This window comes from Elgaria multicarinata, chromosome 2, assembly GCF_023053635.1.
Source record: "Elgaria multicarinata webbii isolate HBS135686 ecotype San Diego chromosome 2, rElgMul1.1.pri, whole genome shotgun sequence".
NCBI classification, from domain to species: Eukaryota; Metazoa; Chordata; class Lepidosauria; order Squamata; family Anguidae; genus Elgaria; species Elgaria multicarinata.
Genome location: NC_086172.1, coordinates 28,271,397 through 28,380,787, shown reverse-complemented (window position 1 = coordinate 28,380,787; position 109,391 = coordinate 28,271,397). Strand labels below are relative to the sequence as shown.

Below are 109,391 nucleotides of genomic sequence, written 5' to 3'. Positions count from 1 at the left end.
AGAGTGCTTCAGTTTTAAAATCTCTTCATTGGCTGCCAATTAATTTCTAGGCGAAGTATAAAGTGTTGGTTATCACCTTTAAAGCCCTACATGGTTTGGGTCCAGGTTATCTGCGGGTCTACTACTCTGTCTCTGATTTTTGCCTGTATACTGGCCTAGAATCATTTCTGGATGAAGGATTGGTTTATAACATTTTCAAAATAAGTTCAATATGACTATGTGATATCAGAACTGTTGAACATAGACAATAAGCCAAATGAATTAACATGAAATCTCTGTATATTCTATTATGTCATTGTTCTGTTATGTATCTTTATCTTGATAATGTGTATACATTACCTCGGTATGTAAATGTAAATAATAATAATAAACCATGGAGTGATGAATTGTAGTTGAAGAACTTTATCCCTGTTTTTATATACAGATTCATCCTTGCCTGTGATCTTTGCTTCTTCAGTTTCACCACTGAAAGGTCTCCGGGTCCTTCAAAAAACTTGGTCCATATTATAGCTATTATAAAGTTCTGGATTCCTCCATTGTCTCCCATAAAAAGTTTACTTGCTCCACCCCAATTTGCATTTGATTGGTGTTTAGTGTTAGGTTGTTCTCCCTGCATCCACCATGTTTGTAAGACACTTACATTTTGTTATGCTGCTCTCTAGAATATAGTCAACGATGATTTTAGCACCCTCCAGACCCTCTAAAGTCTTTCATGATTTTTTCTTTGGCCAATATCCTGTATAGATGATATACTAGAGGACAGACTTTTGAAGTGCTATGTTCAGAATGGTGTATTGAAGTTGGTGAGCTTGGTGCTATGCTCTTCCATTTTGGTCTGTCAATATCCTGACAGGGCTTAAAGCACGCAAGACCAAATTCAATTGATACTACCAATTTATAAATTATATCATTGAGCATAAGTAGACTGTTATATCCTCACATCATTGCTTGGTTCTGGTCTTAGGGATCTATGCATATTCATATAGTACATAATTTTCTTTTTTTATTATTACAGTAATTGAGCAGCCCTAAGGGATCCTCAAACTTCTCAATTATGCTGATCTGCTCCATTCACTTAAGTTCCTTCTTCACCTTTCCTTTGATAATTACAGGCAATTACCATGATGAATACATAACCACCCCTGCATTTCCAGCTAGCTTGCTACTGTTCTGTGCTCTCAACAGTCATGAAATTTCTTTTTGATGCTCTACTTGAGGGGTTCATTAGTCCATTCTATTGTCATTAAGATTTTTAAAATCAGCTTTAGTGATTATAAGGCAAAGATGGGGAACTGCAAGTCTCCAGGATGGACATGATGGTCCAGGCATCCCATGTCCTTGGCCCTGTTCCTTTCTCTGGTGGCCATGCAACCCTACCCTCCACCCACCTCCTTCTCTGCTTCACCATGGCTTTCTCATTTGGCCAATCCAGCTGCTGCCATCAGAGAGGGTCAGGTAGGCAATTGTGTGAGGCCCAACCACAGAACACAAAGGCTAGTGTGGTACAGCAACTTTTAGAAAGGCACTCTAATTGCTGCATGCTGTGGCCAGGCCTCTGAGCTCACACATGCACCCATTTGCCTCATGATCTCTCATTCTTCACATAAGGGCAGTGGCTGGATTGTAGTAGTGCCCAATGAGGCAAGGAATACTGGGATGGGGTGTGGGAGATATAATTGGCAGAGAGAAATGGAGGAGGGAGACACCATGAAAAGCTGCAGGAAGAGAGAGAATGGAATGGCTGGATGTTGTGTGTTTGTGATCTTAAGAGAGCAATAAAAGATGAAGCTTATCAATTAGACAGAGTGCAGTGGCTCTAGCCCCTGGTAGAACTGACATGTTGGGCCTTCCTTTTATCTTTCCTGGGGAATACTGGGAGTTGTAGGACTTTTCTATCTAAACATCCATAGGATTGTACCCTAAAAGATTCAGGGCCCACACTTTTAAGACCCAAATCTGCATAACATCTGCATATTCACAACTATATATAAGAACATAAGAAGTGCCCTGATGCTGGATCAGACCGAGGGTCCACCTAGTCCAGCACTCTGTTCACACAGTGACCAACCAGCCATCAGCCAGGGATGATCAAGCAAGACATGGTGCAACAGCACCCTCCCACCCATGTTCCCCAGCAACTAGTGCACACAGGCTTACTGTCTTGAATACTGGAGATAGCACACAACCATCAGGGCTAGTAGCCATTGATAGTTTTCACCTCCAGGAATTTATCCAACTCCCTTTTAAAGCCATCCAAATTGGTGGCCATCACTACATCCTGTGGTAGTGAGTTCCATAATTTAACTATGCACTGAGTGAAGTACTTCCTTTTATTTGTCCTAGATGTCCCACCAATCAGCTTCATGGGATGACCCCGGGTTCTAGTATTTTGAGAGGGAGAAAAATGTCTCCCTATCCACATTCCCCATACCATGCATAATTTTATGTCCCCTTAGCTTCCTTTATTCCAAGCTAAACAATCCCAGTTCATGTAACCTTCCCTCACAGGGGATGTAACCTTAAATATGCAAATTTAAAGTTAATTACTTGAAGGCAAAGCCAGCCAATTAATTTCTTATTCACATAACTTCAAGTAAAATAAGTTCTTCAATGAATTTGCACCGACTCATATCATTTCAGACTAAAGGAAAACACGTTTTCTCCCTCCCTTAAACTTGTCATGTAGGGGATGATTTTTTGGGAAGTGTTGCAGCATGTGGGAGGCGGGATTTAACCCTCCCCTCCCCTGTTGTATTCTCCCTTGAAAATAGCCGTCTGCATGGCAATTAAGCTAAGTTCCCCCTCCCCCCCGCCCCAATCTGTTGGGGAAGGAAGTGGCACCAATGGACACTCTGGAACAGATTTGGGTCCAGAGCCCAGGCCTAGTAACCCTCCTGGTGCTGGTAGCGATATATTAGAATGGGAGCATTAAGCACATGTTTACGTCTTCGCCTTTGAAACCAATGGAATGTAAACGGGCTTTTGGTCTTCTGCCTTCTTTAATTTTGCCGAGCTGTTAATTAATTTGCGCCCCTCACTCTCTCGCCACACCATATTGTAACCTTCCTTCCAGCTCCTCTGCAGGCAAAACTAGGGAAAGCTTCGTGACTACTACCGCTTCTCCTTCACCAGCAGGCGGCTCTTGGGTCTCCACCGTGCCCACAATTGCAAGCACGCCGAAGGAAAACCTCGGGTCGCTCTTGCAAAACGTTCTCGGAGAACACGCGTCGTTTCCCGCTCCTCCTCCTCCTTTCCCCGCCTTGTCTTTTGGACGCGGGCACTGGACAGGGTAGCTTTCTTGTCACCCAAGGCGCAGCAGCAAATCGGATAGCGGAGGGGTGAGCCTGGGCTGGGCTAGCCGGACGCTCGGGTGATCTCTGCCTTCGGCCAAGCGGCGTTATCAGCCGAGGAAAGAGCAGGATGCCGGGGACGCTACTGGGGCTAGGAAGAAGGGGCTTCCTTTTCGCTCCCGGGGCTAAGCGCCTCTCCCTGAACTCGCAGCCGACGTCTAAGGAGCCACGTCCCAACGAGGCCTTGTGGACGCTCCTTTCTGCCGCCCTGCTCTAACGTAAGAACCTGGAGTCCTAAAGGTGGGGAACTTAGAGGCTAGGGAGGGAGGCAGAAATACATCAATTAAAGGGAGTCCTTTGTGCAGACCCGTCAACAGCAGTTCTCGAGACGCCCCCCAAGGAGGGAGGGAGGGAGGCTGGCTGGCTTTAGCAGCAAGGGTTGCAAACGGAATGGTGCGCCTACATGCTGGGATCAGGATGCGCAGGGCGGGAAAAGGGCTCGAGGCGGGTGCCTCGTGGAATCCGTGCATATGGAAAGGAGGTGATCAGGACAGAGAAGGGGTCGCCCAGGTTGGGAAGAAGGGAGGATAAAGAGAGGTGTGAGGAGTTGTGGGCTTCACTCGCGATCCTGAAATTGAGGTGGATCTGAGATGGAGAGTCATTCACACAAGCAGTCACTTGGGGTTTAAGCAGACTCCTAAAGTGCTTCTTTTGTGAAGGTGAAGGCCTAGTTCTCGCTGAGGTGGAAAAGCCTGTGCCTGGGTTGTAGCTCTTCAGACGATAGATGGGGCTCACGTGATTGAAATATATTTAAACACAGAAATCTAGACACTGTGGAGAAGGCTTCTAGCATTGACTTCTGTCTGACATGCTAGTTTTCTGCGTGTAGGAAAATTTTCGTGAGAGACAATTTTGGGAGAGAATTCCATCATGCGATTCCCCTCTTGATGTGCAGTGCAGCCTAGATATAGGTTGATAGCTGCAGTGTGAATGGGACCTAAGGAGACCCATATTATGCACGCTGAGGGTATTAAATATAAGAGAAAATATACCCGGCCAGGCATATACTGAGAGAATTTCCCCCCATGCTTATGTATGCTGTGTGTTGTCCTCCCACACACACGTCATTCTTATCAGAACCAAACCCCCCCCTTCAGATTACAAGTAGGGAAGTAAATATAATAAAACTTAAGTTCTAACATTTAGATTTTATACTTCTGTTACAAATTACTTTAAAATAAAGTCATTGGATGCATTCTGGAGAAATGCTTAAGACTTCTGGAAAACGTGCTTAAGACAGACCAAAGTCGATTAGGTTTGAGTGCTAGTCATTGCCTTAATTTCAAAGGAAATTCCATTGTTTTTCTCTAGATTATGTCCAAATTAAGTATTAAATGTAATGGTTTGGGGGAAGTATCTGAGGTATCCCATATCGGTCCCACCGATACCCTTTTGCAAGTGGCACCCACTGCTTGCGATACGGAGATGTAGCATTTCGGCAAACAACCAAAAAACACTTATTTCTGGAATGGGGCAGGCCAGCAAAGTTTGCATAAGGCACCACCATGTAAGCACATTAGGAATGAAGGGAGGTTCCGTTACATGGACTTAATAGTGGTTGTGCAAAAGGTTTCCATATGAATAGCAGGGTCCTGTTTTATTTTGTTTTAAAACTTATAGGATCAAGTATTGCAAAAAAAATAAAAAAAAAATGCTCAAGGCAAGTTAATAGGCCTCATCTCATTCTTTCACATATAAAGTTTTCTTATTTCCATTTTATGGATGGAACTGCCCAATTGGTCCATAGTTCATAGCTAGGTGCTTCAAGCCTTTTTGTACAGCTAGGTTGTAGCTCTTCAGACGCTACTGAATAGCTTGTTGGTTCAAGATGAAAGCAGCACACTATTTCCTTTTTATGTTTATTCAGTGTTGATTAGACTGCAGGAACTACAATTGTACAGATGCTGTGCTTTAGTAAAATCAATCTACTACCTTTGGCAGTAAGAAGGAGCAGGTTATAGCATGAATGAGTCTTTATTGGTTGGTTCTTCATTCACTGTATGGTTATACAATTAACTTTGGTCAGTGTTTTGGTGACTTGTTAAAAACTTAATTAAAATGTTCTTTCTTTTGTCTTCAAGGGATGACTCTTGTAGTTGAAGTGTTGATAAGCATGTCATCATGATGGCACGCAAACAGGCTGGAAAGTGGGCGAAGTATGGTAAAAGGTACTGTGGAGACTGGGAAGGAGAGGCTGGCTTAAAAGACTGGGTTCGAAGAGTACCAGGAGATGACTCAAAAGCAGCATGCAGATACTGTATATGTGAAATCAGAGCTCACCATAGTGATCTTGTTGCACACAGTAAAACAAAGAAACATAAGAAGCATGTTGCTTTGCTTTCACAGCCTTCACACAATGCGGAAAAACATCCATTTGAGTTTGATATGCGGCACTCGTTGCAACTTGAAAAGCAAGTTTCTTTTGAAGCGGAGCAAGACTCGTTTGATGAATTCAAGCATACAGAAATGGATGAATCTGTAAACGTGTGTGCTCTGAAACTGGCAGCACATATAGCTTGCCACATGAGCATTTTTACTGTAGATCACCTTGGATGTATTATTGGTGGAATAGCAGAGAAAGACATAAGCCTTCATAGGACAAAGTGCTCAACAATTATTAGAGATATTATAGGTCCTACTGTTCATACGGAGCTTCTTCGGGACATTGGCAATGGATACTACTCGTTGATCATTGATGAAAGTTTGGATGTGTCCTCCCAGAAACAACTGTGTTTGATGGTGAGATACTTCAGCAACAAGCTTAAATGCATTGTATCCTCCTTTGTGGGGATAATTACTTTGACGGCAAGTGATTCTGATTTAATCACGGAAGCCCTCTTATCATTCCTAAATGAAAATAAACTGAACATAAAGAAGTGCGTTGGCATTGCTGCTGATGGTCTCAGTGCAAGTATATGTGGCCATAAAAATTCACTCCTTAAGAAATTTTATGAACTCAATCCTTGCGGTGTCTTTATTAAGTGCATATGTCACTCCCTCTATCTATGCTTATCAAGAGCTATAGATGTGCTTCCCCTGAACTTAGAATATATGATTTCACAGACTTATTTGTGGTTTTCTCACAACACATTTCACCAGAAACGGTACTCTGAGTTGTATGCCGCAATCAACGTTGGAGAGAATGCACTGAAAATGCTGCAATTTACTGACACACGATGGCTTTCCATTAGCCCTTGCATTAATAGAATACTTAGCCAGTATGATACTTTGAGGCTGCATTTTCAGTCTGTAAAAGACAATGAAAAGGACTACAGTGCTGAGCTCCTCTATCAAATGTACTCTGAGCCTGTTAACAGACTTTATCTTGTTTTTCTTCAGCCTCTTGTCCAAGAAGCAAATAGGATCAGTAAGTTATTTCTCTTGGAAACTGTTAATCCAGTTAAAGTAATTACTGAGTTAGTGATGTTCTATCAGATTCTATTACAAAGAATTGTGAAACCTTCTGCCTTTCCAACGTGGTCATCCATAATGAACTATGATTTGCGAAGCAAGCGAAACTACCTGCCCCTCTCAGAAGTTAATCTTGGGCAAGTGTTTCTCTCAGAATTAGTAGATGCCAAACTTCCTTCTCAAATTGTAGAGGTCATTCAAATGAAGTGTCGGGATTGTGTTCTTGAGCTTGTAAACCAAATAAAGATTCGCTTGCCCCCAAATGTACATCATCTTGAATCACTCAGTACGCTTAATCCTTCAGTGGTTCTGAGTCCTCTAAGACCTGCGTTCTTAACTTTATCGTTTCTGTCCTTATATCGAGGAGATCATTTGAAACTGGAACAGCAATGGAGAAATCTAGATACAGTTTCTTGGACAAATACAGAAGATAGCCAGATAGAACAATTCTGGGTAGAAGTTGCAAAACACACTGATGAAGTGGGCGATAAAGATTTCGTTGAGCTAGGATTATTCGCCCTTGCACTTCTCACCTTGCCTTTCAGCAGTGCAGCAGTGGAAGGCACAGTTTCACAAATGAATCTGATTAAACACAAGTTAAAGAATAGGCTGCAGGACAGCCTGCTTGAAAACATCCTAAGGATCAGAGCCTATATGCACAGAAATAAGATTTGCTGCAATCAGTTCCAACCATCCAAAGAGATGATTTCTTTGTTCAGTAGTGAATTTTATGCTGTGGCTAATAGCAAGGATAATACACAAGGCTACGATGATATATTTTGAAAACCATGTAAATGCAGAGGATTCTTAAGGTACAAGAGCACTGATTGACTTGTAGTTGTACTGTTTGCCTTCCTTGACATTTTCTCACTGTTGAATTCTGTTTTTAGTGTCTGTCTCAATCAGTTTTTCAATTCTGTAATTTTAATTGAAACTTTCTGTTTATTACTGAACAAGTAGCAAATTACATTTATGTAAAGTAAACATATAGCTTATATTTCCCATGCGCTGTGACTTCCATGTGTAATTGTTGCTGAGGTTCATGTTCAAGGCTTGCATTAGCCCAACGGAATGTTTTACTTTCCTCAGCCTTGAATCAGCCAACTGCTATGCCATATCGCAAACTGATTTTGAAATATCTCTCAGTTTCAGAATAATTTAGGGTGCAATCCTATGCATGTTTAGACAGAAAAAGTCCAATTGTAGTACTTTTTTCTGTCTAAACATGCATAGGATTGTGCCCTAAGTTTTGTATGTTATGTGAATGTAGGAACACAGACATAGAACTAGTCACAGTACTTTACATCTTGGCCATCACTTTGTGAAACCCTTTGAACCATCTACAGCTGAGCACTACAGTAAGACGTCCAATTCAGTGATGAGAGAAAAACCCTAAAATAAGCATGCTAAACTTGGTTTGCTTAGGGCACAATCCTATTCATGTTTAGACAGAAAAAAATACTACAACTCCCAGCATTCCAGCCAGTAGTGCTGGGTAGGGAATGCAAGGAGTTGTAAGGCTTTTTCCGTCTAAACGTGTGGGATTGTATCTTTACTTTATCTCTGCTTAGTGAGTAGTGAATGTTGATAAAAAGCTTCATAAACAACTACCTTCATAACTTACTTCATAAACAACTAATCAAAGAAATATGGTAGAAAACTTATATTAAGCAAAGTTTGAAGTGCATCAATGTGAGCCTGCTACATTGTTCAGGGTCCCCATATCTTTACCCTTAAAATAATGCTGTTCTTTAAGAATCCATTAATCTGTGTTGGTAATGCCTAGTAAACCTTTAAAGTGGGCAGGCCTGGAATACGTTAGACACTAATGTTTGAAGAAAGGACTTCAAATCTTGAGGTCAAGTCTACATGTTGAATAGACATGTAATTTTCTAGCTATCAGTATCATATTAAGTGCCTGGAATTTTTCTATTCCTTGTATCCAGGAGTTTGTAAACAATTGCTAAATTGAAGCTTTGCTAGACAAATGTCAAAATAATTTTGGGGTATTGATGTTGAACATAGTTAATCACCAATAATAATCTGCTAGCAACTCATAAATTAAAATCCTTTACCAAAAATTCGCTATTACCATGAATATTCAACAGAATGAAACATTTGAGAAGTATATACATAGGGCAGTATCCAGTTAGACACTGCCGCTAATGTAAATGATGTTGCATTTGCATAAGGGACCCCTAGCCCAACACCAATAGCATTTCCTGACATGACAGGTTTTCCAGGGAAACATGTTATGCCAGCAAATGCTATTGGCATTTTGGTAGACCTAGTCCAACGTAATTTACATTAATGGTACTGTCAAAATGATTCTGCCCAATGTGATTAGAGGACCAGAAAAGAAAAGGACTGGCAGTTTGGAATGAATGTTTTCTTTTTTATATACTTTAAACATACTGATACAAATCTAAATGAATAAGTTATTTTTTAATATTGTGAATAACTGTTAGGCTGCTGATTTAGTACATCCCTAATAAGCATACTTACCTGGGAGTTAGTTCTGTTGTTTGGGACTTCTGAATGAATATGTTTAATATCTGATTGTAGTTGACAACTGAAAAATCTTTATAAGGAGAAATTGTTAGGTTTAGAATACAAATTTGCAAGAGGTTTTTGGAATAAGATGTAGAGTTTATTTTTCTCATATTTGCATTTTAGTTAGGTTTATTAACATGTAATTGAGGACTCTCATTCATTCCTTAACACACACAACTGCTAGCTACAATCCTTAAACTTCATAGTCAGAAATTCTGGAGTAGCTCAAACTGACTTCAGTTGAACAATCTTGAGATTATTTTAGATGAAGTAATTTGAGAAGCATACTTATAATAGGTCATAATTAAAACTTGCTTATGATTTACAACCTTACCCCTTGGTCCTAAACATAATTACTTGAAAGTTCCCTTGAATGCAATGGATTGGATTCAGACTTGCTTAGAATAGATCCAATTTAGATCAATGGGACTTCAGTTAGTTATGACTAACTTGTCCAGTTGGTTTCAGTGGTTCTGCTCTAAGTATGACTAATAGTGCATTCCTATGCATCTGACTGAGTTCAGTTTGGGCTTACTACTAGGTAAGTTTGTATAGGGTTGCAGCCTATGTCTGAATCCACTCCTGTGACATTTGCTTTTAAGCAGTGGAGGCTGGTGGCTCTGATATTAGTGGGGTGGTGAATCCGCTCCAAGTTTCAGTCAGAACCAGTCAAATTCTGAAGGTGCAATCTGAAGTGTGGAAACATCTCGGTTAGCTCCTTTAGAGTCCTGACAGAAATCGGGTGGATGCAATGCCCCACTGACATTGATGCTACCAGCCTCCACTGCTTTTAATTAACTGTGTTTAGTATTGTTGCCTTGGTGTAGCAATTATTTTCTCTTTGTTGCCCTCTATTCAATAATACCTCTAGAATTTGGTATCTGTAAGCATTGTAAAGAAAACAAAATAAAACTGAAAAATGCAGCTATATTTTCTTAAAACAATAATAATTAAGTACATGTAAACCTTACAGATTCTGAAAAATGAATTTGTATACATCAATGATTTTACGAACTGGCAATTTTTAATCAACTCATCTAATTCTTATTTATCAATATGCAATTGTGAGAGCACAGTCTAAAAATAAAGGAATCTAGCTATATTCTAACTTGAACCAATGTTTAATATATATACTACATTATTTTTGTAATAAATTTTCTATTGTTGTTAAATTGGTATTTCCTGACGTTTGTCAATTAAGAAAGAATCCTAAGTCCACTGTGTACCCTGTGTTTCCAGAAATAAGCAGGAGTGGGTCCCAATGCTTTTGAATGACAATTAATTTCTCAAGGGAAACATAATATATGAATGTGTGTTCACACTTACATAAGTACCCAAGCTTGTGACATAAGAATCCAATTAATGCAGTGTCTAGTTTAGCCACTCATTGCTAAACATAGAACAGGTATCTGGAAGATAACCTACAGATTAAGTGAAAACTTTCCTTAACATTAAGAAGCAGATGTGATATAACCTGTTTTCAGCAATGGTAACTGCCATTTCCTTTGCATAGGATGGAAGCTTGTGATAGTCTTGAATTATTTAGAGGTTATATGGAGCCAAGATTTCACCTTGAAACTTCAATCTTGGAAAAAGCCTGATCTGGTATTAGTTGGATTATACAAGTACTGCTTAGATTTCACCAGAATGTCTAAATTCTGCCTCAGGCTATGAAAATACTGTACACTGTTTTAATTTGTATTTACATCCTTATCTCAAGGAATGAGTGGGTTACATAGTTTAAAATATGCTGTTTACTGTTCTTAATTTATTTCACTTCAGCTAAGTAAGTTGAGATCAGGAATGTGATTGAAACTTTGTTAGAGCAGTGCAGAGTTCTGAGCTGCATAAAATTTATGCACACTATTGGGGTTACACAAAAGGCCTTCATGTGCACAGGACTTGACTAATAATTCTTACTGAATTTAATTTAATAGATACCCTAAGCCAGCTAAGCTAGAATCTTACATAAAACATAGTGCCTTTGGTCTTTAACTGGCTTATTTCCCTATAACTAGGACTTAAAATAATAATTAAAAAATTAGAATGGTAATAAAAAAGAATGGTAAAAGAAGCTATTCCTCAGCACGTGTGTGACAGCAACAGTTGCAAAACTACACAAGTTCATTATCTCATGGATTCCCTTTCCACATTTACAGCAGGGGTAGCATTGCACATTGGCAGTGCAATTCTATACATGTCTACTTCAGAAGCAAGTTCCATTGAGTTCAATGGGGCTTGTTCATAGGTAAGTGGCTACAGGATTGCAGCTTTTAGAGTTGTTAGTTGTGCACTTAAGCTGTCAATTGCACCTCTGTTTTACCGTGGAGAAGCAAGTGTGTATCATATAGCTGTATTTGTTAGGAAAACTCGGTAAGGCCCTCCCAACAAATGCATAATGTGTGGATAACTGGGGTTCGAAACTAATTTGTGTTATCACAGAAAAGATTGGGCCCCAAGAGCTGACAAAAGTAATTTATTTTAAGATTGCTGTATTGGAAAAACTGAACCAAACACCAAGGGCAACGACTCGCCCTTCTCTGTATGTTAGCGTGAAATAAAAAAAGACTGTTTCTACATGAAAACGGGGGAGGGGGGAAGGAAGCGAGAAAATGGCATTGACATTCTTCACATCCCCCACCAGTATTGCTGGTTTTTCGAGCTGTGCGGCTTAACGGAGCCCATGAGTGACATTCCTTTCGGCCAATCGGGCGCCAATTTTAACTTCCACGCGCCTAAGGGCCCTTATATAACCCCCTGCTCTAGCCTTGTGACTGCGCGCGGTCCCGCGAGCAACAAACGCGTCGCCTGCGCGAGCTCGGTAAATCACGTGCTGAGGAAGGTTGGGGCGGGGGGGGGGGAGGAAGAGGGTGTGAGGAGGCGAAAAGGGGCGTGTAAGGAGTAGGCGGGCTCGGAGCGCTGACGTTTAGGCCGAGCGCTATGCCGACAGGCTGGGCGCTCGGCGCCTCTCACGAGCGATTGGGTCAGACTCTGAGGGAGGCGGGGCCAAGCGTTGGCAAGCCGTTGACGGGGCGTTGGAGTGAGGGGGGGAGAAAGAGAGAGAGGGATGGGGGCTTTGAGGGAGACTTAAGCCAGCAGGGAGGGTCGAACATGGCGCGGAGTGGCCGGGCGGTCGGGAAGGTGCTCGTCGAAAGGTTGACGGTGTCCCCGCGCAGGGCAGCTCTCAGGTATGAAAAGCAGGGGTTAGAGACCGCCTGAGGAAGGACACCCGCCCACCCCCTTCCTCTCATCCAGGTCTCTGGAGGGCAGCGGAAGGGTTAATTGTGTTTAAACGTCTTTGGCGTGAAAGCTGTACTGAGGGGCCCTTTCCCACCATCCAGTTTCGCGTACTGAAAGTGGTTTCTAGTCATCTGTGGTACGTTTCGGTTTTTCTTTTACCTTTCTGTCAGAGTTCCTGTCTTTTTCAGCGTCAAGAGGTAGAAGTTCAACAGGTGCAGTCGTACCCCCCCCCCCGCCTAACGGCGTTTACGTACGGAGGAAAGACCTCGCCTGTTGAGTTGTCTTGTGGCTGTTAAAGAAGGAACGTTACCTTGGAGTCTAAGGCGTAGACAAAAGCCAAGGTTGGATAGTACCTAGTGAACTTGATCCCTCCCTCTTCCCCTCGCCCCCATAGCTCGCCCCTTCCTCTGGAATAGAAAGTGCAGAGGAAAGCTTCCTTCTTGCTAGCAAAGCCAGAAGCTGATGAGTTTTAGTTTTTAGTTTGCTTATAAGGGTGGGTTTGAAAGAGATAAAATGTGTGTAATCATTTAAAAGAGCCCCAAACCTAAATCTATATGTAAAATCGTAACTTTTTTTGTAAAGGAATTTAATATGTTATTTTAACAGTTAATATTGGGTGGATGGGGGAGTTGTTAAAAACAACAACACCCTCACTTATTTTTGCTATGCTAAACTAGTGGAGTTATACAGCTGGAGTTCATTAACATTAGTAGACTCTTCTGTAGCATTGTTTACTGCACAAAACACTTTCCACTTGCCTTGTCTGGTTTTGTTTCATTTTGTTTCCTTAACTTAGCTGAATACAGAAAAACGATGTGTGAAAGAATTATGTTGTCTTGTGGCTTTTTATTTAGTCGCCTAATTTTTATTCTGCTTTTTCATTAGTATGCACAGGCATTAACAAAATTGCAAACTGCATGAAGGAATGACAATAAATCTGGCAGTGGTGGGGTGTTGTTTTTTTATACAGTACAATTGTAACTTCAGCTTGGTTTTTCCCTTTTTGCCCTTCCAGTGGTGAAGTGCCAGCCTGTCTGCTGAAAAGATCCTTTGAGTAAGGGTAGATATTGGGATGAGAACACATGCTCTTTAGCAAGTGCCTAATGAACTTGGATTGGTTTAATTTTAAATGAACATTGCAGAATGTGCATTCTATGAGCCCAAATCTTCTCTTTTTCCATGCCTTTCTGATGTGTTGGATGACTCTCATCAACCCCAGCAAGAATGGGACTTGTAGTCCAACACATCTGCACCATGGTTGGGGAAGGCTATTTTAGTGGGAAGTATGTGGTCTTTGCTCCCTGGCATAGCTATAGCATTGCAATGGAGGGGAGGGGCTCTATATGTAGGATTGGTGTCAGCACCAGTAGATGCGCCTATTCTCCCTTCCCGCCACCCCTTCCATGAGTTGATCTACTCATATGTTTCACCTTGCTGTCTCTGCAACACTTGCAGGTACAGGTTGTGCCCTTTGGTAGGGAAAATACATATATGATAATTTGCATCTAAACAGATCATTACCTACAATTAAGTATGCCAGTTTAATTCTGATTAATCTTTTGGCCCATAGAGATGGTGAATATTTTCATTTAACTGAAGAATGTAAATCTGTGCTCAGTATGAATTTACCTACAATTTTAACCGCAGTTTCCATCCCCTAGTCTGCTTTTCAGAACAAAAAAATAATTGCTTTATCTAATCTCTAATCCTTCCTAAATCCACACGCAAGGAAACACCAGTAGAACAACAGAACAAAGCAGCAACTCTTTCTCAATCAGGTTGGAATGATGGTGCAACAGTGGGAGTCAATGTGGGGAAATAAAAATTTTCTTTTCAACTCTTGGCTGATGAAGGGATGGAGTTTCCATCTGCCTCAAAGTCCTATCTATTCCTGAAACATTGTATCCCTCACCCACTTCAGGTGACCCTCACCTCAGCTCATACTTTGGGAATCATTGTCTTCATGGGATAAGTGATGGCGGTGTTGAAGTACAAAAAATGGCACTTTGCTGTGGTACCAGGGTGTATAAAGACCCCTACTACTGCTGTCTCTCATATGCTCTTAATATGATTTGAAAATAATGAGATTGGTTTTGCCCTCTCCAGTGGGCACATGTTGATGCATATGCACACAGCATGTCAGACTGTCTTGGGAATAGGAAGTTTGTACATACCTCTTACATTCCTGTGCACTTGGGTGCAATCCTAAACACATTTACTGGGACCTAAGTCATTGAGCATAGTTGGACATACTGCTGAATAAACATGTCTGGCAGAGATTCCCAGTGTTGCACAATGCACCTGTGGAGATGTTCTTCAGTGTTCTGCTTCATTCATTGAGTTGCTTAGGCTCCCATCTACCCCAAAGCTGCCATTGCAACAGTGCAGCAAATAGGAAGCCTGCTTTGCAGCCTCTGACCAACAAGAACAAAATGCGGATGGAGCATGGCCAGGATATCCACCACTAATGTTGTGGAACCAATAGGAAAGTCACTGTGTTGGTCTTTCAACACGATAGGTTCACTTTAAGGAAGGGTTTCATCAAGTTGTTCTTCCTTTCCCTGAGTGGGGACTTCTGATGACAGCAGTAGCATTGGAATAGGGTGAGAGGAATGGAGAGGTCAAGCCCAAGGAAGAGTTGTAGTGGTGGTAGGAAGAACCTTTTCTGCCCTTGAGGCTGGAGAGAGAGGGTGGGAGGATGAGCTATAAATAGAACAAACTTATGTGGATTTGCTCTGAATTCAGTGGGACCTACAACCCTATTGACATGGTGTAGGATTGCGACTGTGGCCTTAGGAAGGATGGGGGAATAGATGAGTGCAGGAACGTGTGTGTGAGAGGGGGGAGGGAGAGGGAGGTCTTATCTCTCAGCCTTATTAAGTATTTGGGGCTCAGCCTCTTGTCTTGCACAAGTCTTTTGAGACTGACCATGTCTCCACAGCAGTTTATAAAATTTCCAAATGTACTCACAAACCCAAGAAAAGTTCGAGACCCTGATGTACTGCTGGTCAAGTTATACAAGCTTAGGAGTTTGAGTAAGTTAATGAAGCAGAGGAAGAGGGCTGGATGGGAATATATAGGAAGTGTGCATAGACCTCTCATTCCCTGTAATGTCTTTTAGTTCATTTTATTGGCACTGGTGATTGTAAACTTATTATGGGCAAGTAAGTCACATTGGAAATTGGTGATATGTATTTCCAGATATTGCCTTCATAATGAGGTGTGATACATAGCTGAGGTGGAAAGAGAAACTCAGTTTTCTATATTCTCTAGAGACTGCAGTTTCACTAACATTGACTGCAATTTAAGGAATGTATTTAAGAACACAAGTGACAGTTTATTTCCATCATAACACTTGCTTATCCACAGAGGCACATTACCGACTAAACTGAATGGTGGCTTGTTTTCAGTAGTTTGAACTGCTGCAGCAAAAACTTCTTAGATGGACTCTGTATGTGGTTCCTGCTTGTGTTAATGTGTCTTCTCGTAGAATATTCACAGCTGTTCTCCATAAACTAGAATGGGACAAACACAACGTCATAGAATCATCATCTGATGACATTAACTTTCCAAAACTGACATTTGAGATACCACAAAGGTTAGGGCAATCACTTTGTATTAATAAGAGTCCTGTCTTGTATGTCTTGGCTCTTATCTTCCCACAGCAGATGTTACTTGATTTATATGGTCCATTTTCATGCAACTGAATGATTTGTTGTTGAATAATGCAACTCTTTTTCAACTAGTGTTAATCCCTCTGGTAGCAAGGTTGGTATTTCACAGCTTGCTGATAGTGGTAAATTAACAGGAATGCTTTGAATTAATTTCAGTTTATATATCATAATTGCAGCAAGTAATTAGCATAAATTGCAATTTTAAAATACTGCATAATTACAACAGTTCACACAGTTGGACTTTCTAAATTGATTTTAAGGTGTTAAATAGGCTTTATATACACTTTGCCTAAAATAGCCTCTGTGAAAATCTAGAGTTTTCAGCTACAAAACTCTAGATCAATCAGAACTGTAACGTTAGATCAAGCAGCCATAAGGATGAGAAGTTAAAAATGGACTTGACCTTCCCCAATTAGCAGTCATAGTTTTACATAGCGTTCTAAGGGATGTGTCTCCTTGATCAAAGTTTAAGTGTAACAATCTCTGAATCTGATCTAACAGCTCAAAACATCAGTGTTTCAAAGTACAGACTTTTTTTTCTTTTTGGGGTCTCTGGACAGACAGAAAATATGAATTCCAAGTGCTGGATGTTGGAGGAAAGTTCCGCAAGATGACCATCACTATTATACTGTGCTTGTGGGTTTCTAGAAGCAACTGGCTAACCTTTGTTTAGAATTAGAGTGCTAGACTAAGTGGTGTGATCCCACAAGGCAAGTTTTACATTCTTATCTTTCAAAGCATTGCATTTACACTGGTAGCATTCCTGCTGCACAAGACAAGACATTAGCTTTGGACAGAGGCCTTCCTCTATGCAGATGTGCGGCACCTTCCAAGTAGTGCTGGTATCAACATGGAATTGTTTGTGCGACCACCACAGTTGGGCTTTGAAAATCTAGATGCCTAAGTTGCAGCAACTATTGTACCAGTGGGTATCTCTGGGAATATGACAGTCAGATGTATGGAGAAACCTCTTCCGACTACTACCAGGATGTTTGTCATAGAAGATCCACAGCCAGCTGGCTGTGCTGATGGGTGTGGGAAAATACTGTAGCAAGGAGCAGGAATTGCAATGCACACCTGGTAACTACAGTTGCAGGAGAAGCTGTACAGTCCAGAAGTAAATCCATGTCTCTGTGCAACAGTCTTTAATAATAATAAAAATATACATTTATAGTGTTTAGCTGTATAGCCTTGTCCAAGATCATTTTCTTGTTTTTCTAGCAGAAAGGGTGAAAGTATTAGACATGCTCTAGGGGATCTATATTTCAAATACATGCGCATAGTGGAGTGTGTGGCTTCACACTGACTTGGAGCCAAGTCTTAACGGGATGACCCTTGCATTGTACTGTTGCCAGGTTCTTTCTCATGACTGAGATATATTTAGGTTGTCAAAAGGCATAAAAGTTAACCTAATCCTAAAGCACATGCAGGCGATGAACATCCTTGTGTTATGCTTTGATTTATTATCATTTGAATTGATTAGATAATATTTTTGCCAACCAGATGCCTATTCTAATCAAATGTTTCAATCATTGCAGGCATTTGACATCTTGGGAAATCTTGTTGAGCAAAGCCCCTCTACTCCAGGTACCAGGAAGACACTGTGTCTTTTCAAGAAGAACTCTCTTCAACTTTACTGCACCATTTGGGAATAAAAGGAAAGAATATTCAGAAAGGAGGATTATAGGGTTTGTATAAAAAAATAACTATTTACAGTTGTATAAAAGTGCATGACTCTGGCAAATCCATAACCAATGTTTCGGTTTCTATTGATTTTGTCCAGTCTGTGTTTACTTAAAACTGATCCAAGTCTACTTCATTGTGAATTACTTGAATCTCACATTATGATCCTTTTCAGAGATTAAGTCCCACATAGTTCAATGGAATTTGCTGCTTAGGGTAGACCAACTCCATGCATACCCTGTAAATCTACTACGGGGCAGGCAGTCAAAGGGAAGAATTGGCGAGCAGGTTATAGTCTGCTTCCTTTGAAGTCATGTTATCTAATTTAGAAAGGAATATATTGTAGAGTGTAGTTCAGAAAGATGAATGATATGCTTAGATTAGGTATAGAAACATACAGTACAGCACAGTATGGTTCCAACAATGCTCATCATGAAATTTTATCTTAGCTAGTTTGGAGGGCAATTTAATACAGAACAAAGAAATTTTGCTGAAGCTTCAAATTATCCTTGAAACACTAAGGATACATTGTGCTGGTAATTGTTTAGTAGTTGGAACTAGCTAATCTGTGGCTGATATTCTTGTTTCCCTTATGGAAGTGATATATTATGCCAGGTGAGTGTGAATGGTTGAAGGATTTGTGTATGTGTGGCAAGTTAAATTCCTATCCGTACTTTTCTAGACTGCTGCACATCTTAAGAAACTATTTCCAAAAGAATTATCATCCAGTAGAAGCAAATACCTATCCCCTGCTGACAGATTCGTTGAAAACAGTGGGATTATTTGGACATTTAGTGGTTAGTGTAGGGAAAAATTATTTTGCAATGGAAGGATTTGTGAAAATCATGAGAGAGACAAGAGGAGGTTAGGTCTAGAGAAGAATATGTGGGTAACTGGCAGAATTCAGAAAGTACCTTTCCACTTGTGCAAGACACCTTTTAGATCCAACCCATGAAACAGAAATGTTTAGGTCTCCCTGCCTAGAGTTATAATAAAGTCTTAGTGTGTTAGAAACAGTTAACCAGACATTATGCTTGCATTCAAAGGATTCTGATCTGTAACTAGGTTACCATAGTTAATTTGCTAAAGCATATGTTGCTGTGTTCATGATTTGCAGAGTTGTAATAACATTAATATGAATTTCAGTAGGAATTGCCATGATTTTACATGTCTTGAAGTGTAAAAATAAAATGGTCAAAACTTCTATGGGAGTGATAGACTGGCAAGTTCTGAAATGCTTTCTGAATTTACAGAGCTTACATTAGCAAGAGTTTTAAAAAAGAAGTTCTTGTGGCTGAAAGTTTCATGCACAGGATAGCAGGGAAATGCCATATGCCTTAGCCACTTGGACAACTCTTGTAATACTTCCATTTTCTTGTTTATCAGGTATTCTATGCAAGAAATGTATGATGTGGTAGCTGTTGTAAGTGAATACAAGAACTTTGTTCCATGGTGCAAAAAGTCAGATGTATTATCCAAGCGTTCAGGATACTGCAAAGCACACTTAGAAGTAGGATTTCCTCCTGTGTTAGAGAAATACACTTCAGTTATTACGCTAGTAAGACCTCACTTGGTTAAGGTAAGACTTTTATTTTGGTGCCGTTCTTATGTTATATGCTTAATAACTCTTCTATGTAAACTGGTGTGCCTTTACAATATGGAACGTAAGAACTTGAGAAAGTGCCATCAGAGGGTCCTACCCACACAGGTTTTGTGCTAAGTTTTAGGCTAGCCTTCCCCAACCTGGTGCCCTTATGATATGTTGAACTACAACTCCCATCAATGCATCTAGAGTGCACCAGGTTGAGGAAGGTGGTTTTAGGAACTCTGTATGTAGAACTGAATGTTAAATAATGTTTAGGAGCACTTCGTTTTGTATATGAGCTGAATAGAAATGTTAACATGCTATACATATGTTGCTATTACTCTTCATTCTAAGACACATTTTTACGGGTTCTTCATGATTTTTTTAAAAAAATCACACTTCCTATCTATTTGTTTGAAATAATGCAAGAAAGCTTTATATATAAGAATTGTAGCATCTCCTTTCCAGTTTAATAAAATACCCAGAAAGTAAATCTTTCTTTCTCTTATCTGTTCCCTTCATAGGGGGAAAACAATGGAGTAATAATTAGATCGTAACTATTCAGGCTCCAGCTGTCACACGCATAAGAGCTTCGGCTATTGGGCGGTATAAAAATGTAATAAATAAATAAAATAAATAAATAACCCAGGGATGGCTAGGAGCACCTAAGTCACAATGAAAACCATGGCATACTTAACATTTCCTGGACTGTGCCCACTGTTTTTACCCATTCAAGCTAAGATCTAGGCCCCATCCACAAATTGAAAGCAGAGTGAAGGAAGGCATCTAGAGAGCTAATTCTTCAGCTACCCTGCATGTCTAAAGCTGCTGTACTTGGGGCTCACCTTTCTATACTGGGAAACAAACCTTAAGCCATCTTTCTTTGTATTCCCAACTTAAGCATACTTTTGAGACTCTGGCCCATTTCCTGGCTGTGTAGAATAGCAGTGTTAGATACTGTAGGAAGCTGCCTTGCACCAGGTCAGATTCTCTGTCCTTCTAACTTCGGATTAGCCAAGGATAGCTTGGTCACAGTGGTACAGGTGCTACTAACCACAAGACTGGATTACTGCAATGCACTCTATTGTGGGGCTGCCCTTAAGGCTACTCTGGAGCTAGTGCAGATTGCCTAGAGGTGATTACAAGCTTGTGGCTTACAAACAAAACCCTGGTGTGTGTGTGGGGGTGTATGTGTGTATATATAGAGAGAGAGAAAGAGAGAGAATAATATATTAACCTACATATTGAGATGTCTTCATGTGGATTTAAAAATGAACACTAGCTCAGACTTTAACTTGATGAAATAATTAATGATATACAACCTCTGGGATTTTACTCTGGTATTGCAATTATAATCACAACTATACAAGTCCTGTGATATACAGAAATGTCAAAACTGAGAGATGTTAAATGACTAGGCTTGAGGACTTTGAATCCATTGTAGCCAGGTTTAAACAGTTAAACTTTCTCCTAGGCGTCTTGTACAGATGGGAAACTATTTAATCATCTGGAAACAGTGTGGCGTTTCAGTCCAGGAATCCCTGGCTATCCAAGAACATGTACCTTGGATTTTTCTGTAAGTATGAGAATATATTTTCTGGACTGTTCAGAACACTGAAATGTAGTTTTAAAGTGGTGACAAGCAGCAGCGTATTGCTCCCAATAAACTGTGTTTTAAATTTGTCTTGTAATGTGATATAAAATTTCCATTTCCATGGAAAGTTTTCTTTCTATTGGAGAACCTTCTGATAAATACTACCATGAACTTTTAATGTATTTCTCTTCAAGCTATGCAAGAGTGCTGATTTCCAGTTTGAATACATATGGGAAAAGGCAGAAGACTCTTAATTACTCCTTCCTTAGCACTAAGAAATTCAACATTTAAATAGTTGCTTCCAACTTATAATTCAAACTTAGTTTGTTTCAATGTTCTTTTAAAGGAAAATTAATTCTTGTTCGTTGCTACAAATTTGTTATAAATTGGTTGGGATCCAAACTGCTATTTCAGGTACACGGAGTGTGGGCATGTCTTGTAGATTTTTTCTTTGAACAGGAGCTTCCCATGCTTATCATCCAGTCCATTTTTGAAAATCCCCTTGCAGTACAATCCTTTACATGTTTCCTCAGATGTAGGTCCCATTAAGTTGAATGGGACTTACTCCGTAGTAAAAGTGTATAGGGTTGCAGCCTTAGTTTCAAAAGTGGTATGTCCTGTGGCATAGAGGAAAGGGCAAACTACTGCTTGAGAAATATAAGCCAGGAATCTCCTTAGATGTGTGGAACTAATCCTGGCTGTGTAGCTGTTCATTCTAGAGAAAATAGCATGTGTCTGCATGTCAGAGCATTGACAATGGTTTAAAACCTGCCCCTATGGATGGAAAGGTAACAAGTGACCCTCAAATATTTTCTTCACATATGCTGATTTCATTGCTTATGATTCCCCACTCTCAACATTGGGACCTTGTTCTGTGAATCAGAGTTGTAAAGGTTTTCTGTGAGTTCAGAAAGGACTCTTAGGATTCTCACAATGAAACCATAGGCTATTTCCAAATCTCCAGTGTTGCTGCTTTGAACACAGTGAAATTGTCAAAACTGGCCAAGTGACTGCCTGTTTTCAACAGGATAATTCCCCCCACCCCAACCTAGTAGAACCTCAGTAAAATACAAAATTTATATGTAAGTATTTCTAAAAGGAATTCTCCTGTATATACACCTGAAGTCTAGGTTGAATTTAGAGATAAATGAGCAGAATTCCACTTGCTCAAGAGCTTGACTGGCTCCTGCCCCACCACCCATCGTGGCAGCACTCTGTGCCTCCCCCAAAACTGCTCCTGAGGGCTTAGATTCTGGAATGTCATAGGATGGGTGAATTGGACGAATTAGGTGGGACATTCCTGCATAAGTGCTTTTCTGCTTGCAGAAGGCACCCTTGGATTGAAGCCTATAAAATTATCAATAGGCCAGCGTACTTATAAATAAGTAGTATAGTCTGTTTGAGAGCTGTGCCAACACCTACTTTCACTTAACTCCATAGTCTTTACTTTTCTCAAACAAGGTTACAAGCCCTCTTGGTAAGGTGTCTTTTGTTACTTGAAAAATGGTTAATATCCTTTTAACTACCTTGGGTTAGATGTCCTACAAGCTCCAACTAGCAAAAATCTAAGCTTTTGTAAATAGTAACACATTTTTTTCCCAAGGGCTTTCCAGTTTTTCTAGAACTACAAAGACAATTTTAAGCCAATGCTCCTAGGTACATTTTCACAAAAAGTCATAATACCAAAGTTCTTTAAAAGAATATATACACATAAGCTTGACAGGATCACCCTTGTCCTTCTCACCTGATGCTCTCGTATCAGTTTTCTTGTCAAAATAGTGGCTTCCTTGAGGAGCTACATGATCAGTACTCATCAAAACCAAGCAGAAATGATCGCATGGCTGTGTAATAGATGGACAGCAGGCAGGCTTTTGGCCTGGACATCTGACTTGACTCATTTTAAAACTTGTGTATACACATATTCCCTCTATTTCTAATGTTCAGGCTTGAGTACTGTTGCTTATGTAGCCAAAATACCAGTATCCACATACAAGAGGAAGGCATCAGCAGGCATGAGGGAACTTCAAGATTTGGTGAAGCACAAGAAACCCTTAGGGAAAAAAACCCCACTCCAAAACAGCCCAGTGGGTGTGGAATGATGTTGGGCAAATGGGACAAAAAGGAGAGTGTATCATATTGAGTGGAGAGGAAATAAGCTAATTGGAACAGTAAACAAGAGCACTCCACTCTCCAGCATTTTGTTGCAGGTTCCACTAGCTTCCAATTTAATTTACATGTGACCGTTAGTGCTAAAATAGAGAATGCATGAGAAAGGTTACAGATAAGGAAAAGGGAAGGGCTAGTACAAGTTTTAGCTCGTAACCTTTCTGCATGCTTGGGTTTTCCTAGCTGGGAAGTTGGAGCCTGTAGTATAACATTTGAAGGTGCAGTTAGAAATGACCCGAGGGCCCAACGATGTTCACATAACTGATTGGACGTATCCACAAAGTATATATGGATCCTATTTCAAAAGTGTAATGAAAGTGATTGCCTATTGAAGTTACTTTTTTTTGACAGTGACAGACAACTTATTTTCCTTAACAGATTTCTTTTGAGTTTCGCTCCCTTCTACATTCTCAGCTTGCCACACTGTTCTTTGATGAAGTTGTTAAGCAAATGGTAGCAGCATTTGAAAGAAGAGCATCTAAGGTGTATGGTCCAGAAACCATCATACCTCGAGAGCTAATGCTTCATGAAGTGCATCACACATAAAAGGGGGAAAAGTAGACTTCTCAAACTACTTGGACAACATATTTACACATGAGATGCTTCTCATGTGGGCTTCCAATTACATGGAGGGATTTTTTTTGCCGATTATGTATAATACTACTGTACAAAACATTGCATGTAAGATGCAGATGTACATAATATAGACGCTTCAATCAAGTGCAGTTCTAAGCTGCTGATAACTTGAGTGGCAGCTATAACTACACCAAAATTGCCTTCCTCATCTTGCCAGCTTGTATGAAAATCAGCACTGTATCAGTTCTACTGCCTTATTTTTGCAGTGTTTAATATTTACTATTTGAATCAGGTTTAAGTTATTTTAAATGCCTATTTAAGTTATTTTTTGCTGTTCAGGTCAAGCTTTAAACTAGCAGAGGGTAGTTCTGAGAACAAAGCTTTTTCTCAGTGTATAAAATATGGTGGCAGAAATTAATATGCAACTTTGAGTGTGTAAGATGAATGAATCCTAGATCAAGGGCTCAGTTTAATACTAAATTATTTACAAGATTCCAATAGATGGTTAAATCTACAGGAATCTTGCATACATAATGAGCTTAAGCTTTAAAAAAAGGAAGATGATCCAGTCAGTGACAAAGCTAAGTGCTGGGCTCAATAAAACATTTAACAAGTTATAGCAAGATGTTTAAATTGACTAGCCCTTGTCAGGAGTTGCTTTTAAATGTTGCTGCGCTTACAGATGTCTGTAACAAAAGCCAATGTCACACGATCAGGTGTCTTGTTGCGCAACAGGATTTCTTAGTCTTTCCTCCCCACTGCAGCAGATCCTGAAGGGAGCAAGGGGAGAATCACCCCCCTTCCTGGTTCTGCTGATGGAAGCAATTCACTCATTGGAAACATTTAAATGGATTTCACATATTCCCTTGGTTCCCCTTTTTAAAAATGTAAGAGCACCTACAAACAAATGTGAGGAGGCGGGGTAGTCAAATTGTGAGGGTGCTATATCATGTTCTGCTCCTTGCAGCTATTTGTATCCCTTTTCAACAGAACTTCAAAACTATGTCAAGATTATGCTACCCTTTAACTATAAGGAGACTGTATAGGTACCACAAATCAAAACAGGAGTAGGCTTTTATAGCGCAATCCTATAGATGTCTACTCAGAAGTAAGGCCAATTAAGATTAGTGGAATTGCGGTCTTAATCTTTGTATGTTAGATACTCAGGGGTCAGTTACACAAATGCAAGTAAAGCATAACTAAATAAAATCTTATGCTACAGCAGTCATTACACTTAAGAACGAAAGATGTAGGAACTTACTTGCAGACAGGTTAAAGTGTCTGAAGAATGAGAGACTCCCTAAAGTGCTGGAGGTTTAATAATTTCATAAGCAAACTGTTATTTTTGCCTGCTGTGACCTACTACTGGAAGGAAACATTTGTTCGACTTTAAATTTCCATAACTTGTTCAAATACAATGGGTTCCTGCTAAACTTAAGGCTGATTTATCTTCCCTTAAGAAAAGCAAGCATTTCATTAAGAGTATGTCTTGAGCCTGAAATCCAATAAGTGTTTCCAAGAATCTTATACCTGCTACAAAACAGGATTACATATTGTGAAGAAGTTAATACATTTTATACCTTTGAGCAATCTTTTATTACATAAAGTTGTCACATAATTGTATATTTGTCTACTTTGTACACAATTTTTTATTCAGTCTTGCACACAATGGCTTCTGCATTTCCTAGTGATAGCACGCACCAATAAAATTTGATTTGATTTAACAGAATTGCAAGTGCTTCAACTGCTTTAAGTTTAGAGCACAGCATTGGTACATGGATCTTGCACCCAGTATCAGGAATGTAGAAATGTCTTTATTCAAAGTACAAAATAAATTATCTGTAGGCATGGACAATGACTGTAAACAATTATACATGTGTCAACTGCAATCCAGTAACTAATGTTACAGTGATTCTTTGAACACCGGCCCTTCTGCAGTCACTGTCCATCCTGCCTCGCACTGACCTGAAGTTGACTTTAACTGTCAAGTCACTCATTGTGGTTCATGACGCACATCTATGCAGCCCAGGATTAGAACATGCCACCTCCCATGCCACCACCCATTCCACCCATTCCTCCCATGGGAACTTCCTTTTCTTCTTTAGGTATTTCAGTTACTACTGCTTCAGCTGTAGTCAGAAGGGAAGCAACACCTGCTGCATCCATCAAGGCTGTTCTTACAACCTAAAAAATAATAATACACATTTAAATTAAATACTGTACTACTTTTATCCATACAATGCTAAGACAGAATTGTGGCAAAATTGAGTATTTACCTTTGTTGGATCAATGATTCCTTTCTCTACCATATTTACAAAGTCGCCAAGCATGGCATCATAGCCAACATCAGGTGGGCTCTGCATAATTTTCTCAACTATCAGTGATCCTTCAACACCTGCATTCTTAGCAATAGTCATTGCTGGAATTTTCAATGTTCTCTTGATAATTTCTATGCCTAAAAACATAAGTAAATTCTATTTCAGTAAACGTATGCAAAATTTATTGCTTCCAGAAACTCCTCTAAATAACATAAAGGGAATGTTTGTGATTAATGTTATTGGCAAGGGAGCCATATCAGCAGTTACTATTCTGTATACATTTTCTGCAATCTGAAGCTTTAAATACAAGTGTAAGACTCCTGCCTAGACGCCTTTAGCTCATAAGGTAAATTAACTTAAGTTCACAAAGGAAAGATTATTGTCCTCTCCTTCCCCTGAAAATCCTCTTCAGATGGTGATGAGGCCTTCCTGAACTATGTGGAATGGAATATAAGGCTTTCCCCTTCCTTACGATCCAAGCCCCTAAGTGCAAGGACTTATGGAAATGAGCAAGGATGACAATTTACTCACCAGTTTTTTGATCTTCATTAACTGGAGTCAAAGCATCTAATGCTGGAATACACCGAAGTAATGCACAGCCACCACCTAGAACTATGCCTTCCTCTACAGCAGCACGAGTGGCATTGAGGGCATCAGTGACTCTGTCTTTCTTCTCATTCACCTCAATATCACTCGTTCCTCCAACCTAAGAGAAATTTGTAGTTAGACAGTTGTGTCAAGTTTTAATCTGGAATTTCTTTTAGGCTATAGAAGTTCTTTTACAAAATAAGTTCGATAGCCTAAAAAAAGACTCATTGCACCTCTGGAAAAGGCAGCGATTGTTCCACTTACAGACCAGCAAATCGCCACCCTGCCTAACTGCAGCGCAGACTAGTGCTCATTCATCTCAGTCCATCAAGTAATGGCTTGTAAATGGGCTTAATGTGGAGCCCCACACTGTACAACTGCTCAGTCATTAGGCTATTGATAATCCAAATTCTAAATGCTGTTGTGTAAGTCTGCTCTTGTGTGCTATTTATTCTGTTTAGACAGAGGCAATAAACTAGACAATGCACTGAGACTTCACCCATCTCTGAACATGGGCTCTGAGATTTTAGTAACTGTTTCCTCCACATTTTAAGCCTATTTTAGCACTAGGAGCTAGACTGGTCATTCAAATCTGTGAAATTCAGCTTTCCCCACCTGCTGTTCCTGACCATATAAACTTCTCTTTTCTCCCATGCCTGAATTTTCCTTCCCTTGTCATATTCTTCCCTATTGCACCCAATCCTTCCTTTTGCCTGTTGTCTTCTCAAGCCCTTTCTTGGGTTCCTACTACTCCTACTGCATGATTTCTAGGGGCTCATCTACACCAAGCAGGATATTGCACTATGAAAGTGGTATATAAAAGGCAGGAGCCACACTACTGCTTTATAGCGGTACTGAAGTGCAATGACAACTGTTGGGGCCCATTGACACATACCATATACCGCTTTCATAGTGTTCTATCCTGCTTGGTGTAGATGTGTCATGGGCCCCAACAGTTGTCAGTGCACTTCAGTTCCACTATAAAGCAGTAGTGGGGCTCCTGCCTTTTATATACCACTTTCATAATATCCTGCTTGGTGTAGATGAGCCCTAGGTCTTTCTGGCCATTCTGCTAATCCAAGATCAGAGCCTTTCTGCCTTTGCCTGATCTGTCTGTAATATGAACGCCGCTCAATCAGTTGCACCAAAACACCAGGATAAGATCCCTTAGATGAGGTATCTATAAATATCTTTCTGGAATTATATTTATATCACTGTTAAGCAAATGACTGCCTTCCTATAAAAAAACTGTACAACTCAAAAGCGGCAAGCAGTGATCTACTCTCAAGCAGGAGACCACACTATGCTGTTTTATCCACTGATCAAGTCATGCATCATCCTCATTAGAATCTTGATCTATGTTCTGTAAATCACAGGATAATAGCACTGATAAGGAAATATACTTCTACACTTGCTAAGTGTATTATTGTTAATATGCGTCAAATATTGAAAATAAAATTCTTACTTCAACATGTTAATACTATGGTGATCTAGGTTTTAGGAAAGAAAAGGGTTGCATAAAGTCTTTTCTTCACAAGTGGTTTCACAGAAAATGCAACGTGCTTAGTGATTCCAACCAGCTGTAATCTATCCTTACATTGTCCTCTAGTTTTAAACACCATATTAAAAAAAAAAGCATTGGGGTCATTATTTATCTTTACTTTGATATCGGAGCACATTGTCCTCCAGAGTACTTTCTCCCAACAATTTATCATACAGAAAGATTAGATTTCAGCCTTAACCATAATATCAAATTATTATTTTTTCACAGTGAGATTATGCAAGAAAGTAAAGGCCAGGCAAAACAGAAAAGATGATACTTAAGATACTCAAGAGTTCTCCCCAGATTTATAGGTCATTAAGCCAGGTTGCTCCTATTCTAAAATGGCCTTGAACTAAGGTACACTCCATCTTCTCCGAAATTGGGCAAGAAAAGGTGCATGGCTTAACCTTAAACCCATGGGCTGGGCACCCTGTGGTCCTTGAGACATTTGGGACTGCAACTCCCATCAACACTAGACAGCATAATCAAATGGTGAGGAATAATGGGTCCAACATCTGGAAGGCCACAAGTTACTAAGCCGGTCATAGATAAAGCAAAGTATAGTTACCTTCAGTACAGCTACTCCATCAGAAAGTTTAGCCAGGCGTTCATTCAGTTTCTCCTTCTCATATTCACTTGTTGTAATTTCCAGGTGTTCCACTATTTCCTGAATGCGTTTTTCAATTTGAGCTTTATCACCTTTCCCTTTAAGTAGCAAGCAGTCATCTTTTGTCACAATGACTTCTCCAACTTTACCAAAGTCATGAGGCTGAATATCTTCTAGATTTATGGTCAAACCTTCTTCCCCAAACACCTGAAACAGATAATATTGAATATTCAAAGCCCAAAGTTTATTAGCAGTTCACTGTGATTTTACAGATATTAAGGTCTGTCACTGCTGAAAATCGAACACTCCATTAGTTTCAAGCAGGCAGTGTCACCAATACTGAAATCCTAAATACACTTACTAGGAAGAGTAATCCCTGCTGAACTCAGTAAACATGCTTAGCATCAAACTACAAGCCTTCATCCAGGTTTTCCATAATCCTATTTGCAAGGAACTTCATTACTCTACAACAGCTTCCTGGATTTTATGCAGCTGTGCAAAGTCACAATTAAGATAAGATACTTGTATAGTATGGCTTAGAACCATCACCCGTCTAGTGCAGCTGGTCAGAGCATAGTGCTATTAATGCCCCTTCCATCGGTTGGAGGCTCCTGCTGGGTGGACAGAATCTTGTGGGTTGTCCTCTATCAGCGCTAGGTGACAAGAGCACATGCTTTGTACACAAACATTCCAAGTTCAATCTCTGACATCTCTAGGTAGGGTTGCCTGAGAGTCTGGAGAACCATTGCCAATTGGTATAGACAAGACTGAGCTAGATCATGGTCTTCAACTATTACTACAGGGGTGGGCAACCTGTGGCCCTTGGCCTAATTTCAAAGCCCTCCATTCAGATCTCCCGCAAGAGCAATTTGTCCCTCCTCCAGCAGCTCACTGGGCTTGAAATGATTCAAGACTACTGAGCTAAACAGACAGACAATGGTCTGATCAAACAGAAGACAACTTCCCATGTTCTATGACAACCTAGTTTAACATCCCACAACCCCATGAATCAAACATTAACAAGCCAAGTACAGCTAAGAAGTTTCACATTCTATAACATTTACTTACAGCACCGCCAGTAGCCACTGCCATATCTTTAAGCTGATTTTTTCTATTGTCACCAAAACCTGGTGCTTTTACTGCAACAACCTGTAGGCCAACTTTCAGTCTGAGAAAGGAGAGGGGGGGAAATCAAACGTTAGAATAAAATGCATAATCTGTGGTCTGAAATACTACAACGATGTTCTGGGCAAGTTATGATTCTCACTGTGGATGCCAATATTGGAATGCAACCTATTTGCAATTTCAAAAGCTATCTATGTTCACTGCATTAAGGGAAGCCCACTTTTAATAGTTTCTTTTTCATCCCCTGCACCAAAATAACAAGGAAGAGCACTCCTGGTTTGCAGTCAGGATTTAAGAAAAACTATAGCTGAATAACCTTCAGATTACACTGGTTAGTGTTTGCTGCACCATTTCTTATTCCAACTCACTAATCCTGCACACATTAATTTGGCAGTGAACCCCACTGAAATCAGAACTGATGTACAGATAAGTTTAGGATTGCAGCATTAAATACCAAACTCATTGAAGTCCATTAAATACCAAACACATTGAACTGGGTATTTATCTGCATTTGACTATTTACTCTCACTTCACACAAGCCACAGATAACCAAGAGCAATCCTTGGCTGTCCCTTCCACTTACCGAGCTGGCAGTAAAGCAGAGGAAAGGAACCTCAGACCCGAGGTCCCAATCTGGCCCTTGATGCCCCCCTCTTCCCACAAACCACCAATAGGGCTTGCCCGTTTTTGGTGCAGTTTTACTCCCATTCTAAAAGCTTGAAATGCCTCTCCTCCTAATGTGTTGTTATTGGAAGTAAGAGCATTAAACTAAAATATGGTGGGGGGTTTTGTGTTTTTTTGTATTTTGGCCCTGGCTATTTTTTGCCTTCAGCCCTGGTACTGGAATGCACCCCCCAAAAGCGTCTCTAAAATGAAATTTGGCCCTTGAGCTAAAAGAGGTTTAGCACACCTCTGCAATAGAGCATTGCTGAGCATCTTTCTTTGGTCTATTCTAGTGCTGCATAGAGAAAGCTTAAATGCACAGTTTTAAAGGACTCCAGCTACAATCCCAAACATATTTGCATGGAAGTCCAACTGAAATCAGTGGGGCTTATTTTCCAAGTAAATATATTTATGGTCAGGCTATAGTGTGCCTAGCATCTGGTTCTAGAAAACACCTGGGAACAGACTACACGGAAGAAGAAGGAAAAGATACCAGTTTCAAGCCTACCTGTTCAATACAAGGGTACTGAGGGCCTCTCCATCAACATCTTCAGCAATAATTACTAAAGGCTTACGGTGATTATTGGCAATTTCAAGAGCTGGCACTATAGACTGTACACTGGAAATTTTCTTTTCACTGATTAATATGTAAGCATCTTGGAATTCACATTTCTGACCTACAGGCGGAAATAACGTTATTGAAATGTATTACAAAATACTCCCTTAAACGCCAGAGAATTATGGCCCACCCTCAAATTCTAATCACACCCCTTTCTCTTACATGTATGAATAGCTTCAAAAAGCTGAACATATGCCATTACAGAAGACATTCACTGCACTGATATAGAACTATTGCTTGAACTTGTCGCATTACTACCTTTACTACATGCAAAAATAAGACCACACATGTGGAACCAACAGATGCATTACTTGCCTTTGGTTGGAAGGAAAGATTTATAGAGATGTTCCCCACACCCCTTGAAATCTAACTGGTTCAAGCTAATGTAATCTTTATCAATCCCATTCTAGTAAAATATTTTATCTTAAGAACATTTGGCATTATACTCTGGGCTAGTAAACAAATAATTTTAGAGGCAGCCTCATCAGTAAAAGCATTCTAAAGGCAATTAAGTCTTTTACACATGAAGGGCTCCGTTCAAGAAACTGTGTGGTAGGACCGGGTTCATATTCCTAAAATTCATACAAATGGCATGGGGAATCCATTTTCTCCTGTACATCTGTATATAAATATATCACATGCTGCAAAAGAAGGCAACATCAGCGCCACTGATCTAATTCTGAAAAAAACCCCACTAAGTAGTTCTTCCGTTTGCAGATACATCCATTTTGATGTGGAGGAAACGAACAAGACCCTCTCAGTTTAGTCTTATCCTTAGTTTATTCCAGTGGCTAAGGCAGATTAGGTGAGTAACCAGAATTAAGACACTTGGTTCAAGTGCATTCAAGAGGCAGTTAGACAACCATCTGTCAGGGATGCTTTAAGGTGGATTCCTGCATTGAGTAGGGGGTTGGACTCAATAGCCTTATAGGCTCCTTCCAACTCTTACGATTCTATAATCCAACTTACCTTTGGCTGTATTAATGAAGTAGGGAGAGATGTAGCCTCTATCAAACTTCATACCTTCAATAATTTCCAGCTCATCATTCAAAGTTTTTCCATCCTGTTGTTTTTTTCCAAAAAAATATTTTAGCCACATTGATTGGTTTCTCTTAGGCTTGCACAGAGCCCCCACCCCCACCCTAAGAAACCACTGATGTTTAAAAAAATTCTTTGAGCTAATAATGTTTTCCTTATTATTACCTCAAAGGACATTTTTGTACCAAATTTTTGACATTACCATCTTCTATACTGACATGGCCTTTTCACCAATAAAGATCTACTTGCCCTATTGTTATACAGTAAAGTCAACGTCCCATCCAGATTATCTACTCTCAAATGCCATAAATCTTTACTACATGTTGGTTATCTGGACTAAAACCCATCTTTGTGCTATAAAATGTACCTTAAACAGTTCAGGGAACATAGCAAGTGTTACAGACATATAGACAGCCTTTACCTTGACTGTGATAACACCCTTTCGTCCAACTTTTTTCATAGCATCAGAAATTATGTTACCAATTTCCTTATCTCCATTTGCAGATATTGTAGCAACCTGCAAAAAACAAACAAACCACCCAGATAAGCCTGTCATCTTTCCTATGAAATTTAACGAGTGGCTACAAAAATCACATCTTTGTAAGAAACTGGGATAACTGAAACATACCCAGAGATATCACAATGCATGCAAGTTTAAAAGGAGTTGAAAGTACTTTTTTTTAACCAGTACACTATTGCTAAAGCAGCATCCTATTAACGACACAGTACCTCTCCCACATTGTGAAAAACATGTTGTAGAAGGCAAGACGATGTTTGAAGAGCGAGCATTACCTGAGCGATCTCTTCTGGGGTGGTGACTGGCTTGGACAATTTCTTCAATTCAGTGATTACAGCATCTACAGCTAGCATCACCCCTGAGGAAGCACACAGAACAGCCATGTAATTAACCAATTCGCATAGGTAATAGCAAACGAACTTTTAAAGTTCTTTATTAAGCTAGTTGCCATCCATTACATAACCTTCCACATTAGTGGTTGGGGTAATCACATTAAACATAAGAAAGACAGGCAGAATCAACACAGGACATAACAGAGCTGCTTTTTCTTCCCCTGCTGGGAAAACTCAGCACTTCTAATGGCAGCTGTTCAAACCGCCCTGTGCTAGGAGAGGGCACCAGACCATTTCTTCTGCTGGGAAAGCACAATGCTACAGCGGTCAGCAGTTTCCTCCCTACTCCATCCGGAATTAAGGTCAGAAGAGGACATGCCACATCCAATGGAGTAATACTGCTTTTCACTAGCTAGGGAAACACTAGCCTAGTGCTGTGGTGGTTATACCCAAGACTCCATCTCTACTTAAAAGACCAGGAGGAAGAGGGCCACAAGTGCAGCTGCTGTAACACTGGGTTGCATTTCCACAGAACAATGGTTAGGGGAATATGAAATTTGCCACTTCTCATCCCAGGGGAGCAGAGTAGTGGCAAATTGCACAGCTGTAATAAAAAATGTGGGTTGGATCCAGTTATGTCCACCTACTAGCGGAACAGATACTGCTGGTGAAACAGACTTCCCCCTGCAGGATTGGTGCACCCTCCGAACATATTTTTGGGATGCGTGGGGAACTGAAGGGCAAGGGAAATTCTTGTGTGAGTGAAAGTCTACTTGTGTAAAATTTGGATGTAGCTCTGAAAATCTGAACTAACAGCTACAAGTAATTTACAACCAGCATACAAGCAGCTAGAAGCAAATAGCAGATTCTACCTTGACAAATATGACCTGCAGTCAGATTTTCAGTGTTGAGGATCCAAACACATCTAGACCACCACACCTGCTTTCTGAGAGGCATGCAAGCAATTTACAAAACAAAAGAATAACCAAGATTCGGGTAACTTTTACATGCAGTTCGCAACATATAGCCGCATGAAGCTGTCGTCCGAACTAACATTCAAAAATAAAGTTTAAGAGACAGCAGTACACTGATGAATGTGCTCAACAGGGATTGCACTATACCAGGGACGGGCAACCTGCAGCCCTCTAAACATTTTAGCTTAAAACTCCCATCAGCTCTAGCCAGCGTGCCCAATGGCGGGGAATGATGGGGGATGAAAGTCAAAACCACTGGAGGGCCACAGGCTGCCCTAACCCATGTTTCAAAATAAGTAGACATCCCATGCCTTTTCCATTAATGGAAGTACCACCATGCCATGTTGTTGCCCACTTGAAGAAAATCAGAAAAATCAATTCTGAGATAAACAGAAGATACTACCAAAAAGTGACCCAACATTATCAACATGATTACCTCTCCTGATTTCGATTGGATTTGCTCCTTTACTGATCTTTTCAAACCCCTCCTTGGCAATTGAACGTGCCAGTACCGTTGCCGTTGTAGTACCATCTCCTGCTTCTTCATTGGTATTGTTGGCAACATCCTGAACTAGCCTGGCTCCAATGTTTTTGTATTTGTCCTTCAGGTCAATTGCTTTGGCTACCGTCACACCATCCTTTGTCACCTTAGGGCTTCCCCAACTCTGTTCAATGATTACAGTTCTCCCCTGTAACACAACACACGAAGAAGAACATTGACTTGGAGCTTTGGTGTACAGTTCAATTTCCTTTCTTTGCTATTATTTACAAGTTACTTCACCAACTGTTGACACCTTAGCTGACAGCCTCTACACTTTATCCAGCCTCTAAATATAGACCCTGAACCTAACTTTACAATTACAACTCATAACATTAGAGTTCAACATACAAAATAAACAAACTTTTTACTGGGCATCTTCAACGCCAATATAAAAGCCTGCCAATTAGTATTTATACTGCAATACATTAAGTGCATTTCAAACAACCTATGAACGTTGGAGGGGAGGAGCAGGACTTAGAATCTGAGAAACTGAGGGCTAGGATTATGTGGGTGGTCCATGGATCTGCTGGAATAGAGAATACAAAATGTAAATGACTACACACAAACAGTACAGTCAACAAAAGAACAGTTAAGAATGAAGAGGGGTCCAAAAATTTCGGCTGGCTTTGATTGCCAGCCAACTATTTTGCTCACCATTAAAAACTGGTGGGGCAGGTTTTTGTGTGTGACATCACGTGGTGTTTGAATGGTTTCTTGAGACCCAGTTTGACTTTTGGGGAGCTCTCCAATTTTGTATTTAGCCAAAAAAAGCTCACAAAGCAGATCTCACCAATTTCCTAAGCCTCTTTGTTCGATGTGAGGTCAAAGAGACCTTCTCCAGAAAAAGCAGTGGGCTCTTATTAGGTTTAATAATGCATTCGCTACTGATGGACCTCTCCACAAGAAACCACACATGGACAAGATTGCTAACGGGGGGGGGGGGGGAATGGAGAAGTCTCTTACATGGGTGACTGAATTGGGGTGAGGCGGGAGGAGACTGAAGGACCGGAAGTGCTTTTGAAAGGAAGAGAGACAGAGCTTTGGGACTAGATCAGTACCGGGAGGCATGGAATAAGCAAGAAGAATGAACAGTTAGTGAGGTGGGTCACATACCTTTTTAGATTAAAAAAATACTAGTACTCCAATGCAAAAATTAAGGCACACATTCTGTGTGTGTCACAACTTTTCTACAAGTTAAGAATGGATATCAGTATTTAATGCCAGTTTGCCTTTCCAGAGAACAAGAACAAGTTTCTCCTATGGTAGTAAGGCAGCTGTAGAAGTCATTCCAGTTATCAGTTACCAAGGAGTAATTTCCAACCCCCTGTTCTAGTTGCCCACTCCTGTGTCCTCCTGCCCTACCAACAACGCTGCCTCTCTCAGACCTCAAAGCCTGGGGAGAGACAGGCAGCTTCTCATCACTGTACTGGATCTCTCTCCACAGCACAATGGGAGGCCAAGTATAGTCACTGGCTCTTCCCCCACACTAAGGAGACCAGCAGAAATCCTAGTGAAAACCCCGCCATCTACACGAGGCCACACACACTGCCACTGTCTTTGTTCCATCTGAAGGGCCAGTAGCCCTTTAGGCATAAGGGAAACAGAAAATGCCATGCATTCTGTCTCATATGGCATTACCAGCCTGGCCCTCTCAAAGTTGCTGCACATGCAGTTTGACTTTCCTTTCCTTGGGTTCTTGAAATCTCATGGGCCTTTAGGCTACAGAGAGCAATCTTTATTTATTTATTTATTTAGAATATTTATATACAGCTCCCCATTGAAAAATTTCGGAGCGGTGTACAAGGTAAAATGAAAATAAAAACAGAATAAAACAGTTAAAACAAAATTTAAAAGAAGCAAAAACAGAGATTCAAGGCTGCATATTAAGGAAAGGCTTCTTGGAATAAAGATGCTTTCAGGAGGCGCCAAAGGAAGTACAAGGTTGGCGCCTGCCTGACCTCCAGAGGCAGGGAATTCCGCCGGAGGGGCGCCACCACGCTGAAGGCTCTTCCCCTGGTGGATTCCAATTGGAGGATGGATCTAGGTGGAACCACCAGGAGCAGGCCCTCAGATGACCTCAATCTTAAGAGAAAGCATGAAGACTCATGTCCTGTGTAATTAATTCATGTGTTTGTCTGGCAGCAAACTAACTCATCTCAGGCAAGTAGGTTAAGTGGCAGCAAATTTATGGTTATGTTCTAGCAAACTATTTTAACAAGACTCTAAAGGGCATGTTTCCAGCCGGAGTTAAACCATTTTAAGCCCAGGTTGCAAGCACATGGTCAATTCTCCCACTGAAGATCAATGGGTCTCACTGATGTTTGGCTGGATCATATCCCCAAATATCTAGAAGATACTCTGGATGTTGTTCATCCCTGCAAGCTAAGATGTTTTACAAACATACTTTTCACACATAAATGCCAAGTCAAATAACTTCAATACCTTTGGTCCCATGGTGACAGCTACAGCATCAGCAAGGAGGTCCACTCCCTGTAGCATAAGAGCTCTAGCATCGGCTCCAAATTTAACGTCTTTTGCATAGGCTCTTGTAAGGTGTGGGGCTAGTGCTCTGGACACCGGCCTTAGTTGACGTAGCACTGTTGGTAAACGCAGCATTTCTATAAATAAGTGAAAATTTTAAAACACAACTCAGTTCAAACACAGTCAGTAATATTCTTATTACCCTAACCCTGGCTGCTAAACTCTACAGTAGGGACAGGCAGAAAGCAGATCTATCCTGGCTGGGGAATTGTAGTCCAATACATTTGAAGGGCAATGAGTTAGGGAACACTGCTCCAGAGCACACCAAGTCTGAAACCACGAACTCTGTGCCTGATATATGCCCTTCAGTAAGCCACACAAAATGACTGGTCATCCAAATATGAACATCAACTTTTTTAAAATGGCAAAGAAATAAATGGATACTGTTATTTTTATGTTTCTGATGAGTTTAAAATTTTGTATCCTTTTTTAAAGTTTACTGTTTTTAACTTTTGTAAACCGCCCAAAGAGCTTCGGCTATGGGGTGGTATATAAATGTAATAAATAACAAATAAATAATAATAAATAAAAATCAGCCAGCCACAGGAGGCAACAACTAAGAGGCCTCCAAGCCAAATCCCATGCCCTTAAGAATGTGAACTAGCACAGAGGCATGGACAAAATGATGTACCAGCACAGACTTAGCAGTATTAAAGGCATTATTGGTGTGTTGTTAAATTATAAACATATAAACACAAACCATCAACTTTCCAAATCCTACTTGCATTTGTGGAGCAAATTGCCCTGCAAGCCAGCTGATGATGGTGTGTTAAGCAATATAGAAATAAGCAAACTCCTGGGCCTGAAGGCAGGCAAGTTGCTTAAGCGTGCCAGGTGAAGGGCCGCGAATGAATGAGGGAAGGGAGGGAGGGAGGAAGGGAGGGAGGGTGAAGCAACTAAACCGTACAAAAGTGAGGGAGAATGATTGAAAGAGAAGAAAGTCCAAGGAATTAGCCAAGGGTATCCTTTGCCCCCCCCCCCCCCCCACCCACGTGTTTCATCCGCCCTCAGGTCGGAACACAAGGTCAAAAAAGGAGCTGCGTCGCCCCCTGCCGCCCGGACAGCAGCGCTGCCAGGAGGACGAATTGCCGCCACCGACCCCACCAGCCGCCCTATAGAAGTGGGGCTGGGGGGGGGGGGGAGGGAGGCGACGAGAACTCCTCTTAAGCACGGAAGAGCCGGCGACGCCAGCTGATCTCCGCCAGCAGCTTGAGCAGAGAAGTCGTGATACGCGGGAGCATGTGCGGAGGTCCCCAAGACCGGGCTCGCTGTCTAAGCCTGCCTCCCTCCCCAGCCACCTTCCGGATGTGCTCGACTACAAGTCCCAGCATCCTGTGGCGATGGGACCTGTAGTCCGGCACATCTGGAAGGCGCCAGATTTTAGAGCGTGAGACTTGGTAGTCCGGCACACCTGGAAGGCGACAGGTTGGGGGGCGACGGCCTGGCTACACAGCCAAGGGCTGAAGGGGGGCTTTCCAGCAGCCTGACAGGCTTCACTGCGGCGCTGGGCTTTTCCAAGGGGCCGGACGGAGCCTCCTGCCTCCACGCCGGAATACGATCCCGAGGCCACGTGGATGCCGAGAGGGGCAGCGGCGCAGCATTGCACCGCAGCCGGATCCCGCCGCAGGCAACGCGGGCAGGAGCGTTCGGGGCAGCAATGGATGGCGCGACCGCGTTGGCTCTTTGCTCTTGCAGCAGCAGCCGCCCTGCGAAAGCGGACCATGGCCACAGTTTTTTTAAAAAATTAACGGGTTTACCGTGCTATTAGTTCCCACGGGCTAGAGGCCACTACACCAATCGGCCACCCCCCAAATCGGCCACCCCACGCCTCCCCCCTTTTGTACAAAGTCCCCTGGTCCCGAATTTTTGCCCATAGACCCAAAGCGACCCCCTCTATTTGGACTAAACCACCGTTTGCATTGGGGGGGAAGAGAGAGAGAAATAGGGGGAAAGATCTTCATCCAAGGGTCTTTTCCGTCCTTCTCCTCCAAGCGACCCACGCCCTTTCTTCCACTTACTTGTGACGGGCTTGGGAGAGAGAGGCAGGGATTCTGCGCTTAGTCAGTACCAGACGAACGAAGCAGCTCCTCCAAACACACGCACAACCTGCGAGCAGCGCGGTACTCTCACGTCCCCTGCACTGCCCCGCCTCCTCCCCCCCACACACGTGAAAGGTTGGCGCGGAACGGGGCCCGGGAACCTGCGTAGCTGCAGAACCCTCGGCCCCGTCCACGCTGCTCGCCCCGCCCCTTCGCCCGTCATTCAGGCCCGCCTCGCGCAGGGATTCGTCAGAGGAGGAGGGGGCGGGGCCTGCAGTATCCTCTCAGCGAATGCCTACGTGGTTACTTTACGATCCCACCTCAGCAGCGTCAGTGTATGACTTTTACAGGTTCCCGGGCTCCCTAGTTCCAGAATTTTCTGGAATGCCCATGCTCACTAAAGGTCGCGCGAGGCATTTCGTCACTTCCGGGGCCACCGCCCACCTTTCCTCCCTCCCTGCTGAGGAAAAAAATAATCTTAAACTAAAGAACAAACTCAACAAATCCGTTAAAAAAATGCGTGGCTCGTGGCAACTTAGGAGAAAGTATGAAACAGGGCGTGATGAGGAAACAATGTGGAGGGTTCCCCTCCCCCAAGTAACCCAGGAAGTAATTCGCCCCCCCACCCAGGGTAAGGCGCATGCGCTGTGTCTGACCCTTTTCACGTGTGGGTCACTCACAAGAGAAAGGAGCGCGCGCGTGTGTGTCTGCTGCAGGAAGAGAACCAGCAAGAGAAAGAGCTGTAGCAGCAGGCGCCATGGTAAGCCCCTGTGTCCTCCCCAGGACCTCGAGAAAGAAACCCCCCACACACTCATGCTCTGTTTAAAGGAATACTAGCAAGGGGTGGGAAGCAGGAATTAATCATCTCTTCTGCTTCCCGTTATTATGTAGCCTTGAGCTTCTCTCCTCTTTACTTCAGCAAGGTGATTCCTTAGGCGAGTCATGATAGAAGAGCATAAAACCATGCATGGTGAGAATGTGGATAGGGAGACCTTTTCTCCTTCTCTTGGAAGACTGGAACCCAGGATCATCCCATGAAGTTGATTGGTGGGAGTTAAGGGATGGATAAAAGGAAGGACCTCTTCACACAGCGCAGAGTTAAATTACGGAATTCAGTGCCACAAGATGTGGTGATGGCCACCAATTTGGACGGCTTTAAAAGGGGGTTAGACAAATTCCTGGAGGAAAAGGCTGTCAATGTTTATTGGACCTGGTGGTTATACGCTACGTCTAGTATCAGGCAGTTAATCCTGTATACATCAGTTTCTAGGGAACATGGGTGGGAGGATGCTGTTCCTGCTGGTGGATTTCCCATCGACAGCTAGTTAGCCACTGTGTGAACAGAATGCTGGACTAGATGGACCTTTGGTCCGATCCAGCATGGCTGTTACATTCTTATAATAAGGTAAGTGAAAGGAGGTGTGCAGGGTGAGTTAGAATAGATGGCCTGGGTAAAAATCTCAAGGGGACGGGAGTGGGGATCCCATTGGCGTAAAAGTGGGCCAAGCTTTCATATTCTCCTCAGGGTAGACAAGAGGGCACTTTGCACAATGCCTCCTGAATGGAATTAGCTTCTATAAGATGCGGCACTGGATTGCCCCAAGCAAAAGGGAATCAGAAAATCCATGGAGGATAAGTCTCAATGGCTATTGAGCATGATGGCTTAAGTATAGCCTCCATTTTCAGAGGCAGTGTGCTACTGGAGTTTAGAGTGCTGGAAGGCTACTTCCTTCGTGCCCTGCTGGTGGGCTTTCCAGAGGCATCTGGATGGGCATAGTACTCTTGACTGGATGGGCCTTATGTTAATTCTAGCAGGGCTTTTCTTAATAGGCAAAGAAAAGTGCAAATGTATAGAGTGGAAGTGCTCGGCCTTGGGCCTGCTGAGAAGTTAGGCTATTCATCTTGTGCCTATGCATATGAGGTCATGAGAAGAAAGTACTCCATGCTTCCTTGGCTCTGTCTCCTATTACGCCATTTCAAATCAGGCAGCTCCATGTGCTTGTCCTCCCTTTTTGTCCTATGTGCTTGGCTGAGACCATTAACTCTGCTGTGGGTGCCAGGATTTTATAACATGCTGTTTCTCCTATATGGGAAAAAGAAAGAGGCTTAAAGATTTATAGTCTGTTTAGAAAAACAAACAAACTTTGAATGTCCCTGAGGAAGCATAGTACTTCCAAAGGTACTGTAGGGAAAGGAACTTTGAACAAGCAACAGGGTAGTGGGAAATCAGTAGCGGAGTAATCATTAGATCAAGATACTTGGTGTGAATAAAAGAACTTTCATCCTAATACTGTGTGTTGTTGCTATAATTTAGACATCTGTAACAGGAACTGCTGTTGAGGGGTAGGGTGCTAGATGAGGGATTCCTACTAACAAGGAAGTCCTCTTATTAAGATGTATAAGGCCTTCATTTCTTTATGCATTGTATTGTAAATTGCTTACCTTAGAGAACCCTGTAGCACTTATTTTCACCCAAAGAAATTGCTGGTTCTCGCTCTCTCTTTAAAATACCAATTCATATTTCCTGATGAAAACAACTACTTGTGTAGCTTCTTACCTGTTTCCTATTGGGATTGGGTTTTCAGAAGTTCTTAAAACTGTTATATTCATTCATCCCCAATGCTATAACTGCACTGCAGACTTGTAGACAAGTCCCATGGAAGTGAGGCCCAGTGAATTTAGTGGGGCTCACTTCCAGGTGCGTGCGTGTGTGTGTGTGTGTAGGATTATTGTTTTTAACTGGTTTTAAAATCATGTCACTTTCTGGTTTATTTAGAACTTGAACCCTAAAGGGCCAAGGGAAAAAGGGATGTAGCAATTGTGTTCTATTCTGTAACCAGTTGTGTGCCACTTAGTGGCTGCTTTTTGCTCTGCTTCTATAAGGGGGGGGGGAACCTTTCAGTATTCCTTCTGCTTCTGCAACAGCGACCTCTATAGGATTCAGCTAAGCCAGCCTTTCTCCCGCTTTCTAGCTGTTTCTATAAGTGTCCATGCTGGATGACTATGGAAGGGTTTGGGGTGGGGCAGGGGAGCCAGTGCCAGGGTAAGTAGACTAGCTTCCTTTTCTACACAGCGTTGTTTCCTTTTATCTATATTAAGTAGCTGCTTATACTTTCTCTGCTGCCTATTTAGAAACACAGATTTGTATGACATCTAACCCTGCAAACAATTTACTACAAACTGGCAGCTTGTAATGAAACTAATTGCATTGCTTTTTATAGGTGATAGTAAAAGGCTGTAGTTAACTGTATTTGATGCATCAAAATGGTTGGCGATTTCTTTTAAAGGTTGATGCTAAAGTTAATGAATATTGTACTGGTCAAAACCTCATGAATACTTTCCAAAGTTCAACATTCTTTACATTGCTGAATCTTAGCATACTTGTGTTGTGGTTAATAATTTCCTCAACGTGCATTACAATTAAGCGCATCTTCTTGACTAAGATTAACTTCCTAAAATCATTTTCTTGACTAGGATTGACGTCTTTTTGAAATTCTTTATTTGTACATTTCTAAATCAAAGTTTGGAAAGGGTCCCAGGCCATTCCTAATGACATGCTTGATCTTTCTGCTTGGAACACATAAGCTCAATAACTTTCTACCTTGCATTTTTACCCTCACTTCACATATTTGTACAAAAATTATTAATTAATGTGACTTGACATTATTTTTCAGATAGCTCTAAAACAGAATTGTATTTTTGAATAAGATCTGACTGGAAAACCTGGTATTCTCCAGGTGTTTTGGACTACACTTTCCAGCACCTCCATTTGAAGGTGTTGTAGTCCAGAATATCTGGAAGGCACCAGGTTGTCTACCCCTCCAGGCCTGATTTATGGAGTTAGGCATAGAAGTGCTTAATATCTGTCCTGCGAGTAGCTTTAGTGTTTGTTTCCATCCTTGATGTCCTTGATCTGTATAACTCAGGCCTCAGGCAGTTAAGAAGAATGCAGTTAAAGGTCACATGTAAAAACTATGTAAAATATTTCTGGTTAGCTTTAAGCTACTTTATGTAAAATCTATTGACATGTGCAGTCCTTCATTGTCCATAACAGGGATTGTATGCATTTCATCATTTTTAATATCCCTAACTTTCATGTATTTTATTTAACAGGCTGGGCGGGCATTTAAAAATTTCCTTCCTCTTTTTGACCGTGTACTGGTTGAAAGATGTGCAGCTGAGACTGTAACTAAAGGAGGCATCATGATTCCAGAAAAATCTCAAGGAAAAGTACTACAAGCCACTGTTGTGGCAGTTGGAGCAGGCTCCAAGGGCAAGGTAAATAGATGTTTATTTTTTATTTTCAAGTAAAAAATGCACTGGTTTTAAATGTTTGGATTAGTTTTATGTACTTTATGTTGTTTTTAATTGTGTTGTACCCCGCCTCGATCCAGAGGGCGAGGCAGGTAACAAATAAGTTTTTTATTATTATTATTATTATTATTATTATTATTATTATTATTATTATTATTAAATAACAAGCATACAGATATCCTAATGCTTCAATCAAGATCAGCTCTTCTTTTCATCTTCTGCCTCAAACATCTTTAGCAGTGTGATACAGTGATCATTACTACATGGCAACAGGCTTATAATTAACATTTCAATGGGAGATTATCCACCCTCTGCTCTACTTTCTGGAGTGTGTTCTTCTCCCCCTGCTATGTTGTTTTTGCATGAGAAGGTGCTAGAAAGGGCAACCACCCCTAGTGCTGTGATGTGCTTTCACAACACTAGGTTTATTCATGGCCTGTTGGGTTGTAATTCTGTGCAAACTCCTCTATAAATCCCAAAATAAGCATAACATACTTCCATATTGGTATAATTCTAGAAGAGGAGGTAATTTACATGCACATGCAATAAGTCTAAGTTTTGGAGTTAGAGTGAGGTGCTTACTCTCCCATCCAGTTGCTATTCAAGGGTTTCGAGGGGAAAGAAAGAGGATCTGTCTGGAGGAATACAGAGACGTGTTATAAAAAGATGAAAGAATGGGGAGGGAAATAGCCAAATTTGTGTATCAGCTTTTATGCTTTTACATAATAAAGCTACATAACGACCAGATTATTATGAATGGCAACTGATGTAAAGGAGAAATGAAGTGATGGTTGGTCCCAGCCAGGTTGATGGAGGGGCCTTTGCTGATTTACTTCCTCACCAGATGCAGCCAGGTGCCATGGCAGACACAGGTAGTTCAGTGAGGACTAGGCATACTCAGTGACCATGGAATGCTGATTGCTGGGGAGGAAGAGAAGCAGAAAATTGGGTGGGTGGGCAATAGAATGGAGTATCCTGAAAGAAGACATAGCTGGCTGAGCAGAACACTGAACGGGAGTACTCCACACAGAGCGGAATACTGAACGGGAGTACTCCACACAGAGCGGAATACTGAACGGGAGTACTCCACACAGAGCGGAACATTGAACGGGAGTACTCCACACAGAATGGAACACTAAATGGGAGTATTCAGCATGTTGGTGATGATACCTATAATACTTCAATATCAACCATTAAAACAGATAGCGTCTAAGTTTCTTCCAACTTAAGCTTGCACAAGTTTTTAATATGAAATGAGGTGCTTTATGCTCTGGCAGTTAATTGCTTACAGCAGAGGCGGGCAATTAGAAAGGGGTGACAAGTCGGGTGACCCATCCAGCCCTCTTTGGGCCAGGTAATGTCAGGGGCCTGGTCATGCCCCCTGACTTCACTTGTTCCTCATTTGGAGCTTTGAAAGAGTGATTCTTGTGGTGCGTCCGCCAGGAACTGGCTTCGCCTGCCCCATGCCTTCTTCCATTGTGGAGAGGACACTGGGCAGGCAAAATTGCGAAGCCCTGTTTCCCTGTACAGGGAAGGCAAAGGGTGAGCAAAGCTGGGCAGTGCATCCATTCTTTGCCAAGCACTAGATGAGTGGGCTTTACTTGGCCTTCCCCTTCCCCACAGGGGAAAAACAAGAGTTGACCACTCATCCAGCCTTTGGAGGAGCCCTTGAAAGTGCCAGATGATATGTGATCAGAGAAAACAGTGTGCTGCTAGATGTTGCATTACTACTTAATTGCCTTAGGAATCCAGGAATCTTCCTCCCACTGTTCCTGTGCCATTCCAAATCTACTCTGGGGATTCTCCTAAACCTCCTAAACTGTTCTTCTGATGGAACAATTCTGTTGGTGGGAGGGGGCGTTAGTTGAATACAACCTATACAATGTAGTTAAATTGAGAGGTGGAGAGACAGGGTGGACCAACTACCGCCAAATCAAAAATGTTCCCTTGGGGTGGGCAACTTGTGTCTATCCAGATGTTTTGACATACAACTCTCATCAGCCCTAGCCAGCATAGCCAATAGTGAGGGATGATGAAAGTTAAAGGCCAAAACATCTGGATGGCCCAAGTTGCCACCCTCTGTGTTAGAACATATTATCTAAATTTTTAAAACTGCCGGTATTTGATAACAAGGGTTGAAATTGTTCTGTATTGATATGGTTTACTAGTAGACTCCTGCTGTCCTGAGATGAGAAATGGAGAGCATTCTTGTAGAGTTATTTGTTCAATCTGTGCTATTTTGAATTAAAATTGTACTCTTACTACAAAACATTTTTTATGACAGTGTAATAGAAATTTAAAATAACTTTTCTTCTTCCTTCCCCTTTAGGATGGAGACTTTCGTCCAGTTAGTGTAACAGTTGGTGAGAAGGTTCTGCTACCTGAGTATGGTGGAACAAAAGTTGTATTGGATGACAAGGTTAGCCAGTAAATTAATTCTATTCTATCTATTTCACAGCTTAAACTGGATTAACTTTTTAAAAATGTGATCTTAAAGCAGTGTTTCTCTGAACGATATAAAAGCAGCATACATATCTCTTTCTAAGCAATTTAAGATCTTAATGCCCTGTTCCCATATACCTCACTGGTATGCTCACCTAGCTCCTATACTCCCCATTTCGGCAGCTCTTAGATGTATATATACATTGCCTCAGTGGCTCCCTCCTGTAAACCCTTTCTTTTTATTTCATCTTCTTTCAGAGATAACGGAGTCTGGAGTAGCCAGATACTTGGAACCCAACTGTCCTCTTTGTATAATCCCACTAGTTTGAGGAAATGCAAGATTTGAATATTGATAGGCTTGTTTCCTGAAAAATTTGTGACCCGTGCCCCTTTGGAGAAATGAGCATGCAGAACAAGTAAAATCTACTTGTAACCAATGAAATCTTTTGTTTGCCAATATTGGAAATGTAAGGGTTTAATCAGGGTAGCATAAAACAAAAAGACAACATACAACTTCCAATGTCTGTGTCCGGTCAAATCAGCTACAGAAGTAACTTTACTAACTAGACTTAAGTGTGGGGAATGTAGAAGGTACATGCGTATATATGAGGTATTTGGTGGGCTTTAAAATCTCATATGAATACAAGAGTCTTGAACAGATGAGTTCCAGCTGAGCCTCTAATATGGATTTTCCTCTAAAATTCTTTTAAACCCTTGCAAAAACCACTGTTTTTGTAATCACTAGTCATTGATTAACTTTACTTGGTGAAATCAAAATGGCTGCATCAAACTAGCCCTGTATGGGCCTTCATGGTACACTACTTTCAAAGATAAAAGTAGTGGCATAAGAAATTCCTCTTCTGTGACTTGGCTCAATGGTTGGGGAAAAGTTACTTCCTTGTGTCCTCCTCCGGGTGCCTACTCCGAGGGAAGCTCAGAGGACAGCAACAAGGGAGAGGGGCCTTTTCTGTGGTGGTCCCCCAATTATGGAACGATCTCCCTGATGAGGCCCACCTGGCGCCCATGCTATTATCTTTTCGGTGCCAGGTCAAGACTTTTCTTTTCTCCCAAGCATTTAACAGCATATGTTGAGTTTTAACTGCCTCCAGAACTAGCTTTGGCCTGGCTGATTGTTTAAAAATTATTTTAAATGTTAGCTGTTTTTATGGTTTTAAATTTTGTATATTAATTTTTAATGTCCAGTCTTTTAATCTTTGTAAACCGCCCAGAAAGCTTTGGCTATGGGGTGGTATATTTTCATCATCATCATGTGTATGTCACAGATAGTGTGATTTAAAATATTCTATTGAATAGAAACTCTCAGGACAATTTGTCTTAATGTCTGTTCTAAAGAAATGAGTGTCCTTTTATCTCCCTAACCTGCCCCTCACCCATCGCCTGCTTTTTCAGGGCAATAGTAGAAGAAATGTCCTTGGGTCACTATTTGTGGATCACTGATCCATGATGTGGTCATAAATTAGTCTCTCTGATGAAGAAATGGCAATGCCTTGTCCTTTGAACTAGTTATTGTCTTTGGCAGATACTAATTTGTGTTCTCTATTTGCAGGATTATTTCATATTTAGAGATGGTGATATTCTTGGAAAATACGTTGACTGAACAATTCATCATGCTGCATTATCATGAAGTTGTCATTCCACAAAGAGTGCTCAAATGGTTTTGTTTCCATCATGTAAATAATTTCCTTATTTTCTAATAAATGCAAAGTCTTTCAAATAACTGAATCTCATTATGACTCAAAATAAAAACCAATGTGTACAGTCAAAATATACTTCTCACTGTTCTATTCATCATGTTCTTTCCTCTTTTTTTACTCAATTAACCAATAAATTGTTCTAAATTAATAAGCAGAACATTTCAGGGTGAAGTTACAATGGGCATCAGTAAGAACGTAGGGGCCAGGATCCAAAAAGCTGTGAAGCCAGTCACCCACAAAGAACAGCCACCCATGCACATAGCAAACTGCTTTTGAAACAGAAGTGGGTTTCAAAAGTAGTTTGCTATGTGACATATTCATAAGATGTTCAGAAAAAGAAATCCATTAAGCTAGGGCAGTAGCCTTGTGTGAGCCTAACTAGTTTTTTGCGTCTGGATTAATTTCCACTTCTGGGACAGCAAGGCTGAAAAAGAACACATCAGAATATTTTGATTGTTCACAAGCAGTATGATTATCTCTTAAACGCAATAGGTGAAATGATTCCTAGATGCTAGGAAATACATATTTGTGTAGGCAAAAAATACCATTGTATTTTCAATGGACATCACATTTCTGCAGTTTGTTTGGCCTAGAAACTTGACAATTTCAAAGTTACAAAATAAAATTTGATGGATTTTAAAATGTTGGTGCAAAAACAATTTGGCCCAAAAAATAATGGAGAAATGGAGTTTGTGTTTGGTTCTATTCTTAAGATGGAAAATGGGAAGAGGCTGCAAACATTCAAATTATGCTCTATTAGGTACTAAGATGGTTTCAAGTTGCATTTGGACCCTCCCAAGGATTGCTAGGAGGAAGAAACAAACAAAAAGCAGAATCCTATTGTGTCTGTGCAACTGCTTGCACAACAGGGATAGCAGTCCTAAAAACAAAATGAGTAGAAACGCTCCTTTCTGGAATGAGGCAGGTCAGCAGAGCTTGTTGAAGGATTTCCAGCTTTAATACAGAATTTCCTCAGAAATGAGGTAGTCCTGCATTTAACAAGTTTTAAAAGCAACTGAGAATTTTCCTTGATAAAGAGAATAATTTGTCTTAATACACAAATGGTGAATATTGGGGTGACTTTATTTCTAGTAACTTTTGTGATCAAGGGAATGTTTATTTAAACCATATCATGTAGACTACTTCCTCATGCCACATGCAGATCTGTTAATTGCAAAACCCACTTTAAATACATGCTGTCTCTGATCAGTGCTAGTATGCAACATCTGTTCTGAGACAGTCATGTGCCCTGTCATGGGACTCTTGTCTCCTGCTGAGACAAATTTGTCAGGGCTTCAAAGTTTACCGTGTCAATATGCTGCTGCAATATTAGCTGTAGCCACACTCATCCAGGAGTGATTCTGAACATACAAAATCAGTGACACCCGGCCTCCCAAAAGAGCCTGGGATCCTACAAGCAAATAACAACTAATAGGATTTTTTAAAAATGCTTTTCTTTAAACAGCAACCAATTTTACATCCCAAAGCTCCCTTGGGTGTGTAGAGGGAGATCCTGGCCAGGATCTTTTATCAGAATGACTAATTTTATGCTTTGGGTGATATATGGGTTATTCATCAGAATAAGTAGTTTCTGGGTCAGGGATAAGTTCTGTCATAAAGCCTTCCCAAACAGAAAACATCCCTATATTTCACATTATTGCCCTGATTCTCAACATATCTACTCATAAATGAGAACGTCTACAAGATTTATATCTACGTAAGTATGTTTACAGTACCAGCCCAATATATTTTTCTGCCAAAAGCAAAGCCGGAATGGCAACTGTCCTGCTTGAAGTGGAGCTCAAATACTGCCCTCTCCATTACTAGGGCCAATGCTGGTCTTTCAAAAGTCTTGCTGCAACATTCAGACACCAATTCCAGTCTTCATCCACCCTTCTCATGGTGCCTCCAGAAGCAGGTTGCTTCACCTTGCTGTATGGCAAGGTAGGCTCCTGTGGCTTAGATCCCAAGACAAGTTGACAGGAGGAAGATCAGGGAAGGAAGGTTTCTCATCTCCTTCCCCCTGCAGCTACCTGTGCCCTGTGTATAACTTATGGATCATCAAGAGGTCCTCCTGAACAATGGGATAGCGCTTGGGGAAGTGGAATCAACTATAATGGGCTTGGCTCCTACGATAAATTTACATAACGAAGTTTGAACTTTAAGGCTGCAACCCTATGTATGTTTAGGCAGGAAAAAAAGTCCTACAACTCCCAGCATTCTCCAGCCAGCATGGTTGGCTGGGGAAAGCTGGGAGCTGTAGGATGTTTTTGTCTAACCATGCATAGGATTCTCAGGATCCAAGCCACTACTGTGTGGTGTAGCGGCTAAATTGTTGGACAGGGAGTTGGAAGATCTGGCTTCTAGTCCCTACTCGGCCATGAAAACCCACTGGGTGATTTTGGGCCAGTCACAGACTCTCAGCCCAACCCACCTCACAGGGTTGTTGTTGTGAGGATAAAATGGAGAGGAGGAGGAGGAGAATTATGTTCCTTGGGTTCCTTGAAGGAAAAAAGGCGTGGATATAAAATGCAATAATGAATAAAATAAACTATAATTAATGGTCTATTTTAAGACCCTATTTGTTGTGGTCTTTAGTTGCTTCCAAAAAAGCATGTTTTTATATAAATTAATGTGGAGAGGGGAGACCCTATGTACAGACTTTGCAGGATGTCGTGGAGAACAGCTGAGAATATTAAATAATTCTTTCACCCCAAGACTATATCACTATGAACAAAGGCGTTACAGTTTATTTGCAACTGTGGCTTACCATGGGTCCAGTTGATAGGCAGCTGCAGGAAAGGCATGCTAACAAGAAGTCTGCATTATGGATCCCAACCAAGAAGACTATTTTGCCATCTCCCCATAAGAGCAGAAATGCTCAATATTACAGGAAACATCATTTTTTTTGTGGTGGGATGGGGGAACAAAAAGATTGCTTCAGCCTGCACAGAAAATTTCAGAGCATCATAAATTCCGTTACTTTAGGTGTATCACATGGGATTTCCCCATACACACCACTTTGAACAGCAGACCTCCACATTGTAAACAAAGTTTGCTTTAGAAAAGCTGTAACCCATCAGATAACACAACTGGATGAGAATGTAAAACCAGACAAATTGAAAAAGTTACAGAAATGGTTAGCTTCTCAAAACACATGTAACAATCAGATTGAGAGGTCAGCAAGGACCTCAAACTTCTCCCTGCTTTTACCCACACTTCCTTAGAAAAGCGTAGATCAAAGTGTGACAGACATTCAACTTTTTTGGGAGAGGGACAAGAAAAGTATTACATAAATTCCTTGCTCCCTCTACCTTTCCCTTAACTATTTCCCCCTCCAAACTTGAGGTGGCTGTAGAGCAGGCAAAGGCATGTGTTTGGGTATACTTACTATGCTTTCCCAAACATAATGCATACATTTTATTTTAGAGCAGTGTATTATTGTAATAATGTTGTATTCCTGTCAATGAGACCTAAAAGTTCCCTGCATGATGAATGTAGTGTAAGTCAGTGTGGAGTTAACTAATTTAGCCAGAAACTGATTTCTTGCTGGAAGCATCTTGATTTTGATATAGGTCATGTTGAAAGTTTTATTTCCATAGTTGATATTGCCCCACTTTGACATTACACAAAATTAGACAAACCTGTTTTGTACTTGGCATTGTAGGTTTATGCACTGACCAAGTAAGATTGTTCTGTTGCACACCCTGTCCCTCTCCAATGTTTGTCGATTTTCCCTGGTATAAAAAGTGATTTATCAGGCAAATCATCCCCCCCCACCCCTGGTTTGCAAGTAGATTTTTGTTGTTGGTGGCTTGTGTGGTTTTTTAAATAGCTATTATCAAACATCAAAGTAAGCTCATGCAATTGTACTGCTTCAGTATGACAGGAATGCATAATTATACATTCCTATGACACTTAAAGTGAAAATTAATTTTTGAAAAACCCAATAAACTACATAGTGCTAGACAAACAAACTGCTCTCCCCCTCCACTAATAAGTAAAGGTGAAGAAAGTTATCCTGTCCAAACTTGTTAAGGAAGCAGCAACAGCAGCAAATCAAAGAGTACAAAAGTAGTAAAAGTCCTATGAATCAACAATGTAAGTCTGAACTGCAATAAGCTGCAGTTTACAGAAACCATAACATAATTATAATTCCATAACTGTTTAGTGCATGAGATTATTTCTTTACACATCTGATCACATATGTGAAACAATAAAATCGAAACACTTAAAAATACGTTAATGGCAAACATATTTATGACACAAAGCCTACAAGAATTGTTGGAAACAACTGGGAAATTATAGGTGCCATAATGTTTTCAAGGATGTGGGCGGTTATAAAAAAAATGGCTGCTTAAAGACGCTGCTCATGTGCTTCTTGGCTCTAGTCTAAGGCTGTTATTGTTGCTATGCTTGATGTGCTTGCACTTTGGAAATGCAGGCTTGAAATGAAAGCAACTGCAAACGTAAAAAAACAAAAACCCTCTTAGAACATAACTTTTATCTTTTAGAAAGGTTTAGATGAAAGACTAGTAAGTGGCAACCTTGGCAAGCATCGATGAGGGAATGTGCCTCTATAGGCTGCCGGCTCTAGGCTCTGTTTCTAAGAAGAGCTATGACAAGAAGCTGTTTTTTTCCCTGTGAGCAAAGAAGTTCTTCTCAAAGATAATTTATTCTGCTTGTTTTGCTGAGCCTGGGCTGAGAAAAGGGAAAGAAGAAAAGAGATGGAGCTAAAAGGCTTCAGGGGGCAAGGCTGTGTTTTGGTTTCAAGGCCGTGGTGAATGTGGAAAAACTCTACACATTTCTGGCATAGTTGTGGGATAGTCAGCCACAAAGTATTTAACAAGGGTATGTTTTCACAGACCAGCTTATTTAAGGGAAATGCTACAGTGTAAACAAGCTCAAAGATACTTCTGAAGTACCCTATTTCTTCGATTCTAATACTTTTCCCCATATAAACATCTCTAAAAATGGGGTGCGTCTTAGAATCGCGGGTGTGTCTTAGTTTTTTTTCCTGTTGGTGGTACTGAAATCAGTGTGCGTCTTACAATCGATGGTGTCTTACAATCGAAGAAATACGGTATAGGCAAACGTTTTTCATCTGAAATTGAAATCCTGTATGTAGTGGCTAAAGGGAAATCCAGCTCAGAACTAACAAAAACGAGTTGTTGACACTGGCAGGTCAAGGAATGAAAGCACGTAGCTCAGGACAGGCCCTTCAGCCATGGGTGTGCTGTGGGATGCATCAGGAATGAGGGTTGGGCAACGGCTAAATTTCACCTTCATATTTCCTACTCCGGCCCTGTTGTCCTGAAGGCGCGTTCAAACCCCGAGGCAGGAGCTGTCTCTGGGCTCATCTACACCAAGCAGGATATTGCACTAAGGGGTATATAAAAGGCAGGAGCTATACCAAGCAGGATATAGCAGTATGAAAGAGGAATATGGCATGTGTTAATGGGTTCCAAAAGTTGTCAGTGCACTTCAATACCACTACAAAGCAGTAGTGTGGCTCCTGCCTTTTATATACCGCTTTCATACCGCAATATCCTGCTTGGTGTCTGAGTCCCCAATATAGCTCCGCGTTTTAGAGAGCAGCGTAAATACGCATATTTTAACAGAAAAAGTCCCCGGCCAGCCATAAACACGCATAGGATTGTCGCCTTCAGTTATTTTAGCAGTGAGGAAGGGTCGCCTTTCGCACTAGCAGTCGTATCTGAACGGCTGTTCTTCCCATTTCCCATCCAAGGCCGTGGTTGTGGGCGCCATGTCGCCTCTCCCTACTCCCTTCTCCTCCTTTGTGGTGTGCTTCTAATAGTTTTATTATCGAGAAAGACGGGGGACTTCCCATCGAGGCAGCTTCGCTTATAGGTTCTGTGGTGTTTTTAAGCTACTCCATCATTCCCACGTAACACTTCTTTCCCGCGCGATGTCGCGGCCCTCTTGCATGGAGGAAGGGCTGGCGTGACACCCTCCCCCTTCCCCTTCTTCGAGATTATTTTCAGCGCCGACAGCCCGTCCTCGAGGTAACGGCACGTTAGCCCCGCCTCCTCGTCAACGTCGACCGACTTCCTCCCCCTCCCTTTCCCTTGCACTGTTCTATTTATCTTTCCTCCTCCCACCCTCTGGGCGCTCTTCTATCCGACGCTACCCCTCCCCATCGCCGCCTAGTTCTCTGTCTCGCTCTCCTCTCCCTCCTCCCCGCGCCCTGACGTCACTGTGACGTGATCCTCCCAGTCTCTGCCGGCTGTTCCGCCGTCCTCCCCTCCCCTCGGGGGAAGTTTGCCTCACGTCGCCGCCGCCGCCGTCGTCTCGCGTCCTTCCTCGCGCTCTTCCGTCTCCCCTCCCTGCTTGCTAGTTGCTGCTGCCGCCGCCGCCGCCGCATCCGGGTCCTGGCGCCGCTCGCTGTCACTATGGTCATGGCGGAGGGGACGGCTGTGCTGAGGCGGAACAGGCCGGGCACCAAGGCCCAGGTAAGCCTGTCGCCCACTCGCTTGGCCTCTTACCGCCTTGGGGATGGGGGTGTTGGTAGCAACGGCCGCGGCGAGGGAACGGACTCGGTGGGCGCCGTGGGGGGTGATAGGGCAGCCGCCGCTGGTGGGTGAGGCCTACTCGTAGGGAAGAGAAGAAGGAAGGTAAACGGGCCCCGCCGCCCCCTCTCTGAGTCAGAGTCGGTGTGTGGAAGAACGCCGTTTGTGGGCTGGGAGAAGTAAGGGGGAGGCAGGATACTCCCTTCACGGTAGTAGGCAGGCAGGCAGGCAGGCAGGCAGGCAGCGTCCGGTGTATGGCCGGGGGGTGGGTGGGGGGTGGGGGGCAGATCAAGTGCGACGCCACCTCAGGCGAAGGGGCGGATGACAGCTCTGCCTATGTACTTTGGCCGTGTCTAAATAGTCTACGCTACTAAATGTCCTGTGGGGCGGGGAGGCGTTGTGGTAGGTATGAATGAGGAAGGGGTGGGCGTCAGTCGCTGAAGGAATTTGGAGGAGGATAGATACCTAAGGGGAAAGTAGGGGGCTGGATATACAAGGGGAAAGCGGGGGAGGGTGTCGGGAGAAGGGGTTAGCTAGGCAGAGGGGTTAGCTAGGTGACAAGGCAGAGGTTCAGGGCTCAGGTGTGTTGGGACTCATGGCTGCAGGTGAATGGTGCTGGATGCAACAAGAAGATAGGAAAGGATTATAGTGAAAGGGACAATAGCTTGATGAGTTCCCAAAGTGATGGGTGGAGTTGCAGGGTGGCGGCTGGAACAGAAGTAGTCTATCCTGTATTATTCAGGACTAAGTTTCACCACTGATTGGCTAGTTTTTTAAGAAGAGGTATGTTATTGGCAGAGACTGATGGCAATCTTTAATGCTGTATAATCAAGATATCACACCAAACTTTGTGATTAAATTTTCGACATAGATGTTGATATCTTCAGAAGTTTGAACTTTCCCCCTATCTTTTCCCTGTGCATATGACTTTGGTTGCTATAGTTGAGTGTATGTGTGGTCCAGTTATTTTTATTCAATATTTGAAGAATGGGTGAAAGTTGTACTAAAACATTTCCCTGTTTACTCCTTCCTGATCTTTTTTTATGTAGTGGATGGATGTGTAAATCTTTTTGCTTGATGTTCAAACCTTTGCCCACTGGGAAAATTGTGAAGTGTATATGGGAGCTAACCTGCTTTTTGAGAGGCTAAATTCCTCATGAATACAACATGCATGACAATTTAGATTGGTTTTTGCAAGTCTAGACAGGTTGTCTAGAATAAGTAATATTTAGTACATATCATTAACTATATTGTTGGGATTCTTGTGTACAGCAAAGTGATTTGTTTTTTTTGAAGGAAATTGCCTGGAGGCTAGTTTGGAGGCTAGTTTGTGCTAGAACCTAGATTAAAGAAACTGTTGTAAAACTATCCTCTGGAAATACACACTTCTCAAAAGGAAATATATATATATACATACACACACACTTTATACTAGAAGCCCTGTAGTAGGTATTATTTGGTTAGATTCTATAAGTAACTAGCTTGGGACTTCATTTTGAAGTGCCAAATATTTTTTACGAACTATATATTGTGAATTTCTTTCAGTTGAAAAGATTGATGAGTCATCCTCTCAAGATAGCTGTGGGAGACATACCTGCTGAGAAGTGCCCAGGAAAATGGGTGTGGGTGGATATGCATTCATGTATTATATAAATGCATATTGATTAGAAACCTATTGAGTTTCTTCTTTGAAGCACATCTAACACATCTTAAAATGTAGTGCAGTGAAACAATTTAGAACGGTGAAGAAGTGACTATTACACAAGAACTGGAATCATTATTAATGCACATTCTATGTCATCAGAAGTATTTAATACTGAATAAAAATGCCCATCACAGAGAATGACAGGATGTTGGAAGCACCCCAACACCATTTGCTTGGACTTTTTCTATTAATGTCAGTAGAATTTATTTTCAAGTTTTACAATGCTTATGATTGCAATCTAATAGTTCAGTTCTGTGCATGTATACTATCAGGTAAGTTTTACTGGTGTTTGTGTGTGAGATCTAGCCTCGGATAAATGTGCATAGGGCTGCAACTGAAGTTTTGTACTCACAAAGCTCTGAAATACACTTGGGTCATAGACAAAGATTTCCCAGCATAATAAATAAGTTTTACTTTTACATTTTTATTGTCCCTGTACTTAAATATTTAGAAGACTACAAATGGTTTTGTAGCCTTGCTTTGCTGACGAATAAGTCTGTAGAGTGGGATAGAAAGACTGCTGTATCAGTGTAATGTCATGGCCTGTAGCATTGTGCTGCGTCATGATTTGCTAATATAAGTGTGGGTTGTATAGTGCAACATTGTCTATTACTCCACCACTAGATTTAACTAGTGCTGCCTAGAGTAATGCCACCTAGGGTATCCCCTATACAGGCAGGTTAATAATAATAATAATAATGTATTATTATGGAACTATGTTGATACAGTTGGACTTTCCTGATAATGGGATTGTATCTGACAGCAAAGAATATGGAATTGTCCGATACAGGATGCTGCGGTGGCTATTTTGACTCAAGTCAGTGCAGGTGCTAGTATAGCACTTGGATTAGATTTTAGGACTAGATTGTGTGTGTTTTTCTCCTCAGTTTCTTTGGTTTAATGCTTCATTTTTTAATTTTTTTTTAAGGATTTTTATAATTGGCCTGATGAATCTTTTGAAGAAATGGACAGCACTTTGGCAGTTCAACAGGTACACTGTTCCTGGTTCATTGTGTCACCTGTTATATTAATTTACTTCTCTGTCTTGTCATTTGCGAATTGCCTAGGTTATATTTGTATTAATAGTATAGGTTCAAACATAATTTTGCCTGTTGTATATATGTATGGGGTAGTGGCTAAAGTGTTGGACTGGAAGTTGGTTGATCCGGGTTCTAGTCCTCACCCAGCCATGGAAACCCTCTGGGTGACTTTGGGCCAGTCACAGACTCTCAGCCCAAATAACCTCACAGGGTTGTTGTGAGGATAAAATGGAGAGGAGGAGGAGGATTATGTATGCGGCCTTGGGTTCCTTAGAGGATATAAAAGACGGGGCATAAATGCAATTATAAATAAAAATAAACTAAAAATGTAAAGAGTAGCATTGAGTGTTTGTATATCATTATTATCACATCAGGAAAACACTGAATTTCCATGCATATTGTAACTTAGCTGTCTTCCTTGCAATTGTAGTTGCTCTATTTATTCCTTGTTCGACTTCACAGCATGGCCTTTGGATTACAAAGCCAAAATTCCCTTGCGCGTGTAATGAATATGAAGTACTGTGCATGAAATAACAGTTGGCTCTTCCATTTTGTAACCTTGGAGGCTGTACATGAGAACAAGGTGTAGCATAGTGGCTAAGAATGTGGGGTTGGAAAGCTTCCATCACAAATTTTGCTACAGCCTTGATCTCACTAAGTGTCTCTATGACGATATTAGGAGTAATTGTTTTTTAATTTCCCCTCTCTAGTATATCCAACAAAACATAAGGGCAGACTGTTCAAACATTGACAAAATTCTTGAACCTCCAGAAGGACAGGATGAAGGTGTCTGGAAGTATGAACATTTAAGGTAACTGTAGCCTGTCCTTGAAAAAGCACATCACTGCTCTTAAATAATGATGCTCATTATGTCCTTGGAAGCCCAAATCTGAGAGTCGAAGGACCCTGGGGAAAAAAAGTGATTTTCTTTAGAGAATGGAAACCTTAAATGCTAAATCCTTTTGATAATTCCCAAGGGTCCACACAAACCTTCCTGTTACACCTACTCTCCTAGTTGAATAGGAGTGTCACATTTGACTGGGGATGGAGAATTGCAAGAGAGAGCTTTTCCTTCCTTTCTTTTGCAATCACAACCTCTCTTTCCACAAACAACTGAGTTGCAGATTTTTACTATGTGATTGTTATAACTTTTTTCATAATTATGAAATTTGAAACCTCTCAAATAATAAGCGGACTCTGATCATAGAATGTATTGTTCTGCCATTTTCAAAGCCATTCTGATCAAATTCTAATTTTGTGATAAATTCTCTAGACCTTAACTGGATGAGAAAAACTTGCATAATTTATCAGAGATTTATCTATTTTGCCATATGTAACCCTTAATTCTAAACTTGGAAATGGGTTCCATTATGGTTAGTGGAACATGCCTCTAAATTAGTGTGCTTATGATTTCAGGGTTAATATTTTGGTACTGGCTCATGTTCTCTTACTACATAATAGTAAGGACAATTCAACTACATAATAGTAAGGACAATTCAATTAAAGGCTAATTCAATTAAAGGCTATTTTAACTCTTTCTTAGGATTGATTTCGATGTTTGCACCCCCAAAAGTCGGGTCTTTGCTTTTAGTCTTTGCTCTTTCAGTGTGCATAATATTTTAAAGGCCATTGTCCTAAAGGCCAATGGTCCATGCTACCATTGGGGATTTGTAGCACTGGCGTATCCACATTGCATGTATATGAAATAGCACAGTGATGAAAGGTTTCTAAAACGTAATACCTTTTATGTGAAATACTAAACTTGGATGAACATTTTCTTGGGCCTCCATATACAGGCTGTAAAGCTTGACATGGGTCAAAATGGCCAGAGATACAAACATGTGTCACATCATACAGAACCTGCACAGTTCATTGGTTCCATGCGTCATACAAAATTCCCGGATTTTTTCCAACACTATGAGAACATGTTTTATTGATGGATATTGTAGGTTTTTAAAAATTTATTGTTAATTGCCATGAGTATTGTGATTGCAATAGAAGGGCAGGATATGAAGCTAGATAAATAAATGCATTAAATAAATGTATGTATGTTCCACCATCCTTTTTCTTTGTCTTGAAGGTGCAGCTAGAGAAATGATCCTTACTGTTACATGCAACCTGCCATTCAAGGAAATCAGTCAGTTTGCTTGTGGCAGTTTAACAGTAGTTCAACTTAATTTGGTCACAGAACATATTATAGGGTTCCTAAGTATCCTGAGGTAGAATATATTTTGAGAACATCTTTAGCCACAAAATGTTTTTTTTTTCCTGCACCATTGAGACTCCATCCTTCCTTTTTCACTCTGCTATTGGTGTATTCCTTGTTTTTGATTTTTAAATTAAGCCAAGCTGGTTGAATATAGTCTTTCTCTCTTGCACTGTATCACACCCACCATGGTTTCAAAACCCACTGAAATACAAATTTATATTTAGTAAAGATGGTATTCATGTTTTGTTTTATAATCTTCTCTTTGGATACCTATGTGCTCTATCTGTAACTAGTTCTGATAGTGCTTTAACTGATACTGACAGCATTATGAAAGGGGTGTTGTATGGAATACTGCTCTGGAAAATCCCCAGATCTTGAGGAATGGCTTTTTACAGGACATGAAGAGCTGTGAGGCTGGTGTAGGGTGTGAAATCTGAATATGGCCTGTTCAGAAGACACCTTAAATCACAGCTTTAACAGCGGTGAATATGTCTTTTTGCCTTATTCACCGTGGTTTAAGGTGTCTTCTGAACAGGGCCTATGACATATGCATACAACACCATGTGTTCCCCTCGTTTTCTTTGGAATTTTTCTACATAATTTTTTAAAAAGTGACTTTCAAGGTATTGATACCTAACAGACTGTTACCCAGACAAACCATGATAAATCTTACTAAAATGTGATTACTTTCCTTTATCACTACATTTTAATGATTTTATTTTCAATATACCTGTTTTATGGTGTCCTTTATTTAGTTCAGGGTCTACATTGTTTACACATAAGAATTTCCTATAGGTGTTTCTTTTTTTATCATAGTAGCAAGCATAGTAGCTTTCATTTCTCCCTCTCTAATACTAGAACCTGGGGTCATCCTATGAAGCTGATTATGGGTAGATTCAGGACAGATAAAAGGAAGTACTTCTTCACACAGCGCATAGTTAAATTACGGAATTCACTACCACAGGATGTAGTGATGGCCACCAATTTGGATGACTTTAAAAGGGGTTAGATAAATTCCTGGAGAAGAATGCTTTCAACGGCTACTAGTCTAGATGGCTATGTGCTACTTCCAGTATCAGAGGGCAGTATGTCTCTATATACCAGTTGCTGGGGAACATGGACGGGAGGGTGCTCTTGCACCTGTGTCCTGCTTGTGGTTTCCTGGTTGACAGCTGGTTGGCCAATGTGTGATCAAAATGCTGGACTAGATTGACTCTTGGTCTGATGCATCATGGTTCTTATTTGTATTTTTATGTTCCCGTCCTGCATCTTCATTCCAGAAATAACAATTACAGCATTTTATAACGCTTTGCTTTTTCCATAGTATTGTAGTTAATAACAACTAGACTGTGGTGTTTTAATGAAGGAGGAAAGGTAATAATCTAATGTTTTATGTTCTAAAATTTTAGGCAGTTCTGTCTTGAGCTTAATGGCCTTGCGGTTAAACTTCAGGTAATTTTTTTTCTTTTACCATCTTTTTGACAGTTAAGAATAAACTAGGGTTTTTGTGTGTGAGTGTTAAGAGCTAAATATTTTTCTTTGGCACTCTGTTTTTGGTTAACCATGGTGGTTGGTATAGAAAGATAGCTGTTTAAAGAAGAGATTTTATTTTCCTTGTAGGCTTAATTTTTATTGCACACATTTTTCAACAGACTGAATGCCATCCAGACACATGCACACAGATGACAGCAACTGAACAGTGGATTTTTCTTTGTGCGGCCCATAAAACTCCCAAAGAGGTAAGAAGAAGTCTAGAGAAAGAAGCGATTAAGGCTCTTTCCTGTTTATTATGCTGGGAGTGTTATTTTCACATGCCTGTATACACGTGAACAGAAATAAGTAGCCTTTATTCATCTACCATTTTCCGTTCTTTGTCTCTGACATGATTCAGATGTCAGCTTGATGGTAAACTCCTGTGTATGTTGGAGAGTGAGTGTAAGCCTCAGTTTAGGATTGTGCTGGATTGGACTCGATGGCCTTATAGGCCCCTTCCAACTCTACTATTCTATGATACCACTAGATGAGTTATTGTACTCTTGTAACTGCGTAGTTGTAGGGGATACAGGTATATCTCAGTCATGGCAACATGTAGAAAATGTATTCAATTTGAAGTTCATGGTCAAATTTAATTTTGTCCTACCGCTTTCCCTGCTTTCGGCCCCGTTATTGCTAGAATAGTGAAGGAGGTGGCACAGGGGACTGCAGAAGGAGAAGGAAATTGGCAAAAATCCCCTCCCCTCCCTCTTTCTGCCAGCAAGAGCAGAACTCTGCTTAAGTGATGCTCCCGCTTATGGAACGAAAGCTGGATCCAACCAAATATAAGAAATATCTTCCTTAAGTATTGACCTGTTTTCCTCCTTTATATGTCATTTGAGCATGCATCCCTTGTTCTAAGACATAGTTGAATCATTCAATCAATCAGCACACAGTGAAATGTGGAAATAAAATCATGATCTGGGAACAAGAACAAAATGTATAAACCAACAGTTCATCTGATGAAAATACAGAGTATAAAATAAGAATGAAAATATAATCTTGCATCTGAATTTAGCTGGGGATTTTTGACTTGTTTTGTATAAGTTCTGCCCTAGATGTGGTTTTTAAGTCATCTTTAAGTAAAATATTACTTGAAATGTAGATCAAAGCAGTACCTAGGATTGAGAAACTGTAGTGTGTATGGTGTTAGTAAGCAAATATGGAAAATAATATGTCGCTACTATTTGGGTAAAAATAAGGTAAGATTATAACCTAATTTTTGTGTTTGTAGCTGTTTTGAGGATATCCATTTTTTTTCCTAAGCTGCACAATACATGGGTATAATAATCCTAGTGAATTCTGCTAACTTTGATCTTTAGTGTCAGACTAGTTGCTTGAAGATTTGGGATTTGATAGATTTAAGAAGCATGCCTGGAATATCACAGAACCAATCATTACGGTAAAAGCTGATTTAGCTGGTTCATTTTTGCAACAGTCTTCTGTCAGGGTGCAATCCTATGTATGTTCAGACAGGGAAAATATCCTACATGGTTAGTTGGGTAATGCTGGGAGTTGTAAGACATTTTCTCTCTAAACATGCATAGGATTGTGCCCTTAGAGACTCATGGGTCACTTCCAACTTTGCTGGTTCTGTTTGACCCTTGACACTGGCTAGTGAGATACATCCTTGCTCAAGTCAGCCTGCCAAGCGTCCTGCCTCTTCTAGATGGAAATAGGTGTGCTGGTTCAGTTATGTACATAGGGTTTAAGATGGCCTTATACCAAAGACAATGTTTTGTGCTAGCAGAGCCAATGTAAAGTGATTAATAATTTGTTCAAAACATAAGTAATAGGAAATCTGTAAAGATGAGTTATAAGATTATAATTTGTGCAGAGGCCACAAGTGAGGGAGGAAGCAGCAGCCGGGCATCTCTCCATCATGCCTGGGTCCAGCTCCAGCTGAGAGCCCCCTCCCTCCTGCTGCCAACTGCTGAACTTTGTAACTAAGAATGTAGTTACTGAATTTGCTTTTCTTTTTCCCCTCCTCCTCCCTCCCAATCCCCTTTCCTTTTGTGTCATGTTTTTTAGATTGTAAGCCTGTGGGCAGGGACTGTCAAATACTTTTGTAAGCTGCCATGAGCCTTTTTTGGCTGAATGGTGGGATAAAAATGCTTAAATAAATAAGTTATGAGACTTGGACATATCTGAATGGGAAGCTTTTGCGAACATGTAGCATTGAAACTCTGTGCTGGCATGGTTCAACTCTAGAACAAGAGTGAATGTAAGAAACAGAGCGAATATAAGAAACAGAGCATCAGTTATGACCTTCTTGCTGAAGTTTATAGATATGACGCACATACTGGGTACTAGCCACTTTATCATTCGGAGCAATTGTAGTTTATATTAATTCAAGTAATGTAATTCAAAGGGATGTTGAAATTCCATCTTACATAGATGTACAATGGCCATATATAATCCATCAAGTTTTTACTATTGAATATACAAGAAATTGTTTCCTACATTAGATATAAACAGGGATAATTTACTCCCCCTTCCAAAAGAATTAGAAAAAACGCATTTGGATTTTAATATACTGCATTGATATTGGTGTTGTATGGGAGTATACAAAGGATACATAATTTTTTTTGCCTAACAGATTTGTAACCTGGACTGTAATCCCAAGCAGGCTCGGAAATTATTTCCATGGAAATCAATGGGGCTTGTTTGCAAGTGCATACATTTAGGGTAGGATATGAGTGAGCTGACAGGTGCCCGTTTTCTATAAAATATTTTGCCCTAGGACTTGAAACTGATGTGTCATTTGAAATAGTAGTATTCATAGTTCTCTTGGCAAAATCTTCAGTGTCCTTCAGGAAGTAAAAGGATTGCAATGTAAAGACCGTTGTGAATATTCTAATAACTCCTGGAGAACAGTTTGGTTAATTGGTGTCTAAAGTGGTTATGAGCATACTTGCATTGTTTGAGAAATAGGGTCCCTGAGAAAATGTTGTTTACAATAAAATACAATCTTTTGCTTTTTAATTTTTAGTGTCCTGCCATTGATTATACCAGACACACATTGGATGGAGCTGCATGTCTTCTGAATAGCAATAAATATTTCCCCAGCAGGTAAAGCACTAAAAGAATCTTTGGCATTTTTAATATTTGTAATTTGTTCTAAAGGACTTAATTTACTTGGTGAATGAATTCTTGCTAGAAACCTTGTTTTGACATAGCATTAATTTCATACGTTATCTATTGACCATGATTAGCAACAACAAACGTAAGGTTCATTGTAATATTTGCTTTTAATGTTTACAGGGTTAGCATAAAGGAATCCTCTGTAGCCAAATTAGGATCAGTTTGCCGTAGAATCTACAGAATATTTTCACATGCATATTTTCATCATCGTCAAATATTTGATGAATATGAAGTAAGTACTATAATACTAAAGCTGCAATCCTATATTCACTTATCTGGAAGTAAGCCCCATTGAATGTGATAGGACTTACTTCTGACTAATTTGACACTTCTTTTTAGTGCCAGAATTTATTTATAAATTGAGCTTATAAAGAACTCTTATTAAAGACCACTGCTAAGTCTCATTCTTTCCTTCCTTGAAGTGGTGTGTTTGGAAATGCTGTTTGGAGTATGGAATGTATGCCTACTTCATATTGTTGTTTTTAATGAGGGTATGATATATTATAGCTGTATGGTACTTCCCAAGTATTATCTGTCCATTAAAGGGTTACCCTTAAAGATGGCCTAAACATAATTTAAAATAAAATAAATAAAATTTGGCCACATATTCTATCAAAAGTATGTGGACAATGCATTAGGGGCTCTTTACCATATGTTTGGGGTGACAAAAGTTTTGTCTAAGATAGGGAGTGGGACCTAAATGATTTTTTTTCAAGTATTTTTTCTTAGCTAATTAAAATGCGCATTGACCTCGTAGTCATAAACTTTCTGTAGGTTACTCATTAATTTGTGCTTAAGTCACCCAATCTTTTTATGTACTAAAAAAAATTTAGATGAGCAGTCATAACTGCCTACATATGTGTATAAAACTGTGCAGTTTTCTTAGATGTGCTTCATAAGTTGTTTGGACTGCTTGTAGTACGCCAGTCATGTTTGGCCACCTGCCAGGTTGACCCTCTGATTTTCTGAGCCAGAAGAGACTAAAAAGCAGAGCATTTTTCAAGCATCCTGATGGGCCATAGTATGCAGCACATTGAATTGCAGTGTAGTTGTTTCCTACACAGAGATTTTCATGTAGGAAATTGTAATAAAAATGGTCCTGAGTAATTTTAAACCGTCTCTCCTTTTGTTTATGTATGTTTCGGTGTTACTATCTTCTAATATCTGGGTATTTTCTATCTTCAGAACGAAACCTTCTTGTGTCACCGGTTTACCAAATTTGTGATGAAATATAACTTGATGTCCAAGGATAACCTGATTGTACCAATTTTAGAAGAGGAGGTGCAAAATTCAGTTTCTGGTGAAAGTGAGGCATGATGAGTATCGTGGACTGAAATAAGCACGTAATTAACATTATGTACTGTATATATCATTTTAGAAACTTCAATCATGTATCCTTAGAGCTTTGTTTAGTATACTTTTTGTATGCTGTGTGCGTTGCCTCTTAATATGGGATATGGTTTAAGTTATTCATGAGCTGTATATTCTTCAATGTGGCACTCATGGTTTTTAAATAAAATTAGAATTATCTGTTTATACTGCCTGTTAATAAAAGAATTTACAGTTCTGTAAAATTGCTGCTAAACAATCATTGGATCACAATCTTCAAACTTTGTGCAGTTTAAACTTTCTCGTGCTAATGAAGTTGGAACTTTAGCCTTAGTTTGACACTTTAATTTCAAAAACATGCAAGCATGCAAGTCCATTTAATTCTAACTTTTGTCGTATTTTATAGAAATTACCCTTATTTTAGTTCACAAGTTTTGTTTTTGGGTGTGTGCATCTATAGTACTAAACTATTGTAGTATGTGTATATCCAAATATTCATTATTACAGTATTAATACCAAAAGGATAACTTTTATTATGCTACCCAGTCTTTTCTAGAGCAGTTCCTTTCTTTCTGGACTTGCCTTTCTTTATCAATAGAGGCTTGTGTGTACCACAAAAGGTCACGTGTTCAGTCACATTAAGGCAAAGATTCCCCTACATGTTTTCCTTAACTGTACCTCTCGCCAGTGGATAAAAACAATGTGTGTTCCTTCTTGCCTACAGTAAAGTACTCTGTGGCTTATGCCTGCACATATTTATAGTAATTGCTTACAGACTATACCTTGCATTAAACATTCATGTTACACTACAGCAGAGTGTGCCAAACTAATCTTACTCATTTGTAGCAAAGGTTCCACGGAATGTTGAATCTTACCCATCACATACATGCAGCTGGTTTTCATCTTTCATGTGTCCAGATAATATCTGCTTTATGTTCCAGTAATTGAATTCCACCCTTATTTCCTCAAATCTAAATGTATGTTCTTTAAATAGCTTTTTCAGGTTTGCATTAGCGCTAAGGTTCCATGAGAACTACTTTAATGGATTTTGAGCTATTTTGAAGGCTGTAGAACTAAGTATTTTTAAAAGTATAGCAGATTTCGTTAATTGGATGTGTACATGAATGCAGAAATCTAAAAGCACTAGCACTGTTCTTCAAAGTTGGTGAGATGTTTTAACTTTTTCAAGTTGGTGTACGGCCCTTTCCTATTAAAGACATTAACCAGTGCCCCATTATCTGTTGAAATAGATATATTTTGGCCTTTATGTGGCCAAGCTGACTTTACTTAATTTGCTTTCTTTTGAAGGTTAATCGTTAACTAGAAATGAAAGTGAATTTATTTCCTAATATTAATAATTTTGTTTCAGAATACGTAGTAGACATGCCTTAATTGCATATAATACATTGAAAATTGGACACATCTAATACCAAGATTACCACCTTGATATAAAGGGAATCTTAGAATGAGGGACTGGAGGGACTTGGATCTTCAATGGTTTGTGTCACAAGCCCCATTCCTTTTGAATGGGTCTATGGTAGTGGCATATTTTTGTAGCACTAGGCTGGTGGTTCTTCAGTGGGCTGACACAGTTCTGCCTTCTTTGGCTGTTCTTATTTTCTATTTTAAAAATGATTTTAATGGTCAACAGGGTCATCACATAAGATGGTTCTTAGCAACAGCAGTTACATCATTGTGCCGACATGGATCTTGGGCAGTATAGATCTGATTGATATCTCAAAGTGTGTGGCTGAGTAATGGCATTTTATAGGTAGCAGAATATATTTAGCGTTGTCATAATCAGCTGGATTAATATAGCCTTCCCCAGTCAGAAAATGAACAGTGTCATCAAACATTTTTGTGAAAATGTGTCATATTTGAGGCTGCAATCAAATCTTAACACATTCTAATATATGCGTCTGAAATAATTCTTGTTCTTAACAAATTATTCCAATTCTGCTGCACTGTAAACTTTACTTCATATAATCAAAGTAAATGGCCTAAATGGGAACTGCTTGAAGCTTTCCTTAATGCTGTTGACTTAAGTACCTCTGATAATATGTGTGCACATGTGCCTGCCTGATACTATAGAACTTCAGTAAGCTTAAGTGAACTATTGACTTTGTATGGTAAATATATTGAGGGTTTAACTTACATTCTGCATTATAGGGAAACTGAGCTATGTTCGTCTTTTGAATTACATTGTAAAAAGTAGAGGTTGCAATTAAATATTTTCTTTTTCCATACCAGTCTATTTTGCTAAATGGTTCTCATTTTAATCCTCCCTCCATCTAAGCTATATATATCTCAAGGTTTTATCCTCAAAACTACTTTAACCAAGATAGATACACGTGCGTGTGTGCGCACACACAGTCATTCTTCACTGTCCAGATTCAAAACATGTTAAAGGCTCAGCTATTTACTCAGAGGATTTAGTTACTCAGGTGCCTGGAGTTGCTGACACAAAACATAAAGAAGATATATGGGTGGGAAGCAGAAGATTTGGATGGTACACTTAATATACTTTACTGAAGCGTCAAAATATTATTCCTGCTTCATTTGAGAAAAAAAACACCTATTACAACAGAAAAAACACCCTTTCATAGTTAAGGCATGCCAGTAAAATTGTTTTCTAGGGCTTTGGGCTTCACTTTCTGCTCTAGATTCTGACTAAATTTCCATTATAATGAGGGTTGATTTACACATAAAGGTAGCTGTTCCCCCCCCCCTCCCCAAACATGTAAGCCAGTCTCCTTAGCATGCACCAAACATTGATGCTATGTCTCGAAGTAGTATCAAACATTGATACTAAGGCAGCTGTATTATTTATAATAACATAGCTTTGTACACCCATCAGTATTGACTCCTGTTAGGATTGGAGACATACCTACCTCCGTTTCAGTCTAGGCTTTCTAACACCTGTTCTCACTCATAAATACAATTCAAGTTAGCTTTGTTAGGTAAGAAATGTTTCTACTTTTTTGGTATGTCAGGCTTTATTTCCTTTAGAGTAAAATAAGCTTGAGCTATTACTGAATCGTCGCTGATACAAAGAATAGAATTAATAACATATTTTGAAGATCTCAGTTTATAGGTTCAGGAAGTGTAGTTTCTAACCCAGAAAGTGGGGGGAGGATATCTTCCATCTGTTCTGTGATATGCAGTGTGCTCCTTGCCATGTGTATACAAGCAAATGTGTACTTGCCTGGTGGGTGCGGTGCATTATAAATAGTAAAAAATGTGGGCTGCAATATTGCAAATGCAGAGTGGAAGCCATCCTCAGTTAAGAGTACTCAAATGTCAATAGAAAGATATTGTCCCATGCTGAGGAGGCCTAAGCTCTATTTACTAATTTAAGATCTTTTACGACGGGGACAAAAAATGTGTTGTGGGGATGGAGTCTTAACAGTTGTGTGATTTTTTAAAAGCAATTTTAAAGCTGACACATGGTTGTAAAAATCTTTTAATGGCAAATCGGGCATACCGATGAAGCAATTAAGTTGAAAGATGTTATATGGAGTTAGGACCTGTTTGAGCATGATGTGTAAAAAAATGCAGAATATGTTTAGTATGCCACTGAAACAGCATACAAAAGCTAGCAGAACCACTTTGCTAATCAGGGAGAGGACACTTGTTTCCTCTAGGTTGGTATGTTGCATAAAACAGGGCAAACTGGAATGGGCTGTTGATTTTGCCCAGGGCTAGATACAGGATAAAACACCAGTGGTTGGAATCTGAAGAGCCCTGTCAAAATGATAAATGTTAACAACTTAAGAGCAGATGAGCTGGTGACTTTCAAACAACTCAAGTCTTGGTTAATACCACTATAACTATACACGTGCAGAACAGATTTATAAACAAGATTTAAAGAAGCTGGACAATATAAGCCTGAGTTGCAGATCCATTGGAAGAAAATAGATAATAGCTGGGATGGGATCAGATTGATTTGTTCCAAATTCAAGAGAATGAGACTTCTCTTTGAACAGGAATCTGACTAACCCAATATTCAAGAAAGGCATGCATCTGTTTAAATGGAAGTTAAATACTGTGATAAGCAGCTACACACATGCTACATGCTTGAACTCTGTTGCTGATCTGATAAAGCTTTGAAATTTTTGCAATTACAAAACAAAACAACTTTTAAATACATTTATCATTAAGCTTTCCCTCAGCATATTTGGTTTTTAAATATTGTCAGCATAATGGTACTGAAAACTGCATAGTTTTCCTCTGATTTTAATCCATCTCATGGCTTTCAGTTTAAAGGCAATTTTACTTGAGTATCTTCCAAATGGCATGACAAATATGCACATGAAATGAGTGTAATTTTTGCCACTGAGTTCACTTTTGAGTATTTCCTTCCAATTTTTTAGTCAGAATTCCTCCTTTCCTGATGCATATTTTTTAGTATCAATGACTGAACTAAGGCTGCCCTATTGTGAATAAGCCCCCTTGAATGCAGTGGTATTTACTCCTGAGAAAATATATGCATAAAAATATGCATAGGATCAGGCTGCAAGTATCCTATAAAGTTAGATGACGTATGACGTATCAGGATAGAAGATGTTTTTTCAAAATACGGTAAGACTTTAGCAAGGAAGGGAAAAGATCCAAATTATATTATAACAGAAATTATTACACAGATACTGTCAGCTTTACGGTCAAAGGTCTGATAAGCAGAGGTGTTCTTAGTACCAAACTTTTTAAGCTGCTTGCCCAGAGAACCTGGAAATAGAAGAATGGCTAATTTAGTTCTGCCCTTAGGATTTTTGATGCAATATCATCCATATATATGACAACCCAGGTGCTTTGCAAGGCAAGAAAGAGGAGGAGGATAATCTCATCACAAGCAGGAATATATAGTTGTGCCGCAAGGCTGCTGGGATACATGCTGGGACTGGGTGGGAGGATGAAGGTGGAAATGAACCATAGCAAGCTGGTGTTGGCAGCAGTGAGGACTTAATCAACCTACCACAGCTTGTTTTCAGCATGGCTTATCTTGATACGCAAAACATCCCCAACACATTGACTGGCTTCACACAATCAGGGAGGGGAAAATAAACCACCATGGCTTACGTTCCTGCTCCACAGGTGTATGCCACCTAATAACCCTTGCCAGGCATGGCTTGTCATGATGTCTGAACATGGTGAGAGCAGTTTGCCTGTACAGCTTTTTAACCTTTGCTAACTGTATAATAACGCTAATTGAGCAGCTGTTTTTAAAACAATATTAATGCACCATACTGTATTCATACCAACTAAAAACCACATAGGGGTTCTAAAGCTCTTTTAGCTTAGTGGTATATTGCTTAAGCCACCAAAATCATGCATTGCCTAAGCATTTATCTGCTTGGGAGCTTTATATTCTGGCTTGGCACCTCTGGTCATTGCAAGAATTCCATTGAAAAGAAAAAAGCAGGAAGAAAATATTCTGATACAAAGGCGGCTAACTTTCCAGTTGTCAGGGATGATGGGAAATGCAGAACAATACCTGGAGAGCCGCAGTTTGCCCTCCCACCCTCTAATACCACTCCTGCTGCATAGAGTCTGGTTACTCATAACTGCAAACAGGAAAAGTATAGAAGACCAGGAAAGGCTGCTCCCAAATGTACTATCTGCAGGGTCAGGTAATGGGGGCTTTAGCTCAGTAACAGAACATATGTTTTGTATACAGGAGGTTCTCAGTTCAGTATCTTCAGTAAAAAGGATCTCAAATAACAGCATTGCCAAGAGCCACATGGCCAGAGGTCAGGGATTATAGGAGTTGAGAGTCCAATTACATCTGGATACCATTGGGAACCACTGAGCTAGACAGAACTAGGCTAGACCAATAGACTTGACTCCGTGCCAAACTGCATTTGACTCAATATTGAAAGTTAATGGGTGGAGCAGTGGAAGTTTAAAATGCAAATTACATCAGTTGGAGGGAAGGCTGATAATGAATCCTAGCCAGGAGAGAGACGGGATTTAGCCCGTCCGCCCTGTATGTGCTGTGGCCCCCAAGAAAATCAACCTTCCAAAGCCAGTATTTGCATTGGAGGAAATCTACTCACTCTTGGTTAAATTCCCTCTCTGTGCTCTGATCCCAGTAATGATCAGCCCTGCCCTGCAATTTGCATTAAACTACCCCCTGTACATTATATGCATTATATCTCCCTCCCTATGGTCATGATTTTTAGATATTCACAGATCGTATTTTGGCCAACTATCCCGCAACTACACTCAATTATTGATTTGATTTTAGTATGTTTAAATGTTAAACTTAAAAGAGACACATACTTCTTAATGTACGATTTTAATTCATTCTTAAACCTTATGTTTATAATAGTATGTTAGGGCAATGCTATTGTAACATATTTCCACACTTTGCAGGAAGTGTCATGTTTTTCAATAAAACAAACCAAAATCCTATCTGCAGTTGTTTCCAGTTGTCAGAAGGGCTGCTGAGATCATTATCAGTGCTACCGTGTTCTAGGACTGTGACATCCCAAGAAAGTAGACTTAAAAATGAACCCTTCTGCTAAAATACTACTACACAAATAAAGCTGTTCTATCAGCACAATTGCAGAGAGTTAGGGAATGCGGAGTACAATGTACACATATTTGGCAGCGGAAAAGGAGAGAACTATACCAATGCATATAAAAAGTAAATCCTATTTTTATATTTCTTTGAAATATGTACAGGTCCCTCTAACCCAGTTTCTGGTCACATACAAGTGACCTGAGTGACTCCATCTTCTTGGTCAAACTGTCCATCATCCAGTTCTCTTAGCACGCTGTCACTGCTGCTGAATCCAGGGAAACTTCCATACTGGACGGGTCCGTCCTTGGCCCAATTCTGTGTAGAAGGAGATAGATGAAACTCATCTGTAGAGCATTTATTTTGTGTGGGCTGGGAAGTAGCTGTGTCTAATCCAACACTTCTGCTTGAAACTTTGCCTTTTTCTTCTTTGAGTTGCCTGGTAGCTTTCCTCTGAAATAAAAAGGGAACCGTTGAATTAGGAAGCGCTCGCAGGGGCAGGAACCTGATTGAATATGTGTGTAGATTTCAGAACAAAGTGTCGAGCGGCTGAATATTTGCACAATTTACAGTCTGGTCCCATACGCTGGCTTCCTCTGCACTGATACAAACTTTGGCATCTATCGTGTGCAGCTAAACCCAGTTCCAATTCTGGCACACAGTTCCTCATCCCTGTTGGCATAATGATGTGTGGCCATCCCAGGGTGCAGCCAAGTTCCCAGGAGATTGAAAAGCCTTTATATGCTGTGATCTAAAGGGGACTCCGCCAAGTAATGTCTTTACACAGTACCTACACTATAGCAGAGACAAACAATAATTTAACAGGCATTGAGCCCTGCATTCCAACAGAAGGGTACTAGTGGTGCCAATGTGATAAAGGACCATTAACTTGCCCATGTTTTAACAGTGCTAGAGGTCCTATGTTTGATTTTGAACCAAAAGGTTATTTGCTCAGAATCACTCCATTCTCTACAGGCATTCTTTACCCAGTAGAAAGTAAATGTATTTTCCTAGATTAAATTTGTCATTGACTTAGATATATATTAGGGCTATAGACAAATACTGATTCTTGTTAGCCATCAGTAGTTTCGTACTGCCATACAAGCCCCCGGAGCATGTCAGGGGCTATCAAGTCTGTTTATGTGAAAATCAGATTCCTAACTCTTCAGGCAAATTACCCCTCCCCCCCTTGAAATGAATGTAATATATGACAGACTTAAGCCTAAAATGGAAGATACTTTCTGTCCTCAAAGCACCTATGTTTTATTATTAAACAGCATCATTTATACAGCGACATTCCTTGACATGAGAATTTTATGGACACAATGGCAAGTCTCTGCCACGGGAGATTGCAATACAAATACATTGTGCTTCTATATAATTTGAGTCTAAAGTGATCGGTTAACTCCATTTGTGTCCTTCTGTTCAGATATTCTGTATCAAACAGTCCTATGGGGGATCAGCAGTTATTTGCCCTTTGCAGCCTTTGAGGTACAGAAGCATAAGGTTGCCATTCTGTACCCTCTCTTTTATTTCATTGTAATGGAAAACTTCAGACTCCTGGATTAGTATGTGGGAGGTATTCACCAGCTAGCTGATACCACTTGCATAGCGGGAGCACGATTTTAAAGATATACAAGTACTGAATTTATCACCACTCTAGGAGGAAAACTCCAGGAACTGAAGTTATTTTAACATGGAATATAGACAGATCATCCAGAAGTGAGGTTTTTAATAGGACGGCTCCTGTTCCCTCTTTTTGTTCACCTGATCTAAAAAAGGCTAAAGAAAATAAAAATATTAGTGAGAAAAAAGGATGTCAGGGAGATATGCACAGCTAAAGCCTTCGGGCACAATCCTATGCATTTTTAGAAAGAAATGTCATACAGCATTTCTCAGCTGGCATGATGGCTTATTTCTGCCCAAACATGCATAGGATTGCACTCTTAATGGCTTAAAAAGTAGTCATTGTGAAAGATCTAGATTGAAGAGATACATTTGCATAAATTTCCACAAAGTACTTTATCTCTTCAGCTGCTTGACTTTTCTTTTTCCTGATGGAAGCACAACAACAGTGAATTAAAACCAAACTATGAGCATCATCACACAGGAAAATCGTGTTTCCCCATCGGTGCTTCACCAGCCCCGCTTTTGTCCCTCATGACTTCCTCTTTCTTCACGGAGGGGAAAGGGGAAGTAAAGAAAGACCACGTGGCCCATTCAGGTGCTGTTTTTATTGCGCCTCTTTTCCTGCACACAGCAGATCACAGCACTTACCTTTTTTTTTTTTTTTTTTAAAAAAAAAGGCCAGATTAAAAGGGGTCTATTTTGTGATGGAAAAATGAGTGGGAGGCACACAGGAGGCGGACATGGTTGTTGGCAACCGCTAGTGTTATATAATAACATTGGTTTTATATAGTATTTCTACTCGGTAGCAAAAGAGAGAGAGAGAGAGGCTCACCCTTCAGCTGTGGACCTGAAAAGTGACTACCACATCAGGTTATTTCAAAACAACAAATGCAGCAATTCATTCTACAGAACTTGTTGGTATGTAAGAGATACTAGCCAGTCGTGACCAACCAGGGTATCCATTTTTTAACTATTATGTGCTCATTCCTAAGGAGTTAAATATTGTGTGTTTCTTTTTCTGACTACATCTAAAATATACACAGCCTGAAAAAAAGAAAAAAAGAAAACCAGACAAACAAATTTCAGAACCATTCTAACAGTTAGCAACCCTCTTGTTGTCGCTGGAATGAAAAGCAAAACTCCTCAGCCAACAGGATCTGACATACTGATAGATGAGGATCTTGTACTAGTTCCTGTGAAAATGTTGTATGTGGCTACAAGCCAAGACTACTGCATCCTTAACTGCCAATCTCAATTGCCTTTCAAGATTAGGGGTTGTCTACTTGCTGCACAATGGGCAACTTCAGCTTGTGATCCCTCAAGCCAGATGCCCTCCACCAGCATTTTATTGTGCCTTGCAAAAGAAGCCTGAGAATCCATCTGTTTTCGTATGCAAGGAAAAAAACGCCTCTTGAAAAATAACTGGTGCTGGATGTAAGAGGAGATACTATTTTTAAAGGCAAACCTGATACAGGTGCTTTGGACATCTCTTTCCCAATATAGATTTAAGTGTTGTTTTGCACATTTCCTTTGCACTAGTTGCTCATTTAAACAGCAACAGCCCATTTCCCTTCTTTCCTCTGATTCTTAATTTTCAGCTCAATTTTCTTTAACTCTTGAATGCATTTCATGCAGTTGAATAGTCTGTGGTTTTTAAAAATGGTGATTATAGGCAGCGTGAGTGAAGAAGTGTGTAAGTTCAGTAGATAGGGCTCTGCCTGAAATTCTCACCCCAGAAATAAACAACTAAACAAATGAAATAAGATAAATCTGTTCCAAAACAAGCGCTTGTGCTACACAGAGGGAAAGTAGAATAGTTGTAACAGCGGATAAGTAAACAGGATGGATGGATGGTGGTGGTGGTGGGATTTCTAAAGCAGTAAGTCTGGGAGGTTAGACTATATAAGCAAGAGATGAAGAAAGCAACGACAACACAGATGTGAGAAGAATATGCTATATTTCATATTTGCCATGTGATAACTAACTTGGATGCCACAGATTAAGATAAAGGGCTACTAATTGCCCACAACAGCTCAGTGCTAGAGCACCTGCTTTGAATTCAGAAGGTTCAATCCCAGTTCAATCTCTGGCTTCTCCTGGTAGAATTAAGAAAGAATCCTGCCTGAAACTCTGGAGAGTCTTTGCTGCCAGTCAGTGTTGGCAATAGTGGCCTTGATGGACCACTGGTCCAACTCAGTATAAGGCAGCTTCCTATGTTCCTTTGCTCAGTAATACCTACTCCTCTGTTTTATCTATTCATATATATCTCTTTGACTTGGTTGTGTTTTGCAATGTTATCCTCTTCGGTTGTGACCAATCAATGGAGCCAACCTTGATTGCTGCCTCTCCAATTGTCTGGCATTCATGGGGAAGTCCCAACTATGACTTCAGTGCTGCAAAAATTTGAGTGCCAGATGGCCAATAGAAATTTAGAAAGGGGAAGAATGGATGCAAATCATCTGCAGAGTTTCTCATTTTCTTCTGGAACTATTTCAGCCTTTTTAGATATTAGTTACGGTACTAGTGTACAAAAAATCCCTAAACAACTTGGGACCAGAATACCCCAAAGAGCGCGTACTCCCTTATCAACGTGCCCAGTCACTGATGTCACCAGATGGAATGTGCCTGGTGGTTCCACATGAACTTATGGCTCGACTGGAGTCCACCAGGAGAAGAGCCTTCAGCATGATGTCCCCCTTTCTGTGGAACTCCCTGCCTCCGGAGGTCAGGCAGGCACCAACACTGTGTTGTTTCCGGCGCTTCCTGAAAACAGTCTTATTCTAGGAAGCATTCCTTGACTGAAAGCCATTATTTTTATTGGCATTCTGTTATTTTAGTATAGCAATGTTTCTTACATTTTTGTATCTTTCACTGTTTTAATTCTTACGTTCACCACTCCAGAATCTGTTTCAGATATGGAGCGCTATACACATTTTGAAAATAAATAAATAAACAAACCAACTCAGTATGTTCCCTAATAAAAGTACATAAAGGAAAACGTGCCCCTGGAGGTGGCATTGAAGATGGCCACAGCTTGTAGAGATGCCCTCTAAAGGAAAATGTTACTAATGCAGTACTTGACCCATAGTGACTGGATGTACAGGGGGTTATTGCCGGCCATGGATGTAACAGTTGCCACCATCACCACACCCTGCTCAAGCAGCTGTGTAGTGGTCAGTGTGGTTTTTGCCCAGATAATACTCATAGGGAAATTACCCAGCTGAATGATGAAGGATCATCTGAGGTCAACAACTGCACAAGCTATTAGGAGCCCTTTATTTATTTAATGTCTTTTCCACCCTGTGAGGAAATGGATAGTTGTCTGCTGCACAGCTCATCGCTGTAGTTGCATAACTTCACACAATATGCTTCTTATAGTGGAGTTGGGGGAGGGGAGGAATTTGACTACTGCTAGTAATAATGACGTTCTTTCTTTCCCAGACAAAGCTCGGCATAATTTGTATAGTTGCTCTGGATTGCAGTGGCATGCCCAAGTTCCTCAAGTGGTTTTGCAGGATATGCAACTAAGATCCTAGGGGGATTGCAGCTAATTTCTTTTTAAAGGCTATACAGTTATATCTTAGCCAATTTGTTAAGCAGCAAACTCCCAGAAGAAAGCAGGAGAAAAGATACACAAATCAATCAGTTATCTGAGGAAATCACTTTAGCCTGGATCTCAGGCTCCAACTCTCATTTTTGCTTTTAACTCCCCTTGTTCTGAAGCCAAAGTTGGCCCTCTATGTAATTACAAACATTACCATTATGAACTACTGATGCACCAGGTTAATTAGGCATTTTTCTTCATCTGTATTTTTGTCTGTTCATATCAACTCAGATCATCCAACCTTACCTCAGGCGTCTGGACAGCTGGAGTCCACGTAACAGGCCTCTGAAGGAAAACCACTTGCTTAGTGGCCAGATTTCCCTCACTGAAAAATTAAAGAAGCTGTTTTAGTATGTTTATTTTTATTTAATGTGTTATTTACCTTTTATTTACATTCCTATCACGCTGATAGAAATGAGTGAGGCTGATGCAGGATAACTTTCTGTGGTATGCCATATATTACTCACTCTCTTTCTCTCTCACATCCACACACACACACTTTTAATACATTTATATATTGCCTTTCTTCCATCATGGACCTCGAGATAGCATCCATAGAGTTCCCGGGCAGTCTTCCATCCAAGCACTGGCTGGATCTAAACCTGCTTAGCTTTAACAAAGTGGGCCATGTCATATACTCTACAAAGTACATACAAAGTGGGCCATGTACTCTACCAGGTCAACCTTAGCCCTATCTCCACTAAAGTTTACATGCAAGATTATTTTCTTCACACATCACTTTACAGATTTAAAAATCTTCCTTTTGATGGTTCAAACAACAGCTGTCGCAATTGTACTTTAGCTTTCTCCAGGAATAGCTGCAGATCACACTTATTTCCTGCCAGATGTTCTGGGTGAGGTAAGGAGAGGATGCTCCTTAATGGATCTTTCCACAGTTGTAGTTTTTGCTTCTAAGCAGAAAGCGATCGACACGACTGATACATTGAACTAGCTTGCCAAAAAGGTAATATTGGCTGCAGTATAAAGTCTACATAAACACCATCCACATGCACACTTTTTTCCTGAGCATTTACTTCTCCAAAGCTGAATATAGGGAATGAACACAAACACACACACAACCACTTTTCAGAGTCAGGGGGAAAGTGTGTGCATGCCCAGAAAACATTCTCCCTTTAAAAAAGGGAAAAGACCATCACAAATTGAACTCATGAGAACTGAAGGAGCAATTTGGGTATCCCTCGGGGAACAACTTCTGACAGGGAATTCTACAGAAATGCACAGACTATCCATGTGTCACAGCTACTGTTCTTAAGCTTAGATGTGTCACCCAGTTCACAACTATGACATTTGCTACAGAAGTTAACAATCACATGTCATTCAAGCACCAACCTTTTCAACACCCAGTTATTTAGGCTATCCACTGAATTCTCAAAAGGCTATAAACTGAATGAGGATGCTGTAGCTAAATTTGGCGCAGAGAAAAAAATATGGGCTTAAATGCACTTTAACCTGTTTTCGATCGTGTTCCTTTATAGCCTTTGGGTTGGATACAGATCAACAGTGCTGATGGAAGTGGACTTCCCCAACTCCCTCCTTCACATGGCAGTACCTCCACCCTCCTGAAAATGTTACACAAAGAGCTCCATCACACCTGGGGTTTTTTATCCAGTTTTCATCCCCCTCTGTTTCCTTAGCAAGTTGAGCGCTGGGCACTTTCACATCTGTGCTTTGTTGCGCTCTTTCAGCTCATGTATCTTTTCACCTGTGAAAGATATGCCAGTGAAATCTCCCGCCCTGCCCCCTATGTTTTCCTTTCTCCTGCAGTTAATTGTTTATTCTTAAAAAAAAAACCATTTTTTTATTTCCTGCAAAATGCAATAGCATAGCAGCCTGAAACCATTATGGTAAAACTATGGTGCCCATATGAAAAGGAGGACAGGGCTCCTGTATCTTTAACAGTTGTTTTGAAAAGGGAATTTCAGCAGGTGTCATTTGTATATATGGAGAACCTGGTGAAATCCCCTCTTCATCACACCAGTTAAAGCTGCAGGTGCCCTGCCCTCTTTTAAATCTGGTCACTCTAGTATAGCTCCTGCAGCTTTAACTGTTGTGATGAAGAGGGAATTTCACCAGGTTCTCCATATATACAAATGACACATGCTGAAATTCCCTTTTCTATGCCCAGGTAAAACAACACACTACACTTTCCCCTAAGATCATATTAAACAAACTCCAAGGAACGGAGGCCGCTTGTACGGAGCCCATGGGCTGAGCGCATAAGGAGTGCATATTGCTGCTCCTTGGCTTGGGAAAGGTTTACAGGGTAGGAGGAGCAAAGGTTTGTTTTGCTCGTTTCAAAGGGTGGGCAGATGAACAATCATTTGCTTCAAGGTAACCAAGATGCTTACATCTGAGTATCCAGTAGATGGTGATAGCATATCCCGACTTTCATTATGATTCAAAGGGAAGACTCCCCAGCAATATATTGTTGTGAGCTATCCGTATTATAACGCAAAGTATTTTGGGGTGGCTTGGTCTTGAATGGGAAATTAAGTTCCATTAACTTTACAAAAGACCTGCTTCTTGTTTGCTGATATGGATCAATACGGTTGGCCTCCATTTTTGTACTCTTTGTGGAGGTTTGGCTATGGGGACTATCATGATGAGTAGCTGCACTTCAAAATTTACCATTGCACCACTCGGTGGGAGGAAGCCACACTGGGGATCCAAATCACCCCAGTGTTACCTGCCAGCGCTACTCCTTTCTACCATAGGTGAAAAAGCTGCTTTGGAAGGGATATCTATATCCTGATGGACCCCCAGCAGAGCCAGTGTAGTGGCTAAAGTGTCAGACTGGGAGTCAGGAGATCCGGGTTCTAATCCCCACTCGGCCATGGAAGCTCACTGGGTGACTTTGGGCACGGCACACACTCTCGGCCCAACCCACCTCACAGGGTTGTTGTTGTTGTGAGGATAAAATGGAGAGGAGGATTATGTACGCCACCTTGGGTTCCTTGGAGGAAAAAAGGTGGGATATAAATGCAATAATAAATAAATAAAAATAAATATTTGCAGCCTCTATTTTAAAAAAGATCTCTCTCTCTCTCTCTCACACACACACACACACACACACACACACACACACACACTGCTTACATGCATCTGCTGTGCAGATTCTAGCTTGGGCCTAAGTACTGTCACAGCATGGCCACGCAACTAGGCCTTATGCTTGCGCACTGAAACAGCCTGGTGCCATCCTTACTCTAATGGATTCCATTGGGAAAGACTGAGGAGGCTGTAAAAAGAGAGGGGATATATACAGGACTCCCTTCCTGATGGAAAATGGTGCAGATCCTAGGAATCTTTCTAGGAACAAGCCATCTTCTTTATCTGTGCATCCTATCACACACAGATGCAGATTAATCAAAATAGTTTAACTCTGGCTAAACTTTGGTTTTAAAAAGAAAGGAGTGGTGAATGTGCTGGTTGGAGTGTAAGCAACTTTAGAATGTGCGATGCCTGGCCTTATTAAAATGCTGAACACGGCAATGTCCAGGGGCTTAATTCACAATTGAATTGAGTGATGGTGGGATTTCCACTGAATTTCAATGAGGAAGGGAAAGTGCATTAAAAGGAGCTGTTTTATAGGTCCACACATTTTTTAAAACAATCTTTACCAAAAATGTATGTGGTCTGAGGTGGAATACTGAGCACAGATAACACATTTCTGTAATTCATTCACTTTTTAACATTGTCTCTGTGCGTGCGTGCATTACTACTTTCTGATTATATTTAGGGTTTTTTTGTTGATGTTGGTGGCTCTAACAATTTGCTGTTTGCACTACAGACTGCCTCGCCTACAATAACCAGGGAAGGGCAATTAAGGCCACTGAAAAACAGGCTGGTTGGAGCTGTAGTCATTGGGAAGGAGATGCTTTTCCAATTCTATTATATTTCAGAGGAAAAAGCAATTAGAAATTGATTCATTCCTGTGGCAATGTCAGTTTTCGTATATATGGGATTAGATTTGTGCGATGATGATGATGATTTATTAATGTATATCCCACCTTTCTTTATAAATATTAAGTGTCTTACAGACCAAATTTAAAGTGCAAAATAATTAATTACATGAAAGAAAAAAGCAATACAACTCCAAAAACAATAAAACCACAGCAAAAAACAACAACCTAGCAATACCCAGCAATGCAGAAAAATAAAACACAGAAACAACGGCAGCCAGACCCTAAAACTTTCACCAAAAGCCAGGCTTTCAACTGACATCTAAATGCATACAGTGGTGGGACTATGCAGGCCTTCCTGGGAAGGGCATTCCATAAAGCTGAAGCCACCACCAGAAAGGTCTTGCTCCTTGAAGATTCCCGCTGAACCTCAGCCAGCAAAGTACCCAGTGCAGGATTACAGATCCGAAATGGAGCACACAGGGGGATAGATCACCCGGATGTCAATTAGGGTATCTGTTATTACTGCAAAAATGTTAGGAAAGAGACTTAATACAACCCATTAAGGGCTCTTTCAGGACTAAAATCAACCCAACACGAGGATTCCTTTTCTATACAGAAACAGTACATTAGTACTAATTGTCAGTACTTGTTGTCAAAAGACTGTGTGTACCTTCCTACATAACCAGTCAGTACATATATGTTTACATCAAATATATATGTTTAGATTGCAGCCTTGATTAAAATTCTAATGTAAGATTCTATTCTAAGTTTTAAAAAATGAGTTGTTGTCTCGAGGTGCTGCTAAAATTAATCAATTTTAGGCTTCTAGATCTGTCTTCGAGAAGCAGGTCTTGCATAGGTAGATCTGCCTTTAAGGAATGCATAATGGAAATTCAACGGAGAAGCATCCCCCTGCATGAAGATACAGTGACGGAAACCGTCACCTGTTGAAGTTAGTGCCTGTGATACAGCTGTTAAAAGTGCAGTATTCCCAGCAGGAAAAAAGGTACCAAATTCAGAAACAGTTCAGTAAAACAATTCAGACAACTCAAATAAGTGAGCCAATCAACACACAACAACAACAACAACAACAACAACAACAACAACAATAATAATTTGTTACCCGCCTCTTCCTCTGGATCGAGGCAGGGTACAACACAAATAAAAACACCATAAAATACATAAAACCAGTGCATCATTCAAAACAGCACACCATTAAAAAAGGCATCTTAAAATTCAACTGGGTAGGCCTGCCGGAAGAGATCAGTCTTTACGGCTTTCTTAAATTCTGGAAGACTGTTAAGTTGACGACTCTCTCCCGGCAAGCCATTCCATAAACTGGGACACTCTTAAGGACTTGACAAAGAATATAGATCCAGTTGAGAGATAGAAAAGGCAGCACTGGAAAAGATAGGAACGGCAAATAAGAATTAAATACGCATTAAAATAGTGGCAGAAATATTCACTAATAGACATCACATTCTTTTATCAACATGCAATTAACAACCTAATTAGAGAGGTACTCACATATACCCCTTTGTCCTTCAAAGCTTTGGAAACCCCAAACTGCCCTGGAGAGATAAAGTCCAATTCTATGCACTTTACCTCAGGATAAGTGTCGTTGAGCTCAGTGGGTTTTACTGTCAAACGAAACGTGCCCAGGATTGCAGGTTTAAGGAGTCTAAAACACCCCAGTCTAGAAGGCAGTCAGCTTCAATGACTATTTTATTCATTCTGTGGTCGATCCAAAAGTACCTTGAGCAAAGAGGAAGACACTTTTGCTTGTATATGCTCCCCCCATTCCAATTTCCCCCTCCTCAATTCTCCATCCCATATTGTTCTGAAGGACCCCCCATCACTCAAGAGTTTATTTTAGGGGTGCACAGGGGGCTGCAGTGTGAAGGAGGCAGCAGGAATGCCCTGTGGTGTGAGCAACGCTCTTCTCTGGTCTCATCCCTCTGTTTCTATTTACAGAGTTTTTAAGGTTTTCGGCCAGATCTTAATAATACTGATGTAATTCTGAGCTCAGAAGATTGTTTGAATTGATGCAGGGGAAAAGCACAAACAACTTTGTACCTTACATTTAGCAGTGCAATGAGACATAGATACTAAAAGCTATTGAAATTCTGCTTGAGTTTTGAGGTTAAGAGTTCAGCGTCTTAGAAGGGAAAAGAGCAGTGTAGACTGCAGAAAATGCTATTCTGTATTCAAAGATGTAATTTGCATTCTTAAGAAAATCCGCGACGAGATAGACAGCATAAAGCCTATCACACAAATACAAATTAATCTGACACTTCCCCCATCTTTTCATTGAAGTTGTTACTGTGTTTAGACTTCAGAATTGTAATCAGTGTATACTGGCATAGTGGTACACTGATATAGATTTTTAATGAAGGCTTTATCATTTAAGTGGCATAGGACTGTTCTTGTAAACATAAATCACGTGACTTCCCCATTATGATATGCTACCCCATTGTCACGAGTGCTCTAGTTCATCTAGGAACCGTGTACGCGCAGACCGTCTTCTGTGCGCAGATCCCTGGCTGAACAGGGTACATGTGCATACTATTTATCAGTCTGATCCAAACAGCCTGAGCTGTGTACATGGGCTTACTATGATAAGCCAAAAATCTATATGTCAACTAGTCAACCACCTTTTCGTCAAACAGCTTATTGAAGGATGTTAGCCTTTTATTTCTTTTTTTTAAAGGGCTATGTGCACACTCCAGTAGACTGGTACTCTATTTAAGAGGTCACATGCATACTTTACTTTATTATTTAGGACAGAAAACATATGCTAAACAGTTTGGGGTTTTGAAAGCAGGAAGAACTATTTTATTGTTTTAAATGGGCCAACCAAAGTTAAGGACATGATTTAATTTTACAACTGAAATCAATGGGCTTTACACAGTACTTATGTTCGTCTGGATCGATCGTCTCAGTAAGTATTGAATGTCACTGCGTAGTACTTACTGCAGATCAATCCCTCCCCTGTTTCTAGTCTGGCTACTATACCATACCCAATGCAGAGTTTTTCTACAGGAATGGTGAGAACTACCCAGGCTCTCAAGGATTGCCTGATTCATTTCGATGGAGGCAGCATATCTACATGCACATTTCTTTGCATGTTCAAATTTGTTGCCTTTATTGCGCTGAAACATTAGCCCATGTGTGCTGAAGCTCTGGGCACCTACAGGAGTGTCCTGGGGCTTGGGATGCCTACAATTTACATGACTAAGAAAATATATACAGATACATATACAAATACATACTTAAAGACTGGTGGCCCTGGTGATCTTATATAAGTTCTAATGCACCAGACTGGTAACAGGAATAGCTATGGCTGCTATCATGTTAAAGAATTAATATGCAAGCTGAAGTAATGCGCATATTGATGCCTATATTTGGAAACTGCAGCCGGTGTAGAATGCTGCTTTGAAGTCCAAATAAAAATGTTAGTTATCATCTTTAAAGCCCTAAAATGTTTGGCGCTGAGGTAAAGAACTGTCTGCTGCCACATGATCTTGCCTGCCTTTTGAGGTTTTCAGTTGAGGCCTTATCCATCCTACCGCCATCAGAAGCGAAGCTGGTGGTAACATGGGACAGTACCTTCTTGGTTCAAGCAGTGGTGGTGGTGGGTCATTTGTCCACTTTCGTATTGGTCTTCACACATCTTATTTCTATAGGCTTTTCATATTGGTTAGCTCCCTTCTGCTTTCCAGCTGGCTGTCTATACATGGGGAAAGCCCTGCGGTGGCTGAGAATCTTTGCCCCGTTGGTTAGACAATGCAGGCGCAGGTTCGCAACCACTGTGGGCTACCCTGCGATGCTGTGTTTAGAAAAAGTCAGGGATTTATCCCAACATTTTAAAACAGAGTGACGTCAACATAGCACTTCCGCTGTGTAACGTCGCTCCGCGGCCAATCTGGGGTCAACCCAGGGGTTGGAGCCTAGTGAAGGCAACCCGCAATTAGTTGTCTTCCACCAGGAAGAGGGTGCAGGCAGCTCCGGGAACCAGGTGGCTGCCCAGAAATCCTGCACTCCCGACACCACCCTGGGAGAGGGGAAGCATGGGGCTGAGGAGGCGAGGTGCCATGAAAACAGCCCTCTGCTGATTGGTGGTTTTATTGAGGCGGATGGCTTTGCTGTTTATTTTAGTCCTGTTTGTTCTGCTGCTCTGTTTTGCTTTTTATGGTATTGCTGAACTTTAGTTTTGTTGAATTTTTGTTGCTTTTTCACAAAGCACCTTGAGAATCCTCTGGGTAGCAAAGCAGCATCAAATAAATGAAATATAAATAACAGTCCTTAGTTTTCTGCATTCATAAATAGTACTAGGGTGGCCAATTACGCATTGCCAAAAAAAGAGAAAATGCATTACCAAAAATGACATAGATTATTAGCATGCAATTTGCAAATGGCTAGTGTGTGCATGCATATATACAGATAATTTAGAAAAAATATAATAATGTAAATAGAAATACAATACAAGGCTCTGACCAGGTGACCTGTCTGCTTGCTCAGTCTGCTGCCCAGATACTCACTGCTTCAAGGCCCCTTTAAGCTCTCTCTTATTAGGGTTTTTTCTCTGGACTTGAACTGGACAGCCCTTCAAATAGAGGATGTCTTCAAATAAAGAACTGCCCTTTGTAAATCAGGACACATGGCCACCCTAAATCATCGTTACTAGCACATGTTAAACATTACAACGTAATGACTCCAACGCTACTTCCTGCAACAGTTGGCTGGTTATGAAATATTTTAAACTTCCTTTTTTTCCTTTTCTGCCTTACGGTGTGCCACTTCCTGTCTGCAGGCAATCAAGACAAGAGCCGGATCTTGTTTGCCATAAAGCACTTAAGATTAAAATAAAGATGCTGCTGCAAAGGTGTTTGAGATAATTTCCCTGCTGCTAGCCTTTACCACTTCATAATTTTAGATCCTAATAGACAATAAATGCTTCCCTGTAGTTCCAGTAACTGGTATAAAGGATTCAACTGTTCAGAAAACTCTTGACATTAGGTGAAACACTTCAATACACACTTACCTGGGAGAAAGTCCCACTGAACTTAAGGGGATTTACTTCTGAGTAGACATATACTGTACATGCCTTTTGTGGGATATCTTACTATTATATAACAGTGTTTGTGATCCAGTTTTATGAGAACTTAAAATGGTTTCTTACCTTCAGAGAACATTTAAAAAAATCATTTTTAATGAGAGCGCAACGTCTTGATGGAGTTGTTTATTACACTATTTTTAAAAAGGGGAACTCCAAAATTACAGTTGCTCCTGCTTTTCTGTGATTAAATGTACTCTGCTCTTTAAAAACAGTATTTTATCAACACTAACCGGAACACCGATGCTGCTTTTCCACTTAAAGGGAATTGATTCAGGAACTAGGTCAACTCCCTTGGGTGGGTGGGGGAATAATTTGCTTGGATCAGTTCCTGAATTACTCCACCCACCACCAAATTACGTGGATATTTCCCCCATCCCCAGGCAACAAACTCTGTTAAAGTAGTGATTAATCTCTTTAACTTTACTGATAACTGACACTCCCATTTGGTGCTGTGATAGGAGAGGAATAAATTGTTTTAGCTGATGGCTAAATAACAAATAGATTTTTTTCACCATATCCTTGACTAATTAGAAGCCAAGTTGTCAGAGGAGCAGGGAACTACAGATATGCAATAAATTCTCCAGACTGTTTCTTTTGAGAGAGATACTACGTATAATGCAAAGTTTTTATGAGAGCTATATTTTACCTCAGTATGTGGTATATGTGAAAGAACATTACCTAAACTGTGCACAAAATGTAAAGCAAATTTAAAATTTGTGTCCAGTATCTCTCTCTCTCTCTCATATACCCTATTTCTTCGATTCTAAGACACTCTTTTCCCCCCCATATAAACATCTCTAAAAACGGGGTGTGTCTTAGAATTGCAGGTGCATTTATTATTTCTTAGAATCAAAGCTTTTTTTCTGTTGGTGGTACTGAAATTAGTGTGCGTCTTACAATCGATGGCGTCTTACAATTGAAGAAATACGGTATTTAAACTCATTCATTCACAGGGGTCTTAAAACTATTAGGGTACTTCCCCACCAACTAAAAAACTGAAATTTGGTACATGTGAACTCCAAAACATAAAAAAGTTGACATGTTTAATGTGACAGTAAAATGAGATCTGTATCTTATAGCCGTGTCATATGACAAAAAATAAACAACATGAGCCAAGCCACACATGAGAGGGAATGCTGGGTTATGGAAATTCCCTCTTCACATATTTCATTAGGCTGCGGGAAGGGAGATTTTTTGCTGACAGCCTAGCATATATCTGTTTGCAGAGTGGAAGTGAATTGAGTATATATGCATAATGTAGGCCCTGAAGCCTCTGCATGAGTGTTTAGTAGACCTACAACCTTTTGATTTCAATGGGCTTAACCACACCTCTGAGCTGGATTGTGGCTATGCTTAAATATTAGTAGTTGCGTATAGTAGAGATTTGTAGAGTTCTGTGAAAAAGGATTACCCATTAAAAGGAAGTTGTTTTGTTTTGTTCTCTAGCATCACAATGTAATCCAAAATCCCTTTAGCTTCCATTTATGAACATCTCATCTTTTTCCTGATCAAAGTTTCTCAGACTGTGTTGAAAGCTTATCCTGAAATCCCAATGTTATTAGCAAGGCTTGTTGCACAAGACGCAGAAGAAATGCCTCAGGGCCCATTTTATTTCATTTCTCATATTTGTGTCCCACCCTTCTGTTCATGGATGGGGTTTCAGTTACATTGGCCAGGATCCAAAGGACTGCTAAACTAGTTCCGCATGCCCAGGCAGGCTTTGGGCTTCGGTTTCTCAAACAGCAGCCCCATCATACCTTGTTCCAAATCCCCTTTGAACCATGAAGGGAATTTTAGAAAGCAGCTTGTGACACTGCACGAGGGGCTTCATGCAAAAAACAAAAACAAAACCCCCCTAAAGTAGGGGTTGCCTAAAGTAGCTCTTTGGATCCTGGCTATTACTTTTGGTACAATGACTCCAACAAACTACTAATAGAAAGTAAACACACTTTCCTACAGCAGCACAAGCAATCTGTTCCCATCTATTCTTCTATAACCTGCTTGGTGAAATATGAATATTTGGCATTCTCAACAGGAAAAGAATACAAGAGTTAAAACTGATTAATTAAAAATAATTTTGCCATTAATTGGACTGTTAAAGGACAGGGGAAGTATGAAACAGTGAAAGAGTGGGGCTAAAAGTTTCATTACAGAAAAATGAAATGTCACATACAGCACATTAGAAAAGGAGCTGAGCTCCACATTTTAACATACACATTCTTTGCTATTTGCAAGAAACAGTAACGAGTGATGGAGTAACAATATTCGGTATCCAAGCACTGTTCTTCCATTCACTAAATAGCCCAGATCCAGTAAATATCCAGGGGCCAGGCTAAGCTTTAAAACAAGAAAATGTTTTTGGAGTATCAGAAATCAGAACCATAAAGTTATATAAAAGTGCTTTGCCAAATGCAAAATCCTTGCCAAATCCTGGATTTCCCATAATAGAAAAAAAAATCAGTTGTTCACCCGATCCAACATCTGTCTCTTAAAATCAATGAAACTTAAGCATATAAGGGCACTATACTATGCATGTTTAACCAGAAAAAAAGTCCTACAGCTGGCTAGAAAATGCTGGGAGTTGTAAGATGTTTTTTGTCTGAACATGCATAGGACAGGACCCTAAATCAGGAAAGCAGAGAGACGATTGTGTTGTTTAATGGTAACAAACACTCTGTATTGTAGAGTCAGAGCAATAACTGTCCACAGATCCCTGTCTGGATGAAGAGCTTGACTCCAAATCTCACTGCTTTTTCTTGTGATGTGCCATTTATCCTATGTCTCTTGTGCCCGGACCTTGATTTAGACTTGGGTACCACTGTCCTCAACCAGTCATAGAGTTCCATCATACCAGTGTTTTATTGCACTTTTGTCCTGCCTTGTTTACCATTTTGACCCACAACCCTCACATGACATCGTCTTGATCCTGCAGTCATCTTGCCTTTCCCCCTCCATTTTCTGTGTTTTTCTGGGGCGGGGAAAGTGCAGTATTTTTTCTTCACATGGGATAAAACAACCCTTTCGTCCCGTGTATTGCCACCCTCACGCTATGTAGCAAAACGTAGATGGTCCCTTCTTGGGAGCATCTGCGTTGAAGGGTGGTCTTACTGACAAAAGAGGAGGTTGGGGATGGTTCTCCTCCAGTGGGCCAAATTGGTTGAATGGACTTTCGCTGCTCCAACCTCACCCTCATTGCTCTATTAACCAACCATTTCAACTTCCCTCCACCCCCACCCCCCCGCTGAATGAGGTGCCCAGCTGATGAAATGCTAAATCGCTAAACTTTAGACAACAAAACCAGAGCGGGGTGGGGAAGGCTCCCACGTACATCAGAATGTCCATCAACCACAAGAACCAATGAACTGGAGGGGGAAGGAGAAGGGGCGGGGTGATGCAGGTGAAAAGGTAAACAAGGTGAAATAGCACAACAATGCTTGCACATGAAAGTGACCAGCACTTGACGCGCTAATGAAACAGAGGTGGAAATTGCGGACATATACCAGGAAAAAAAGTAGGTGTGATGGAGCTCATAGAAATCTGGTTGGGAGAGAGAGCCTACCAACGCTCTCTCTTGCTTTATGGCCCTCTCTGAGGCAAACTCACTCACCTCAGTAAGGCCAGTAATAGCTACAAAATGGTTTTTAACTTCCATAACTGCTGTCTGAGGCAAAGATGCTACAATTCATTCCCCGATGCTGAGGGATTGAGGGGGAGAGATGGACAAAAAAAGTGGCACCTCAGCCGTTATGGTACACACCAACTGCCAAGAGGAAGTGTGCTCCTCTTTTATACACAGTAGTAGGCTCTCACACTGAGGTAAAAAAAGACACCACATTGTTGCCCAAAAGCAGAACTTGTGGGGGGGGGAGAACTCTTTAACTGGATCTGACAAATATAGATGGGAAGGAAGGGGGGGATAGGGATGGGGAATAGCTAATTCAGAAGCCCTTTATCAGAGCTCCCAACGAATTTTGCCACTGGGATAGGGCAAGTCTGGGGAAAGCAGAGACCCTGTCTCCAGGAGGCGATAATTATTTAAGACCCTGTCTCCTGTCAGGAGAAGGTACATTCCCATATGTCAAAGTGGGATACTAAAGATAGAAATGCGACATTTTCATTTACCTGTCCAGTCGGATGATTGGAGTAGGCAGGATACATGTTAAAAGCCAACCGAATTCAGCCAAAGTATGTAGTAACGGACCATAATCTGTTTTGATTTCATTGCCCTACATTCAGAAACACATGAGGTAAATAAATTCCGAGAGAGCAGTAAGCATTTTCCATGCCAAATTGTAGGCAATAGTATCTTCTATCATTGGTTTTAGACTTTAGGTCAATTCTAGTGTCTGGCTAAGCCATGACTAAAAAAGGAGTGGGTTGAGAAGATGCAGTCTAAAGGGTGCACAAGAAAATATATTATTGCCCCAGTGAAGTACATTTCTTCAGGTGCACAACAAATAAAAGCAATGAACATGCACTCCAAACTTAGTTGCATTGGTTTGAATTACAATTTGGATTTTCCCCCCCATTGCCCTTACCTTTTCACTTCTGATAACATTTTTGATTGGCCTTTTACAGGCAAATTTGCCAAGTTTCTGTTTTTCAGCAGTTTTAATCCCCACCCCCTTCCATCAAGGCTTACATTCAGTTCTGCTAATCACACCTGTATACAACTAAAATACACTTAAAATGTTAATTCCCCTATAATTCTGCAAAGGTGTAATCTTTAGTACTCAAAGCAGATTAGGTTATATATGGATATATGGCTCATTCATTGTAATTTTTGTGCAATCCTATGCAGGCCTAGTCAGACCTTAAGGTGAGTATTTCAAAACACATTGAGACCAAAAGTACCATTTTTGTGCCTCCTCTGCTCTCCCATTTCCCCGTTATTGGTGCTTTCTCTCCCTTGGGTTCTAAACCCATGATTGAAGCAAAATAAAGTATATACGCATTACCATGTCTTTATTATTGGCCTTTGTGGCTAAATTGAAAATTAAGCCATGTGTGGTGTGGAAGCACCATGCAAACAGTTTAGGCTTCTTTGAAGCTTCTGTCACAGCCACACTTCACTGTTGTAGAAACAAGCCACATTTTAAAGTAAAAGGTAATTTGCTTCTTCAGTAGTGGACATGGCTACTATGGAAAAATTCCAAGTAATGTCTGCCTGAAAGCACAGTCTTCCCTCACGAGTACATAAAGATTAATTGAAATGGAACCAATTCTATTCATTGTTTTCTATTTCTGAATTACAATGCCAGTTAATAAAGGCTCGACACTACCATAAATGAATTTTATTAGTCATTTGAAACTATGTGTGATATAAAAGAAGTCTTAAGGCATGGTCATTAAAAAAGCAGGCCCCCTCCAGCCAGAGTTGCTTCAAAGAACCAAAAACGTTTTTTGTGAACTGCCCAGGGAGCTTCGGTTATTGGGAGGTATAAAATGCAATAAATAAATAAATAAATAAATAAATAAATAAATAAATAAGTTTTGTGAAACTACTGTGGTTGGGGAACTTAACAAAACAGCTTCTGTGCTTGCTCATTTCTCAGAAACCAATTCCATTATTTTAAGAAAGTGTCTAGTTTTTCCAGCAGAAACTGCTACCACACATATGTGCTCTCAGCAATAGAGTGGCCAATGTCTTTAGCCAAAGCCTATGTCGGGGAATTATATATTACAGAACCATAAAAAATAAATCCAAGCTTATATGTGGTTTTTGCAGTTTGTCTGAAATGGAATGGTATGACATGTTCAAATATGAATGCAGTACGATACAGAATTTGCAACATATATTTATGGCAAATCCCTGATATTCATTTGTTCAAGGGCTTCTTGACTGAAAACATTTGAATCAGCACATAACCTGCCTGATATCTATACTATCGGTATTTCCTTAGTGACAATCCTTCCATTTCTATGACAGTTTTTGATGACTAGAAAATAAAGATGTATAAAAAGATGGTAATTGCGTTTTACAACTCACAGCTATTTCCAATTGAAGCTCCAAGTATATTTAAATCACATCCATTTTACAGACTTCCTTACACTAATTTATTAACTTAAGCTGACTTAAGAAATATAAATCTGAATTTGGGGGTGCATAAATCCTTAAGATAAATTTATGAGACTAACTTAAATGGGGAATTACCTCAATGACAGTCCATTGTTCTACAACAATTGCATCATTTCCTTTCCTGTTTGAACCTGGAACTCCTGAGCCTTCTTCTTCATATATAAATAAGCCCTCTAATGATTTGGGCAAGTAGTCGGCTAGAGAAATAGAAGAAATGGAAGTAAATTATAGAAATTTTAAAGTATTTCATAGATTTATCTACTTCTGATTTCAGTAAAATTACTCTTTTTCAATCAAATTAGTCTCTGACTGCCTTTTATTTTTAGAAGTGCCATAGGAATATTCATGAATTTATCTGTTCTTTTGCTGCCTGTCATGAAAAACACAGCGCTCGCAGCCAATACAATCTACACCTGATTCTATGATCTGTTTAGATGGTAAAAGTGATGTTTGTTCCTGTCTGTAAATTCCAAACCGCCCATGATATATTAAAAAGATGTACAGAAAAGCTTAGTTTCCAAAGAATAATGAATGGGAATGTATTAATTGATGCCTATGATGCCACATTAAAAACTGCTTAGCAAAGCGTATGTATAAAATATGAAGCAATAAGCAAGTAATAAAATTATTCATTTAAGGGATCTTCTTAAATGCTCTAAATGTTATCATTTAACTATTAATGTTTCTCATTTGACTATTTCCCATACATAGTCTTTTAGGAAGTGTTTGTTAGCAGCAACACTTCAGTGAACACTTACAAAGAAACTGTTATGTTTTTATGTTCTTTGTTCCACTTGTACACAACTACTACAAACAACTCTAGAGGAACTGTTTGTAGCTACGCAGCATCTAGGCCAATTAAAGGAATGAATTGTGGGTGAAAACCACAGTTTACAGAAAGTAAAGCTTTTCCATTACATTCAACTGAAATTGAAGCATATAAGCATCCAGTTATGTGTTATGTTCCTGCTTCAAAAATGTTACTATGAAATACCGTTTTAGTTAAACTATCCAAGATAAGATCAAATAATAGGCAACACTTAACAAAATGCACAAATTGGAAAGAAACTGATGTTTTGCTGCCCGATACCTAGGTAGAACCCCATCCCATGGTGGATAAAATACAACAATAAACTAAATAATAATGTGTCATTTAATGGTTCTTCAGAAACTGCCACCTGTTCACCTTTATCCTTAGCTTGGACCAGCCCTGAAAGAGGATATAACTAACTTTAACACCTATTTACATTATCACAGCCAAAGGTCTGGTCCATGTATTTACTATCTTTATTACTGCAGCCTTTTCTGTATCATACCATGATTCCCTTTGTCCAAAATTCTGTTTCAAGGATCATCCATTTTACTTAACTTATTTCTCCCCCTCTACTTTCTCATGCTCTTTCACAGTCACTAAAAATCCATACATGCCAACTTTAAAAAAAAAAATCTGAGGACATAAATGACATAAAAGCTTCCCCCCACCAGCTTGAAATCACCCATTCACACACTCATTTGGATCGTATTTCAAAAACTGAATGAAGGGTTAAAGCCATACTTTGCATGGCCAAACTAAAACTGACCTACAGATTGAAACATTATTCAGTTCCATAAATGTTAATTTAGGTACCTCTTTCTTAGCCGGTCTGGTAAGGTGGAATTAAGAGTTAGTGTCAAACATAAATGGCAAGTGTGGAAGGTCTATTACAAATTGAACCCTGGAGACAGGTAGGTGGATTGACCCCTCCCCACCCTCAGCACTGCAGTCCCAATTCTATTTCATATCTCATCTTTGCATAGGAAGGAAAACATCCATTTGTGCCAACTGAAGCTTTCCTTCCAATACAAAGAGCTGGGATGTCTATTCAGATCTGGTGCAAGGAGGAGAAGAATTAATGCCAAGGGTCCTGATCTGGACTGGGGCCCATGAAGCTGATGTTTACTTTAAAAATAATTCACGCAATTGCTAATTGTGTGAATGCATCGTGTCTGGTTTGACGTCAAAAACTCAGCTAAATCTGAGGAACTAGATAGCTCAAATATAAAAGACTGGCAAAACCCTGCTTGCATCCAGTCTTTAATTTAGCAACCACAGCGGTTAATATGGGACGAACAGATGGGGAGATAGGCCTAATTGTGTTTCCCTCTCCCAAATAGGGCAAGCTGGAAGGTTTCAATCTACCTGTCATACTTCTGAATTTCTTCATAGTCTTATTGCCCACTGCCCACCGCTACTTCCTAGTTTTTATTCATGGATAGACTGCATGTTGAGGGATGGCTTTCGCTAAAAGTGCACAGCTAATCCTGAGAAGGCCCCATTAAAATCAACAGGATTTACTTGAGTAAAGGTACACAGAATTGGGTTGCATGCCTTGAGACAGACAGAGCTAGGGCAGTTCAGTGTCTTGCCAAAGAGCATGTCTTTGAAAGGAGTGTGGAACAGGCCATCAGAAACAGTATGTTGCAACATAGCATTTTGCCATCTAATCCCCTGGAATAATGAATTTGTGGGGAGGGGGGATATGGCTTGTTGAAAAATCTGAACATTTGGTTCATATCTGTCTCTACCTTCACAATCCTGATTTCCTCCCTGCTCCTGCCATTGTACAATGGTAATTAAGTAGCACAGGCTACCACATTTTCTAGCTCCCTTACTGTACTGACATAAATCCTACTATTACCCTCACTTTCCAGGTGTGAAGACTAATGGTGTTCTTACACTTACCTTTAGAAGCTTCCCAGCATACAAATGAGTCAATTAATGACAACCCTTGTTTGTAATAAAATGTGGTTAATTCTAGCCAATCGGCATCCAAAGTACTAATCACGGATCCTTTCCTTGACACTTTTAGGGACAAAACACCCTCATGATAGGTCCAACAGGTGGAATCATCCTCAAAGACATTGAAGACCGTATACAATTTGTTATCTGAGAAGATATTAGAAAATAAAGAAGTTAGAGATAATGATGAATTTAAGGAGCTCAGTAACTCAGTATACTTCTAGAACACTTATCTTAAAAAAGGGTGTATTTCAGGTAGAAAGAACAAGCATAAATGCTCAGCATGACATATGAATACCATTTCAATTCAATGGAATATTATTCTCTCACTATGAAACTGATATATTGGAAGCTTTCAGGCTGGTAACAAACTTAATAGAAGTACTTTAAGCTTGAACCTTCTTTCCCTTGTACAGAACCACTGTTGTCTCATCTTTGACTTTTCTTCCTAACTCTCAAAGTATTCCTTCTCTGTGTATTGTAATTACTGCTCTCCAATAAAGATGCAGACCTGGGTACTTTAGACTTCTTGCTGTACATTCCCTTTCTGGATCAAAACATGGGTCACTTACCATGAAAGTTGTACCTGGTCTGGTGTGATGGAGGCATCCAAAATGGGTTAACTATCCTGATCTCCCAGGAAAGGCAACAATCATAAGCTAGAAAAACTTTAGGCAGATTACCCTCTGGTTCCATCCCGTTCTGTCCCATGACTGAGCTTAAGACAAATGAATGGTGTTATCAGAGTAGCCTAATAAAGCAGGGAGTGGGGAACCTCTGGCCCATGGGCCTAATATGGCTTGCGGAAGCCTGGGCTCCCCCCATGGGTCCTATCCACTCCACAAAAGATTGAAGAGAAAAGGCCAAGATTGGGTGAAGGAGGAGGAGGAGGAGGAGGAGGAGGAGGAGGAGAAGAAGAAGAAGAAGAAGAAGAAGAAGAAGAAGAAGAAGAAGAAGAAGAAGAAGAAGAGTAGCAGCAGCAGCACAGAGTTAGGAAGAGCACAGAATTTGGAGAAAGATAGAACATTAAGACAAAAGTAAAGTGAGAACACTAGAACTGAGAACGGGATGAGACCTACCAAACGTGAGAGAGTTCTGTCCTGGATGAAGGGCAGGGAAGAACTGGGCCTGGACTCAGAGGTGGTTTTTTTTAGCATGTGTTCCCTGCCTTTCCTTCGTACTAGGGGTGGGTGGGTTAACTCAATCTGTGATACCTCCTCACACCAAGATGAGAATCACTCATTTTCTTATTTATCAAATCATTTTTTTTATACTTGACACTTATTATCTTGTATCTGCAATTATGCCATTGACATCTCCTCTTGGAGTTCCACTTTTCAAACTAAATTTGCCAAACACGATATCCTAAAGATCACAGCGAAATCATCCACCTGACCATAACACTTCTCTATAAACCTCTCCTATCTCCAAGTTCTTCCATTATGCAACTGGTTGCCAAAACTGGCTGCTACTTCCTTGTCACCATTTCCAAGGTTCAGCCTTTCCACTGGGCTCACCTCTCACCTTACTCTGGGTTCATTTTTCATTTGTTTTATTTAAATACTTTATTGATTTAATTTATATTCCGACTATACAGGCAGTTAAGAATAACATCCAAATTAAAAACATGATCTTAATAAAAACGTAAGATAAAAAACAAATAAATTAAAAACACAAGAATAAAAAAAAAAACAGCACCAACCAATTAAAAATGCTTTTGCGAACAGACCAGTTTATATGCCCAAGGCCTGCATGAATAAAAATGTCTTTGCTTGCTGGTGGAAGGAACAGAGGGAGTTATCCTAGCCTCCCTTGGCAGGACGTTCCAGAGCCTGGGAACAGCAACTGAGAAGGCCCTCTCCTGCGTCCCCACCAAATGTGCCTCTGACAGCAACTGTATGGAGAGAAGGTCTTTCCCCAAAGATCTTAAAACTTGGGGAGGCTTGTATTTTACACTGCCCTTCTTCGTATCAGATTTCAAAGTGATGTATAGCATAAAACAAATACGAAACACAAAAACAAGAAAACTGCAAATAAAAAACTTTTAAATCGTGAAAACAGACCAAGTTGCTCTATTGAATTATTAAAATCTGTTAAAATGACTGGGTAAATAAAACATGTTGTTAATGATAGCCAGGTCCACCTCTTTGGTGAGAGCATTCTATAACTGGGGCAACACTGCTGAGAAAGCCCTCTCCTTTGGAGATGAAATTGTAGAGGTTCTGAGCCATCTTTAGTGGCAGCCTCCTTTAGAGTGCATTACAGTAATTGATCCTCAAGGTTATAGAAATATTCTCTAGAAAGGGGGCAGGGGCCTGCAGAGCAAGTCCAGCTGATAAAAGTTGTCCCGGGCCATCACCACCATTGGCTAATATTAGGGTGACCATATGAAAAGGAGGACAGGGCGCCTGTATCTAACAGTTGCATAGAAAAGGGAATTTCAACAGGTACCATTTGTATATATGGAGAACCTGGTGAAATTCCCTCTTCATCAGAGCAGTTAAAGCTGCAGGAGCTATACTAGAGTGACCAGATTTAAAAGAGGGCAGGGCACCTGCAGCTTTAGCTGTTGTGACAAAGAGGGAATTTCACCAGGTGCCCCATATATTCAAATGGCACCTGCTGAAATTTCCTTTTCAATACAACTGTTAAAGATACAGGAGCCCTGTCCTCCTTTTCATATGGTCACCCTAGCTAATATAGGACCAGCACTGGCTCCAGGTGTACCTCGAGGCTCCAAACCTGTTCAGATGGTATTCTTTCTCCAAAACATTTGCTTTTTAAATAATGGATTTAATGAATAGTTATTCAGTGAATGTAGGACGCATAGGCATTTCAATACCTTCTCCTTTCCTTAATTTAGTTGGGCTGGGACTGTCTTCTCTCCCATCTTGAAAGTCAACCTCTTGTGAGTGCCCGCTGTCTGGTTGAATTTCTTCCTCTATTCCACTCTCAGAGGACTGGCCACTCAATGTCCCTTCATTCCAGGTTTTAACATTTTCATCTGACTCGTGCCTCCTCTGTTCTCTATTCCGTCTGCATAGCGTTGAATCAAACTCCGTATTCCCATCTGTGTTTGTGCCATTGCAAGTATTAGACTGAGGACAAGGCTGTGTTATAAATCCAACAAACTTCATTCCTCTTTTTGCAGCATCATTGATCTGTTTTTCACAAGGAGAGTTACAATTAAACTGCGTGAATTTAGAAAGTGTTGACTAATGACACTATAAGAGCCAATTTTGTATGTGTTGTTTTTATTATACAGGTAAATGGGTGATGGGTGTATAGTGATTTGTGAAAATAGCACATGTCTATTTTAACATGAGTGCAAACATTATGAAGTTGTTGCCTATTGTAACTTTCCGAAGGATGTACAGCCAGTAAATAGACAATTATATGTTTAGTCTTCACACGTACCAGAAGATACATGGATTTTTTTCCTGTCCATCATATGTGAAATGGCTCTTCAGGCCTCTCTAAACTGAAAGAGGGCTTTTATAAACACTGGGATTCTGAGGTTAGCAATATTCAAAGTTGGATTCTGCAGGCTTTGCTGCAGCCCTCCCCAACCTGGTGCCCTCCAGATATTTTGGAGTATATTTTGGCAGGCCTATCCAGTAGAATTTTAGGATATTTTTAGTATGTTTTTAGGATGCTTTTAGGACGTTTTTAAACAATGTATACCATGTTTTTAATCAGTATTTTATGTATTTTGATCCAATCGGAGAGGCGGGTAAGAAATAAATTATTATTATTATTATTAGTAGTAGTAGTAGTAGTAGTAGTACAAGACCTAGGATCCATTGGCCGTGTTGGCTGGGGCTGATGGGAGTTGAAGTCCAAAGCATTTGGAGGGCACCAGGTTGGGGAAGACTGCTCTACTGTATTCAGTAAATGTATTCAGTAGGATGAATTCAGCAGTATGACCCTTAGAGCTGTACACGCCACTCATTTTCTGGAGCAATGGGAACAACTTCCCATCTTGACTTCAAAAGCTAAGATACCTGGGAGCTGTCTTCATGGTGCCGGGTTGGTGCTGCTTCCCTCATCAACCCCACGCCTTTCCTCTCCTGGGGCGGCGTCAGGTAATCTTGATGCCGAGGAAGGAGTGCGGGGTTTCTGGGTAGCCATTTGGGTCTCGGAGCTGCCCCCATCCTTTTCCTAGTGGAAGGCGACCAATCACGGGTTGCCTTCCACCAGGCTCTGCCCCTGATTTGACCCTGGATTGGCTGCAGAGTCACATTACACGGCAAAAGCGCTGTGTTGATGTCGCTGCCTTTGAAAAATTTAGGGCAAATCACCGACTTTTTCAGATCGGAACATCGCAGGGAAGCCCTGCAGTGGCTGCAAACCTGCACCTGCGCCGTCTAATCAATGGGGCGCAGATCCACAGCAACTGCAGGGCTTTCCCTGCGTGTAGACAGCCCCATGGATAGAACCTGCGGAAATGGAGAGCAGGCCATATACGGAAGTGGATGTGAGGGCAATTTCCACAGCTGCTACTGCCATGTTGCTCTACCACCATCCATCCTACGCTACCCGGCTTGACAAAGACGAAGTGGGACAGCTATGGGGTAACATGCAGAGGGGTCAATGGTGACTGCCTTCAATTAGAATCACTCAGCTTTACATAGAATCATAGAATAGCAGAGTTGGAAGGGGCCTACAAGGCCATCGAGTCCAACCCCCTGCTCAATGCAGGAATCCACCCTAAAGCAGCCCTGACAGATGCTTGTCCAGCTGCCTCTTGAAGGCCTCTAGTGTGGGAGAGCCCACAACCTCACCAGGCAACTAATTCCATTGTCGTACTGCTCTAACAGTCAGGAAGTTTTTCCTGATGAACAGCTGGAATCTGGCTTCCTTTAACTTGAGCCCGTTATTCCGTGTCCTGCACTCTGGGAGGATCGAGAAGAGATCTTGGCCCTCCTCTGTGTGACAACCTTTTAAGTATTTGAAGAGTGCTATCATGTCTCTCCTCAATCTTCTCTTCTCCCGGCTAAACAGGCCTAGTTCTTTCAGTCTCTCCTCATAGGGCTTTGTTTCCAGACCCCTGATCATCCTGGTTGCCCTCCTCTGAACACGCTCCAGCTTGTCTGCATCCTTCTTGAATTGTGGAGCCCAGAACTGGACACAATACTCTAGATGAGGCCTAGCCAGGGCCAAATAAAGAGGAACCAGTACCTCACGTGATTTGGAAGCTATACTTCTATTAGTGCAGCCCAAAATAGCATTGGCCTTTCTTGCAGCCATATCGCACTGTTGGCTCATATTCAGCTTGCAATCTACAACAATTCCAAGATCCTTCTCGTTTGTAGTATTGCTGAGCCAAGTATCCCCCATCTTGTAACTGTGCCTTTGGTTTCTATTTCCTAAATGTAGAACTTGGCATTTATCCCTATTAAATTTCATTCTGTTGTTTTCAGCCCAGCACTCCAGCCTATCAAGATCACTTTGAAGTTTGTTTCTGTCTTCCAGGGTATTAGCTATCCCACCCAATTTTGTATCATCTGCAAATTTTGTGTCATCTGCAAATCTACATCAAGGGAAGGAAATTAAAACACACATACACCTTCTTATATTTCTTAAAATCTAGGCGGTTTGGTTTACTGTGCAACAGCACAGTAAAAATGTAAAATGGAACATTAGTTTGTGATGATGCCCCTGGATCACAAGACCAAACTCCTAGAACAGAATTCAAAAAGGAATTGTGAAGACTGCCATACCTTTTCTAACAGTCCCTTTACGGCCTCATTTGTTAGTTTTTCATATGTTAAGGGACACTCCTCAATCACAAGTCTGGGGTGTCTTTGTTGTCTGGATGGTGGATGCTTCTGGCTGCAACATAAAAAGAAAGCTGCCTTTGTTGCAGTTTGCTGTTTCTTATACAAAATGCTAGTGCAGACACAACTCCCTTCATTCCACAGAATTATGAATTAAGTCTTGGCAACACTCTTCTTTGGGTGGCACTCCGATGGGTCTTAGTTATAAGTTGCTTAAACACGCTACTTGGAACAGAACAGAATTACCTATTGAGAGATATTTTAAAAATATTTGATCTAAATAGCAAATATTTCTCAGCTAGCACAAAGATGCAAATATAAATATCTGGGGCAAAAACTGAGGTTCCCACAGACCCGCAAGGAATTTTATGGGAAATGTTTTCATCACAATGCAAATAAGAGTGGTACTAAGATTTGGAAGATTTAATTCGAGTTATGCTGTGAAGAACGTTAGGTCGGTATCTAATTAACCCCTTTTGCTGATAGAATGGTTTTCGTCAGCAGAACAGGGAGGGGGAGAAAGTCTCCTTCCTTCTTGCAGCCCCCTGTGCTCCCAAAATCTGTTCTGGAAGATTGGGAGACTCTTAGAAACAGATTTGGGAGACTGCACTTGGGAAAAGAGGAGGGAAACATCCCATTGCAGGAGTGGATGTTGGATTTGCCCTATATTTTTGTTATCTCTAACTATTAAACTTTAATGTCACTAATGTTTGATTTGTCTATACACACACATGGCACATGGCACTTTACAGAATATAAAGGAGGAAGTCATTATCTAAAATTCAACACTGGGGATTTTTTTAATGCAGTTTATCTATTCCCTTGTACAAAAACTGCTATTATTTATTTTATTTATTATTATTTATTTATATAGCACCATCAATGTACATGGTGCTGTACAGAGTAAAACAGTAATAGCAGGACCCTGCCGCATAGGCTTACAATCTAATGCTCTGGATGACCCACATTTTTATCACTCTAAATGGCAAACAAACAGATTGATCTCACTTAGAAGTTGGCACTAAACTCATTGCTGCCGTCCCTCATCCCTTTCTTAACACCCAAGTGGGTGAGGAACAGAATAGTCGGGAGTAAAACTGACATATACACATTTCTTAGTTAATACCTGTAATTGTTCAACCAAACTGATCATCTCTTCTTTGTATAGCAAAAACAAACGTGTTTCACAAGTCAGAGGCATATAAAGAAACCATTTAAGCTAAACATTAATTTGTTTACGTTCTGTACCTCCTGAACAAAAGTAACAGATAATAGCATTATGTTTACTTCACTGATTTAAGATCAAGATGTTAAATGCTATTTAGTCAGGGCTTAATATATGAAGTTACAAAGAAGCTATACATTTAGGGCCAGAACAGCTGTGATGCTAAATACATCATTATAAAGCACATCAGATTTAAAAATATAATAGCTGGCACAGGGTGTGTGTGTCATTTTCATCAGGATCACAATGCCTGAAAAGGGAAGTTTTAATCCAGTTGGATTCCAACTAAGTTAAAACTTCCCCAGATGTTGTTGGACAACTCCCATCATCCCCAGACACTGGTCATGCTGTCTAGGGTGATGGGAGTTGTAGTTCAACTTCATGTGGGGACCCAAGGTTGAGAACCCGTGGCCCACTCGCAATCTTCAAAATATCACCACCCGTACTGCTATTAGCACTAGAAAAAAACTTCTATTAGTGCCAGTGGGAGCTCTTTTCTACTCTAAACCTAAATAGCAGCACGCTTATGTGTGGGTTGTGAATTTTTGTTGTGATTATGGCTGGAAAGGTTAAACCTTCTCTCTCTGCATGCTGCACTCCTGATGTGAAACAGCATCCCCAAACACACCCATTACATCGGGGAGGGGAACTGACATGTTTTAAAATTATTTGTTTAGCATCATGTCTGCTTCTTTGCTAGTGTAGCTCTTGGCTAGTCCATATTGGAAGAGATGCAGGAAGCTTCTCTGTCCAGCAGGCAAAACTAAAGACATCCTGTTAGGAAAAAACCTTACTTCCTATTTTTTTAAAAAAACAAAAACAAAGAAAAATCCACCAGCATGGAATAATGTCAAAAATCCATGTGTATCAATGTTCTCCAAGAGCATTTCTGCACAACACAACTTCCTGGGGTAAGATTTTGGATAAAATCTGCCCTTACGGTTCGCAAAAGGGTAAAGAATCCCTACCATGGAAAATAACTGCTATAGCCCTAGCTTCCTTATTATTTACACAAGCAATGCTGTGATTATCTCCCAAGCTAAGAGACAGAAAGCAAAGAAGTTAACATGGTCTAGCTAAATCTATAGGCTTGGATCTTAAGTTACATATTAACTTAAGGAAGTTCACAGAAGGAAAGCTTACTACCTTCCCTTTCCCCCAGCTGTCCCCCATCCCACATTGTTAAGGATGCTCACCCCATTCTTCCAGGGAGGCTTTTCAGGGTTGCAGGGGGAGGAGGGGACAGGACACTTTCCTCCTGTGAACTTCCTAAAAAACTTACCTTAGAATCCAAGCCATAGATTCTTTGCAAGTTAAATATTGTTTATGAGGCTGGTGGCTACAAGGAGGGGGCCCTTCTCTGCTGTGGCACCTTGGCTGTGGAATAAGCTCCCTAAGGAGGTTCACCTGGCATCTACACTATATTCTTTCAGAAGCCAGGTGAAGACCTTTTTATTCTCTCAGCATTTTAACAGTCTATAAATTTAATTTTAACTTTGCTGTTTAAAATTTGTATTTCTGCCCTGCTGCTGATTTTATCCTGGTTGTGCTTTTATATTGTATTTTATATCATGTTTTTATACTGTTCGTTTTTATACTTTGAATGGTTTTAATTTTTGTGAACCGCCCAGGGTTCACAAAATATATTGGGTGGTATAAAATGCAATAATAAATAAATAAATAAATAAATTATGAAGCTGGCTTGTTTTAGTAAACAAGTTTAGCAAATATGTGGTTAAACAAAAGCAGAAGCTTCCAAATGCTTTGCTGTCCTGCTGGAGGAGAGGGGGTACACAAGCCTGAAGCTCATACAGGCTCATCTTCACCATACTAAATCATGGTTTAATATTATGAGCAAGCACAACCAATATGATTACTATATGCATGAACCTTGAGCTTGTGCATTCCCCTCTACCATTCCAGTTCAGCCTCTGTTTTTCATTAACCACAGTTTACTGTTACATTTGAAGTTCCAATCTCTAAATTGTGGTTAATCTTTGCTATGGTTTAGTAAAATAAGCCAGATTCACAAACTGCACTTTTAACTCGCCTTGCTTAGAAACTTGAGGTGAAGACAAATAGCATTTTATCTGATTTCAGAATAACATTAAACCATAGTTTATATTTATGCCTAAATATAGCCAATTTGTAATACATATAACTGCATCATTAAAATTTCTGTTCTAAACTTGCAGGGCTTTCTGTACTTGCAAACTTTTTTTATAATGATAGTGATATCTTCTAAAATCTATAAATAAAATGCACTTCGTTTCATATGCTGCATGGCTAGAGCTAAATAGGGCAAATGCAAAGGTCACAGTAGTAGTAGTAATTATGTGGCAAGAATTTTTTTTGCCTTTGAAAGTCTATCTACAATTCAGTGTACAGAGCTTGAAGCAGCAAGAAACAGAAATCACAATATCAATGAATGTCAAAATAGCTTCAGCTGTTCTTCAGTTGTTGTTGTTGTTATTAACAACATCAGCAACAACAATATTGAAATAGCTAGTTCTTTGTTGCACGCCAACATGAAGGTTAGGGAGAGAATATTAAGGATAAGGAGAGATCCTTACTCTCGTTATGCTTAATATGTTATGTATTACTTTTGCCAGCATTTCTCATGACCATCTTGTGATCCTCACTGATCACAAGAATTAAGACAAGGCTTTTGTTCGACCACTATTCCCTTTCACAGAACTTGGTAGGTCATATTGTGCAGCCTTGTCTTATACTTACAAAGGTTATTTGTTTTTACTGCATACATTAGAAAGTGGACTCTTATAATGAAATACCATTAGAAAAACAACATAATAAGATTAACGTATTTCATTAATTGATTGATTGAATATATTCTTAGTCCGCTCATCTTCCAGTGAGCTCAGGGCAATGTATACCGTCCTCTCTCACACAACTTTTAACCTTACAGCAACTCTATGAGGTAGGTTAGGATGACAGATAGAGCCTTGTCCAAAGGGAACCAAGTTAACTTGATGACTGAGCAGTGATTTGCAGGGGTTTCCCACGTTTATGTGGAATACTATGTTCATCACATCGTTTCCAATGGTGTTTAGAGGTGGCGCTCTTCTGGATCAAAATAATCACATTACTCCAGTTTCAGATTTTTTAGATGTTTCATACTCCTTATTACTTAAATGCTGATTTGAATTTGATATTTAATTACTCACTGCTTTTGTGGCATGATGCTGAAAAGCAGTATATAAATTCAGAAATAGTGAGCTGGATCCGGACTTTACTCTTATTTACAACAGAACCAGTGAAATCAATTGTATGTTAGTCATGACAAAAGTTAAGTCTCACTGATTTTAATGGCTCTACTCTAAGTATGACTGTTTTATTTATTTACTACATTTCTATATCGTCAAATAGCTAAAACCCTCTAAGGATCCAACCAAAAGTAAGTAAATAATAAATACAGGCTGTTCTACAAAAGGAGAGGAGGATTATGTATGCCGCCTTGGGTTCCTTGGAGGAAAAAAGGCGGGATATAAATGTAATAATAATAATAATAATAATAATAATAATAATAATAATAATGCTGTAAAGGTAAGTCTGCACAATACTTCTTTTTGCTTCATACCTTAGTGTGTTCAGATACACACAGCCTCCCCAGAAGCTCTTCAATAGTTTAAGAAACCTCAAAATTATTTCCAGAAAGGTAGCCACGTTAGTCTGTCGCAGTCAAAACAACTAAGAGTCTTGTGGCTAAAGTCTAACTAATGTATAAGCTTTCATGAATTAGAATCAATTTCATCAGATGCATGAAATGGCATCCTTCATTAGCAGGTATATACAGAAACAGGTGGAAAGAGAAAGAATATAAACAGTGAGATCAGAGGGAAACGAAATGCAAAAAGTACAGACAGTGACATTACAATCACATTACTGTTTGTGTGTGTTTTTGCATTTCATTACCCTTTGACCTCACTATTAATGGAGGATGGCACTTCATGCCTCTAAATAAGTTGACTTCAGTTACAAAAGCTTATGCCATAATGAATTTGTTAGCCTTTAAGGGTCAAACTACACGTGATAGTAATCGTGTGGTTTACCACTGAATGCAGTCTTTTTCTTTGAATAATAGACAGCGTGGGGACCACGATCCAGATCAGGCCCAGAGTGGGCCATAGGGGAGCTTTAATCTTTTGCCCCCTTGCTACATTCCCAATCTAGATTGTATCTCCTTCTATTTGCATGGGTGGTGGTTCTCCCATTGGAACTAATGGACAAACCATTTGATTTACTGTCAGATGTAGATTGGTCCTAAGGTGCTACATCTCTGCTGTGTTTGTGGGGAAGAAAAAAAAAGATTTTTGTAAAGGTGATGAGAAAGAACCCGTTTGCATATTTTCTATTAACTAAAACTATGCAACATAGATTACTGTAATGTAATTATTTTACGGCAGTACATACCTCAATTTGAGTCGCAATAGCACAACTCGATACATACGACTTGCTGAAAAATGCCGTCTTCGTCCAACTGACAGTAAAAAAGGGTGAATAGCTCCTACCACATATCCTTTAGTGTAATACTCCTCCACTTTTTTTGCAATATCCAAAACAGAACTGATCTTGATAACCTCTGGATTTGACGAACCTTAAGGGATTAAAATTACAGGAAAACTTGGTATTAGAGATGGTTACTTAGATATTATAAATAGAACGTTAAACTAACTACAAAGTTTAAGCTGCATTCTAGGAAATCACTGTAGGTATCTGCTAACAGGAAAGTACTTAAAAAAATTCTGTTGCATATGCCTCTGCCTCGCACCACTGACACAAGCATACAGAGATGGTGAAGCGTTAGTAGTTACAAGAACTACAGCAAGGAAAAGTTTATAAAAATCAAAATTAAAATAGAAGCTTTTATGGTTGCAGTACTGATCAAGAGCTAGGTGTAGCCTGCAGTAAAAAAGTTTTTTTTTTTTAAAAAAAATCAAAGTTTCCACCAAGATATATCAATTCTCTGATCTGAATATACTGTGTACCTTTGTTTATTTTGCTTCTGCTACCCATGGAGGGTGTCAACGAGCTGCTCAAGGCACTGAAGATCTGCCACCTCCTCTCTGGACGTTCTGCTAAGCCCTTTCATACCTTTTAAAATTTCATCAGACATTGTCCACCCAAGCCTAGTATGCAGCAGTAACTGCTAGGAACTTCAATAACTAAAGCTGGCTGAGATTCTCTGCTCATTCTGCACCTTAGAAGTGTGGCATGCTCTCAAAACCCAATATAATCAATATAGCAGGACCCAGGGGCATTCTGGGAAAAGAGGGTAGCAGAGGGTAGCTGGCAGCTGCAGCCTCAGTTGCTACTTTACTTCACAGCATGCATGCTCTCCTAGTAAAGTGTGAAAGAAAGACATGGTGGTGAGAACACCTGCTCCAGTGGGCCTTCTATGACCCTGGCCTTTGCCCCACCATGCCGGGTGCCTCTACTGGCTTCCAGCCTCTTCTTCTAATGGAATGAAAACTTCCATTCATGGAATACAGTTCTGAATCTGGATCCAACCCCATCATATATGTCATCAGAACCACCACCACCACCACCACCACCACCACATACATTCAGTTTCTATGTATCTGTTTTAATATGTACAACAAATGATCTTTTTCACAAGAAATCCTCTCTATTAAAGTACTTTCCAAAACTTGAAGTTATACAACTCAAAACATTACCTAATCCTAACCAAAAACAGCCAGACAAAATACAGAGTATTTTAAATCAAATGCCAAATGTAAAGTTACAGACCAATATATTACTTATGCATGCATTAGGCAACCCAGAGTGAGATCCAGAGTATGTTGTTGCTAGCTACTGCTTCTCCACACAAAGAAGTTTTGTTTCATTCAAAACAAAACAAATTAAATCTACACAGTGCAAAAAAGCTAAAAATACTGGTAACCGACTAAAATGCAGTATTATGTACTCTCCACACATTATCAACTCATTCTTACACTTATTACAATATTGCTTACAATGTGTAAGGATTCTGATTGTAAGAAACAATCTGGCCATTACAACCACAGATAGGCTTTGGAGTTAGTTTCTACTGACAGCAACCAAAAAGAACTGAAATTCAGCCATGGAGATGCTTAATTAAAATGTTTCAATACAAAATATGCGAGTCTCTGAAGCAACTACTGCAGAACAGAGCTGCCTGTTCTTAGTGGGAAGCTGTCTGGGTTGATTGTTTACGTTTTCAACTTTCTGGGACAGGGAGTCAGTTGGTTAGAAACAAGACACCCTACAAAAGAAGGAAGTAGCCCCATGGGGCACTGACCGCCCTTAAAAGCACAAATGTCAAAGTTATTTCCATGCCCACATTACACTATAAAACAAAGAATAACATGCTGTAAGTTATTTTCCTCTGAGTTCTTCAGAATTGCTATTAAGTAAGGCTTACTGTCAAGCGTAGCAGTATTGCCTTTACTAACAGAATTTGGTTTTCAGCTACCCACAAAAGATTGAAAACAGTTCATTTCTGGACAAACAAATGTGCTACATTTTTGTGTACATGCACACACTACACACACACACACTTCTGAAAAACCATAGGCAATATCTAATACTTATTTCTAAGCCATTAACCAAATAATTGGTGTTCAAACTATATCATACATTTTCTGATATCTAATCATTCCCCCATTGTACATTTATAAAAGCATGAAATAGATTATACTTACCTTCTAATGTAAAATCTAGCAATATGTACTCATAAGCTGAGTCTGTCTTTGTTTCCACTTGTGGTCTCTTTAGTGTCGAAAATATTTTTCCAGGGCTGCTATCATCTGGGTCTTCTAGTTTTCTTAGTCCGCACCCCATGGTAAGATCTGGGGCAATGGTAAGCTGCAGAAGAAGGGGTTGGTAGAAATGGTATATGCTAGAAAATCTGTCTGACTGGAGGGGGAAAAAAGTAAGGAATCTGTTTTAGATGCTGTTTATAGTTAGCCATAAACCAAAAGAAAGATGACTATTCAGCTCCCAAGCCAGAAAAGGAAAGAATTTTCTATCCATATTTAGATCCAGGCATAAAATCCTTAACGATTTCAGGCGACAAACTCTGCAAGACTTGCCCTGCTCTTACAGGAACGTACAAAGTGCTACAAACTTAGCAGAGATTTTCCATGCCACGTCAATTTACAGCCAGCCCCCTAGCAGTGTTCTGTTGCAGAGGGCACCAATGAGTGCTTTGTCTCTCCCTCTTGGCTGGCTGATAATGATGCGAGAAAAGAACCAAAATAAAAAGTTACAGCAAAACTTCAGCATGATTACTTACAGTCAGAAGATCTACTTTGGTGCTGTAGCAAAGAAAGGGAATAAAAAGAACAAGTTGGTCAAAGAATGGCAATAGAGAGCCTCAGCATGGTTTGAGACAAAATCGTTTCCAGAAAGGAAGTCAACTTCAAGAGGAAATTGCTTCTGGCAACTCAAAGGGGAGCAAAGTAAATGAAAAGCAGTTCAGACACTTATTTTA

At 40.3% G+C, this 109,391-nt stretch overlaps 5 protein-coding genes across 7 annotated transcripts; 3 read left to right on the top strand and 2 right to left on the bottom strand.

Annotated features, from left to right (window-relative positions):
• The first annotated feature begins 3,419 nt into the window (after positions 1-3,419).
• LOC134392146 (uncharacterized) lies at positions 3,420-8,193 on the top strand. The gene is made up of 2 exons (XM_063116213.1): positions 3,420-3,568; positions 5,432-8,193. Exon 2 carries the CDS (start codon positions 5,472-5,474, stop codon positions 7,542-7,544), a length of 2,073 nt encoding a protein of 690 aa, XP_062972283.1. The 5' UTR covers positions 3,420-3,568; positions 5,432-5,471; the 3' UTR covers positions 7,545-8,193.
• A 4,165-nt stretch (positions 8,194-12,358) lies between these two features.
• COQ10B (coenzyme Q10B) lies at positions 12,359-25,561 on the top strand. Its single transcript, XM_063116212.1, has 5 exons — positions 12,359-12,502; positions 17,767-17,916; positions 19,298-19,490; positions 20,971-21,072; positions 23,635-25,561. Exons 1-5 carry the CDS (start codon positions 12,426-12,428, stop codon positions 23,800-23,802), a joined length of 690 nt encoding a protein of 229 aa, XP_062972282.1. The 5' UTR covers positions 12,359-12,425; the 3' UTR covers positions 23,803-25,561.
• Positions 25,405-39,378, bottom strand: HSPD1 (heat shock protein family D (Hsp60) member 1). Its single transcript, XM_063116211.1, has 12 exons — positions 39,257-39,378; positions 37,140-37,315; positions 34,593-34,845; positions 33,126-33,208; positions 32,755-32,850; positions 32,265-32,358; positions 31,185-31,353; positions 29,957-30,056; positions 28,850-29,095; positions 26,682-26,856; positions 26,109-26,287; positions 25,405-26,016 (listed from the first exon to the last, which is right to left on the bottom strand). Exons 2-12 carry the CDS (start codon positions 37,311-37,313, stop codon positions 25,864-25,866), a joined length of 1,722 nt encoding a protein of 573 aa, XP_062972281.1. The 5' UTR covers positions 37,314-37,315; positions 39,257-39,378; the 3' UTR covers positions 25,405-25,863.
• A 562-nt stretch (positions 39,379-39,940) lies between these two features.
• LOC134392152 (MOB-like protein phocein) lies at positions 39,941-67,482 on the top strand. Of its 3 annotated transcripts, XM_063116230.1 has the most exons (9): positions 39,941-40,037; positions 43,391-43,555; positions 56,912-56,974; positions 57,734-57,834; positions 60,642-60,684; positions 60,885-60,971; positions 63,758-63,837; positions 64,030-64,141; positions 65,095-67,482. In XM_063116230.1, the coding sequence occupies exons 1-9, from the start codon at positions 40,035-40,037 to the stop codon at positions 65,224-65,226; spliced, it is 786 nt and encodes a 261-aa protein (XP_062972300.1). In that variant the 5' UTR covers positions 39,941-40,034; the 3' UTR covers positions 65,227-67,482. The 3 variants fall into 3 exon arrangements, with proteins under 3 accessions (XP_062972300.1, XP_062972299.1, XP_062972298.1); XM_063116228.1 differs by lacking the exons at positions 39,941-40,037; positions 43,391-43,555 and adding an exon at positions 54,014-54,221; XM_063116229.1 differs by lacking the exons at positions 56,912-56,974; positions 57,734-57,834; positions 60,642-60,684; ... (2 more) ...; positions 64,030-64,141; positions 65,095-67,482 and adding exons at positions 45,921-46,010; positions 47,601-47,781.
• A 4,046-nt stretch (positions 67,483-71,528) lies between these two features.
• Positions 71,529-108,747, bottom strand: RFTN2 (raftlin family member 2). The gene is made up of 9 exons (XM_063116210.1): positions 108,601-108,747; positions 106,328-106,511; positions 100,615-100,726; positions 97,734-98,052; positions 94,835-95,038; positions 92,188-92,309; positions 90,156-90,259; positions 77,238-77,316; positions 71,529-72,211 (listed from the first exon to the last, which is right to left on the bottom strand). The coding sequence occupies exons 1-9, from the start codon at positions 108,737-108,739 to the stop codon at positions 71,945-71,947; spliced, it is 1,530 nt and encodes a 509-aa protein (XP_062972280.1). The 5' UTR covers positions 108,740-108,747; the 3' UTR covers positions 71,529-71,944.
• Positions 108,748-109,391: the final 644 nt, after the last annotated feature.

What these genes read in the sequence shown, in the direction of transcription:
- LOC134392152 (XM_063116230.1), top strand. An exon ending in GCCTTGCGGTTAAACTTCAG is followed by an intron (nt 60,685 to 60,884) that starts GTAATTTTTTTT and finishes ATTTTTCAACAG; the next exon opens with ACTGAATGCCATCCAGACAC. An exon ending in CCCATAAAACTCCCAAAGAG is followed by an intron (nt 60,972 to 63,757) that starts GTAAGAAGAAGT and finishes TTTAATTTTTAG; the next exon opens with TGTCCTGCCATTGATTATAC.
- COQ10B (XM_063116212.1), top strand. Translation starts at nt 12,426, where the DNA reads ATGGCGCGGAGTGGCCGGGCGGTCGGGAAGGTGCTCGTCGAAAGGTTG. An exon ending in CCGCGCAGGGCAGCTCTCAG is followed by an intron (nt 12,503 to 17,766) that starts GTATGAAAAGCA and finishes CAATCATTGCAG; the next exon opens with GCATTTGACATCTTGGGAAA. An exon ending in CATGTACCTTGGATTTTTCT is followed by an intron (nt 21,073 to 23,634) that starts GTAAGTATGAGA and finishes TTTCCTTAACAG; the next exon opens with ATTTCTTTTGAGTTTCGCTC.
- LOC134392146 (XM_063116213.1), top strand. Translation starts at nt 5,472, where the DNA reads ATGATGGCACGCAAACAGGCTGGAAAGTGGGCGAAGTATGGTAAAAGG.
- HSPD1 (XM_063116211.1), bottom strand. Translation starts at nt 37,313, where the DNA reads ATGCTGCGTTTACCAACAGTGCTACGTCAACTAAGGCCGGTGTCCAGA. An exon ending in TCCAATCGAAATCAGGAGAG is followed by an intron (nt 33,209 to 34,592) that starts GTAATCATGTTG and finishes GTGCTTCCTCAG; the next exon opens with GGGTGATGCTAGCTGTAGAT. An exon ending in CCCCAGAAGAGATCGCTCAG is followed by an intron (nt 32,851 to 33,125) that starts GTAATGCTCGCT and finishes TGTTTTTTGCAG; the next exon opens with GTTGCTACAATATCTGCAAA.
- RFTN2 (XM_063116210.1), bottom strand. Translation starts at nt 108,739, where the DNA reads ATGGGGTGCGGACTAAGAAAACTAGAAGACCCAGATGATAGCAGCCCT. An exon ending in TAAAGGGACTGTTAGAAAAG is followed by an intron (nt 98,053 to 100,614) that starts GTATGGCAGTCT and finishes TGTGAAAAACAG; the next exon opens with ATCAATGATGCTGCAAAAAG. An exon ending in AACAATGGACTGTCATTGAG is followed by an intron (nt 90,260 to 92,187) that starts GTAATTCCCCAT and finishes TTCTGAATGTAG; the next exon opens with GGCAATGAAATCAAAACAGA.